This window comes from Mesocricetus auratus, unplaced genomic scaffold (genome assembly GCF_017639785.1).
Source record: "Mesocricetus auratus isolate SY011 unplaced genomic scaffold, BCM_Maur_2.0 Super-Scaffold_100691, whole genome shotgun sequence".
NCBI lineage: Eukaryota > Metazoa > Chordata > Mammalia > Rodentia > Cricetidae > Mesocricetus > Mesocricetus auratus.
In genome coordinates, this window is record NW_024429267.1 from 58,535,840 (window position 1) to 58,675,805 (window position 139,966).

Below are 139,966 nucleotides of genomic sequence, written 5' to 3' on the forward strand. Positions count from 1 at the left end.
AGGTCCTGTCTTTCCTGCCAAACGTCCCAAGGGCACCAACGTCTGGCTATGTGGCAGTTACAGAAGGGGGCTCCGCGATCCTTTATTGTAAAGAATAGAGGGTGCAGAGCTCTAGCCCCTGACCAATGAGCAACACCTGCCTGCCTGCCTACTGCAGTGCAGCCCTTAAAAGTGGCAAAATCTCATTTTCATAGTCTCTGTGCCTTCCCCCCACCAAAGGTAGTGTACAAGACGCGGAACAGCAGCGCCCCCTTGAGGAGCAGAACTGTAGCACAGGCATGACGGGGTGGGGGTGGGGCACCACGGGAAGGGGATGGACCTGGTAGGTTGCTGAAATGTCTGTCCTTTCCTTCTGTCTCTTTGTGATGCCGTGTCTAAGTTCTGGGTGAGCTTTCTTTTAGCAAGGTCTTGCTGCTTAAGGGAGAGCATCAGAAATGGAGCCTTTCTTAACTATCCTGGGCTGTCTGAACTTTCTTAGACTCCCTTTTGCAGAGTCTTCAAAATCAGTGCCCTCCATTTTCCCCCAGGGCCAGGTAGACGTGCTATGGATGCTGCCACCTGGGTGAGCAAGGGGATTGCAGACTCTCCAAAGTCAGATAATTGTGAATGCTTCGTTTCCTGTTCAGTTTAGTTCTGGGCTAATGTACCCAAACTGGCTCAAAACCCGTGGCTTTTCTGAAATGACCCTAACAGTGTGGACCCGTGATTTCTGGACATGTTTTAGCCGTGAATAAAGAGAACCGTCATCTGATGCCTAAGAAAAGAAACCTGTTGGTATCGGTGTCTTTGCATGTTTAGAGAAGGGACTTCGAATGTTTGATGTTTTATGTATTTGCCATTGGGGGACATATTTGGTGCAATAGAGTGACAGCTTTTAACTAAGATTTGAAATATCTAAACAATTTAGATTTATGTTTTTAAAATTGAAAATAGATTTTTAAATATAATCTGATTGTGGTTTCCTTTTCCAGACCCTGCTCATTTCTTGACTCTCCCAAATCCACAACCTCTTTCTCTCTCTCTCTCTCTCTCTCTCTCTCTCTCTCTCTCTCTCTCTCTCTCTCTCTCTCTCTCTCTCTCTCTCGCATTGGAATACAAACAGGCATCAATAATAATAGTAATACAAAGTAGAAGAAAAAGTAAATTAAGAAGAAAACAGGACAAAACAAACACATTAGAGAAAAAGAGCCAAAGGAAAAAATGTAAGAGACATATAGAGAAACACACATTTGCACACACAGACGTTCAAAACCATAATACACACACACACACACACACACACACACACACACACACACAGGACCTGTAAGATTCTTTTTTTTTTTAAAAGAACATCCTAGAATGTGGCTGAGTTCATTTTGTGTTTCCCCTTTCTTGTTGGGCCTGGGCCCTGCCTTTAAGAGTGGTCTGTGTGCCCACAGTGAGCCTCACTGGAGGAAACTAATCTTTCATTTGTGAGTAGTTAGCAGCTGGAGACAGCATCTGGGTTAGGCATGGGCGCTTGTGTCCATTTGCTCTCTCAGTGCTGGGACTCCATCTAGCCCAGACCGGTGCAGGCCCGTGTGTGTGCTCCTGTAGGCCCCGTGAGTTCACTTCAATGTGGATGTCAGCTGTTAAGGCTTCGATAAGCACGGGTTCTGCTGTGTTTACGGAGTCCTGTTTCCTTGGCGTCCTCCATCCCCGCTGGCTCTTACAATCTTTCCACTCCACCTTTTGCAGTGTCCCCTGAGCCCTGGGGGAGGGATTTGATAGAAATGTCCCATTTAGGGCCGACTGTTGCAAATCCTCTGGCTCTCTGCACGTTCTCTCCCTCTGGGTCTCTGTCTGTGCTGCAGGAGGAAGTCTCTGACGATGGCTGAGCAAGACCCTGACCTAGGAGTACAGCAGAGTGTTGCTAGGAGTCATTTTATTGCTACGTTCCTTTAGCAGAACAGTAGTATTTGGTTTTCCCCTGGGTCCCTGGCCTATCTAGTCCAAAGTCCTTGGCCACCTGAGTAGCGTCAGAGATGGGTTCCAGCTCATGGAGGGGGTCCTTAGATCCCATCAGATATTACTCCCACAGGCTCTGTCACCATCGCACTAATGCGTCTTGTAGGCAGGTCGCTTTTATAGATCAAAGGGTTTGTTGTTGGGTTGGTATTTACTTTTCTCCTTTGGTAGCCTGCAGAGAACCTTTAGGTGTCATGAACACTAGTCCGTAGGCGTGAAGGCTCTTGGTAGGCACCAGCTCAAATTCTCCATGCTCAGTGGATTGTGTAGGTGTTGTCCTCAGCAATAGGATCTTGCCACCAGCTTGTGGGTGGCTATGTACAGCCTTGGCAATAGCCTGGGTTGTTTTGGACGTTCCCATGGGGTCCCTTTGCCCAACCATTCAATTAGATGAAACCTGTTCTCGGTACTGGAAGCTTCATTTGGTGTTGAGAGATGGCTCGTGGGGCCCCATCCCCCCATTACTTGGTACTTAGATTACCGTCATATGTGTATATGCTTTAGGAAGCTCCTACTGTGTTAGGTTTCCATGTGACCCCTCAAATGGCCCTGAGTTTCAGTAGTTCCTCGACATATTCTCCCCCACCTAATTTCATCTTCCCATTCCAGTCCTCTCCACCGCTGTTTATCCATAACTGTCCTATTTCCCTTCCTAGGGTGACCCAACCCTCCCCAGTTCCTTATTCTCTGTCTAACCTCTGTGGTTATATGGGTCGTAGCTTGCTTATTGAAGCCTTAACAGCTGACATCCACATTGAAGTGAATATATACCATATTTGTCCTTTTGGGTCTGGGTTACCTCACTTAGGATGATTTTGTTTTCTAGCTCTGTCCATTTACCTGCAAATTTCATGATTTCATTTTTTTTAAACAACTGAGTACTATTTCGTTGAGTAAATGGACCATATTTTCTTTATCTATCCACCCACTGACAGACATCTCGTCTGTTTCAGCCTCTGGCTGTTATGAATAGAGCAGCCGTGAACATGGTTGAGCAAGTGTCTCTGCAGTAGGAAGGGGATCCTTTGGACTTATGCCCAAGAGTGGCACAGCCGGGTCCTCAGCTTTCTGAGGAACCGCCATGCTTGTTTCCATGATGGCTGTGCAAGATTGCACTCCCGCCAGAAATGGATGTGTGTTTCCCTTACCTCACATCTCCATAGATCTTGACTATTCTATAAGTATAAAAAGCTCGAAGAGCTTTGGTTTTCATTTCCCTGGTGACCGAGGATGCTAAACCTCTCTTTAAGTGCTTCTCAGCCATTTGAGTTTCCTCTTTTGAGATCTGTGCCCCATCTTTTAATTGGATTATTTGTTTTTTATAGTTCTTTACGTATTTTAGATATTAGCTATCTGAAGGATGTGGAGTTGGCACAAATCCTTGCCCACTTTGTAGCCTGCCCCTTTACCTGAATGATGGTGTCCTTTGCCGTATGGAAGATTTTCAGATTCACGAGGTTCCGTTTACTAATCGTTGGTCTCAGTGTCTGTGCTATCAATGTTCTGTTCAGAAAGTCTTTTCCTGTGCCAATGAGTTCAACGCTATCCCCACCTTCTCACTGATCAAGTTCAGGGTATCTGGTCTTGTGTTGAAATCTTTGATCCGTTTGGAGTTGAGTTTTGTGTAGGGTGGTAAGCACGGATCCGTTTGCGCTCTTCTTCATGCAGGTGCTGATCCACTTTGGTCAGCACCATTTGTTGAAGGTCTGGCTTTTTCCCCCCCAGTGTGTATTTCTGGTTTCTTTATAAAAAAACAAACAAACAGATGTCCATAGGTGTGTGGTAGGATGGCTATTTTCAATATATTAGTCCTATTCATCCATGAGCAAGGGAGATTTTCCATCTTCTGATATCTTCTTCAATGTGTCTAAGTTTTTATCATACAAGTATTTCACTTTCTTGATTAGAGTTACCCCAAGGCATTTTTTTCTTTCTTGTGGCTGTTGTGAAGGGTATCATTTTCGTGATTTCCTTTTCAGTCCTTTTGTCATCTGTATACAGGAAGTCTACTGATTTTTGTGTATTAATTTTGTGTTATGCTACTTTGCAGAGTTCACCAGCTGTAGGAATTTCCTGGTGGTATTATTTTGTCACTTATGTATACAATCATCTTCAGATAAAGATACTTTGACTTCTCCCTTTCCTATTTGTATCCCCTTGATCTCCTTCAGTTGTCTTATTGTTCTAGCAAAGACTTCAGGAACTATGTTGACGAGGTGTGCAGAGAGTGGGCGACCCTGTCTTGTTCCTGATTTTAGTGGAAATGCTTTGAGTTCCTCTCCATTTAGGTGCATGTTGGCCATGGGCTTGGTGCAAATCACCTTTATTGTGTTAAGGTATGACCCCTTTACACCCAGTCTTTGCAGGACTTTCTATCAGGAAGAGGCATTGGAAGTGAAGATTGCCCACCTGATTCCCTGGCCAGTATGGTCAGCAGGTTTCCAGGGAGGGAGGGAAAGAGGGAGGGAGGGAAAGAGGGAGGGAGGGAGAGAGGGAGGGAGGGAGAGAGAGAGAGAGAGAGAGAGAGAGAGAGAGAGAGAGAGAGAGAGAGAGAGAGAGGCAGGCAGACAGACAGACAGACAGACAGACAGAGACACAGAGAGAGACAGACACAGACAGAGATGGAGGCAGAGACAGAGAGAGCCAGCCTCGGGTGTTGGCAGCTAAGACCTAGACACTTATTCTCAGCAGGTAAGCCCCCTGGAGCCTGAAAACTTGTTATATGCTCAACCTAGTGGATTCGAGAAAGAAGGGATTTTGTTTGTTTTTTCAAGACAGGGTTTCTCTGTGGCTTTAGAGCCTGTCCTGGAACTAGCTCTTGTAGACCAGGCTGGTCTCGAACTCACAGAGAAGCTTTTTTTTTTTTTTTGTTAAAGCACCAAAGAAGATGAAGAGAAGAGTTTAACCAGAAGCAGCCCAGCCCTGTAGTGTGCCCTGCAACACTGGGCCTTGGTGCAGGAGTCTGCCTGGACACTTGCACCTTCCTCCTCTGTACTGACAGGCTCCGTGCAAGGGTCCAGGCCTCCCAGATCCTCTGTTCTTCCCCCGTACCCACTAAAGCCTGGACACTCTCAAGGAGCAGGACTGGGTGAGGGAATGTGATTTTTGCTGTGCACATGACTTTTTGTAATTAACCAGCTTTTCAGCGCTGGAAAAGCAAGGGGACACCTTCTAAGAGATGTTTGGCTTGTTCGGAGCTAGGAGTCCTCTGCAGGATTGTCATGCTTACCTTCTGGGGAGCCCAGGGCAACCCCTACTGACAGGAAGATGATACTACAGCCAGGAGAATGTCCCAGGAATACTTTGTGGAAAAGATAGCTTGAGGTCTAAATCGACCTCTTTAAAGGGACCGTCTTCCCAACACATGTGTAAATCATGAACTGCACACCACTTCACTTACAAACTCCAAAGTTCCTGTGTGATACGACTAAACGGTAGCACTTGGCACAACTAAATAAAACATTATAATCCACAGACTTAAAGTGTCTAGAAGCCCTTCCAGGATTTGAGATGAACTCTGGAGCAGTGGGAACATAGTCACCAGCTCTGGGACTCAGGTCACATCAGCCTGGCCGTTAACCCTTATTCCAGCAGTTTTCTTCCACCTGAAGAGTTATTCGTGTGCTCTGTGTGTGTGTGCGTGCACACCTGCTTATATGTTTGTGCATTACAGACCTACAGGTAACCAAGGAAACCAGAAAAGGGTATCAGAACCCGTGGGGCTGGAGTCACAGGGGCTTGTGAACTTCTCCATATAGGTGCTGGGAATTACACCCAGGTACTCGTCAAGAGCAGTGAGCTCTCTAACTGCTGAGCTGTCTCTCCAGACCCCCAAGGTTCTTATTGGTCAGTTTCCTTACTATCAAACAGTCATTCATGTCCAGGGTTCCTATGCAGCTCCGGGCACCTAAATTCCTACAGCACTGCTCTAGCAGATAGGTACTCTGTGGAGATGAAGCCCAAGAAAGAACCCAATGGCATGTTGTCATGGAATATTAGTTGAAGATGTGTTACACTGATTTATGTCGAGGAGCATTTGTTTAATGATGCGAAGATGTGTTGCATTCTTTTATGTTGCGTTTGTTTAACTCTCTGAAGCTGTGTCACTTTGCTTGTCTGAAACACCTGATTGGTCTAAAAAAAAAAAAAAGAGGAATGGCCAGTAGCTAGACAGGAGAGAGAAATGGGCGGGGCTGCCAGGCAGAGAGAATAAATAGGAGAACAAGAAGAGGGAGGGGCAAGAAAGGAGAGGAGGACACCAGGGGCCAGCCACCCAGCCACACAGCCACCCAGCCACCCAGTCACACAGCCACCCAGCCACCCAGCCACATAGTCACACAGTCACACAGTCACACAGACACACACCACATAGTCACACAGCCACCCAGCCACCCAGCCACCCAGTCACACAGTCACACAGCCACACAGACACAGAGACACACAGCCACCCAGCCACACAATCACACAGCCACCCAGCCACACAGCCACACAGACACACAGACACACAGTCACACAGCCACACAGACACACAGTCACACAGCCACACAGCCAGCAATGGAGTAAGAAATAAAGAAATATACATAGAATAGAGAAAGGTAAAGGCCCAGAGGCAAAAGGTAGATGGGTGATTTAATAGAAGTTGGCTAGAAATAAGCCCAGCTAAGACCAGGCATGCATAAGAAAGACTAAATCTCCGTGTATTTATTTGGGAGCTTGTGGGGTGCTCCCAAAGAGCAAAGAGTAGAAAACATAAACAACTACAGAAAGTGTCTTTGACTGTCTCTTAAGCATGGCCTTCCCTGTAACTATCCCAGTAGGAACAAAGATACATCTGTGTCTTCCTCTTTGGCTGTCAGACTACAGAAAATGACACAATGAAGGAAAATTTCTTTAGAGATGCTGGGGGCGGGGAATGCCTGAAGTGCTGATGCCAGCTACAGGAGGAACATGTCTCCAGAGAGATTTCACACAATTCTGACAGCTAGTCAGACTTGCAGGAGAGACAAGTCCAGACATGGTGGGCAGGGCCAGTTATGAAGACTCTCGCCTTCTGTTTAAGCCTCTGGTTGAGGAGCTGACCCGAGTTTGGATCCCCAGCACCCACGGACAACACTGGACCAGGTGGTAACTGCCCATAATCCTGGTGCCGGGGAGGTAGAGACTGGGGGTCCCTGGGGCTTGCTGGCCAACTAGTCTGCCTCAGTCAGTTCCAGGTTCAGTGAGAGAACCAGAAAACGAGACGGAGAGCAATGCTGACAACCGACACCCACCTCTAGCTTCCGCATGCGCACACGCGTGCGCGCACAGACACACAGTCTAAGCCTCACGTAGATGCCCTGGACACAGACCCAGGGCCACTGCGCCTCAATGTTTGTTCCTCTTCCCAGTGCGGCCACTGAGCACATCTCCCTTCCTCGCTTTCCCCTGTTACTTGACTCCCCGGGTGCCGTATTGGGGATGGGTGGCGGAACCTAGCTTATTGGGACTTCCGGAGTCCAGGTAGACTTTGATCCCAAAACTCTGATGACATTTGGATAATTCGCAGGGCTCTAGAGCAGTTTTGAGGACACAAAAATGACAAAATACAAACATCGCAAACCGAGAGAGTGAGACAAGCCTGGACGCACATCAGAGACCACTGGAGCCTGGAGTAGCCGCTGCCTGGAGAGAGAGGCCGTGTGCTGTGAGGCACCTGGGACGCACCAGGTGAGAGCACCCAGAAGGTTCCGGGTACTGTCTGCAGCGGATGCCAAAGGGGGTGTCTCGGGGGTAGGGTGTGCAGGGAGAGCCTGCTGCATGGACCTTGACCACACAGCGAGCCCATGAGTCTCCATCTTGCTTACCGGGTCATTCGTTGGTACCCTCCCTTCCCCCACAGGTCCCCCTCTTTCGAGTCTTTGCAGAGGCAACCTGGATGCAGTGTGCAGCAGGCGTTAGCGTCTTTAACGTTCTCATCTGCTAAACTCTATGCAAATTTCTCCCGCCCCTTAACGACCTCAGACACGATCCTCCCTGCCCATAGATCGTGGACTGGTCGTTTGTTTGGGGTTATAGAGTGTAAGGTCTTGGGTTTGGGGTACAGGCGGGACCCTGAGGCAGATTGTCCTCTTAGGTAAGAGAGTCCTTAGCCGAGTTTGTTCTTAACACCACGGACAGAAAGCGGCATGGTGGGGGCGCCAGTGAGAGTTGAGGCCCTCGAGGCAGAGAGGGGTTTCCTATAGGTCTCAGAGGAGGGGGGGTTCATGTGGTCACACTGTCTCTGATTCCCCAGTAAGCATGGGGAGAGGGGATCTTGCATTGCCGAGACAGAATTATGTGGGTGTGGTGAGGAGGAGGGCGCACCAAGTTAAGGCGCACCCATTACGTGCCTGTGGGCACGTGTCCCCCGGATGTTCCGGACTCTGGTAACCAGGCACCTGCCGGGTGGAGTCTGTTAGGATGTTTTGGAATCACAGACAGGCTCCCAGTAGAGGGCGCTCGCCATTTCCTTCGCAGTGGCTGGCGGGGGCTGGAGAGAACGCTCAGCTGTTAAGAGCACTGGCTGCTCCGCCAGGTGACTTGAGTTCCGCTCCCAGCACCAATGTCAAGTGGCTCACAGCTCCCTAGAACTTCAGCTCCAGGGGATCCCCCGCTCTCTTCTGGCTTCTGTGGTTACCTACACACTTGTGCTTAAATGCACGCATACACATGCCAACATATAAAAGTAAAAATCCCAAAAAGGAAAGAGAGAAAGAGAGAGAGAAAGAGAAGGAAATCTTTTGCAGGGGCCCCTGGACCGAGCAGGAGTCTGGCCTGGATTTAAACAGAGACCTCTTCATCTTCAGGAACATTTGATCTGGCTCAAATCTCTGCCATATTTGAACAAGGGAGAACTGTTGTGATTGTGGGGGTTCTAGAAGAAGGCCAGCTTATGAGGGTGTCACTGAGGGCTTGTAAACTGAGAACTGTCTCATCTCTGTGAAGGACCAACACAATTACCTGTGGACTCATACATGTGACTCGGAGTGAACAGAAAAGGACACAAAACCTAAAAGAGGTGTCCCCAGAGCTTTAGAAATCTCTCTCACAGCTCATGCTAGCAGAACTGCCCTTCACCCAGCCTTCTGAAGTTCACCAATCTGGACCCGTGAATGTCAGGTTTACATGCAAAACCCATTCCTCGGCAGAGAGGCCTCCTTTTGCCCTGGGCGTGGGCTAGTACAGAAACTCACAACTGGCTGGGCGTTGGTGGCACATGCCTTTAATCCCAGCACTCGGGAGGCAGAGGCAGGCGGATCTCTGTGAGTTCCAGGCCAGCCTGGTCTACAGAGTGAGTTCCAGGACAGCCTCCAAAGCCACAGAGAAACCCTGTCTCGAAAAACCAAAAAAAAAAAAAAAAAAAAAAAAAAGAAAGAAAGAAAGAAAGAAAGAAACTCACAAGTGACCAAAGTGTAGAAAGTTAGTGCCGACGGGATGCTCAGACACAAATGGGACATCTGTATCACACTCTGTCCCCGAGGCTCAGGGATCATTGAGAAAGAGGACATGGAAAGCTGTAAGAGCCAGAGGCCAGGGAAGCGTGGATTGAAACAGTGGGCAGGACAGGATTGCTGCAATCATGAGCTCACAGTAGCTGCTGTTGCCTGCATAAAACCTGGGAAGGATTAAGTCAGTCAGCATTCTGCCTTGGAGTTGGGGACCCTTAGGAGCCCTCGCCCCGTAACTGAGGTGCTGCGGACAGCTGACTGCTTCAGGTAGAGGCAGAGTAGTCAGTTCTTTAAAGGCGTGGCCCGTGGTAGATGATGCTCAGTATGTATACTTGTGAGTATGTGGGCAGCACAAACTGGACTTGGTGGTTCTTTTTTTTTTTTTTTCAGGCACAAAGTTGAGAGTGGGGGGGCAGGGATGCATCTGGGAGGAATTAGGAATAGGAGTGGGGTGAATGTGATAAGAATACCCGCAGCACACGCGGATGTGTTTTGTTCCTCGGTATTCATCAAGGACAAGAAGCTGACCTGGTTTTTGCACGTGGACACTTTGAGCTGCTTTGTTCATACCCAAAACCTGGAAGCAAATGTCCTCCACCTGCAAGTGTACAGACAAGTCTGGGTACGAAGTAATTTGGTAGACTCATTGAGAAACTGTTGGTGTCGTTCTCAAAGCGAGACTCATGCATAGCAGTTGCATCCCCAGGGACACACCCAACACTTCAGGCTTGTGTAAGGACATTACAGGGTGAGCTTGTTTTTTTTTTTTTTCCAACAGCTTTCGGACTTCAGCCTGGCTCTCCCATGCCCCATAGGTTCCCAGGGGCTCCCTTCCTTGGAACAGGCGGGAGGCCTGAATCTCACAGAGCCCAGCTTGTGGGAGGGGGAACCCCCTAACCTCCACACAGCCTCTGTCTAAACCACATTGCTTCTTCTTAGGCCTATGCCAAGCACTCAGTTTTCCTGTGGACTTTCTCTTCTCATGAAGTGAAGCCTGAGTGACAGATCGTCTCAAGCCTTCCTTGGGAGTGTGCACCGGGCACCTCTTAGGTGGTCTAGGTCACCACGACAGTCTGAAGTCAGACTTCTGACCCTACTAACCCTGTGCTCAGCCATACCAAGGAGGCCAGACGATGTTCCTGGAGGGGAGGGCAGGGAGAGTCTAGGAAGGGGTGTCCTACCCAGCAGAGGGCTTTACTGCCTCCAGGCCCTCACTCTCACAGGCAGCCCAGCGTGTGTTTGGAAATCTTCACTCAGGCACTAGGTGGGAGTACAGAGCCCTTGGAGGAGGGGACCGAAGCCCAGATCGCATAGAGCTAAGGCTAGAACCTGGGTCTTGAGACTCCGAAACCCAGTTCTAGACCAGTGTTTCCCACAGAGTCATGCCTGGCTCCTTTGGAAAGTTGGTGAAGTTTACAAGGCTGTCTGTCCCACAGTGGGGTTTTAAAACAACATGGAATGGAATACATGATTACCAGGTCTGTTAAAATAGCCATATTGAAATACATTTGTCAGTATTTGGTTTTTGAGGCAGATTCTCTGTGTAGCCCGCGTTGGCCTTGAACTCTCAACTCCCCTGCCTTAGCGGGAGTGCTGATATTATAGGTGCCCGGCTCAATTGCCATGACTTAAAAAAAAGATTGCAGTACACTGTATGTTACATCTATGTGACTTGTGTGGGGGTGTATCTATGCGTCCATGGTGGACACGGTGTTCAGCAGTTCTGCTAGACAGGCAGCAAACCCCGGGTTCTGCCTGTCTCTCCAACAATAGGATACAGGCGTGCTGCCACACCCAGCTCTTCTTCCTTTTAATTTTTAAAATTTATTTATTTTTTTGTGTTTGAGTGTCTTGCCTGTGTGTATATCTGCACAGTATCCCCTGGAGCTACAGACACTTGTGAGGCACCATGTGCATGCTGGGAGTCTCAGATCTTAGTCCCCTGGAAGGGCAACCACTGCTCTTAACCGCTGAGTCCTCTCCCCCCAACTTTTTATGCGGGGGCTGGCGATGTGAACTCAGGTCCTCGTGCTGGCTCAGCAAGCGCTCTACCCACTAGCCACACCCCTTCCCCAGCCCCTGCGCATGCTTATTAGTGTTTTAAATTCAGTTTATATCAGTAGTTCTGGGAAACAAAGATTTTCCAGGAAGTCGTGAGTGGTGATCTTTTAGGACAGGGGCGTGAAACGGAGCTTTGGTGTTGGCAAAGTCAGGGGTCATATCCCAGCTGACGGAGTGACGAGGAGGGATGACTCTGCTTCCACCCAAGTCTCCAGACCCAGGGTGTGTGTGTGTGTGTGTGTGTGTGTGTGGGTGTGTGTTTGTGAATGTGTGTATGTGTGCGTGTGTGTGCTTGTGCATGTGCGCACATGTGTGTGTGTGAACCCTAGGTTCAGATTCCCTGTGTCACCTCCTGCAGGGGTGTGTGTGTGTGTGTGTGTGTGAACCCTAGGTTCAGATTCCCTCTGTCACCTCCTGCAGGTGTGCTTTGTGTGTATGTGTGTGTGTGCGTGCGTGTATGTGCATGTGTGTTTGTGCATGTGTGTATGTGTGCCCGCGTGTGTGCTTGTGCGTGTGCATGTGCGCACATGTGTGTGTGTGAACCCTAGGTTCAGATTCCCCGTGTCCCCTCCCCCTAGTCTCCCTTGTCTTTGGCTCCTCTCTGGCTTCCATGGAAACCTGTCCATCAGCCGACGGTGGGCACAGTGCTGGGTGATGACACACAGCACATCCCGGACACTTCCCAAGGCCTCCTGCATCCAGTGAGCTGTGGAGCCCAGGACCACACAGGCAAACGCTGACACGGCTCCCCCTCCCAGTCTGGGAAGGCCAGTGTCTCTCAGCTCAGGATGAGCTTCCGAATGAGCTACACACAGGTAGCAAGTGCTTGGGGACAGAAGAGAAGAGTGACCCGATCTTTAGGTAGAGAGCGGGGGGGGGGGGGGGGACGTCCAGTTAACCCACACCCCAGTTCCCTGCTGCACAGCCTGTCGGCCTGTACAAAAGCTGACCCCAGCCTGCGTGACTGTCCTATGCAGCAGAGAGCCTTGAGATCAACCGCTGACCGTGAGCGGTCTCAAAGGCGGTTAGCCGTGAGGGCGGCTGTGCCTCGGAGGCCATGCCCCGCCTCCCCATGCTCACATCATCACCCTGTGGCAAAACATTCCGAGGGCTGTAGTCAGGGTGTTTCAGCCACAGCAGAAGCTCAGGCACCGCCCACGCACGCTAGCGAGGGCCCTGTATCCCCAGAAGAATTACGCCGTGGTTTTGACATCTTCCTGGAGGCTTTTCTAGAGGATTGTGGGAAGAAATACGCTAAGAGGGAGACCTGGTCCACCGTGACTTGGGAGAGGGGTAGGACCACCTGTGAATACAGTTTGGAGGGTGACCCTTGAAGTTAGAAGTCAGCCAGTACTGACAGTAGTAACCCTAGCTCCTGGGAGGTGAAGGCAGAACAAGCATTGAAGGCCGGTCTCCTTGAATATGCCACAAACATTTAAAAAACTGTCTGCAAAGCTCACAGTGCAGAGCCCAGTGGGTGCTCCATTCTCTCTGGAGTGTTTGCTTTGCCAACTAAAAGTTTTGCTTGAAACTTCCCATCATTCTGCTGAGCTCTTACCTTCGAAAAGAGAAGAGGTTATAAATGGAGATTTCTCTCCCGGCCACCAGTTCCCGAACAAACACTCAGAGGCTCAATATTAATTGTAATGGCTGGGCCAACGGCTCAGGCACATTACTGGCTAGCTCTCACAATTAAACTAACCCATTTTTGCTAATCTGTGTATCTCCCACGTGGCTGTGGCTTACCGGTAATGTGCAGGCATCTTATTCCCTTCGATGGCTACATGATTTCTCTTTCTCTGCCTTTTTTTTCCCTCTGTTTGGATTTCCCCACCCAGCTATATTCTGTGCCCTGCCAGCTTCAGGGAACAGTGAAGCCTAGTAGTTAGGCACGTGAGCTTGGTCAGGAGCTGTCTCAGATTGAAAAACTGAGTCCCGTCATACCCTAATGCAAATCTCCTCAACCTCTATGTCTCTGTTCTTCATTCCTAAGGAGGGGTGGGCTAACACATTCCAGGTGTAGAGTTAGTCATGATGTCACTGGGGAGGATAGACAGAAAAGGGTGGGAAACACACCCCACCCTGTGTGTGTGTGTGTGAGAGAGAGAGAGAGAGAGAGAGAGACAGACAGACAGACAGAGACACAGAGACTGCCACTATATCCATCCAGAGCTCACTGGTTTGGCCATTGAGCTCCCAGGAGCTTGGTCCACACAGCGAGAGCCTCAAAAGCCAGGACTTTGAGCGTGCACCACCCCACTTGGCTTTTTACCTGAGCACCAGGGACCCTGGCTGAGATCCTCATGCTGTGTGGCAAGTACCTCACTCACTGAGCCGTCCCCCCAGCCCCGGGGACAGCAGAACTGTGCTGAGGCCGCGTCCCTGTTTTGTGAAGGGGACGGCTTAAGGTGGGGCATGATATGTCTTTATTTTCCTGTCTCACTGGGGACAGCATCAAAGCGGTGGTTTCCCCACTATTCCCCCATAAGCCGGGGCTAGACCGAGTGCTTAGGTTTCAAGACGTAACACGCTGTTAGAGAGAGTTCTCACAGCGACACACACACGCCACAGGTGACGTGAAGACGTGTCAAACAGCACGCTCTCGGTGGCGGTGGTGGCGGTGCCTGGTCCAGACAGTGTGTGAGGAACTGGGAACCACCTTCCCCTGAGGGGGTTCTCAGGGCTCTTCTGGCCCCACTCGGCACTCCCTGTAACCCTGGCTGGGACACAGAGCTGACAGCAGGCACGCAGAGCCTTGGAAAAGCCTAGAGATCACCTCAACCCTCACTTCTGGATATGTTCCCGGGCAGCATTTCAAAACTAAGGCCACCACCCAGCAGGGGCTTATCAAAGTAGGGGAAGAGTCACAGCCAACTCTACAAACACGGAACAAATAGTGGGGCGCTCTCTGTAGTCAGAGGAACTGTGCTGTGGGGCGTGGCATGGACCAGGGGGGGCGTCAAAAGCAGTCCCCCCCCCCCGTGTGTTGCGTGGAAGCATGCCAGTTCCCCTCACCCCTCCCCCTGCCCTGTCCCTGTAGCCTTTGGAACCAGGGGCCAGATGAAGTCGGACGATGGGTCGTTAAACGAGGTTTGTGCTGGGGGGGCTCTGATTGAACAAGTGTCCCAGAGCCCTTCTGATGCATCAAGAACCCGTCAGCTCCCCGACACTGTATTTTCTAGGAAAACGAGTCAGGCCTAACTGCCCCTGAGCGCTTCCCGGCGGTCCCTCGTCCCTTTGCCAGACTCCAAGCCCACACCCAGGCCCTCTGCTCCCAGCAGCCGGGTGCTTGTCCCAGGCACAGCATTCCCTGTCTCTCACCACTTCCTCACTCGGCTCTGCGTTTCCCGTGTGGCACGTGGTCTGGGCAGATGGTCTGCAGTGGTTCCTGCCACCTGCTGGTGTGAAAGGGGACGGAGCCATCTCTCCACTGACTCATTTAGGTGTGCCCACACGGCAACCCGAGGGACCATGTCTGACGGGAACGTCCTGAGCTGCAGTGTTGACTTGGATGTGAAATGGTCCCTACAGGCTTATATGTTGTAATGCTTGGTCCGCGGCTGGTGGCGCCGTTATGGAGACCGTGGAACAGTTAGGAGGTGGAGCCTCCCTGGGGCCAGGCCTGGAGGTTTGCTAGCTTCTGGTCCAGCTTCTGGAACACGCTCTAGCTCCATGATCCCTACCACACAGTGGCCTCTGGCTCCTGCCACCGCACCTCCCAGCACCATGGTGACCTACGTCCCCTCTTAAACCCTGAGCCCAAGCTCCCTTAGGTAGTGTCTTCTCAGGTGTCTCCTTACACAGGAAGTGTTTCCTCTCAGAAGGCAGAGCCGGGCTCCCAGGAGCAAGCTGGCCTGGCTGCAACGGCGAGCTCGGGTTCAAGTGGGGGACCTGCCTCAATGGAGAGGGGTGAGGATGGTAGAGGAAGACCCCTGCGTGATGTGGGCCTGGAGCTCCTACACACAAGGTCCTACCCATGAACAAAGCGTGCAGGCACACATGCACAAATCTACACACCTGCTCCTACCCGTGAACAAAGCATGCAAACACACATGCACAAATCTACACACACGCTCCTACACGTGAACAAACCATGCAGACACACATGCACAAATCTACACACACGCTCCTACACGTGAACAAAGCGTGCAGACACACATGCACAAATCTACACACACGCTCCTACACGTGAACAAAGCGTGCAGACACACATGCACAAATCTACACACACGCTCCTACATGTGAACAAAGCGTGCAGACACACATGCACAAATCTACACACACGCTCCTACACGTGAACAAAGCGTGCAGACGCACATGCACAAATCTACACACACGCTCCTACACGTGAACAAACCGTGCAGACACACATGCACAAATCTACACACACGCTCCTACATGTGAACAAAGCGTGTGCACACACACGCACAAAATGCAGAGGCACACGCATGCTTTTACACATGAACATAACATGCAAACATGCACACACACCATGCAGAGAGGCACACACATGCTCCTACGCTTGAACAAAGCGTGCAAACACGCACGCGCAGAGGCGCAGGGAGAAGGTGACTATCTGGATTCGTTAGAAGGTGCACATAGCCATCTGGGTTGGAGGCTGAGGGTGTGGTTCACTCAGTCAGGTCCAGATCCAAGCCCTGACAGCTGAATGAGCTCATCTCTCTGCGCACAATTTTCCTCCTAAAATGGAGCCCAGGGCAGAACAGACAAGGGGCATACAGGGACCCCTTAGAGCAGTGTGCCTCCAGTCCGAGCACTGGGTAAATGTCAACACTACTTTCTTCTCATCCGGGCTCTGGCCCAACACAGGCTCTTGGGGGCTCAGAACTTAATGGAGAGTTGGGATGTTGCAGATCCAGAGGCAAATTCTCGAGGGCTATCTTTAGTCCTCACGGTATCCATTCACTGCTCACCTCTGTGTCTGGCCTGACATCTTCATGACTGTCAGATTAATCCTTTTAAATGTGTTGACTGAAAAGGCCCTCTAGCTTTATCAGAGTAGCTAAGAATGTTATCAGCTAGTATCTGAGACCCATAGCAGGGATGTCCCTGCTGCGCAGTACCCATTTACCTCATGTTTCCACCAAAGTACCTGAAAAGTGCCTGCTCCGTGACTTCCTTTGCTCTGTGACTGTGAGCTTGTAAATTCCTTACCATGCTGGAACATGGGATCTGGAGTAACCTGATGCAATAAAAACCCAGAGACAGATACTGGGGTTCAAGCTGAAGACCAGAAAAGCAAAACAGCCAGCCGCTAGCTCTTACCTCTGCTTCAGACTGGGGCACTCCCGCCCTCACCGTGAATGGAAACCGAACGCCGAATGAGCCCCTGAGCCCCTGTCATATGTACCTCCCCAGTGCTGGGGTTAAAGGCGAGCACCACCACCGCCCAGCTCCTATGGCTAACTAACATGGCTGCTGGGGTTAAAGGCATGCACCAACCACTGCCTGGCCTCAGCGGCCGTGGCTAGCCTTGCATTCTGATCTTCAGGCAAGCTTTATTAGATCATAAACAAAATATCGCCACAACCCAAATCCGTGTTCCTGGGCCACAGTCACTCTCACGTGACTCCTTGAGGAGAAAAGCACGTGGGTGAGGAGGGGTGTCAGCAGTGGGGATGGGGGGGGTTAGGAAGACCGAATGGCTTCTAGCAACAGTGTTGGGCAAGTGGCACTCTCTCTCCGACCCCTGGTCACACACTCCCAAGAAGCACAGCCTATCCCCTCTCTAGCAGAGTGTGCATCTCAGGGTCTTAAGTGTCACCCGTGAGTGTGCGCACACGTGTGTGCGTCAGGAACGCCATCTACCTTATTTTGAGACAGGGTCTCCCATTGGCTCGGGGCCAGCCCTGGGAGAGGTCACCCTTGTGGCTGGGGCTGTATGCGGCCTCCCCACTGTCGGGACGGCAGGGTGTGTCATCACCCTTGCCTTCTTAAATCCGGGTCTCAGGGTTCAAACCCAGGTCCTTGGGGCTTGTAAGGCCAACACTTTTACTCCCTGAACTGTCTCCCCAGTCCCCGGAGGAATTTTGACAAAGAGATCGTTTTGAACCATGACAAGAGACTGGGAACTGTGGGAAGGGTTTACACACCTTCCCACAAGCAGAAGATCTCAGTTCTTCCGGCAGCCCAGAGCTCTTCCGGTGGCCAGGTGTGCCGAGGGCACCACGCAAGCCAGAAGGCCAGGGAGGGGCGCTGTGCAGCCCGCAAGCATCTTAACGACATGAGTAAGGGTGGGTGTTCACTCCCCTGCAGGTCTCCTCCTGGGACAGTTGTGGCAAGAGCCTGGAGGAAGACTAGGTGATCCCTTGCATGCTCAGTGGGCACAACCTGAACTCACCCCAGGAAGACAGCGGGAAGGAGAGAGAGGGGGGGGGAGAGAGAGAGAGAGAGAGACAGACAGACAGACAGAGAGACAGAGAGAGAGACAGAGAGACAGAGACAGAGAGAGAGACAGAGAGACAGAGACAGAGAGAGACAGAGACAGAGACAGAGAGACAGACAGAGAGAGAGAGACAGGAGAGAGAGAGAGACAGAGAGAGAGAGGCAGAGGCTGAGGCAGGCCCACCCAGCACTCCTGTGCCAGAAGCTGGTCTGCTGAGGGCAGGCAAGCTGTGGCAGACCGCAGACTGCCCCGTGTGGGCATCCCGTCATATCTGCACCTAAATCATAGCTCGTTTGCCCCAGAGCGGGAAAGGAATCAGGAGTCTGGGAAGACCTGGAGAAGGCAGGAGGTGGAGGGAGGGAGGCGTAGAGGTTGGCCCGTCACTGGTTTCCAGGTTTACGCTCGGGCCTCTGGGGAAGAGAGAAGCAGGGGGGTTTCCTGAATGCCGCCTCCCCCCAATTCGGCCTGAGCTCCATTTCCAACTCCCCGGCTGGCTTTATGGCTGGTATAAAACAGCTGTTAGCCATCTCCGGGGTGGAGAGCACTTCCTGCCCGTGTTGTGGGCAATTACCGCCAGCTGCCCATGTGGGCTTTTTGGGTCGCCACCCCAGAGACCTGATGGAAGGGCAAAGGAAGCAGGAAGGACTCAGGGTGCGAGGGTGGTGGCCCGGGAAGGCGGATGCGTGACCGGAGGGCAAAGGAAGGAGCCGGGGCCCGTAACTGATACCGGGGAACTGGAGCTCTCTCCTGGGGTTCCTAGTTTCACTGATAAAAGGGTTGGAGAGTGTCTTAGATGGTGGCTCAAGAAGCTCCCCAGGGCGGGAAGCTGTGAACCCCGGCCGCTGCCCCAAGGGGAGAAGGGGAAAAAGTCACTGCATTCGTGTTGCTCCAGCACAGAGTTTACTGGGGCCGGGGGAGCTTTAGAGAAAGTATGGAAGCCCCCAAATGCCTGGAAAGCCTGTGTGGGATCTGGCCGGCATCAGAAAGAAGGAGACGGAAGAAAGACCTCAGAAAATTGGCACCCCATGAAGGCAGGCGGACCCAACCGAACCTCGTGGTGGGTTCTGCTGGTCGGGGCTGTGTCAGGGAGGGGGATCCCAGGAAGGGAAGTTCTAGGATCTCACCAAAGGACTAATTACTCCTACACTTTGGCATTGCTTAAGGTACATCTGACTTCCTAGAGATAGTCCCTCCTTCCTGAGCAAGCCAGATCATTGACCCCGCCCAACGGGATGCTAGATCTCCATCCAGGCCACAGAGTTCTTCCTTTTGACCAGAAGGAACTAGACCCTCATAGGCCATGGGTACTGCTATGTCAGGGACAGGCAGCTCTCTCTGCACTGTCTCTAGGGCTGTGACGTACTCCCCTGCAACCCACCAGTTTCAGGGAAGGGCCAGCCTTGCTGGGAAAGTGCTTAGGTGAGTTCCACCGAAACCTGGCTGCCCACGCAGAACTGGGAAGTTTCCTAGCCACCTTTCCTGCACTCCAGAGAGTGACTCATTTGGGGTGTCACAGCTGGGGAGTGACACAGAGGCCAGGTGACAGCCTCTGGACACATCTCAGCTGGACAGGACATAGAAGTGTTGAGATATTTAAACAGGGGAGAAGGCAGCTGGGTCAGCAAGATAAGTTGTGACAGTCGTAGACGCAAAGAAACCATCTAGTCTATAGTGATAAAAAAAAAAGAGAGAAGAGCTGACCCTGCTTCTGTAGTAAATTCCAGAGAACACAGCAGAGAGACTGCTGGCCACAGACAGACAGCAGTTAGCAACGTCACGGCCATCGTTGGTTACTGGAAGCGAGTGTGATCGGTGGACCCAAAGTCAGTGTGATAAGAAACAAGTTATCTGCTGGCTCTCCAAGTGGCAGGCCACGGGTCCTTGCTAGTTATAAGGGGGAAAGAACCAGTAAAGTCATTGTGGGAACACAGAGCTCTACAGAGGACCTGGCTGGAGTGCTTTAAAACCATCGAGGCTAGACAGACACAGCAGGACCACAGTGCTGTTTCAGGAGGGATGAAGGAAACTCAAGGAAATGCCGCGAGGGGTCCTGGCTTAGATCCTTAGCCATCAATAGGACAGCTGGTGAAGCTGGGATGGGATTTGTTGGCTAGTCCATTTCATGTTGCTCTAACAAAATACTAGCGGCTAATACTGTATCAAAAAAGAGGCTGAGGGCTGGCGCCCTCTTCTGGTGTGCAGCCATACATGCAGGCAGAATAAATGGGAGGGAGGGAGGGAGGGAGGAAGAAGGAAGGAAGGAGGGAGGGATGGAAGAAGGAAGGAGGGAGGGAAGGAAGGAAGGAGGGAGGGAAGGAAGGAAGGAGGGAGGGAAGGAAGGAAGGAGGGAGGGAGGGAGGGAGGAAGGAGGGAGGAAGGGAAAGAAGGAAGGAAGGAAGGAAGGAGGGAGGGATGGAAGAAGGAAGAAGGAAGGAAGGAAGGAAGGAAGGAAGGAGGGAGGAGAGAGGGAAGGAAGGAAGGAAGGAAGGAAGAAGGAAGAAGGAAGGAAGGGGTTGAGGGCCAGTGACATAGCTCAGTGGTTAACGGTGATACTTGCCACCAAGCTGATTTTGATCTTTGGAACCTACACGGTGGAAGGAGACCCACATGTGTGACCTCCACGTGTGTGTTGTGACACGTGCACACGTGCACGCGTGCGTGCGCACACACACCCCATTTTTAAATAAAAGAGGTTGACTTAGTTTAGCGCTCTGGATGTTCAAGTGTAAGGGGCCAGCATCTGACCCACTCTGGTGAGAGGCCTCAAGGCAGATGGCATGGCAGTCTCGGGAACACACCGCACGGTCCAGCAGGAAGCAAGGGCAGCAGCGCAGACGACTGAACTCATTTAGTAGCAGCGCATTCCTGAGGCCCCCTCCAGCACTGCCTCATTGACAACCATCAGATCTCTCTGGTTACGTGACACTGACAATGGGGAAAGCTAATTGACTTCTCTACAAGAACACTGTTCCTAAAAATCGTTTTAAAATAAAGAAGCAAAAGGAGGGGTAGGAAAACAGGCTCTGGGCTCTCGTTGAACACTTCCGGGCCTTATTCTCTGACCCACTGATGGCTGTTTAGTCTCGAGGAGGTCTGGTACTCCCCCGTCTTGCGAAGAGACCCATGGGGTCTGGCCCTCCGCTCTGGCGGTCTGCGGACTTAGAGGAAGGCAAATCCCAAGCTCACGTCCACTCCTCAAGTCTGAAGGACCAACCCCACGGAACCCCGGTGCTGACGGGAGGGTGGTGAGTTCAAAGGCAGCCTGAGCTGTGGAGCAAGTCTGAGGTCACGTGGATTACAAAGCGGGGACTCCTTCTCCAAATCAGCATGAGTCTGGGGTGGCAGCAGACACCTATGAGCCCAGCGTAGGGACTTGGGAGCAGGAGGCCAGCTTTGGCTCTGCGAGAACCCCCGTCTCCACAATTAACTGACCAAACGAACAAAGGAGACGCGCCTCTAGGTGAGAGCCGATAAATAAACGCAGACTTGGCGCAAGGCCAGCTCCCAGCCAGCCTCAGTGCCAGCAACTCCAGCTCCTCTGAGACAAAGCACTTACCAAACAGTGGCCGCGTGCGGCAGGGGCCTGGCCTGGAGGAGGAGGCCCTGGACCACAGGAGAGACGAGCCAGCCACATACACACACCCACACTCATTCATTCAGTCAGACACATTCATTCAGTCAGACACATTCATTCATTCAGTCAGGCACACTCATTCATTCAGTCAGACACATTCATTCACTCAGACACATTCATTCATTCACTCAGACACACTCACCCATTCATTCATTCACAGACACACTCATTCATTCACTCACACACTCATTCACTCACACACTCATTCATTCACTCAGACACATTCATTCATTCATTCACAGACACACCCATTCACTCAGACACACTCACCCATTCACTCACAGACACACTCATTCATTCACTCACACCCACACTCACCCATTCACTCAGACACACTCATTCATTCACTCACAGACACACTCATTCATTCACTCACACACTCATTCATTCACAGACACACTCATTCATTCACTCAGACACACTCACCCATTCACTCACAGACTCATTCATTCATTCACTCACACCCACACTCACCCATTCACTCAGACACACTCATTCATTCACTCACAGACACACTCATTCATTCACTCACACACTCATTCACTCACACACTCATTCATTCACTCAGACACTCATTCACTCACACACTCATTCATTCACTCACACACTCATTCATTCACTCAGACACACTCACCCATTCACTCAGACACACTCATTCATTCACTCACAGACACACACATTCATTCACTCACAGACACACTCATTCATTCATTCATTCACAGGAACACTCATTCATTCATTCATTCACAGACACACACTGCGGAGTGTGCAGATAGCAGTGCACTGCACACCACCCACACTCACCCCTTCACTCAGTCGTTCATTCACTCTCTGCCTCTGACCAGCCAGCCACAGGAAGGTTCCCGGCTGGTTGAGGGAGCAGACAGCAAAACAGAACTACCCTGAGAGTGGCGGGAGAAGGGAGAGGAAGGGCGGTAGAGGGAGCCTGGGAGAGGAGGCTGTCACTTGGTTGACCAGCAAGCACAGATGCAGCGGGGCGGGGTCCCACTAAGGGGTCCATGATGGACAAAGCTGAATGCTGGGTGGAGTTGGGTGTTGAACATAAGCTGCAAGGCTGAGTTAGCGTGCTTGAGTCAGCTGCTGGGAAACTGGGGACGGTGCCTTCCAGAGTCATTGGGTTGTTTTTTGGGGCACTCCTTCCTGGGGTGGGGGCCACTCGAGCGTGGCTCACTGCAGCAGATGGGAGGGCTTACGAGGGAAGAGCGTGCTTCCCCAGCCCCAGGAAGCCAGGATGTGTGTCCGGAGATTCATGCTCACTCTGCGCATCCCTGGGGAAGAGGCAGCAGCCTCTGGGCCCTCTCAGACTCCGGTGGATGTCCTCAGTCAATCAGGTCTGGCTCTCGGAGGTCTGGTAGCTCTCGGGGAGGGTGGGGCTGCTCTGGGGCCACAGCGGTCTCAGCAGCCTGGACCTGGGTTCTGGGAGAGGGAGGCATGGAGCAATGTCTACCCCAGGGGAAGCTCTTCCCCTCTTTTTTGGGACCCCGCATTGTGGATTCTGAGGCTTGGGTCTCAGGTGGGGTCCGGGGTCTTCCTCCCAGGGCTGAGGTTCTACTCTGTCTTTTTGCTGGAGTTACAATCAGAGCCTGGGCCCTGGTGCTTGTACTAAACCAGACCCAGCCACCATTTCCCGGTATGCCAGTTGGAGAGGCAGTAGCGACCACACTGGAGGAGGGACAATAAAGGGGTCCAGTGACAGCCCCCAGCTTATCTTTAGGGCTCTGACCTAGAACTTAGGCTCAGAGAAGCTCAGTAGCCATCCTGGGGTCCCTCGGGCTTTGGAAAGTGCATCGATCTGTTTTCTGTCTCTAGGGGTGGGAGAGGTGATTCATTTTAAACTCAACAAAATGACAAGGGGGAGGCTAAAAAAAAAGATAAAAAAACAGGTTAAAAAATCAGAAGAGAGGCTGGGGGCCTGTGGGGGAGGCCTGCTTTCCGGTGCTGAGGGCTGTTCTGGGAGGATGGCTGCTTCCTTGGGTTATCAGCGTCCCAGACATTCCCGTGAAACCAGGAAACCCTGAGGAATGCAGGCTCTCAGGGAGTACGGGGAGCTGGGAGCTTGGTGTGGGCGTGTGTGTGTGTGTGTGTGTGTGTGTGTGTGTGTGTGTGTGTGTGTGTGTGTGGTCCTACCATGCCGGGATTGGTCAAGCAGTTCCTTCTAGACCAGCTGTAGTTGCAGATAGGACTCTGGGCAAGAAGACAGGCAGACAGATGGATGGACAGACAGACAGACAGACAGATGACTGACCGACCTACCGCCCATGCTGAATTGTCCTGAGAGCTGTATCGTCCAGAGAGGGGTTTGGTGAGACTTAGCCTCATTCCCGGCTGTTCTCATGTTTACACAGTGCATTTTACATGAAACATTCTACTTATTTGTGTGTGCGTGTGTGCATGTGGTGGAGGTCAGAACCCAACCTTGGCCTTGGGTGTCTTTTTTTTTTTTCTTTCTCTTTTGGTTTTGGTTTTGCTTTTTTTTTTTTTTGAGACGAAGTTTCTCAGAGTAGCTCTAGCTGTCCTGGAACTCTCTGCAGATCAGGATGGCCTTGAACTCAGAGAGCCACCTGCCTGTGCCTCCTAAGTGCTGGGATTAAGGGCGTGTGTCACCACTGCCAGGGACTGGATGTTGTTCTTTAGTGGGGATGGGGTCTCTCACGCGTCTGGAGCCCACTGATGAGGCTCAGTTGGCTAGTCCATGCATCTCGGGGCTGTCCTTTCTCTACTGCCTCAGACTAGGAGTCACAGGTGGCGTTGCTACCAAGCCCAGCTTTCTACTTGAGTGTTGGGGACCTACTTCAGGTCCCCAGGCTTGCAAGGCAAGTGCTTTACAAACTGAGCAACCGCTCCCCAGCCCTGGAAGAGATGGCTCAGTGGTTAAAGTCATTTTTAGACCTCCCAGGTTCAGTTCCCAGAACCCAAGCAGCAACCCGTAGCCCGTAACTGTCTGTAACTCCAGTTCCAGGGGATCTGACGCCCTCTTCTGGCCTCCACGGTCACCGGGCACACATGAGGTACACATCTGTCCATCCAGAAAAACATTCACATGCATGAAATAGAATTTAAAAAAAGAGAGAGGGAAAAAGAAAAACAAAATGTTTAAAAAAGGAGAGCCTAGTGTATGTGGGAGCCTGTAATGCCAGTGTTCAGCGTGCAGGAGGAGGAGCAGAGCAGCCAACAAGCAGATGAAGTTAAGGGAGCGGAGCATGAGCATAGAGATCTGGGCACGGAGGCCCGAGCTCCAGTCGGCTCTCTTCGGTGAGCACCGTAGTCCTGCCTGTCCTGAGAAGCCTGGAGCAACGTCTGCTTCTCTGCTGAACCAGGAAGGGCAGCCAGGACAGGGTGTGGAGGGGGGGGCCTTGGGGAGCGAGTACCTGTCCCGCGGGAGCATCAAGAAGGGCCATCGTCATCAGAACGTGTCTGAGTCTGTAGGTGTGGACCCTGTGAAGCCTGGCTTGCTGTGAAAGTGGGCTGAAGGGAGCACTGAGCTGGATTGTGAAGAGTCGTTAACTCCGTGGACAGACGGACAGACAGACAGGCAGGCAGGCAGGCAGGCAGACAGACAGACAGACAGACAGACAGACAGACAGACAGACAACAGCATGGCAGGGGCTGTGAGGAGAGGAAGCCCCTGCTGCAGAAGTGGGGATCTCTTTCTGAGGATGACTGAGGCTTGACAGCCCAAGCCTGCATCCAGGCAAGCGGCCGGGAAGGAAAGGGTTGGGGGCTGGATGTGCGATCACCATTTCCCTCTCCATGTAAACTGGCTCCCCCAGGTGGGAAATCCTGTGCCTGGAGGTCCTCTAGCTAGGGACTCACGGGGGTCTCAGCAGGAGCTCGCGTGATCTGTGAGAGGAGGGGGCTGCCGCAGGGGGGAGGGGCTGTGGCCTGAGTGGCAGCAGGGTTCTGACATTACACCCTTGCAGACCATTCTTGCCGTGGTGTGTCCTTGGGAATGTCACTTTCCATTTCGGAATTTCAGTTCCCTGGGGAAGCTCCCGGGATCTTACTGGCTTCGGCTTTGGACCAGAGGCCATAGCTGCACCTTCTGTAGCCCAGGTGTGACAGATTCAGTCCAGTGCATTAGAATCCCTTTCTGGAACTCTCTTGTCAGGCCCAGGGTTGGCTGCAAGGATATGACAGGTCTAACGCTTACCAGTCTGTAATTGTGTACAACCCACCGCACTGGACAGTGAAACTGACTGGTGGGGGTCAGGGGCTTGGATGAGTCTTGAGTTTTTGTCTGCAGGCTGGCTGGGCCTGAAGTTTCTCAAGTGTTCCTCCCATGGCCCTGCCCCTGCATGGCTCATTCTAGGTCCCCTCCCTAACTTGTTGCCTTTCCCGTGTCCCGTGGATGCTGGTTTGTTTTCCCATCTGGGAACCGTCAGTCCCTGAAGCACCTCCCAGTAAAGCCACTTAAGCAGAAGCAGTTTGATATATATATATAGTTTTTCTCAAGACAAGGTCTCTCCATGTAGCAGCTCTGGAAGTCCTGAAACTCACTTTGTAGACCAGGGAGAAATCCACCTGCCTCTGGGATTCAAGGTGTGTGCCACCACGGCCCAGCTTAATATACAATTCTTTACCTCCGGCTCCATTCCCCACTTTGTGTTTTCATGGACCAGCCTGGACTCCAGAGTGAGTTTCCAGCCCAGCTAGCTCCAACTGAGTGGCTTTGGCTGGTTCCTTGGCCTATCTGTGCCCGGTCCCTTCGTAGAGACAACCGCCATAAGTGCGGTTCCAGAGACGGAATGAATGAACGACCCTGGCCTGTAGTAAGCGCCGTGTAATTGTAGGGTGTGGTTACACATGCAGCTAGGATTTAATGACTGATGGCTTCCCAAGCCCATGATGGAGGGAGGAGGGGGAGAGTGTAGCCCTGCCCCGCAGCTCCTGAGAGATGGACTTCTGGTACCCCGCATAGCCTCTCTGTGTAGCTGTTGGAGGATGCTCCCGCATATAGTGACTGGGGCTGCCCCAGTATCCCCAGCTACCACCGGGGCCAGGAATATCAAGAACACCGCAACACTGGGCTGGGGGCCAGAGGGGGGTCATGTGGAGCTGAGCAAGAGGGGTCCCCAAAACAACCAGGGAGTCTCCCAGGGGAGGGCCGGATAGGTGGAGGTTCTGCGCTGGCCCTGCTCGGGTCACAGGATCCTGTGGCTGCGGGGGGGGGGGCGGGGGGGGCAAAGTTGGCCTCGGCTGTGCCTGGGAGAAAATAAGAGCGGAAAGGGAAAAAATGAGTGAAGAGAGGGAGGAGGAGAGGCGTCCACACCGCTTAAATCACCACTGTTTTGCTAATGTTGTTCTGATGCCAGTCCTGCACGGAGGAGTCCTGGAGACAGCGGTCGCCCTTGGAGCCCCCAGGCTTAGGAGGAGCCAGCTCTGCATCTGGAGGGCGAAGGAAGACAGGGCAGGAGCACCCTGTGTGAGTATCGGGGGACTGGGCAGAGGTGCTGCAGGGAGAGTGGCTTTGTGGGGTGCTTAGATCAGGACTTGGCTTCCTGGTCCTGCTCCTGGGCAAGCCAGCAGATAGATCGGTTGCTTTTACATTCCAGGAGCTGGGGGAGCCTGTGGCGTCATCGGGCTCCTCTTGTTTGTTTGAGCAGCTCGCACATTTCTTGCGCCACCCACTCTGCTTAGATGGAGGCCAGCCCCGTAGGGGAGTTACCCACCTGGCCTCACCCTTAAGAGCTTTTGTCCCCAGGGCCCAGGGGCAGTGGAAGACAGAGAGGTCTGGAGTCTGGATCTGAGACTTGGATAAAGGGATGACGGGCAGCTTGAGTACCCAAGCATGGGAAAATCCCCACCATGGCATTGGCCACACTCTCAGTGTCTCCCAGCGCTGGCCACTGCGCAGGAGCTTGCCAGGCCATTTTTGCCAGTGGCACACACCTGCAGGGACGGGCTCCGCCTTCTGGATTTTCTCCGGCCTAAGGTGCTCAGGCTGGAAGCTCCGCTGGAGAAGCCGTGTGTCCCTCCAATTTAAGCTGTGTCTGCTGAAAGGGGGACCTCAGGCTGAGGTATGGCGGCCCCCCCCTTGAGTTTTCAGTCCATCCAGCTCACCCTCGGCTTTGGGGACTGGGTGTTACCTTACCGTGCCTGTTCCACCCTGTGGAACATAGACGTCACCGTAACGGCCTCTGAGCATCCCGTGAGGAAGTCCCAGACATGCTCAAGTCACATGGCATGATTCACAAAGCCACTTGTCCTTGAGAGCGGGCTCACGTGGCACTGCCCGCAAGGCCCCACACCACACGAATGGAGCTATGCTTTCTTTGGTTTTTTTGGAGGCTTTATTTCATTTTGTTTTGTTTGAGACAGCGTCTAACGTATCTCAGTGTCACCCTGAATTTGCTGTGTAGCTGAATATGACCCTGAACTTCTGACCCTCCTACGTAAACTCCAGTTCAGGGATTGGTGGTGTGCGCCACCCCCGCACAGGGCTGAGGGTCAAACCTGCATCGCAGGAAGGCGCCATCAGCCGCACTGCATTCCCCAGCATAAACACAGCAGCATTGCTGTCCTACGGATAAATCGCACCTACCTCCGTGCCCCTAGCTTTATGGGAGGCAGGCTTAGCTGAACTTAATCCTGCCAACCCTCTGCCTAGAAACCCCCTAGTGATTCTCTGGATTTCCCCCAAAGCCTTCCCAGCAGAATCACCTTTGCTACCTGCAAACTTAGCCTAAGAGGTGAGCCGCTCCTTCCTCTCAAGGCTCTAATGGAGAAGCCAAACGAATATAAGGGAGTGAAAAGGGCCAGCGCTCACACCCCATCTTGTGAGTCACTGGCCTGCACAGTGGCCAGGAAGGCACGTGCCATCCATGCATGGTGTGTACAGGGACATAGCCACCGGGTCACCTGGGCCATGCTCATGTAAGTGCTGGGGGAGGCCTGCTGCTTCAGAGGACCTGGTGAGCTTCCCGGAGTGTCCCAAGTGGAGGAAGACCTTCCAAGTGGTTGGCACCCAACTAGAGCTAATGACCCTGGCTTTGATCTCAGCATCTGTTAGGTTGCATATTTGCTAAAGCAAAAGTCAGGGACTTTGAGAAACCAGGGCTGGAGGTACGGAGAACAACTTGGGTGCAGTTACCGGCATCCTGACTGACAAAGCCCTGAGACACCTCAGCTCCTGATGCCAGCCCAGGGATGAGGGGCGCTCAGGGCCTGGAGGGGCCATATGTGCAGGAGAGGAGCAGGGGCCCCGCCACAGCTGGCACAGAGCCGCCTTTGAGGCTGGCCAGGAGCTGAGCTGGGCCCCAGAGAAAGCTTCCCAGACATGTGCACGGCTTCCCCCGACATCTGGTCCCCATGTTATTAGATAGGAACCCAAGGGTGGGGCAGAGGCTGACAGAGAGGAAATTCTACAGTGTTCCATGGGAGGGGTGATGTTCCCAGTCCAGCTCATTCCATCCAGACTCAGATGCCAGAGTCCCATGCGGGCTTCCTGAGCCAACAGCTCTTTCAAAATCCTTCTTATAAAAATAAAAACCAATACGCCTACCAGAAAGCACTAGGGAAAACATTGCAACACACATGGAAAAGGTAAAGTCCACACCATTAATACCCCCTAAAAAAGTTGGGTTGTGGCAGTTCAGGCCAGCACTCCAGTCCTTGCGGAGTGAGGCAGGAGGATGGCCGCGATCCCCAGACTTCTTATGAAATGAGGTTGCCGTCCACTGAACTCGCACATAAACATGACTGCACGCTGTCAGTGAGCATACTGGGAGTTCATCAGCACCACCAGCCCACAGGCCCCTCTGTCGTGGCTCAGTAATAACCCCCGCTGAGCCATGGACCACAAATCCATTTTTTTCTCCTTCCCCTCTTTTCCCCAAAGCCCCTCCCCACTGGTGAGCAACGCGATGTGTCGGACATAGATGCCCCTACCTAAGAGGGAGTGAAGTTGATCAAAGAGCCGTCTTCCTCCCTGAAGGAAGGCTAAGCGTGCAGCTGTAACGGAGACATACGCGGGGGTGGGGGTGGGGGTGGGCACAGCAGGGAAGGGGACACCCACTTAGCTAGCCAGATAGGTCCCATCAGGTGATCAGTGGGATGGCTGACAGGTGTCGGGCAGACCCACCTAGTATTCCCCTCTTTTTCTGTCTCTGTCCCCGCCCCCCCTCTCTCTTTCTGTAACTCAGAACAGGACTGAACACAGCTTTATGTTCTTCACACGTGCTGCAGCTCATGCTATTGCCACGCTTCAGGACACAGCGGCACACAGGTGTGGGTGTGGGGGTTTTCTAGATAAGACCTCAAAAGCACAGGCCAAACCAAAAATTAGAGAGGGGGCGTGGGGTGGAGGGAACGGGATTACATCAAGCATTGCAGAGGAGAGGCTCAACGGGAAGAAGAGCGATCCTACAGGGTAGCAAAACTGTTTGGATTATTTATCTGACAAGGGATTACCACCAGGGATTACTACCCACCCCTAAACTGTCTGATTTTTAAAACGGGCAGATAAAGGGTTAGCTAAGTATTATAGTACACACCTGCAATCCCAGTTCTTGGGGCACATGGGCAGGAGGATCAAGGGTTCAAGGTCATTGTCTGCTACAGAGCAATTTCAAAACCAAATCGAGCCAAACAGAAGAAAACAAACAAAAGGCAAGAGAGAGTGAAGATATTTTTCAAAAGTCAACAGTACACCTGACCTGATCTGTACTCCCCCAGGGAAATGCAAAACCTCCAGGGAAATGCAAATCCAACCACCGTGCGGTGTGTCACTCCACTCCAGTTAGAATGGCTCATATAAAAAAGGCAGAGGCAAGAGCTAGTTCAAAGCAAGCCTGGTCTACACAGCCAGCTCCAGGCCAGTCAGGGCTATGTAGCCGAGATCTGGTTTCAAAACAAAAACAAAAACAAACAAACAAACAAAAAACCTCATTGGCTGGGATATAAATGAGTGCAGCCACCATGCATTGTGAGCTTAGCACAAAGGTCTGGGGATAACGCCCCACCACCACGGCAAGCAGACTCTCAAAATAACCGTAGACAGAACCACCTGATGTGTGCGCATGTGGGGAACACGGGTCCCACAGGTGGCAGAAGGCATGGAGGGGGCTGATGGGTGGGGTGAGGGTGTCATCAGCAGAGGAAAGGGTGCCGGGGAACCACTGCACGGTACAGCGGCCGCCGGCGATTGTGCATGCTGTGTGTATCTTTAAAAGCTTGATGACAGGTTCTCATCAGAGTAGAGGAGACGCACACCTTCCCCCAACTCTGCAAGAGAGGAGTCGGGGGCAACAAGGAGAAGGAGTTCTGAGAAGAGAGGGAAACCAAAACAGCAGGGAACTGGAAAGAAAGCAGAGTCGACGACCAGCCAGACACTGCAGGCGTAAGGTAAGCCCGAGTGAAACCCAACCCAGCTGCCAACAGCCACCCCTGCAGACATCATGGCTGAGCGATCCACCTTCTTCCAGGCTTTCAACACAGCTTCAGGGATTTGCCCAAAGATGACAGGTGCATTGCAAGAGAAGGAGTTCGGGCTACAGTTCAGTAGACTCTCCGGCTGTAGCCGGAAGCTCTGGAAACCAATAACCCCATACAGCCATGAGTCAGGGTCCCTAGGGACATCTGGCTGTGTTGATTGATGGGAGGTGGCATGCCAGACACCATGGTGTTGGGGGTGAGTGACACAAAGATGCAAATCCGCTGAGGAGTTACGCAGTCCCGCAGTCCGCAGTCCGGGACTTGGTCTGTGATGGTGCTATGGGGAGCACCTGCCCCCCTCCCCAGCCCAGAGATGACTACTAAGACACAGTTCAAAGCCGACCTAGTCTTCATTCCATCTGGATAGGACTGCACTCAGGCATTTGGGATCCAAGTGTAGCACAAGTGTCCAGAACAAGGTGTTTTTGAAGGCAAAGCCCACACCCTGGCTTCTCACTTGACAGATGCAACCATGCACCCCAAAGGCTGTTGAAAACCAGTAGGTGACCATGGCCAGATTCTGGCTACTCCATGTTTACATGCTGGTAACACTGAGCCCATGTACTATTATTAAAAACCTCTGGGTAAAGTGACAGCCCTGGCCAGACAGTGCAACCTGTCCAGTGAAAATGAGGCGTCGATCTGCACTTCGCCTCAGTTTGGACTGTGCGCCCTGAGGGCTGCCGCCTCGGGCGTCACAACCTCAGAAGAGTATCGACTTAAAAAAAAACAACGGAGGGTTATTTTGGCTCAGGGTTTGAGGGGACACAGTCATTCATGGGTTAGGTTTCTTTCTTTTTTTTTTTCTTTTTGTTTTTTTATGAGACAGGGTTTCTCTGTATTATTTTGGAGGCTGTCGGACCAGCCTGGCCTGGAACTCACAGAGATCCACCTGCCTCTGCCTCACGAGTGCTAGGATTAAAGGCGTGCGCCACCACCGCCCAGCTAGGTTTCTTTCTCTAGTCTTCACATGTGTTTACATGTCCATGTACTCGAGCATGGGGGCGCGTGCGGATGTCAGAGGACAAACTCATGTCTCAGTCTTCTTTGCAGTCACGTACCCCAGGCTCGCTGGCCCATGAACTGCACGCGCTTCTGTCTCTACCTCCCATCTTTCTTTGCAGGAGCCCTGGGGGTTTATATGTGCTGCTGCGTCTGGCTTTACGTGGGTTCTGGGCATCTGAGCTCGGGGTCCTCGTGCTCACACAGCAAGTGCTCTGCCCACTGGGCGACTTCCCCAGGCCCTCACCGTGGCTTCTTGTTTTCTGCAATAACTTCAGGCATGCCCACCAAGGCTTCCCAGCTGCCACTCACCACCACCGCCAACACCACCACCACCAGTAGTTCTGAGAACAGCAGTTTCATCTATGACTACGACTACTTGGATGACCTGACCGTCCTGGTCTGCAGGAAGGATGCGGTCCTGTCCTTCGGGAGAGTCTTCCTGCCAATCATCTATGGCCTCGTCTTCGTGCTGGGCTTGGCTGGGAACCTCCTTCTCCTGGTGGTGCTGCTCCGCTATGCGCCCCGGAGACGGATGATTGAGCTTTACCTGCTGAACCTGGCCGTCTCCAACCTCCTGTTTGTGGTGACGATGCCCTTCTGGGCCATCTCCGTGGCCTGGCAGTGGGTTTTTGGCAGTTTCTTGTGCAAGGTGGTGAGCATTCTCTACACGATCAACTTCTACTGTGGCATCTTCTTCATCACTTGCATGAGCCTGGACAAATACCTGGAGATTGTCCACGCCCAGCCCCTCCATGGACGGCAGTCCCGGGTCAGGAGCCTGCTTCTCATCGCCGTAGTGTGGGCCACAGCCCTGGCCATCTCTGTCCCAGAAATGGTCTTTGTGCAGGCCCACCAGACCGCAGATGGCGTGTGGCACTGTTACGCGGATTTTGGCGGACACGCAACCGTTTGGAAGCTCTACCTGCGCTTCCAGCAGAACCTTCTGGGGTTTCTCCTCCCACTCTTGGCCATGGTCTTCTTTTACTCCCGCATCGGATGTGTCTTGGTCAGGCTGAGGCCTCCGGGCCAGGGCCGGGCTCTGAGGATGGCCACAGCCCTGGTGGCAGCTTTCTTCCTGCTGTGGTTCCCATACAACCTCACTCTGTTCCTGCACTCGCTGCTGGACCTGCACATCTTCGGGAACTGCCAGGTCAGCCACTATCTGGACTACGCGCTGCAGGTGACTGAGAGCCTGGCTTTCTTCCACTGCTGCTTCACCCCTGCACTCTACGCCCTCTCCAGCCGCCGCTTCCGGCGGTATCTGAAAGCATCCCTGGCTGCGGTGCTGAGACGGCACCAGGAACCTGACGCTGCCCATGCCCGGCCACCCAGCTATTCTGAGAGCAGCGGGGCTACTGCCCAAGAAGACGTGGTCAGCATGAATGAGCTTGGAGAGAGGCGGGCTGATGACCCCGTTGGCAAGGGGCATATGGGGGATGATCAGGCCTGAGCGGCCATGCCACAGTCTGGGAAGAGCTCCGCGCATGCGTGCGCTGTCTCTCTGGGGGCCAGCGCACAACTGCGCGACTGCGCTGTGTGCCCCAGTGGCTCTCAACCACTGCTCACTGCTGCCTCTTCCTCCATCTTCCTGGACCCCGTGCTGTCCGCTGAATCCCTGCAACCGTCTCCATGATCTCTGCCTCTATCCCGTGTGCTTCGGTGGCTCCCTGGGACCCCAGCAGCCAGGGAGGTGGGTCCATTCTTGGGCTTCCAGGGCCATGTGACCAGCCTACCACACTCCTCATCGCTACCACACTCCCTCCTGGTTTCCGGGTACAGGGCACACTGGCCTCCACTTGTGTTTCTGGGGTATCGCAGGCTCATCCCAGTAGGGAGAGTTCAGCTATGTCATCTTCCTGGGCAATCTTCCCCTTGGGAAGAGATTGGCGCATTCCTTCACTTCCTGGGGTCATCTTGTGGTTGAGGGGGGCCCATGCTCAACCAACTTAATTCCCTACCTACGTACCTGATGCCCTGGGTCACCTGCCTCTGCACTTACACTCAGTTCACAGACTTCCCTGTTTGTTGTTTTCACTGGTTACTGCTTTAAGTCCACCCACCCAGCTGAGCTGCAGAGGAGGCTCTCAGTGCAGGGCTCACTGCTGCACTCAAACCCACGCCTTGGAAGCTTGTGTATGAATGGAAGGCATTTAGAAGTATCTGTGGAGCAATGAGCTCTTTCTGTGAAGAGCCGCGGGCTCTCCACACACCAGGGCTGTCCAGACACCAGGGCTGTCCACACACCAGGGCCCCTTCTCTGTAACTCGGATGGGCATATAGCTTCCTGCCCTTGCCAGTAGTTCCAGAACTATAGCCTGAGGACACTGGAGATGCTGTAGCCAGAGAACATCTGGCAGGAGGAAGGCAGGGACCATCCCCGGCTCTGGCCTGATCTCGGGACCTTCCATCTTTCCCGGCTCTGTCAGTCAAGTTCAAGTCTTTATCTGAACTTTCCAAAACACACACTGGTGAGAAAGGCCGTCCTTCAACACATCCTGCTGGGAAAACTTTCTGTCCACACGTGGAAGATCAAAACCAGAGCCTGTCTCTCATCCGGCACAAAGAGCAGCTAAAAATGGATCAAAGGCTTCACTGTAAGACCTAAAGCTTGGAAACCCCCGAGGGAAAAGCACAGGGGAAGCAACTAAAGGCATCATCAGAGGCAAGGACTTTCTGAGCAAAGTTCCAGCAACCCAGGAAGTACAAGCAGAAACCGAGAGGCAGGGTTGCATGGAGTTGCCGTCTCTGAGGCAGGGGACAGTGGTCAGAAGAGAGCTTACAGACAACCTAACCTGGCTTATGCCTAACAGGGCCAACATCCAGACAGCAGAGGGAGCCAAAAACTCAAGGTCAAATAATCCAATGGGGGGAAAGAAATGGGTGAGTGATCTGAACAGACATTTCCCAAAAGAAGACCAGATGCTCCATAAATACACAAAACACTCTGCATTCTTGTCCACCGCAGAAACACAAATCAGAATGACGTTGTAACTCTACCTCCCGCCGGTCAGACAGCTGTTACCAGAGGAGCAACAGGAGCAGCAGAATCATGAACTCTGGTGGACAGGGAGGAAAAGGGACCCTTATAGCCTGCTGTTGGGTAAATTGGTACAGGTGCTGTGGGCAGTAATTTGTGGGTCCCTTAAAAAACTAAAACTGCTAAGGATCTGCCAGTCAGTCAGCACACTTCAGAGATATCACACACTGGGTTTATCATGCCGTTTTTAAACAATATCCAGGATAAGGGATCAGCATAGCTGTCCAGCAGCTGGTGAATAGACGTGGAAAAACACACCATACACACGATGCAGAGTATTACCCAGCCTTGAGGGAGAGGAGGAGGAGAAGCCAAAAAATGGACAGGGTTCTGGGTGCGTGAAGTGACATGAGCCAGACTTAGATGAATATCACTAATTTCCTCTGATTCATGGAAACAAAGACACAAAAGAGAGCACGCTTGGGAGGAGGAGAGGGGAGAGGGCAGAGAAAGGAAGGCCCGAAGGGTGAATTTGGACACAGCATGACATACGCATGTATGGACAGGTCACAGAGAACTCTGTAAGTCTACACAGGATGAGTTCATAACTACAACAATAATAGGCTATGCTTGACACAGAGGCCAGGACGTGTGTGTGTGTGTGTGTGTGTGTGTGTGTGTGTGTGTGTGTGTGCGCGCGCGCAGGTGCTCATGAGTATGTATGTGCCAGTGTGTGGAAATAAAAGGACAAGCACAGGTGCCATTTCTCAGGTGCCATCACCTTTGTTCTTTGAGACTGGGCCTGTCTTCGTCTCCCCAAGTTGCACTTGCGTGTGCACCAAGCCTGGCTCTTGACACAGGCTCTTGGGGTTGGACTCGGGTCCTGGTCCTCGTGCGGCGGGTGTTTCACTGACTGCTGCTTCTCAGCAGCACCCAGACATCGGCACCCTCCGGCTGCTCCATTCCCTGAACAGCGCCACTCCGTGCCGCCCTCTGCACACCAGCCCTGTCTGCCCTGCCCTGCTCCCTCTTGTAATAAAGCTTGCTTCTGGGCAGGTGTGCCCTCCCTCATCTCCTGAGCTAATCCCACTTGCTCGGGGAAGGTCACCCTGCTCCCGGTGGAGTCTTAGATGCCCTGATTTGGATCAGTGTACTCTGAGTCCCACGTATTAAAGGCTTGGTCCCGGGGTGTTGCTGCTGAATAGTGGTGCCACCTCTAGAAGGCGGCCCTGAGGTCACCGGGAACACGCCCCTGAAGGGAATGATGGGGCTCCAGCCTTGTCCATCCCCTTTGTTCTCCTTCGTGGCGTATGAGCTGAGATGTGTGCTCACTCCTGGCTGCTGCCTTCTGTTACAACCGCCAGCATCCCACAGCAATGCATCTTGGGCTGCAAGGCTACAGCCTCCTGACCCTGAGCCAAAGGAAACCTTTCCTCGTTGATCATTAATGACGTTGGGTCCTTTGTGGCGGTGACAAGAAGCTGACTAACGCACAGAGAAATTATAATTTTATATTTTCATGACCACAGTGGCCTAGGCAGAGTCAGTAGGACGAAGGCAGCTAGAACAGGCTGCAATAGAGGCAGGAAACTAAAACAGAGAGGGTGAGAGGCCTGGTGCTTCCCACTGGTGAAGCGTGAGAGCAGGAGGGGGTGAGAAAACTCTGGGGGCCTCAGAATCAAGGCTCAGCTGGTGCTTGTCCAGTTCCCCAGTGCTGGCTTGACCATGACACCCACCAGTACACACACACACACACACACACACACACACACTACACACACGTGTACGCACACCAGCATGCACACAGAGACACATGCACACCAGCATGCACACACACACAAATGCACACATGTGCGTACACAGAGATGCGCGCGCGCGCGCGCGCACACACACACACACACACACACACACACACACACACACACCGTGTGGGACCACACTGCTTTGTTACTTGTAACCTCAAGGTTCCTGACCAATCGATACTCCCTGCCGCCCAGTGCATGCTTGTCACTCTTCTTCAGGGATCCCTTCAGCCCCCAAGACTTCCCGAGGCCCACAGAACCCCTCACAGACTGCTCACAGCTCACAGCTTCTGATGAGCACAACGAAATACAAAGCATGGCACCCAGGAAAGGAAACTCCTAGTAACGTGGAGAGGAGAGTAAGATGGTGGATGGTCCCATTCCCAGACAGCAGACAGCTGTATGTATTCATTCCATTCACTGCTACCAGCGCTTGGAGTATAGCAGATGCTCACCAGTACTTCAGGGGGCATACTAATTCATTTTCTCATGGAGGCAGCATCAGCTTAAGGAAGGAAGGCTTAGCTTTTGCTCATAGTTTGAGGGTGTAGCCCAGCATGGGGGGCAGCATGGTGGCAAGAGTGTGTGGTGACTGTCACATTGCATCTACAATGAGGAGACAAGAGTGTGTGGTGGCTGTCACATTGTATCTGCAGTGAGGAGACAAGAGTGTGTGGTGACTGTCACATTGTATCTACAATGAGACAAGAGTGTGTGGTGGCTGTCACATTGTATCTACAATGAGGAGACAAGAGTGTGTGGTGGCTGTCACATTGTATCTGCAGTGAGAAGACAAGAGTGTGTGGTGGCTGTCACATTGTATCTACAATGAGGAGACAAGAGTGTGTGGTGGCTGTCACATTACACCTACAGTCAGGAGAGAGGAGTGTGTGGTGGCTGTCACATTGCACCCCCAGTCAGGAGGCAGACTGAGGTGGCACTGGTGCTCAGATCAGTCCTCCTTTTTATTCATTCCTCCCCTGGCCACAGGATGGTGGCACCCACAGCCAGGGCAGCCTTCCTACCTCAGCTAATCTAATCTACAAACCCTGTCACACAGGCCTACACGTTAGACTCTACTTCCTGTCAAGGTGGCAATAGTAGCCCTAACGGGATCTTTTCTTTTTTCTCTCTCTTTTCATTTTCTTCACCTCCTCCTTCCTCCTCTCTCCCTCTGCTCCTTCTTCCTTCCTTCTCTCCTTCCCTCCTTTTTTGATTTCTTTGTTTGAATGGATGCCTGGTGAATTCTGGTGAACAGAGCATTGACCAGGAAGGCAGTGTCCCATCCAGTTCTTTTCTCTGAGTTCAGCAACAGTGTGCCCCCCAGTCACATGCACGTAATATACATGCACACATATACACATGTGTACACACACCTATGCATTCATACACACAATCACACACATGTACACACATCTGTGCATTCATACACACAATCACACACACATACACACATGTGCACACACCTGTGCATTCATATGCAGAATCACACAATGCACACACCTGTGCATTCAAACACACAATCACACACACATGTTCACACACCTGTGCATTCATATGCAGAATCACACACATGCACACACCTGTGCATTCAAACACACAATCACGCACACACGCACACACATGTGCATGCCCAGTTGTTCTCTCATGTCCCTGACTTATCTTTGGTGAGTTTTTTTTTAATTCTCCACACCCACCGCTCTCAGCTCTGATGCCTTCTGGTCTCTCTGTCAAAGGCTCTAGATTCTCAATGTCAGGAGGACTCCAGGCTGGTAATTTGTCTGAGCGTTTCCGTCTGGGATGTCCATGTACATGTGTCTGTCTCTGATAGTATGCTGTGTGCGCTGTGTACAGTATATATATATATATGTATATATATGTGTGTGTGCATGTATATGTGTATGTGTGTGTGTGTGTACGTGGATCTGCTATGAATGTGTAGTTCTTTCTGACTGTGAACATGTGGGTGTGCACCGACCATCTGTGTACATGCACTGATCATCTTGGCCCTTCACCTTGCCTTGTGGGCTCCCGAAGGCCACATGCTCCACGGGAGGAGAGTTTTCCGGGGCGCTTCCCAAGCCACCTGCTGCTGAGAGCTCACAGTCCTGACTTGGGGACTCATGCCCTCAGTCTACTCAGTGTGTTCCCAGGCCAGGCTCCCGTTCCACGTCCCCGGGTATGTGGAGAGGGAGAGGACGCGGCAAGAGAGGCTGCCCACTTCCCCGCCCACGGAACGAGACGCGGGCTGGCTGAATGGGAGTCATACGCTCGCCATTATGACTTGCCGCTTTCCACCCCAACCCTCCTCTCAGGTCCCTGTCTGTCCCCTCTCCTTGTGTTCCTGGCCTTGAGGAAGAAGATAGGCCACCTTAATGCTCATGGCCAGGTAGAGGGTCTATCAGATTGACTTCATCATTCAAGAAAGGGGGGGGGGTCTGGGTCCAGAGTCACACAGCTAGTTGGAGACATCCTGTCCCCAGTTTGGACTCCTGCCTACTGTCCCAGCAATGCTCAGGGCAGGCTAAAAAGGACACAGAGAGTCACAGCTCTGGTAGCAACACCTGCCTGTTCTCCCAACCCGGGAGGCATATCTAGCCATGAGATCACCTGTGCCAAATGCAAAGGCAGAGATAAGCAGACATTACCATACTCTGATGGGCTCATTCCCTGGTTCTGGTGGTTCCAGGTCCCCTCCATGAGGAGACAGCCCCGGCAGAGGAGGCCCAAGGGCACGCACGCCTAGTCACGCTGGCCCCGCCCAGCAGAGCTGTGTCCCTTTCTTCATCCCTGCTCCTCTCCCCTCCTCCTCCCCCCCAAAACCCCCAAGGACAAATCCCTGATGGGCTTGAATGTGGGTCAGGAGCAGGAAGAAAAAACCAAGAGATTGACAGCCCAGGTGTGCTGGGATGTATAAGCAACGTTAGGGGGGTGGGCCCAAGGGCATTCTGGGATGGGAAGATGGAGATCGAAGAAGGCTTCTGGGAGTAACTGGTGCTGGGCTTGCAGGAAAAGCTATGCCTCTGCTTTGGGGACGGCTCCCCTGGAGAAACCCCGTAGAGACGAAGCAACTCGGGTGACAGGTGCGTGAAGGCGGCGGTGAGCCAGGATATGAAACGGTTGCAGCCAGAGGCACTTTTTGAAAAGGGCTTTGGACAGCTGTGTGAGTGAAGGGAGAGCGAGGGTGTCGGGCCTCGTGTGGAAACACGCAGAGAACACACAGAGGCGTGGGTGGGTCGGAAGCGACGCTTCAGAGGCATCGCAGGGCTTGAGCAGACAGAACTTGGCCTGTTTGTCTTCGAGGGAGGAGGTGAGGTGTTTGGTGTTTGCTCTGGGAAATGGGTGAAGGGAAGTCCTGGGCAGAGAGGCAGGGTGGGGGAGGGCAGGGAGCCGCTCACTGAAGTGTGGAATGGACATTGAGTTCTGCAGGGACCGAGCACATCCAGGGGGCTGGGAGGCCCCACAGGGAGCCACGGGGAGGAGATGCACAGGAGAGAGAGACAGGGGTACGGAGGAGGCCGCTGGAGTGGCCCCTGTGTCAAATGCGGCGATTCTACAGGCCTGGCCCCTGAACCCTTAGACTGTGGCTAGACCGCCTTCAAAAGCACTGCAGAGTTGGATGACGGGACCACAATAACACACAGCACCTGATGAGTTTCTTTGAAATTGTTTAAGTTCCAGCTCTTTGGAAACGTGCCAGAAAACAAGCCTCAGCTTTAACCCCTCGCTCCCTCCCAGCACGTCTATTAGGAGATTAACAATAGCACACATGTGCAGTAGCGGCACCCAGTAAAGCAGGCAGGAGGTTTGAGGCAGCCTCCGAAACATGCTGTCTGACTCATGGGAGCTCATTCTGCCCAGGATGAGCCAAGCCTAGCTGGACGACACCAGCTGCAGGCTGAGCTGTCCATGGGTCCTCCTCCCGAGAGGAGGGTCTGGCAAAACACATCAAGGAAGCGGCATGCTTCAGGGAGCATGCCAGCCTATGCCACGTCTCGGAGGTGAGAGAGTAATGATCCCAGGGAGAGGCAGGGGTGCCTCAGAGCCAGACGGATGGCCGTGGACCGCAGCCACTGAGGGCTTCAGGGTGTGGTCAGGCCCATGAGCTCACTGCATGGGCTTCAGGCGGTATCGGAAGCGCACCTCGTGGCTGGGCTGTGAGGTGCCGAAGCCCCAGCGCCTTGGGTCGATAGGGGGCACGGGCGTGTCAGGGTCCACCAGCTCAAAGTCATAGTACATAACCATAAGCAGGACGAAGATCTTCATCTCGCTGAGGGCAAAGAACCTGCCCGGGCAGATGGAGACGCCCGAGCCCCAGGGCATGTTGTAGTGGTGGATCTTCTTGCCCGACTTGTAGAAGTCCGCTTTCCGGGTGCCATCGGGGTTGAGGAACCGGTTGTACTTGAAGGCCTTGGGCTCGGGGTGGATGTCAGGGTCCATGTGCACTGAGAGGTAGGGGAAGAGAGCCACCTTGTCTCCACGGCGGATATGGTACTCCTGCCCACTGGCCATCTTCAGGAAGAAATCCTTCTGCACCACCCTGAGGAGGGTGGGGGTAGCTCCCAGTCTCAGAGTCTCCTCCATCACGCTGTCCAACACCGGGGTACATTTCAGGGCACTGAGCTTGAAGGCGAAAGACTTTTTGTCTTCCAGTCTGGCCTCGCCCAGGACCCAGGTGGCTTCCCCTTTCACGGCCTGCATGGCGTCCCGGTGCTTCAGCAAGAATAAGAGGGCCCAGAAACAGGTTGGCCCCGTGTTCCCCTGGGAGGCCCAGAGCATCATGAAGTTAAATTTGTCCTGCATGGACGAGTCCATCCCCTGCTCCCTCAGAGACTGAAGCATGCAGCCTAACCAGCTGCTTATGCCGTCTTTCTGCAGGTTTTGCTCCACGGAGAGTCTCTGGTGGAAGAGACGCTGGAGCCCACTCACTTCCAGCCACTCCCGGGGCCCCAGCAGGGAGTAGACAAACCTGGGGAAAAGGAGGTCAAACCTGCGGAACTTGGTGAACAGCTCCTCCGCCTCCTGCAGGTCCCGCTCCCTGTCCTTGGTGCAGCCAAACAAGCCGAGGAAGCCAGCCTTGAACAAGACGCTGTAGCAGAAGCGAAAGAGGCCATCTTCGTGCCAGGAGCTGGCACCGGGGCTCGGGCCTTTGGGCCCCAGCATCACCAGGGACAGACTGTCCAGCATGGTCTTGTTGAGGTCCTCCAAGCCTTGCCCCATCAGGTGCTTGGTACTGGCTGAGTGCACCATGTGGTGGTCCCCGTCCATGGACTGGTACCCAAACACCTTCTTGACCAGCTCCTGCGCATACTTTATGAAGTCCAGGGTTTTCTGTGTGTCCTTAAGGATGGGCCCGAAGGAGAGGGGGTCCATGACAAAGGTGAAGTACTGGCCCCCCAGCTGCACTGTGAACACATCCCCGTGCTTGGTCTGCATTCCCTTCAAGAACTCAAACATGTTCTTCCGGAAAGCCATGGCATGGCCCAGCCAGGGCACGAAACCCTTGTCCAGAGGCGGCTCCTGGGGCCTGCGGTGCCTGAGCAACGTGGACAGACACAGGCATCCCACGACGACCGTGAGCAAGGCTCCAAGCACAGGACCCCACAGCACCATGGCCCGGCTTCAGCTGAGCTCTGCGCAGCGTTGTCGGGCTCAGCGCTGCTCCTCAGGCCTCTGGTGCCGGGACCGCTTTATGTGGCCTTCAGAAGTCAGGAATGCAAAGGTCCGCGCGTCCTTGGACTTTGCTCCATGACTGTGAGATGGGGGTAAATAGCTCTAGTTAGCTGGCACCTGGAAGAACGGTGTTATTCCAACTTACCACACAACACAGCAGAGCCCCGGCCCAGATAAGAGGAGGAGGGGACGACCGTAAAGAAGGTAAAAGGAAAGCCTCGGAACAGTGGCCACGGCTTGTGTGGCTGCTGAGCACTTTGCTCTGACCTCTGAGATACAGATCTGACGCTGTCTCTACGCTTGCTTTGAGCCCATCCCTGCTGGCCAATCACACGACAATGTGCTTGCCGGCTCTCTCACCAAATGCACACGGCTCTTTTCTTATCTTAGACTAATTTTTTTTTCTTTTTTTGGTTTTTCGAGACAGGGTTTCTCTGTGGCTTTGGAGGCTGTCCTGGAACTCGCTCTGTAGACCAGGCTGGCGTGGAACTCACAGAGATCCGCCTGCCTCTGCCTCCCGAGTGCTGGGATTAAAGGCGTGCACCACCAACGCCCGGCCCTAGACTAATTTTTAAAATCTTGTATGTGTGTATGGGGGGGAGGAAGTACACGATCGACACTGGCATCTTCCTCTACTGAACCCTCACCCTTTTTATGTTGTTTTGTTCTTCGAGGCAGGGTTTCTCCGTGCGGCTTTGGAGGCTGTCCTGGAACTAGCCCTTGTAGACCAGGCTGGTCTCGAACTCACAGAGATCCGCCGGCCTCTGCCTCCCATGTGCGCCACCACTGCCCGGCTGTGGATCCTCACCTTAGTTTTAACATTTGCCACATTGATTCTTCCTTTCTTTTCCAAGTTTATTTTTACTTATGTGTAGGCGTGTTTGCCTGCTTGTTTGTGTGCACGCCACACGCAAGCCTGGTGCTGGTGGAGGCCAGAGAGGGCATTGGGTCTCCTGGAACTGTGATTGCAGATGGCTGGGAGCCACCTGATATGGGTGCTAGGAACTGGATTTGGGTTCTCTGGAAAAGCAGAAAATGCTCTTAACTGATGAGCTACTTCTCCAGCCTGAACTTTGAGCTCACTGACTGACTGCACCGGCTGGCCACTGAGTTCCCAGGGTCCTTCTGTCTCTGCCTTCCGTTGCTGGAGTTACCGGTATGCACCAGTGAGCCTGGCTTGTCATGTAGGTACCAAGGATTCAGACTCAAACTTTACCCACTGAGCTGTCTCCTTACCCCTTTCATTGTTAAGGCTCCGTTTTCTGATTTCCAGCAGGTGCCCATTCCAGGTGGTTATGGGCCTCACAGGACCTCTTCCTGCGTGGAAATAACAGCTCCCTCCCATTGGTGTTTTCGGGAGGCAGAAGAGAGAACTCACGAAAGACACCCAGGACAGTGCCTGCCTCAGCTTAGTATTCTCTTTATGTCAGCTCTTGTCATAAATCCTTGTCACATACTTTGGTCTGCCCCCCCCCCCACCGGTACCCATGGCAACTGTGTGTCCTTTTCTGGGGTTTTCTTTCCCTTTGGCGTTTCAGAGACACTTTCAGGTGAAGCAGGCTCATGCTGGCCACGTTTACTTCAAGCTTTCTGAACAGTCAGAGGCAGCGCACAAGCACGTGTGTCCATCCAAGGCGCCGGGCGGGAGGGCTCAGCAGTTGTCAGGGCGCTGACTCCATCATGGGGTGTGGTGTTAGCGGACCCATCCGTGGGAGCCAGAGAACTTCCTAGACTGCGGACCAGTCAAGCAGAGGCTCAGGCTCTCCTCCTAGAGCCCCTCGTCTGGACTTGCCCTCAGGGCCTTGCCAGTCAGTACAGCTCTCCAACGCAAAGATGGGATCCTGTGCTGTAGACAGTAATCTCAAGCTCTCGCCTTGTTTCCCGAGGGCTCGGGACACAGCGGGAAGACTATGGTAGACCCCCCCCTCTCCACCCCACGCATCATTCCCTCTGACAGGTGCTTGGCCTTGGGCTTTGGAAGTCAACCAAGCATTGTTCCAAGAGTCTCCATGAGATGTTAACCAGTTTCTTGCCACCAGGATTACAGAGCTGTAATCCTGAAACAGAAACTTAGCCCAACCCGTTGCTGCATTAGGCATGGCTGGGTTAGTTCTGCTGGCAGTATCCACACAGAACAGCTTGCATTCCAGAAGGAACACCAGCATTCATTCTGGAGTAAAATGTGAGTGACCAGGGCCCAGGAACACAGGTTCAAGTTACCCCAAATACCATGTTTCACTGTGGCAACAATTTAATAACGGCTTTATAGGAACGGAGAAAATGAGTTATATGAGTCAAGGCTCCCGTGAAGCACCTGGCGAAAAGCATTAGGAGGGCAGGTTAGTAGAGTGAAGGGGTTTCTGCTGTTGGCCTCCGGAGAATCTGAGGGCAGTTTCAGCTTTTGGGCGAGGGAAACTCGAGGGGTCTTCTTGTACACTCTGACAGGACCATGGGCAATGTGTAGCTACTTAGGGGCCAGCAAACCCCAAGGAGAGTTGTCTCTGGATCTGCAACATTACAGTTCCCCACGCCCACTAATGTGTGCTTTATGTGGTACCACAGGACGAGTGGTTTTCTTTTTCTGGAAGCTTCTAAACCATTCTCTAACTTCCTAACCCACGAATGGGGACTTTGGTTCCTTAGGCCCCACTGGTCCGTGTGCCCCGTTGTCTTCTGCCTTGAGTTCTCCCTGGAAAGGAGCAGGAGCCACCACCACACACTGCCTCCAGGAGGTCCTCTGTGGCTGCGGTCCCAGGAAGTACTTAAGATGCTCCTGCCTCCAGGGCTTGAGGGTGAGTCATAAGCAGTGAGCAGCAAGCTGAGACCTTCCCTGCAGTTTCCGTGCACTGAGCGCCATTTCCATTCCTGACTTTATGTGTTCACCCTTTGCTTCCTGGAGCAGCCTCATTTAGTCAGTCAAAAGTGTGTGGTGTGGTGTGGTGTGGTGTGGAGTGTGTTGAGATGTGTGTATGTGGGGTGTCTGTATAGCGTGTTGTATGTGGGTGTTTGTGTGAGTATGTGAGGTGTCCTCTGTGTGTGTGTGTGTGTGTGTGTGTATGTGTGCACACACGTGGTATGTATGTGTAGTGTGTTGTAATGAAACACCATGACAAAAGCAACTTACTTCATCTTCCAGGCCACACCCTCACTGGGCAGGGACCCAGGCAGCACTGAAGCAGAGGCCGTGGAGGAGTGCTGCTTGCTGGCTTGCTTCCCAAGGCTTGCGCAGTCTACTTTCTTACTCCACACGGGACCGCCGGCATGGGATTTCACTGCCCACGGTGAGAGGCCTGCCTCCCACGTCAGTCATTGACAAAATGCACCTCAGTCTTACCAACAGGCCAATGCCGGTGGGGTTTTCCTGTCCTGACCTCCTGCTCTCAAGTAACCGGTGGCCATTTCCCAAATAACTGCTTCGGAGACTTAACATAAATTATAAATGCTTGGCCAATAGCTCAGGCTTGCTACTAACTAGGTGTTACAACTTAACCCATTTCTGTTGATCTACACGCTGCCCTGAGGCTCGTGGCTTTACCTCTGTCCTTGACTTGTCGTCTGGCTGGCGGGCGACTCCCTTGTCTCCGCCCTTCCTCATCCCATCATTCTCCGGTTGGCTTTCCCCTTGCTTTATCCTGTTCCCCTACTGGTCAGTCGGACTGTTTGTCAAGGCAGGGGTAGTGACGTATATTCACAGTGAACGGAAGGAGGATTTCACAGCAGGCCACCCTTGTGGGCACTCTTTCTCAGATGGGGTCCCTCTTGCCAGACTGCTCAGGCAGCGGCTTCAGGCTGACAAAAACTAGCCAGGACAAGCTCTTACTGAGGAACACTTGCCAAGAGCTGGGAGCTTAGCCAGTCAGTCTCCGCAGCTGTGGAGGTGTTAGATCACTGTCCCAGATATACGAGCACAATCATGCTAAATAAAGCAGATAGCAGGATATGAGAGGAGGCGGGGCCTCAGGAACCACCACCATCAGGTGACAATGGTCATGTGATTAAGTGGAGGCGGGAGGACCAGACCAGGTGGCGCTGCTTTGAGGGTGATGGCGTTAACGGTGGAATGGGTGTGTGTGTGGGGGTGTTCAACCTAAGGAAAACAGCTCTCAACCCGAGTTGGAAAAGAAATACTTTATTCTGGAGACAAATGGGTGGCCGTCGTCCCGGAACACAGATTCAGGTCACCTGAGAATTGATGTTTGGATGTGGCAGTGGTTTTGTAACAAAGGTTTTAATAACCGAGTTTTTATAACAAAGACCATGACCCAAGATACTTTCTAGACACCTGGTGGAAGGGTTAGGAGGTAGGCTACTGCCGAGCGGGGACGTCTTTGGGGACATATCTCTGATGTACACCTCAGATGCTACCAGGCAAGGCCTTTAGCTTTTGGGTTGGCGGAGGCTGTGGTTCTGCTCGTAGACTACAGAAGGTCTTACTGGATAGTCACCTATTATTCCTACTAGGCTGTGCCACATCTACCAGGTGGCAGTGAGGTCACTGCAGGACGGGAAAAGGCAAAGATGGGCTCTTCCTTTAGCCCTGCCACCTACTTACGGGGTGGCCAAGGCCAGTCCATTCAGTATCTTTGGGCATGACAGGTCACAGCAGAAGGCTGCCTTTGACATTCTTGTAAGCAATGCAACGCTGTTGCAAAGGGGTCAGGCTGTCCATTCAGTGAGAGGCCGAGAGAACCAGGACATGCTTTGGAGAGGCTGGGAGCCGGAACGGCTGTCATTAAGTCCCGGTTCTGTGCGTGACTCTCCAGTGGTCATCCCCGTTGCCACTAGGAACCAGGAACCTCCTCCATGGGCTCCAGTGCGTAAGCAGATGGCTCCCAGTCGGCCGCACGGTTTGGGAGGTCCCTGCAGCCTTGCTGGGGGAGGTGTGCCACTGGGGGAGGTGTGCCACTGGGACGGAGGACTTCGAGCTTGCAGCCTCACCCTGCCTCTTTCTCACTTCTTAGACTGCGGATGTGAGCTCTCAGCTGCTTCCCGCTTCTGCCCCTTGTTGCCAAGTCTCCCCGCCGTGGCAGACCCCCGACCCTCTGGAGCAGTGAGCCAGAGTAGCTTTCTTTGCGAGTTGCTTTTGCTTGTAGCGCTTCGTCACAATACAATCACCATCCTTTTTTAATTAAGAAATTATATACAGCGTCTGTTTACGGGAGGGGGCTCATGCATGTGAGTGCAGCGCCTGCGGAGGCCAGAAGAGGGCGGGAGAGCCCCTGCAGCTGGAGTTACAGGTAGCTGTGAGCCACCCAGCTTGGGTGCCGGGTGCTGAGCTCAGTCCTCCTGTTGAGCAATACACATTCTTAACCACCGTGCCATCTCCCCAGCCCGTCATTATTCTTATTTTCAGAAATTATGGTGTCCTAGGTATTATGCTCAGTGCTTTGCACATATTTACTGACTTAATCCTGGTACTAGTTTGTGTAGGGTCTCCCCATGGCTACCCCTACATCAGCGATTCCCAAGGAGAATTTATGGGACTTTGTAGGTAGTTGTAAGGTTTTTTCAGATATGGAGCGAGGACCCATGCCCAGATGGTCAGGGGGAAAACAGACAGATAGAGGCCGCAGGAATCTGCACACAGGTCGTCTATACTTCCTCCCTCCATGAGAGATCGCGTGGACACACTCCACTAGCAATGGAAATACAGTAACATGCCTGTTATGCTTATGCCCAGGGAGGTTCCTGGAAAGACAGTGCCTAAGGTTTCCATTCGGGGAGCAGTCACATACGTACCCTCTGCTTATCCCATAGCCCAGTTCCAGACTCCCAGAGAAAAGCATGGTTAGATACATTGTGTAACATGTGTAGGCATAAAGTGAGGCCACAGTTGATTAAATGTTTACTGGGGACACAGAACAAAGTTCCTGATGCTGGTCAACAACCTGCTTTGAAAGCAGGTCTTTGTAGGTCTCAGGCCGGCTGGATACACGTTGACGCTGTAACTGTTCCCTGTGCAGAGCAGTTCTGGGCGGTCCGGTCCGTTTGCCGTTTTTCTTCTTCACCACTGTCTCCTCCATTCCTGTCAGCCCTCTGCACTTGTTCTTTGTCTAGAATGTTCTTCTGTCTCCTTGAATGACTAATGCCTTCTTACCATTCAGGCTTCAGTCTAGAAAGATCTTCCCTGACGGTGGCCTGTGGCATGCCTACCCACTGAAGGCACTTGATGGCGCACTGCTCTGTCGTGGTGTCTCTCTGTGCAGTCAGCCCACAGGTTTGTTTTTGCTAACCCTTCCCTACAATTGGCATTCAGGAGAAGAGCCCCGTGCAGTGTTTGCTCATCTCTGTTGTAACCGTCCTCACTGGAGGAGGATTTGCAAGGTGTGTGTCATTGATTCCCTGAGTCATTATGAGTCATTGCCAAAGTAAGCTTTTTGTTTTTCGAGACAGGGTTTCTCTCTGTAACAGCCCTGGCTGTCCTGGAACTCACTCGGTAGATCAGGCTGGCCTTGAACTCACAGAGATCTGTCTGCCTCTGCCTCCTGGGTGCTGGGATCAAAGGTGTGTGCTGACTCTGCCTGGCCTGAACAAACCCCTTAAAGGAAGCACTGGCTTCGGAACTGCACCCTCCAGCCCCGGCACTCCACCTGGCACTAAGCAAGGGTTCCAGAAGCATTGGCCAGGGAGGGGATCTTCGTCCACGCCGCCTCTAACTGCTGCCGCATATGTTCACGTTGTGCAGATAAGAATCGTGGGCACGAGAAATGAAGACTGCTCCTTCAGGTGCAGACAGAAGCAACAAAACAGCCGTTGCTATGTGGGGGGGCACAGGAACCTAAACGAGGAGGAACCAACCAGAAAATAACCCATGGCTGAGTGTGGCGGAGCACACCAGGTGGAACACTTGGGGTTAAAAACCATTCTTCAGAGAATGGTTGACAGCTGACCAAGAAGATTGGATAAGTGCGCTGTGAAATGGGCTCCAGTGAAAGCAGCGTGAACCAAGTGCTGGAGTGTGAGCAGTGTCCCGTCTCAGGAGGGAACAAGCACGGCCACAGCTCACGCTGTTTGTTGGGAGCCTCAGGCAGAGAGGTTCCCTTCAGCGGTAGGCACGGCTGACTGGGAGTGAGTGAGTGCTGAGTCTTCACTGGAAATGGGGCATCGATGTCAGCACCCACTCCAACGATGTCCGGGGGAACATCACAGAAGAGCCGGAGGGTGGGAGGAGGGCGGGGAAGCGCCGTCTTCTGGACGACAAGACCACCGCATTGGCAAGTGCACAGTGGCTGTAGTTGTCCGCACAAGCTCAAGCTGTCGAGGCTCCGTCCCAGCTGAGGAGCCGCGGGGTGGCAGTCGACAGCTTCCGGTGAGGGGAGTCATTGGCCCCCCCCCCACTGGGGTTGTGGCTGTTCGTAGGCTGCCCGTGCGCCCGTGGATGGCGCCGCACCTGTGTGTGCTCAGACACCACTAGTTGGGCTCGGTGGGTCAAGCGGTGGCTTGACAAGTACTTGCTGCCAAGACTGAAGGAGGAAATGGGTTTCTGAGAGTTGTTCTCTGACCCCCTCACGTGCGTTGTTGTGGCACGCGTTGTTCCCGCAGAGTGAATAAGTAGACGTTAAAAAGATGAGAGAGAGAGAGAGAGAGAGCACGAGGGTGTGGGGCTCAAGGGAAGGGGGGTTATCATCGGGTCATGCTACACGCATGTGTGCAACTATGAAATAATAGATAAAACACTAACTTTAGAAGGAAGAGGGATAGGGTTGGAAGGTGTCTATGGACGATGAGTGTTTGATGGACCTGTGAGGTCAGGGGGTGGGCAGGAAGATGTTGCTGTCGGGGAACAATCTGGGAGGAGGGTCTTAAAGGAGCCATTGAGGAAAGCCCGGCCCACGTGGCCAGCAGGGCACCTCCTGACTGAAGCCTGGACTTCAGTGGACATCGGGACGCCCCATCTGGGAATCTGGCCTCCAGTTCCTCTGAGAGCGAGTCCTCAAGGGAGCAATGAAGACCGTGGCAGCCTCAGAGGAAGAAGCCTTTCAGGGCCCTTGAGGCAATCAGAGGAACTAAATGTCCCCACCCCCATCCCATGCAAGAAGCTCTGTGAGGTGCTTGTTGTTAGGCAACATTTCCAGAAGCAAACACTTTCGTGGGGTACTTGAAGGCCCAGGAAACTTGCTCCTCCATATAGAGACTGGAGTTGCATCTACTGGCTGTTTGGTGATACATTCTGTTAACCATTATTATCCTTGGGGTTGCTGTGTTCTGGCAGAACAGCTGGCAAGGTGACTTGGTCCAATGCTGCAGTGTCTGGGACTCAGTGGGTGGGTGGGGCTCATCTGATGGGGAGACGTGTGCGGGTCACCGTGGCAGCCATGTCTTATCTCCAGGAACAGGATGGAGCAGAACTGTCAGGGGCAGAGGGCAGAGAGAGGAAAGGGAGACTGGGTTTTGTGTCTCCTGAAAGGAAGGGCAAAAGGAAGGGCGTGCTATGTGGGAAGAGATGAACAAAGCTGTCTGGGCGGTTCTAAGAGCGTGTTACACAGCAGGTCCCATGAGAACACGGCAGACGCTGGTATTGTGGGAGCGCAAGGCACCCTCACCTGGACAGTGGTATCGGCAGGACTGAAGTGGCCAGCCCTGGAGCTCTGGCCACTTCCCAGGGAAAGTGCCACCTGCGTTCCCACAGCCCGAGCTGGTTTCAGTCTTCTTCGTGACAGTGTCTGCCCAGCTCCATGACAGGCATGTGGCCTGTGTCCGCCTGCTTGCTGGGTCCAAACTGCACAATAAGGACCTTGTCCTCCGAGTATTAGAGCTCTGTGCTGTGATGCTGGCAGCTGCCCTGGTAAGAGGGGGGCGGACCAGAGGCTGCGTGCCGTGGTTTATTGCTGGCCCAGAAGTTTCTAGAATAAAGAGCTCTGCTCTGTGTCGGGTAACAGTTGTGGCAGTGGGTGGGTGGGTGGTCACTGTATCTGGGGTGAGGTTCCCGCTGTGCATGCAGCCTGAGTCATAAATAAATGTAAAAGGTGGAACTCAGAGACCTTAGAGATACAGAGAGCGACAGGGAAAGGTGAGCAGAACGTGCTAGCTGTGACAAGATAACCAGGAGAAACCAGTTGAGAGGGAAAAAGTTTGTTTCAACGGACAGCTTGGATTATTTTTTATTCTTTGGAGCTGGGCCTAAGGCAGGGTAGAACAGGACAATGGTAGCACGTTCAAGCCACCTACTTTATTGGCAGCCAGAAAGCAAAAAGGAGGGACTGATGACAAGATTTGCTTTTTCATGGCATGCCTCCCTTCCCTTCCTACCGCCTCTCAACAATGCCATCCAATCACAAAACCATTGATGAATGGATTAATCCAGATGAGCTGAGATCCCTGCTGTGGGATGATCCTCCAGGACACTGTGTAAATTACCCTCTGATTACTTTAATGAAGAAGCTGACTGGTCGATAGCCGGACAGGATAAGGTTAGATGGGAAAACCAGACCAGGGACATCCGGAAGAAGAATTGGGCATCAGAGGAGTCACCAGCGAGACATGGAGAGGAAACAGGGGGTGCAAGACAAAAGAGAGGTAATGTCATGTGACACAATGTATATATATATATATATATATATATATATATGGGTTAACTTAAGTTGTAAGAGCTAGTTAGTAATAAGCCTGAGCCATCAGGTGAGCATTTATAATTAATACTGAGTTTCAATGTTGATTATCTGAGAACTGGCAGGCAGGAAAGAAAAGTCCACCTACACAGCCTCAAAGCCCATTGCCTGGCATCTGATCTGTAAACCATGAGTTTTCTTTAGGGATTACTTCAGAGGCAGCCAGAACAGAGGAAGGCAATGTAGGAACACAATGAGAACACCAGCAGAGAAGTGAATCATCTATAGTAGAAGGGAAAGAACTTCCGACATTTTCTTCTAAACTACACACACACACACACACACACACACACACACACACACACACACACACACACGTAGCATGAATTCTAATTGGTCTTAATAATAAAAATCTGGAGTAAGATATAGGGGTAAAGTCACAGCTACTTCTTACCTAGCCAACTCCTCAGCCTGAAAAAGGGGGCAGGCTCCTGTCTCTACTTACCTTATAGTCCTCTCTCTGTCCAGCCATGTCATTTCCTGTTCCCTCCTCTCTACTGCTGGGGTTAAAGGTGTGTACCATACCACTGCCTGGCCTCTATGGCTAACTAGTGTGGAAGTTCTACACTCTGATCTCCAGGCAAGCTTTGTTAGATCATAAACGAAATATCACCACACACACACACACACACACACACACACACTTAAAAAGAAGAGGACATCTTAGGGCCCAAGGAATCAGGCATAGGGAGGGACCATTAATTTCTCTTTACCATTCTTACTGGCCACAAATCTCATATTTTCCAGAATTCTCTAAACAGCTACTGGTTCCAGAGAGTAACAGCCTTGGCGAGAAGCAGCAGGACAGATTTAACTCTGAATTTTGACATATGACTGATAATGTTGTTTTTTTAAATAGTGTTAAAAATACCATTCTGGCCGGGCGGTGGTAGGGCACGCCTTTAATCCCAGCATTCGGGAGGCAGAGGCAGGCGGATCTCTGTGAGTTCCAGGCCAGGTTGGACCGACAGCCTCCAAAACAATACAGAGACACCCTGTCTCGCAAAATGAAAAAAAGAAAAATACCATTCTGAATCACAAAGAAAGAGACCACCTAACTAGGGCTTCTATTGTTGTGACAAAACACCATGACCAGAAACAACCTGGAGGAGAAAGGGCTTGTTTTATCTTAGAATTCCACATCACAGGCTGTCACTGAGGGAAGTCCGGAGGAGCTTAAGCAGGGCAGGGACTGAAGCAGAGGTCGTGGAGGGGTGCTGCCTCCTGGCTTACTCCTCATGGCTTGCTCATCCTGCTTCTTGTACAACCCAGGCCCACCTGCCCAGGGATGGCACAGTCCACAGCAGGCTGGGTCCACTCACATCAACCATTAATCAAGACCATGCCCCACGGGCCCCGCCCTAGGCCAATCTGATGGAGGAATTGTCTCAAGTGAGACGCCCCTTCCCACATGAATCCGGGTTACGTCAAGTTGACCGGAACCAAACCAAACCAATGTGAAACACCAGGACATGTCATGTTGAAAGACCCCGGCCCAGCCTACACAGGCAAGCTGAGGCTCATGGAAAATTCCGTTTCCCCCACAGCTGAATAGTCCTTGCTATCAGAAGGGAGCTCTGCCCAAGGACACGGGCTTTGGGTGTCTGTTGTGACCAAATGGCCAGCCCAGCAAGATTGGGCAAGCACAGAGACCTATTGTTCCTCAGATAGGGCCAAGGCCGAGACTTGAGTTCTGAGAGAAACCTTAATTGCCCTCGTTCTGAGCCCCAGCCTCATTTAAATTGCCCAATCAGGGTCCCGTAACTAGGCTTCTCGCTTCTGTACTGCGCTTTTTGCTATAAAAGGACCCCTGAGTCCCCAGCTCGGGGCTCTCAGTTCCCGAGACTGAGATGCCCCGGGTACCCGTGTATTATCAATAAAGCCTCTTGCTGTTGCATCCAAGCTCGTGGTCTCGGTGTTCCTTGGGTTCGGGTCTCCCTCCCGTGAAAGTCCCCCGCCTGGGGTCTTTCAATGTCTGCTAGCTTTGACTCCTGCTATGGTTCTTTATACTGCGTCTCACTTTGAAGCTTGCTTAGTTTTGATTAGATGCAGAATCTTCATCATGGCAAAAAAAAAAAAAAGAGAGAGATTACTCAGTGGGTATTCCGTGAAGAGCGAATTTCCTTCCCTCCCCTCTCAGCTCTTCTTAGGCAATCAACTACTTTGCATCTCTCTGGAAATGCACTTTCTCGTAAGCCTGACTCACCGAAAGCCTTATTCGGTGTAGGAGATGTGGCTGGAAGCTTTTCTGCACCCCACCTGGTCCTGTAGCTGCTTATGAAATAATCACTCAGAGACTTAATATTAATTACAAGCGGTTTGGCCTATTTGCTCAGGCTTATTATTAGCTAGCTCTTACAGCCAAATTAACCCATTTCTATTGATCTTTGTACCGCGACAAGGCCCGTAGCTTACTGGTGATGCTCGGACATCTTTCTCCTTTGATGGTTGGATGGGCGTCTTCTTGACTTTGCCTTCTTCCTCCCTGTATCTCCGCTTGGATTTCCTGCCTAGCTATATTCTGCCCTGCCATAGGTCAATGCAGCTGTATTCACTAACCAAAAAAAAAAAAAAAAACCAACACATATTCGCATCATACAGAAGGACATCCCCCGAGACACTGCAGAAATATCCAGGGGAGTTATTTCAGAAGTCTCAATAGCGACTGCTTCTAATCTGCCCCGTGTCCTTCACAGGATCCCCTCCTATAGGTATCCAGGGCCAAAGTATGTTTCTCTCACTGGCTGGTTTCAGGGTCAGGGTGTGTTTCTTTGGCTCTGGTTGGGTCAGGGTGCGTTTCTTCGGCTGGCCCCTGTACCCTACACCCACCCTCTTGCCGCCACACTTTACCCGACTTCCTCAAGGTCTCAGCCTGTGGCACCTTCGGTGGCAATCTCTCCTCCTCACAACTACATCCTTCATCTTTTCCCCTCAGCTCATCATCTAGGCCCGGGTCTGTCCAGCACCCAGACATTTACAAAGGCGATGAAAAGACGCTCTCTGCATTGTGGGATCTCCTCACCCCCCAGTCGCCTGCCTGACAGACACCGCACAGTCACTCCTCCTCAGCCTTTCCCTAAAGGCACAGCCCTCCTTCTCCCTCTGGAGCCTGCTGTGCCCCTTACTTTACTTGAACAAGGCAACTCCATCCACCCCACCGCCACATCTGTGGACTCAACATTGTCCAAGGTTTAAACTCCAGGGCAGGGGTGGGGGGGGTAATTTGTTCTTTTACTACCCACCCCGCTGTAAGCATTTCGGGATGGGTCAGGACAGGATGGAACAGGAGTGGGTCAGGTATTCTGACACTTGGAGTCACAAAATACTGAGTGTTACACAGCTCAGGTGGAAAGGTATCCTGGAGCTCGGGAGCCAAGAACCACCACAGGTTGCAGTAAGCTTAGCTGCTTACAGCCTTGCCTCAGAGAAAGTCTTCCCCTGTGTATTGGCTCTGCTCCAGCAGGACAGGGTCATCCAGCTGGGCATTTTCGCCCAGTGTAGCAGTTTTGCTCGGCAGGAGGTTTCTCGGGTGGGGGGGGGGGGGTTGCTACAGTTCAGCTCTGCTCCTGGAGAGCAGAGAGCGGGAGCCGGGAGCAGAATGTAACAACTCCACTCTGCCAAGGAAGGTTTCCCCGGGCAAGTGTTACAGCCCTGCTGGCTCTGCTCTGCTCTGCCCAGGGTCACCTCTGCTAAGAAGATCTTCATCCAAAGATCATCTGAAGGGGTTTATTGGAAGGCAGCTGGACCAGCCAAGCTGAACATACACAGGGTTTACATAGGGATTGGTCCAATTTCAGTGCTGAGCTCAGATTGGCTAGAGCTCTGCTGGAGGATTGGTTACTTTTCTGCATAGGGTTAAGGTCAGATTTGGCTCTGGTTTCAGGGCCAAAGTGTGTTTCTTTCTCTGGTCTTTTTTAGCCTTTTGGCTCCAATTTTAGGGCCAGGGTGCATTTCTTTCACTGACTCAGATTCCAGGGACAATGTGTGTTCCTTTGGCCCTGGTTTCAGGGTCAGAGTACATTTCTTTAGTTCTAGTTGCAGGGCCAAAGAGTGTTTCTTTGGCTCTGCTCAGGGTGTGTTTCTTTGACTGGCCCCTTTTCCCTAAACCCACAACTTGGAGCTGTCCTATCCAGAGATGAGAGCACTGTCCAAGAGAACTGAGCTGTATCCTCTTGGTCATTTTCAGATCTTTACACTCTTTTAGGCTCCTGTTTCAACTACTCAGAAGTTTTCTTCTGGAGAACACCAGCTTGTGTTGGTCTCCCAGGAGGTTGGTCTAGTGTCTGTACCCTGGTTTTCCAATTCACAGACACTGAATTCCCTGATGTTGGGGAAGTCCTGCGTATATGTCAATAAAGCACTGTTGGCCAATAGGAAAGCAAGATAGGTGGGACTAGTAGTCCAGGAGGACTCTGGGTAGGAGAAACACAGAGAGTCAAGATGTAACCGCTATGGGGTAGGAAGCCCGGAAACTTCTCCGGTAAGAGAAATACTTAGATTAACAATTATGGGATAAATACTTAAGTCAGAGCTAGCCAGTAAGAAACAAGCAAGGCCAACAGCTAATAATTAATATAGCCTCCTGTGTGTTTATTTGGGACTGATGCGGCTCTGGACCCAGGCTGGCGGGAAGGCTTTCTTTTTACATAATGATGTCAGCATATGGGATTGAATTTCCACGTAGAGAACAAAATCTTTAAAGGAATTTTAGAAACAAAAGGACAGAGAGAAGCATGGCTTTTTGGTAGCAGCATTTTTCTCAGGTGGGCTCTATTTTGCTAGTGACAAGCAGAGACTCACTCGTCACGCTTAAGGGAGTCTTCCTGACTCAGCATAGAAAAAAAGAAAGAAAGAAAGAAAAAAGAAAAAAGAAAAAAACCAGCAAGGTTCTTTTAAGAGACTCTGCTAACAATTGAAAAGTGTGTACGCACAGCTGGAAGTGGCAGTGACCCCATCTCCAAGCCGGCAGCTTTTGCTGGATCTCAGCATGGACTGAGACAATGAGCTGTAGTCACACTTATGCCCGCCATCTTGGAAAAACTGCAGTTAAAACAGCCATGGTTTTAACAGATAAGACAGGTGGCCAGAAAAACATAAAGATTTACAGTAAAGTCAGACTTGGATGGAGAAAAACCTCTAAAGGTTTACAGTGTGTTTAAAAATATATGTAAGATTGAGAGAGAAAAAGAAACGCCGTAGTGGTGAATAGAGAAGCCGGCATATGCCAGTAGGATTTGCTGCAGAGGCAGAGGCAGGTGGATTTCCAAAGAAAAACCCTGTCTCAGAGAAAAATAAATAAAAGTTACAGAAATATAATAATAATAATAGATAAATAAACCATGTAAAGATGAAAAATACACAAAAAGTCTGGATACTGTACACTATTGTGTTTTTCCGTTTTTTGATTGCTCAGGAAGGAACAACTGCTAAAGTACACTTGATTATAAATGCTGCTGAATTAATTCAAATTATATCTTTTAAAAATGCCTTGACTTCAAATTTAAGTATAGGGATATGTTACTTGGAAAAGGAGATTTTGCTTATGTTTCTACAGAAAATGAAAAGCTGAGGATTCCTTACAGGCTTCTGTGGTTTGATGAACTAAGACCCCCGGAAGCAGTGGGCCAGGTGTTCCAACAACTGAAACAGCTAAGATGATACAGCTTTACAGACCACGAAAAAAGGACTTATAAAGGTTTCTGAGTTTTGTAATGATCCCCATGGTATGAACAGCGCCCTCTTCCAGCAGGAAGCAGTTTGGAATGAGTGATGTCCTAATTCCCATATTGTTTATAAATCTTTGTTTGCATTTAAATGGGATTGTTTATAATTGGTTAATGATCATAGCCAATCTCTTTTTAAAGTAAAAAGGGGATTATGGTATGGAAATGAGTACTTTGTATTGGTATAGTTTTTCATTTATTGATACAAATTCAAGGTCAATTTTGTGATGCATATATTTCTCCTCTTGATTAAGTATTGTGCTTATACTAATCTTTTAAAACATAATGCATAATTAAATACAGACTATAGAAAGTTACTTATAATAGAACTTATCGTTAGGTAAGTTAGGTTTTCTAGATATACAGAAATATATTTGAGATAGTCTTCAAACCTTTCAAAGACCTTCAGAAAATGGCATTTAAAATGGTTTAGGGTTTTTCTTGACAATGAGAAATGTCTGCTCCTGGCAGCACCAATTATGTCTGAGAGGAAGATGGGCATCAAAGAAACTCGTTATGGAGTTTGCTTTCAACATGACAAGATTAGCCATTTCGGCAAAAAACTGCTCTTTCCTAGACTGCTTGACTGTTGTTGTATAATCTGCAGGACCCACAGGAAAGTGACTACTGAACTCAGTCTTACAGGGTTCCTGCTTCATGGAAGAGTCTACTAGACTTTCTGCAGGTCACAGAGAAATGACTGACAGGCTTCTGTGTTTGATGAACCAAGACTCTCGGAAGCAGTGGGCCAGGTGTTCCAACATCTAAGACAGCTGAGATGATGCAGCCTTGTAGACCACAAAAACAATGACTTAGCCAGGTTTCTGTGTTTTGTTATGATCCCCATGGTATGGACAGTACCCCCTATCAGCAGGAAGCAGTTTGGTATGAGCAACATCCAAATTGTTTATAAATTTTTGTTTTCATTTAAATAGGGTTGCTTATAATTGGTTAATGATTATGATCACGACCAATCTCTTTTTAAAGGTAAAAGGGGATTATGGTATGGAAATGAATACTTTGTATTGGTATGGTTTTTCATTTATTGATACAAATTCAAGGTCAATTTTGTGATATGTATATTTCTCCTCTTGATTAAGTATTGTGCTTATACTGATCTTTTAAAATGTAATGCATAATTAGGTACAGATTATAGATAGTTACTTATAATAGTCAGAACTTATAATCAGGTAAGTTAGGTTTTCTAGATATACAGAGATATATTTAAGATAGATAGATAGTCTTCAAACCTTTCAATAACTTCAGAAAATGGCATTTAAAATGGTTTAGTGTTTTTCTTGACAATGAGAAATGTCTGTTCCTGGCAGCACCAATTACGTCTGAGAGGAAGATGGGCATCGAAGAGACTCACTATGGAGTTTGTTTTCAACATGGCAAGATTAGCCATTTGGGCAAGAAGCTGCTCTTGCCTGGACTGTTTGACTGTTGCTGTATAAACTGGATATGCAGGACCCACAGGAAAGTGACTGCTGAACTCAGTCCTTCAGGGTTCCAGCTTCATGGAAGAGTCTACGAGACTTTCTGCAGGACACAGAAAAATGACTGACAGAATGCCAATGCAGATGGACAGTTTGAAATTTCCTGCTTTGCTGAGAAATCTTCTGGACACATTGTGGCCTATGGGCTGAAGATGGATGCCCCAACATTACAGAGGAACTTCGGGTGACTGTCCAGACAGTAAGATGTCTCTGTCAATTCTAGTGTTTATATATTATCCTTCTGTGGTCTTTGATGGAGTTGAAGACAGATAGTTATAATTATAGTTTTCCTTAGTTATTATAAAAGATTAGCTACATATAGAACTTTGGACTCACAAGGATGGGATGGATGATATTTTCTTTAAATCTTGCTAAATGTTGAGAGACAAAATATTGTAACTGTGTTCTTACTTGATAACTGTTCTATTATATATAATTTGACTTTAAGTTAAGACCTTTCTTTTTGTTTAGACAGAAAAGAGGAGATGGGGAAGTCCTGTGTATATGTCAATAAAGCACTGTTGGCCAATAGGAAAGCAAGATAGGTGGGACTAGGATTCCAGGAGGACTCTGGGTAGGAGAAACACAGAGAGTCAAGATGTAACCGCCATGGGGTAGGAAGCCCGGAAACTTCTCCGGTAAGAGAATTAACAATTATGGGATAAATACTTAAGTCAGAGCTAGCCAGTAAGAAACAAGCAAGGCCAACAGCTAATAATTAATATAGCCTCCTGTGTGTTTATTTGGGACTGATGCGGCTCTGGACCCAGGCTGGCAGGAAGGCTTTCTCTTTACACCTCACAATAACCAAACGGTGGTGATCTCCCCTCTTGGCTCAGCTCTCTCCCAAGCCTCAGCCTCTTCTCACCCACTCCCCTCTTGTGCCCTACGCATATCCTCTGTCCTTGGTGCAGGTGGCTGGCATATACCCCCAACTCGCTTGTTTCCAAAAGCTTTCTGAGACTGTTTCCAAAACCCCAGATGGAATAGCTGCCATTGTCACAGCCAGAGGTTGAAGGTGTCATTCTTAGAAAGCACAGAGTCCTGGACCCCCCCCCTACTGACCAAGGGGGTATCCAATTTTCTCCTCCAGGAAGAGGGCTGCCTCTATGTAAACCAGCTGAGAGTAGTTCAGACACAACAAGGAAATGGCAAGATAGAGCATCCAAACTCTGCCAGTATTGTGACTCTTTGGGACAGTGGTTCGGCCTGGGAGGACGGCTAACCCTGGATGGTTCCCTTTCTGCAGATCCTTCTATCTATTCTTTAGTTTCCTATTATTAACCTTTGTTCCTGGTCTTTTTTATTCTCAAGTCAGGGTTTCTCTCTGTAGCTTTGTAGACCAGGCTAGCCTCGAACTCACAGAGATCCGCCTGCCTCTGCCTCCCGAGCGTCGGGGTTAAAGGCGTGTGCCACCACCGCCCAGCTGTACCCGATCTTTAAAAAATACATTTATTTTTATTTATGTGCATGTGTGAGTGTATCCTCACATGTATACACACATATGTTTGGTGTTCTAGACACAGGCTCTGGAAACTGAGGCTCTGGTCCTCTTAACCTGAGTCATCTCTCCAGCACCTGCACCCTGTGTTTTAAACTAACCCAGGGCTGGAGACATAACTCAGCAGTTAGCAGAACTGGCTGCTCCTTCCAAGGACTGAGCTTTGGTTCCCAGCACCCACACAATGGCTAACAACCACCTGTGACTCCATCCCAGAGGTCCGACGCTCTCCTCCGGCCTCCTCCGGCCCGGCATGCCGGCGGTGCACAGGCGTGCAGTTAGGTAAAACACCCAGATGCGTACAATAAAAATAAATAAAACCTCAACTACACAACCCCCTTCGTCTCCTAGAGACCGGACCCCTTGGTTCAGGACACGGCCAAAAGGCACACTGACAGCATCTGCCCCCTCCAAAAGTTCTAATAGCAAACATGACAACCTCTCAGTTCAACCTCTCAGAGCAGCCCTCTGAAAACCATGCCTGAAGTCTGCTCTCCCAGATCTTCACAAAAACGACAGACAGGAAATATTTGCTCTAGTGACATCATTTTGTCTGGTCATCTACCACCTTAGCCGGCACCCTGACTCTCACCACCACCTGCCTGCTAAAATATCCTGTTTGGCAAACCGTGGTCCTGCTGCAAGCTGGGCTTCCCAAGCAACTGCAGCATGGGCGGCTGATGGCAGTCTCTCTTCTCCAGAGCCTCACTGACTCTTAGAGTCGCACAGGTCTACAAGTGGCTCTGGTTCTTACCGGGACCCCATACCTCCCCACAACAGGTGCCTCCCTTAAGCAGAACCCGTGGCGCTGCTGCAGCCCTTGTCTCCCCGGGTCTGCTGCTCTAACACAAGTTGAGCATGGCGTCTCTTGAGGCCCCAGGGATGGGAAGGAAGGTCTAAAGTGGGTTTCAAAGGCAGCCGCGTGCAGCCAGCCCCGCTCCCTCACTGTGGCTCCTCCTCGGCCCGCCTCTCTTGCCCCACCGTTCTGAGGCCAATGGGCTTCGTGGCACGAGCAAGCGAGGCCACCGAGTGAGCGAGCTCGTCCCTGGGCTCTGGCTCGCCCTGCCCACATGGCCTCGCGGAAGGCGTTAACATTCCCAAGCCAATCCAGCCTCGCTCGCTCGCTAGGGGCCGAGAGGGCCGGGCCTCCCAGGAGTCAGGGGCGGCTAGTTGCAGCCGTCCCGGAGGACAGTCGGCCGTCAGGTGGACAGACAGCTTTCCGGCGGACAGACCGCCGTCCTTCTCGCCCTGCCTCCCTCCCAGCCAGGTCTCTTGGTTAATGAGCCTGAGCTGGGCTCCTCCGCGAGGGGCAGAGCTCCACACCAGGCTCTCCTAGCCAGAGGGCTAGCCTCGAGACTGCGAGGTCCTCCATGGCGCCTAGAGAGGCTCCCAGGGAGGGGGGAATTGGCCGGCGGCGTGATGACGCATTTCCGGCCGGTGATCTTTAAAACCCGGGGGTTGCAGCTGGGGAGGGTAGGTGTGGTGTGGTCGTTTGCTCTGCGTGGTGTGGCCGCGTGCAGCCCCTGGTAGGTGGTGGGAGGAGAGAGAGAGAGAGAGAGCTGGGGAGGGGAGGCCGCTGTGGGGGGGGGGAGAGAGATAGAGAGGCCGCTGTGGGCCCGTGCTGGGCAGGAGGGTGGCTGAGATGCTGGCAGGAAGAGCCGCTGGGGTCCTGCCCTGCTGGCCCAGGGCTGGTTTGTGTGTCCCCCCTGAAGGCTCTGGCAGAACCAAAGAGCAGGCCAACCAGAGGCGCAGGGCAGGGCTGGTGGAGGACATGAAGTTTTTGTCGCAGTCTCAAGCCCGAGGTGACCCTCTGGAGGATTTCAGAAACACTTCGTCTTTGAGTGGTTCCTAGGAGATTGGCGTGTGACGTGGCGTGATGCTCGTCCAGCCCCACAACTCGAGAGTTCTGTAACGTGCAAGTTCCTCCCCACCGAGGTGGGGTCCACACTCCATGTGTGTATTAGTGCGCTTTTAACAGGGCGTCTAGTGTGTGCAAGGCACAGCCGTTTTCTGTGCGTGTATGAAGACGTCCCCACGCGGCTCCTCATGCCTTCTTTCCATGCTTATGTGAGATGTTGGTGCACTATCCGGGTGTTGTCTTCAAAGCGTAAATCTTGCTCAGCCACTATTTTGAATGACACGCTTACTTTCTAATTATCAAGAAGGATGAATTGGCTAAGAGTGGGAGTTACAACTAAGAAATGAAACGGGTTTGCTTCACTATGCTACAATGTCTGAAATTACGGTGTGAAGGTGGATGGATTCCTTTAACACGGTGTTTTCCGTCTCACTGCCTATTGTTATAAAATTGAACAAATATATTGCAAGCAGTTTATGTTCAGAGAACATGAAAGTATCTCTGATAAACTGTCTTCGGGTTTTTCCGAGACATGGTTTCTCTGTGTATTCCTGGCTGTCCTGAAACTAGTTCTGTAGACCAGGCTGTCCTGGAACTCACAGAGATGCACCTGCCTCTGCCTCCAGCGTGCTGGAATTAAAGGCGTGCGCCACCTAGCTCTGATAAAATGTCTTTAAGTTATTTGAGTTGTATTACTAAAAAGATAAGCACTATTATTAGGTAGCATGGGGAGAGGCTGATTCTGAGGTCTTCCAGCATTCAATGGATTTCATCTGTAGAGCTCCTCCTTCTCTGTATCTGGAGTCTCTAGCGTTTTAACTGTTTCAAATGCTGGTTTTCCTAACATTCTGCTCACTGTTCTCCCCTACCTTCCTTGGTGGTGTCTCTGGATTACTGAAGTTACAGTTTTAACAGCACATATTATCATCACACCTTTCTTGAATGATCCTGTTCTTCCATTTTGCATTCTCCAATGTGCCTGCTATGTCACGTTTGTTAAGACTAGAATTGCCGCTGACAAGAACTAAGTGATGAATAATACTTACAGGGCCTCCAGAACCAGAGAGATCAAGGAGTGTATGTAAGAGAAGTGAAATAGAGTTGTTATTAGTAACAGTTTCTCTGTTTACCCTCAGGTCCCGAAATTTTTAAACCTGTATTTTTCTACTGGCCTGAAAGATTTTTATGATGGAAAATATCTCTGTAAAAGCAGAGCCTAAGGTAAACTGGATTGTCTTTGTATCTGTACATATATGTGTGAGCGTACAGTGATACATATGTGCTTGTATATATACATGTATGTGTAAATGTTTACATACAAGCATATGCCTGTGTGTGCATTTACACTAATATATAGTTTAGAGATTTCTCACTGAGCTTTAACTTACATACATGTTTTAACTGTATAGCTCACTTTTGAAATACATACATTTATGTGCCATCACTTACGTTAATACTTTGAAATGTTCCATTTTATGCCCTTTCCTAAGCCACTGGGATTGCCCTCCCCCACCACTGGGGTTACAGATACCTGCCCCCAGGCCCAGCTTTTATGTGGGTGGTGGGGGTCTAAACTCAGGTCTTCATGCTGTGAAACAGGTGTTGTAGGTGGTCCTGGGTTCTATAAGAAAGCAGACTGAGCAAACCATGGGGAGCAAGCCAGTGAGCAGCTCCTGCCTCCAGGTTCCTGTCCTGTTTGGGTTCCTGTCCTGGCTTCATTAATTATGGTCTATGATGTGGAAGTGTGAGCCACATAAACCCTTTCCTCCCCAACTTGTTTTTGCTCGTGGTGTTTCATCACAGCCGTACTAACCCTAAGACCCTAGACAAGCACTCCAGCTGCAGTCTTGACTGTTGATGGATATAGGGGTGTGTGTGTGCGTGTGTGTGCGTGTGCGCGCATATGTGTGTGTGTGCACGTGTGTGTGCGCGCGCATGCGCGTGTGTGGATTGCTAGCTCATGGAAGACACATTTGGTTAGTTTTATTACCTGCTATATAGAAGTTTTCTAAAACAGTCATTCCAGTCTGTGCTTTTTGTATTTTCCTCAGCAGTATACAGCTGCTCCCCATGACTGCCTGATGCCAGGAGAGCTATTCTTTGTCGTTTCAGGGTTTCGAAGATGTGGCTGTGTACTTCACAGAGCAGGAGCTGGCCAGCCTGGCACTGAATCAGAAGACCCTGTACAGGGACGTGGTGCTTGAGAACTTTGCCCATGTGGCTTTTCTAGGTAAGCTTTCTGCCTGTGGGTCTCTGCTTGGGTCTCGGGTCTCGGGCTGAAGGGCTTGCTTACAGTTATTCGCCAACTTCAAATGGCAAATGTGAATGTGTAGCTAGCTCACTCTGTGACCCATTGCTTCACGTAAGCTGTGATGGACCGCACCTTCCTTCAGTGTGTGTGTATTTTTAAGGCCCTGCAGGTGTATGTTAGCTAAGTACCGAACCACTGAGTCACACCCTTTATGCGCTCCCATTTAACTTATTTCTTCAGCTTTCAAGAGAAGGTTTCTAATGTATTTTAGTCATACACAGTGGGTTTCCTATGACATTTCATACAGAGTACATTACTTGTGGTCATACCCTCTACCCCATCACCCGGAATATATCCCTGCACTACCTAATCTCTTTTGTCTTCCCAGAAACTCCTGTCCGTTTTCATCTTTACATTTTTTGTGTGTGCCCTAATGAGTTTTATTGAGGTTACTTACATGATCTTCAGTGTTTTGTACATCAAAATGCTTTTATTTAGAGGGATATTTAGAATAAAATTTTAAATATTTCTCAGATTTGCAAAGTTACTGCATCTATACATTTGGTACAGTGTTATCTTGTGTAGTAACAAAAAGAACAAGGAAATTATTTTTGCTTTTTTATGATAACATTAAATTTTATTTTATATTGAAATATGTAAAGGTAGCTTAAAGATAGTGTGATTTTTTTCCCCCTCTCCTTTAGGGTACATCTCAAAGCTAAGAAAATACGCTCTAATGGCTGAAGCAGAGTCGTCCAGAGTGAAGGCGTTCCTCTAAGTCAGGTGCTGAAGACAGCAGTAAGGGAGGCGAGGTCTGAGCCGTGTCCCTGCTGCCAAGTGCACCGTTTTCTGTGGTCCTGCATATCTCCATCCAAGTAGATGGAGGGCTTTTAGTTCATTAAAGTTGTTGATTATGACAGGCAAAGCAGGCCCTCGTGTCCTTTCTTTTGTCTCTCTGTCTCTCTCAAGTCTGGGCTGGAGTCCAGAGAAAAAGAAGTGTGACTACTGACGCAACAGCCCACAGATTGGTCCTAAGACTGAACCAGACTTCTCGAGAGGAGTGCTCGGAGAATCTAAGATGCTGTGGGCTCTGCACCGAGTTGGGATCGACTGCTAAGTGAAGGCCTGTGGCAAACAGTCCTGGGTGAGCCCTCTAGTCTTTGTGTGTGTCCTTTGTAGAGTACGGCTGCAGAAACCCCTGTTGGACTAGATGCTGGCTTGCTGCTGCTCAGAGTGCTGTACCCCCAGGCCCAGCTCTGCTCCTGTCCTCCAGTTCTGACACAGCTGGGAGTTAGGGTGCCCCGGCCCGTGGGGTCAGTCCACGGGGACCCTTGGGGAGGGAGTGAGAATGGGGGTACAAGAGACGTGAGAGACGGAGACAAGACAGTATTCTGATCAAGTCTCGTTTATTGAAAGTACCAGCAGGGCTTAAGTAGGGCAGGTAGCAGAAGGGCGGGGGAGCAGAGGTTCTCCTTAGCAGGGTATGTTCCAAGGACACAAGTCTGCAGCTGGGGGAGTCTGGAGTGCAGGCCAGATGGCAGAAGGGTGGGAGAGCCTGGACTGCAGGCCTTGAAAATGTGCTGTACAAGAAGATAAGCAGACACAGATAAACAGAAACTTAACTAAGTGTTAGTCTCTAAGAATACAGTATGAATATTAAGATGGCTTCTATTATGCTATCCTTATTTAGGACCCTCCACATTAGGGGTAGTGGCAGACCTCTTTCCTAGCTTACTTGGTGTGCGTTGAGGCAGGAGAATCACTCAAACTCACTGGTTCAAGAGGGGGAACTGGAGAGGTGAGGGCAGTGATGGCCATGGGCCAAGCCCTCTTCTCGGCATTGGGATATGGAGCTGCAGTTTCCTGCTCTCCCCCCGCTCTCACGGGGCTTGGAGTGGACTGCGGAGGACACCCAGAGAGGCAGTGATGATAAGGAAGACCGACTCAGTGAGACTCGTGCTTCTTAGCGGCAGGCTAGGCATGGGAGACGCTGGAGAGGCCCAGCACAGGCAGAGCCTGACAAAAAAAAAAAAAAAGAATAAAAGGCTGGGCGTTGGTGGCACACACCTTTAATCCCAGCACTCCGGAGGCAGAGGCAGGCGGATCTCTGTGAGTTCGAGGCCGGGCTGGACTGACAGCCTCCAAAACAATACAGAGAAACCCTGTCTTGTAAAACCAAAAAAAAAAAAAAAAGAAAAAGGGCCCTGTCGGAGCACTGTCAAGACACCAGATGTGGAGAGTGTGGAGAAACAGGAGTAGTCGGTGCCCCCTGACGCCATGGAAACGCCTGGGCCTGTGCTGCCTCGGAGGGACATGTCTGAGTCTGTGGCCCTGCAGCTGCAGGGGCCTGGGTCAATGTCTATGGCCCCCTACTGATGCTCCTGCACTGGGCCGCTGTCCGGGGCCACGTTGATGTCTAAGGACTGCACAGAGCTGCCCCCCCCCCAGCACACCTGGGCATCATGAGAGAGCTGGCCCTGGAGGTGTAGATGTAGAGCTGGCCCCACCCCTCACTGGCCGCAGCACTCAGGAGAGGCCCTGCACCTTGCCTGGGCGGCACAGGAGAGCCAGCCCCAGTGTGTGAGTGGGAGAGCTGGTCCCACCTGTCACTGGCTTTGGAACTCAGGTGACCTGTCCCTGCCCCTCGCCTGGGAGAAGTGGGAGAGCTGGCCCTGGTGGCATGGGTGTGGAACTGGCTGACAACCCACCCAACAACCACCCAGGCCCAGATCCAGGGCTTTGAGTTGGCCCAGCCCAACATTACCCCCATTTAAGAGCTGCTGGAGCGCATGAAGGGGCCCGTCCTGCAGAACCAAAGCTGCAGACCTCCATGACGCAGCAACAGCAGGACATCTGAGAGGAGTCCCAGTGAGGATGCAGTATCCACAGAGCAGCAGAAGCCAGAGGCCCAGAACCAGACCAGTGACTCATTGCAACCAACATCCGCAAGCAAAGCCATCTGGACAGAGGGGTGTCCCGCCTGAAACTGTGACACCCCGCAGCACGCACAGTAAGTTTTCCCCATTTTTTCTTTTTTGTTAGTTTTGATTGTTTTGGGAGTTTGCAAGGGTGGAGGGCAGATAGGGAGGGATGGGGAGATGAGTGGGATTAGGTGCATGATGTGAAATTCACAGAGAATAGAATGTTTTCAAAGTTAAAAGCAAAGTCAGGATCAACTGGTATTCATGCATCTTCAGACTTGCTCTGCATTTAGGTATCTGCAGTGTTGACAGTCACTTCACTTAGTTTAAATTGTTTGGGGAAAACTATTGTAACTGAACCTTTATAAATAAATTTTGAGATAGTGTAAGTTTCTCGATAAAATACTGTATTATCAAGGTGGCACTGCACAGACTGGAAACAACCATTTGAACGGTATAACTCATAAAATGTGCGCATCCCCAAGACTGCTTCTCCTGAAGACATATGGACGGGATCTCATCAGGATGGAAACCTGGGCACATCTGAGTGAGTTCATTTATTAGGCTCACTGAGGTAGGTGTGGTTGGGGCTCCGGACCGAGCAGGAGGGCGCCAGTAACTCACAGCTTCCTGACAGGTACAGTGTGACCAACCACCCACACTCCTGCTGCTAGCACTCCCTGGTATGCTGGACTGCCCACAAACCTGGAGCCAAACAAGCCCCTCTTAAAGATGCCGGGTCTGCACAGTGAGAAAGGCAGTAAAACCGATACCAGAAGAGGGGCTGTTGCTGTGATAAATCTGAACATGTGGTTCCTAGGCCTTTGGAACCGGTTTGCATGAGGGATGCAGAAGAGTTTGGAAGCTGGGGGTAGAAAAGTCCTCGAACACTGAAGCAGAGGCTGATGGACCATTCTGGTGGGATTTAGAAGGCCAAGATGCTGAGAAAAATGAGGACGTCCCCTTATGTTTCCAGAGTGTGAACAAGGACTCCATCGGGAGCTGGGCTAAAGGCTGTGTCGAAAATTGATGGGATCTTCTGCTCATGTCCCAAGAACTTGGGTGCGGCTGAGTATGAGAAAAGGACTAACTTGGTGACAGAAATTGTGAGAGAAGATAGCATCTCATATGTGGCATGGATACTTGTCTTATCCAGGTCCGCAGTCAGCAAATAGTGGAACAGAGAGCTGGAAAATGCAGTCTAGTGAAGGAACTGAGAGTTTGTTACACGACGCAGCTTCCAAAGTAGCTACATTTGTTAAAGAGAGCAGCTGTCATGGCTAAAAGGAAATCAGCACTATTGGAGAGGGCAGGACCCTACTCATTAATTAAAGTCTGGTGAAAATGCTGACTCGTTAGAAAGGAGAAAGCACAGCATAATACCGCTGAATGCCCTGCTTAAAACCAAAGCTGAAGCCGGGCGTTGGTGGCGCACGCCTTTAATCCCAGCACTCGGGAGGCAGAGGCAGGCGGATCTCTGTGAGTTCGAGGCCAGGCTGGACCGACAGCCTCCAAAACAATACAGAGAAACCCTGTCTCCTAAAACCAAAAAAAAAAAAAAACCAAAGCTAAGGGAAGAATTTCTGCACTGTCGGCATGCAAGGCCAGGGAATAGTGATCTCAGAGTCCCAGACTCCAGCCCTAGGGGGCAGCAGAAGCTAGCATCATTGTCTGCAAGGAACCGGTTTGCAGGCATGGAAGGTGCAAGAGTCAGGGAGAAATACCGGAAGCAGTTCCAAGATTGCAGAAAACTGTTGAGGCCAGACAGTGTGTCAGTGTGAATCTGCAGAGAGGCCGCTCTGAAGCTGTGAGGGTGAAGACAGCGCTCCCAGGATCTTAGACCTGTCAGCATCTTGATGCCCATCGAAGGAAAATGCTGGCATGGAGTAGAGTTGGCCCTAGAGGCTCTGGGTGCACAGGCAGCAGGGACAGAGGACGAGGACTGCCTGCCAAAGCCCACCGGAGCCTAGATGATTCTGTCACCAGTCCTAAGTGCAGACTCAGGGATCTGCAGAGTTTGGAGTCTGCTGCTTTGCTCTGACGAGAATGCACGACTGTCCCCGTTCTTCCCTTCCCCCGCTTGGAGTGCAGGTGTTTACTCGGTGCCACCGTATAGGAAGCACACAGCCTCCATTGGACCTTGCCTGCCACCTGCCACCCAGAAACCTATCTTCCAAGATCATATAACCCAAGGAGTCTCACCAGAAGTCCCAGAGGAGAGAATAATATAGCAAATTCTGATGCATATTTCAAAGGGCTAATTGTAAACACACACCTCCCGCCCCGACCTTTAGGTTGCTACGGTATACTGGAGGAAATTTGGGGTTGGAGGGATGGCTCCGCAGTTAAGAGCACTGGCCACTGTCTTACTTTTATACTGCTATGAAGGGGCATCATGACCAAGGTAACTTATAAGAGAAAGCATTTGATTGGGGTCTTTCAGAGGGTGAGTCCATGACAGTCATGGTGGGGGCATGGTTTCAGGAGGGAGATGGGTGCCGGAGCAGGAGCTGGGAGCTTGCATTCTTGTCTGAAAACGAGGCAGAGGGAAGGAAGAGAAGAGATGGCCCCAAGCTCACACCCCTCCAGCAAGGCCACACCCATAATCCTTCCCAAACAGTTCCACCAACTAGGTCTAAGCATTCAAACACAAGTCTGGCTCCCAGCACCCACACCGGGGAAATCACAACTGCCTATGATTTTTGAATCAAATTCCACAGTGTGAATCCCCCAGTACGAAACTGGTAGGATTTCGTAAGGCTTCTTCATACACCCTTAGCTTTGGTTAACCCTCTTGGTGTCCCTCTCACCCATCGCCTTTGGGAAACAGGGTTTCACTTTGTAGCCTAGGCTGGCCTGCGGCTCACTGGATTATCCATGCTGGCCTTGAACTTGCAGTGATCTCACTGCCTTAGCCTCCAGAGTGCTGGGAATATGAGCCCGAGTTCTCATGCCTAGGTGGATGCTTCTTTCCCCCTGTTTACTCAGCCTGGGATCCCAGCCCCGCTAACCCTCGCCATTACTTTGATAAGATACTGGAGGCAGTTTAGAAAGAGAAGAGGGGCTGGGGTTACTTGTAATGAGGCTGCACGGCTTGGTAAGACAGAAGCGGGGCTCACAGACCGGAGGCTGCAGTCCCGCATCGCCTTCGAGAGCACACCCCCAGTGACCAAAGAGCCACAGGGGAGTCATCTCTTAAATATGCTCCTCTGTCCCAACAGCACTGCCCGGGGACCAGGCCTTAACACGTAGGCTTTGGGGGATTTTCCAAATCCAAGCTGCAGCAGCAGCACCTGCTGCATTGGCAGCCTTGTGCAGGAGGCGATGAGGACTGTGGTGACCAGAGTCCCTCTGCGCTGTCGCCTGGCAGGAGGCAGGAGGATGCTTATTCAGTTAGTGCCCTCAAGAAGCCCAGTGGAGAGGTGGGATCGGCCTGGCTGTGAAGGTAGAAGCTCTAAGCACTGGCCTATAGCTCTTGGTGAAGAAGGGTCTAGACTGTGGGGTCATGTATGCTCATTGTCTCAAACTGAGTTTTCTGTCTCACCCTGAGATCAAGGCTGGGGGCCCCAAAGCTAAACCAAAGCTCAGAATGTCGGCCACACAAAGGCGCCATTCCCTTCTAATCTTTGTTTAAAAGCATCTCTCGTACTTTCGCTTCTGGGACCAGCCCAGATGGACCCAACCCCACCTGCCTACCTGGAAGCTCCTCAGTGCCCGTGCTGGTGAGTGCAATGCAGAGTTCAGAGGGAGCCAGGGGACATGAGTGCCGGGATTTGGAGACTGCTTCGGTCCTCTGTAAGAGCAGTCACTTTGTTCCGTGTGCTAGCACAGGTGCTTCAGACTTTATTCATTAGTAGATAGCAGTGAGGTAGAGTTTACTTGAGATCAGCGTTGAGAATACTGGAATAAAATGTAAAAATATCACAACCAGGGTGGTAGGATGACTCAGCAGGTAAGCGATTGCTGCCAAGCCCGATGGCCTTGCACAGAGGGACCCACATGCTGGAAGGGGAGAGCATTCGCCAGCGGGCTGTCCTCCGACCGCCAAGTCCACACACTCACAGACGTGCACACACGCACAACACACACAGACACACACTGAGTAAAATGCAATTAAAAGTATATGAAAGCATTACATGAAGTAACTGTTTTTGTTTCCTTCCCTGTCGTCGTTGGATTAAAAAACACCCCGACAAAAGCTGCTTCAAGGAAAAGGGGTTTATTTCACTCAAACATCCGGGTTACATTTCATCACCACCCAGGGGAAGCCGAGTCTGCAGGAACTGGAAGCAGCCAGTCACACCCCATCCACAGTCGAGAGCACAGCACTGGAGGCTCAGCTGACTCCCGGTCCACAGCTCCAGGCTGGGAAACTGTGCTGCCCACTCGGGGAGCAGCTCCCTGCCTCCGTACAGTTAGGAAGGCCCCTCACAGGCCGACCTGACCTAGACACCCACTCTCCCCCCATACACACGCACACACGCACGCACGCACAGACTTCTTCCCAGCTGATCCTAGATTATATCAAGTTAATTACAGTAAACGAGATGGGGCTGGAGTGATGACTCAGCCCTTAAGAGCACTGGGCTCCTCTTGCAGAGGACCGGGGTTTGATTCCCAGCACCCACATGGCAGCTCAAAACCCCTTTAACTCCATTTCCAGGGCATCCGACATCTGGGCCCCACTGCAGCTGGTCCAGGGGACACGAAGGGACTATCAGTGGCCAGGTCGGTATCCACTGTTGATTCCTTACTCTGGCCCCTTGAATGAGGTTCTCATTCCGGGCTTAACGGATTTGTCTCCCAAACCGCCCCTGGGCACTGTGCCCAAAGCAACCAGAGACATCCACTAACAGACCTGTCCTGAGTTTTCACAGAGATGAGAGGCAATGTGGGAATCCTCGGCCCGGCCCCGCCCCATGGGTTGCACACGCACACCTTAGGGGCGCGATTGGGCTCCTCTGTGCCCAGCTGCCCAGCCTCGGCCCCGGCCCGCCGGGGACCCTTTCCTTCCCAGTACCCGGGCCCTGGCTCCAGGCGGTTGCGGCTGGCCAGAAGCGGGTAGGGCTTTTATTGTGAAAGGGGCCTCCCCCTCTCGAGCTTTCTGGGGACTGGGGAGGCTGGGCCGCGCCTTAGGCTGGAGCGTTGCAAACTCTGCAAAAGTCCCCAGCTGTTGGAGGTGCCTGGTGGCTGCAGGACCCTTCAAATCCACCCGCGCGCGGAGGGAGCATCCTACCGTGTGTCCTCCCCCGCGATCTGGCGGCGGGAAAGGTGTGCACCAGAGTCGGTCGCAGCCTGGGAAATCTGAGCTCCGGGATGAGACTGTCAGTAGGCTGAGTCCGGGGAACCTGCCAGAGCACCGCGGGGACATGGTAGGAGTTGCGGGGTGGGGCGGTGGGCACCGGGGCTGGCGGCCTCAAAGGTGTGCACCGCCTGCACACGCGGCATCCCAGGCCACAGTTACCCCTCAAGCTTTCTTGAGAGGCCGTTTGACTTTCATTTCCGCCCAGAGCTGGGGGTGCCCCTGGAAGAGGATGGTGATAAAGGATTCAAGTGTCCCCCACCCCCATACCGCAGCTGAACAGCCATCTAAGCAAAATGCTTGTTGACCAGTTCTTAAGGTGGGGGGAGGCAGACCTGACAGGCCGGCGAGAGCCCTTGACCCTCTGCCTTCTCAGAGCTGTGTGAACCCCCGGGGTTCTATGGCATCGTGGTGCATTCATGCTCTTAAAATGCCTTGCATCGCCTTCGAGTGAAGTCTCCCTGTGGAGATTGAATGCCTCACCCCCTACCTGCAGTCCTGGGTGCGCGCAGAGGAGCCACTGGTGAAGTCCTGTGGCCTTGATTTTTTTTCCCCCAACCTTACAGACACCAACAGAGAACCAAGTTTTTGAAAACCTGCCCACGTGGCTCGGGGAGGGCTGGTGCACTCTGCTGATTGAGAATCTGCAGCCCTGGGTTCCCCGGGGAGGGCTGAGTGGTGGCAGTGACCCTGTCTGCTTCCTCTCCAGGTTTTTGGGGGGGGTTGAGGGGTCAAATGGGAGCTCCCCACAGATGCTTCTCGGGAAGCTGAGCCACGGGCCAGGAATATGGAGAGTCCTTTGCAGGAAGTGGGTCAGTGTTGGGGGCAGATGTGCGGCGGGGGCAGTGGGGGCTGGGGGCTCCAGGGTCTGAGGCCTGTGTTTGGCTTCTCCCCAGACCTTATGAGCACGGACTCTAAGTATGAAAAAGAGGCGTGGCTGGAGGTGTCGTGTCTGAACGCAGATCTCACTGGATTCCTGGTTTGGGTGCAAGTCTGTCATCCAAACAGCATGAACCACAAGCCATATGTATGCTCTGATGGCCGTTAGTGGTCTCCGGTCGTGGATCACTTTTGGGGGGCTGCTTTTCCTTCCACTGTGTGGGTTCTGGGGCTTGAACTCAGCACGGTAATGTTTATACCCCTCAGCCATCTCAACAGCCCAAGATCTGTACTTCGTCTTTAAGAAGGAGGCTAAATGATATCTGTCCGTGAATTAGCCTTTTGAATTGGCCTTTTACAAAGCAGAATGGGAACAATTCCGGTAACAACTGAGTGTGCTGTTATCCATGTCTCTGCTGCTGCCTTGCCTTGTGGCTTCTGGTGCCAGTACAGGCTCCTGGCTCCCTACCTCCAGGCTTCCAGTAAGGCCCAGCTGGCCACCACTGCTGCGGGGGAAGGGAGCACCTGTAGTTGCTGCAGCCTAGAGCCCGCTTCCCTGCTGCTGGCCATGGACTTGGGTTTCTCCTAAGTGGCCGCTGGAAGGGGTTATGCCGTATGCTGTTTACTTGTGGGCAGCTTTTGTTTGGCTTTGGAAGGTGTTTGCTTGCAATGGGCTAACATCGTCTTCCTGTGCCATCCAGAGAATTCAGCCCCCGCCCCTGCCTTGGCCGGGGTGGCAGGTTTGTGGCTTTGTGCTTAGGATCCAAGTTGGGTAGTGATTTTTCCAGAAATGCCGTCAAGCCAGCCAAGAACTGGCTAACAATTGTGCAAGGGTTGGGACTAGGAAGGAAAAAGAGACGATTTTATGATTGCAATGAAGAGAAGGGTGTGTGGTGATGTGCTGGGCTGTCTCCGTGGATGGCCTGGGAGTAGGCAGTGTCCCCAGAAGCCTGAGATTGTGCCTCAAAGCGGTGGTCCTGGGTTTGCAGTGCATGCTGCTCTGGGTTGGCTGCCCTCCCAGGTACAGCCCCTTGGTAGGGGCAGAGTTGCTTCCCTCTGGCATGACCGCATTCATGGCGAGCTTGGTGCTCTGGCTTAAGGAGGCATTGTCAACAAGAGAAGCCTGAGGCCATCTAGGGGTTCCACCAAGCTGTGAGGCATCTCCTCATGCTCTGAGCTGAAGGAGACTCCCAAGTTTCCAGCAAGGAATGAAAAGTTGACTTGGTAATTAAGACTCCAGCCTGGGACTCATATAAAAACTTCTACCTCCCAGAAGGAAGGAGAGGAGAGGGCTATGGAAGGGAGGTGCGGGTGTCAAGAGCTGTGGGAGGCCTTGTCAGGAAGGGGGCTGTGTCTGTGATGCTCTGCGTGGAGCTGGGCACCGCCTCGGACCTGCTGTCTCCTGGTCTGCACAGTTTCTGGATTTCTGTCTGTCTGTCTTGGCTTTCCTTGTAGGGTTCAAAGTACAGGGGTTGTCTGTGTAGCCCTGGCTGTCCTGGAACTCACTTTGTGGACCAGGCTGGCCTCGAACTCCATCTGCCTCCCGAGTGCTGGGGTTAAAGGTGTGCGCCACCACCGCCCCGCTGTTTTTTATTTTTATGAATGCAGAGTTGAGCATGATTCTGATGAAGCTCTTGTAAGTCGTGTTGCTGCTCCTCCTCCTCCCAACTGGATTATCAGACACTTCCCTTTGGAGACCTGCCGCAAGTCCTTTTCCTCACTGCTGTGACAGGGTACCTAAAGAGCAAACTGAGGAAAGGGGGGGCTCTGCTTTGCCTCACAGTTTAAGGTACGGTCCATCTGGGGAGAGGAGGCAGGAGCTACAGGCGGCTGGTCACCTCACACGGCATCCGGTCGGGAAGCAGAGGTGAACGGCACCCAGTTTGTTTTCTTCTCTGTGGTCAGTTCAGAGCCCCAGGCCACGGCATGGTGCTCCCCACATTCGGCCAGGTCTTCCCGCATCAGTAAAACCTCTGTGAAAAATCTCTCTCTCACACACACACACACACACACACCCAGAGACGTGTCCAGCAGACCTGATAGTGAAGAGGAAGCGTCAGGGGGCTCAGCTGTGCCATGGAAACCTCTTGTTGTGTCACCCGTCTCTTAGATCACAAGCAGTCCGTCCGTCCTATCCCCGCCCCGCCCCGACTGTGTGGGACCCACCTGCTTCTGGGTCTCTTTGGAGTCTTTGGGCCGTGGTTCCCCAGAGAGAGCAGCAGAAGGGCTGATTTACCTGCCTTACAGCAGGCTGTTCCGAAGCAGAGATGGGCTGCGAGGGGGTCCTGTGTGAGGCTAGCTTGAATTCTGCGGCTGGCAGCAGCTGAGTCTGGGAGGCAAGGCTAGGATGCTGTGCAGGGGCCATGTGGGTATCCAGCCTATGCAGGGGGGGCACACACACACACACACACACACACACACACACACACACACACGCCCACGCACACACGCCCACGCACACACATACGCGCGCCCACACACACCTCTTCCAGGACAGAACAGCTCTGTTCCCCACACAGAGGTTCAGAGTGGGCAACTGGACCCTGCTCAGGCACTGGCCACAGCCACCACAAGCCTTCTTCATGGGCACCACAGGAGCTTCCTTTGGCCTCTGCACAGCAGACTTTCTGCAGGCATTGGTCCAATTGGCCCTGACGGCCAGCCAACCCCCCAGTTCCTACTGTGACTACGATGCTATTGTGTGCTTTCTTGCTGAAATACCAGTGCAAACCATTCCTCTCCCCTGGGGGCAGGTATGGCTGGCTGAGTGAGTGACGCCCTGCCTTGTCACTTCCCTGGGAGTCAGGAGAAGTCCCTGCCTCCTCCATCACGCTCGCTGCCCTTTGCGGCAGTGGTCCGGGGTGACTAGCTTTAGACTTTCATGATACCTTCTTTGGCATAGTTTTAAAGCATGAAGGGCTCAGAAGGTGGGTCCTGGATTCAAACTCTGCCCACCCCCTGGGCTCAGTCTGCGAACACTTAGCCCCTAGCCTCAGTTTCCCTTGCAGATTGCAGTGTCTGCAGGTGTGGGGTTGTGTACACTGTGTTGTAAGGGGTGGGGATCCCCTCTGTGCCTGTCTAAGCACACTGCCACACTCAGCCAACCAACGGGAGCAGGGAAGTTGTCGTACTTAAGACAGCAAAGGGGGCGTGGGGTCTGCCTCTGGGGCTGCCTTGGCACCAACCAGTCCTCCAAGCAGCAAGCAGCAGAAGCACTGGGTGCCCTGTGATTTAAGCTCCCAGGAAGGAAGGGGGTTGGAGGAGAGACAGCTCCTCTGGTATCAGCCCTGAAGGTTTTCCCCATGATGGGAATCTGAGACGATGAGCCTTAAGCACAGGGGGGGCCTTGGGCACAGAGTTCAGGGAGTCCTAAGCTTGTTAACAACGTTATTTTTTACAGACCTCTAACTAAATCTAGCATTTCTTTGATAGTGAACCTATGGCTTGGTCATATCACTGACATTTTCCGTCGGGAGAGTGGAAACACACTAAGTACCATCTACTCATTACACTGAAAGCCCGTGGCTTGATGCGCTTAGCCTGTGTTCACAGGGGAATACGGGCGCACGTTTATTTAATTAGCCTGTTTGATTGTCAGCAATTAGCCTTTGTAACCCTACGTCTTCAGTTTCTCTGTTTTAAGAAGTTCCCATCCATGGCTTCACGAGGTAGACCGGATAATCCCCGGTTTTATAATCTCTAGAGGCTGTTTCTCTGTTCTGTGTGTCAGTGGGATCTGGGCACTGGGAGAATCAAAAGCCACTTTGCCTGAGAGGGTCCTTATAATGGCCTCCGCTCCTGGCCCACTAGACATTGCCCGCCTGACAAATACATCTGTCTTGACGGCGGTAACCCCAGCTTTTGAGAGGCTGTCTCAGTCAGGGTTTCTATCGCCGTGGCGAGACACCATGACCGTAAAGAACTTGAGGAGAAGAGGATCTGTTCAGCTTAGAGTTCCGTGTCACAGCTGGCTGCTGAGGAAAAGTCGGAGCAGGAACTCCAGCCGGGCAGGAGCTGAAGCAGAGGCCGTTGGGTGAGTACTGTTTCTCCGCGTGCTCCTCACGGCTTGCTGGGCCAGCTTTCTTTCTTTCTTTCTTTCTTTCTTTCTTTTTTTTTTTTTTTTTTTTGGTTTTTTGAGACAGGGTTTCTCTGTATCATTTTGGAGGCTCTCCTGGAACTCACTCTGTAGACCAGGCTGGCCTCGAACTCACAGAGATCCGCCTGCCTCTGCCTCCCGAGTGCTGGGATTAAAGGCGTGCGCCACCAACGCCCGGCTTGGCCCTGCTTTCTTATGGCACCTAGGACCACCAGCCCAGGGGTGGCCCCACCCACAGCGGGCTGGGCCCTCCCACATCAGTCACCAGTTATGAAAAGCACCCCGGTCTTGCCCACAGGCCAGTCTGGTGCCTTAGTCATTGTCCTATTGCTGTGAAGAGACACCATGCCCCCCCCCCCCCGGCAGCTCTTATAAAATGAAGCGTTTAGTTGGGAGTTTGCTTACAGTGTCAGAGACACTGGCGGCAGGCAGGTGCTGGGGCAGTAGCTGAGAGTTTACATCCTGGTCCTCAGGCAGACAGACAGACTGGGCGTGGGCTTTTGAAACCTTAAAGCTCCTCCCCCACTTCCTTAACAAGGCTATGGCTCCTCATCCTTCTAATCCTATCAAAGAGTTCCACTCCCTGGCGACTAAGCTTTCAAATATATGAGCCTATGGGGGCCATTCTCATTCAAAGCACCCCAGCAGAGTTTTCTAAGCGAGGTTCCCTCTTCCCAAACCACTTAGCCTTGTATGAAGCCTACGTAATGCTAGACCGCACAGGGGATGGGGCAGAATTGTTGTTCTCAGTTCAAGGCCAGCCTGGGCTACACAGTGAGACCCTGTCACAAAGAAACAAACGAACACAAGCACATCTAAAATCCAAAACAAGCAGTAAAAGCAAAAGAATCTTCAACAAGTTTCCACTGTGTCCCGGGCACCATGTTGGCCGTGGCAGGAACATGCCCCTCAGCCGTAAGGACAGACACGCGGGGCCTTATTGTATTACATCGTTACAGGGCAAAGTTATAATTCTGCTAAAGCGCTGGGATTTCAGGATTTTCTTATTCATTACCTTATTGAACCCTTAGTCCTTTGGATGCATAGGCTATGATCGTTGGGCCCATTTTAGAGATTGGTAGATAGAGGCTCACCAAGCCTGAGTATCAGCTGAGTTACAGGGATCCACGGTGAGCGCCCAGGCACAAGTGTCACCTCTTCCCACCATTAGATGCTCCTTTCCCTGTGTCTACACCTCAGACCTTGGCCCAGAAGCATTCTGTTCTTCACAGTCAGACATATACTACGGCTGGAGTTCCAATGACACATTTCTCTAGTTTAACCCTCTCCTTGGTTTGCTGCTGCTGGTGACTATCAGATTGTGCAAATGTCACTTTTGACCGTCCCGGGCTCGTTCCAGTTTTCTGCATTGCTCCCAGAGCTGTGCTATGAGGCGCTGTCCTTGCTCAACTCCGGGACCAACCCAGGTAACACACTGGTCGCAGCCGGGTTGGTTTTCCCAGCTCTTTGGTGGCACCGTGGAATCATGCCATGATGCCTGGTGTCCCTGCCTATCACGACAGGTGTGAGTAGCGGCCGTGGTCATCGGCCCAGCCTTGGAATAAGAAGCAAATGACTGCTGTGCTCTCTTTGGCTTTTCCCCCCTAATCAGGCGGTGAATTCCTGGAAGGCGGCCTAATGTGCGCGATTCCTCCCGCAGTGCCCAACACAGTGTAGCCCAAGTACAGAGGACCTGTGCAAAAATCCTCATCTCTCCACGAGTCCCCTCTCCTCCCCTCCCCTCTCCTCTCCTCCCTCCCCTCTCCTTTCCTTCCCTCCCCTCCTGTCTCCACCTCCGTCTTTCTCTTGTTTTTGCTTTTGAGTCCTAGGCTGGCCCTGGATTCTCCCTCTGACCCCAGTCTCCTGAGTTCTGGGACAGCCAGTGCGTTGCCTGGCTGGTTAAGACTCTCACATCTTACATTCCATTCCCCCCAGGGTTGCCTGGCAGGATTTTCTGAGATTATGAAAATTCTCACTTTTGTGGGTCTCACACGGTAGCTGCCCCTCACAAGTGGCATGTGAGCTCTTAGATCGTGGCCAGTGTATCCAGGAACAACAACAATAACAAAAAAGCTGGTGTTTCCGAACTCAAATGTGGAGTGCAGGCCAGTGGCTCTTGTACTGCCCAGGGCAGCCCTGCCCCGATAACTGCGCACCAGGCCGCTGGCATCAGAAAGGGAGTGGGCCCAGAAAAGGAGGAGAGACGTCAAAGGAAAGTTAGCATTGGGAGATGGAGGCTTGCTCTGTCTCTCTGTCTCTGTCTCTGTCTCTGTCTCTGTCTCTGTCTCTCTCTCTCTCTCTCTCTCTCTCTATGTGTGTGTGTGTGTGTGTATGCGTGTGTATGCATGCATATAACACACAGATACTGGGGCCAGCCACCCTGCCACGGTCAGGGGGAGCCATGTTCCACTCTAACTGTGGGGACGTAGGCTCTAGTGTGTCTATTGCTACCCCTCCCCCTGCCTTGCCCAGGGAAGTTGCAAATATGAATGTTTTTTAATGGGATTTTCAACATCAGTTCAGATTTATTTTTAAAACACTTCAGGCCAAACAAAAACACATCTGCAGACCAGAACTAACTCACTGGTCTGGTTCACGAACTTTTTCTTTGTCCAGTTCCATAGAAGTCCTTGGCCTGCTGGAGGCTACGGTGGTTATCTCCTGCCATCACCAGTTTCTTCAGAAGAGAGGAGGTCTGTGACAGGAAGGCTGCCTGGCTCCATTGTCTGTGTGCCTGGGCCTCTGAGCAGTCAGAAAGTAGAAATATGAGATGCAGCAGAGAGAGAGCAACACGACATTACTTTTTGGGTAGAATTTTCACTCTGCCCCACCCCAGCCCCAATCCCTGGCATTTGAGAGCAAAATGTGTGGCAGACAGAGGAAATTTCTAACCAATGACGGGTCTCCAGCATTCCAGCTAGCTTGTGGTGTCGCCACAGTGGCGTTCTTGTGAGCCGGGATGAAATGATGTTCCAGTTGAGTGTGTGAGGAGGGGGCTCCTAGGGCCAGTGGGTCACCAAGCCCCGCTGTAAATCAGGCTAAGACTGGAGCCTGGCACCCGGTAGATACTGTCCTCTCATGAGCAGGCAGAGAGCTCACATTCCACCGGTGAAGGTCCCAGGGCCGCTGCCATGGAGGTATTCCCAGGGGCATTGCTGCAAAATCACGGCCATGGTCAAAGTGAAGATGCCAGCACTGGCTGGGACCCATTGGATTTGACTGTGGGCCACACTTGGCTTTGAATGATCTGATTTTCATGAATGGTGGATCACATTCATTTCCCCTCAGAATATCACTACCATGCAGTTGTGTGTGTGTGAGAGAGAGAGAGACAGAGACACAGTTAAATATTCCACACCATAAACAAATATAACACACCTTTGCTTATTAAAATACTCCACAACATATTTCTGTAATCCCATTGGATAGATGAAGACCTTTGAGGCCCAAGGCCACACATCAAGGATAAAGTTGGGATTTGGCAGCCGGTGTGTTGATGAGGTAGGTGGCCCAGCCCAGAGAGGGAACTTGTCACATAGCCTGGGGTTAGAGAAAGATTTTAGTGATTGTGTTTGTCCTGGAGCCCTGTTCTGGGGCCAGTGTCCCCTAGAATCATTTGGGTCCAGGAAGTTCAGTTCTTTCAAAAAAGAATGTCAGGCGCTGGAGAGATGGCTCAGTGATTAAGAGCACTGGCTGCTCTTCCAGAGGACCTGGTTTTTAATTTCCAGTAGTTACTTGGCACCTGTTAACTCCAGTTCCAGGAGATCCAATACCCTCTTCTGGCCTCCATGAGTACTAGGTATACACATGGTACATATACATGCATGCAGATACAACACTCATGCACATAAAATAAAAATTAAAAATATGCATTTATTTTGTGGGTGAGTGTGTGTGTGGATGGGCATAATTTGCCATGGTGTGTGTGTGTGTGTGTGTGTGTAGATCAGAGAACAAGTTGTGGGAGTTGGTTCTCTCCCCCCACCGCGTGGGCCCTCAGAATTGAACTGGGGTCGTCAGTCTTGGTGGCAGGTGCCTTTACCCACAGAGCTGCTCGCTGGCCCAGTGGCCACGGATGCTCGGGTCTTTAGCAGACCAAAGGCAGACTGCACGCACGAGTTGCTGCCATACACAACGGGGGTGGGGTGGGTGTACTGGGGACTTCTGGGAGACCCCTGGCAGCAAGGGGCCGCGCCTCCCCCGGGGCTCTTGAAAGACCCATTGCTGCTGTCTGGGTGGAAGCTGCTTCTTACTTTGAGACAGTCTCATTCTGTAGCCCAGGCTGGCCTCAAATGCACAGCAATCCTCCTGCCCCAGCCTCTCAGTGCTGGGATTATAGCTATAAGCCACCACACCCAGTTACGAGAACACTTTACATTTCAGGTGCGATTTGCTTCCAACCCCGTTGGGTGGCTCTGGGTTGAGGGACGCTGGGTCACGGCAGAGCAATGCCCTCACACACTCCTTGTTTCCGGGCTCTAGTCTTGAATGTCCAGCTGGTTCTGGAACAATCGGGAAGTGTAGAACCTGCCTGGTTCTTCTGATTTTGTTTGTTTTGAGTACTGCAGTTCCTGGCATTTCTAACTTGATATTGTTAGTCTTCTGAACATAGAAATTAAGGAACAACGCAGACAGGAAACACAGCAGTTTTTGTTTTGAATGAATGTGTGGCTCAAAGCATTTTTACTCTCCGGCAGTGACTTTTGCCTTGGTGCCGGAGGGGTGGCCACACACTTCTCGTCTCGTTCACGCCTCCCTTCGCATGTGATCTGGCCAGTAATAAACAGTTAAGTCTCCTTTCAGAGCCAGGGCCGTTCCTGAAACCTAGCATCATCTCCATGAGTTCAAGCTGGGAGGCCTTGCCAGGATGTACCAGCAACTCTGCCAGCCGGCTTGGGCTTGTGCCTGATGCTGCCCTTGGTGCCTGTGTGAGCCTCAATCTCCTCCCTGTAGAATGGGGACAATGGATAAGTCACTACACTGGTCTCTGGTTCACAGCTCTGGCAAGAGGATCAACGAGTTAATACAAGTCCCTCAAACAGCCCCAAGGCTCACAAGGAATGCCGAGTGAACGTTTAGCTTCCATTTCTTAGCCTTTCTTCCTTTAAATTGGCTGGGCCAGAAATTACAGGGGTGAAAGCCCTTTCCTGCCTTGGGGGAGAGAAAATCGCAATCCCCCAAGGGGCTGAGCGCTGGAACCCGGCCAGCTGGTGGTGTTGGAGACAGACAGCCTGGGACTCAGGCCGCAGTGGAAAGGACAGCTCAGCCTCCTGATGCCCCATAGATCTGTCAGGAGGGGGGTCTCTGCGGCTCTGTGGCCGGGTCTACTGCCTGTGTCCCAGAGCCCATGCCCACACTGTGCTCCCTGCCTGGGGTCTGGCTTTGGGAAACAGGGGCAGCAGAGTTCCACGGTCACAGTGACGAGTGATGGTGTGACATGTGGCTTTAATCTGACTGAGAGTCAACCGCGTTCCTTCTCACCCCAGCCAAGTTTGCCATGCTGAGGGAAAAGGCACAGGATCTCCATATTTCAGACTCTCTGCCAGCCCCAGTCTGAGTCGGTGGCCGGTGTAAAGGGTGGAGGGGTGAGAAGGGGGCAAAGGTCAGGAGCCAAGGCTTGGCACAGCTTCAGAAACGACCCCAGAATCAGAGCTGACTTTTACTAAACACACACACTGCCACAGGACACTGTGACGCTGTCCCTGGACACACACTCTCATAGGCACAGGACTTTCACAGATGCACTGTGACTGGATTTACACATACACACTATCACAGGACTCACACATATAAACCCATAGGACTTATACACACACACACACTTGTAAACATATACAACACAAAACAAATGAAACACACACTGTGACTGGATTTACACATACACACTATCACAGGGCTCACCCATATACACACATAGGACTTCATACACACTTACACACACATGTAAACATATACAATACAAAATTAAACATCATAAGAATTAAGAAAATAAAACGGAAGACCCAGCTACTAAGGCAGCTCCATCCTCCTGTGGGGACTGTGTCTCGTTTTGATCCCCTCTATTCATCCCCTGGCCCCTCCTTCTCCCTGGCCCTGCTCACCCACATGTTGTCACCCAAACTCTCTGGCCCATCCCTCTCTCATCCGTGGACAGGGCCTCTATTGGACCCTGCAAGCCCACACTTGAGGTTTTACCATAAAAAAAAAAAACTTCTTTTATGCCTCTGCCTTGGGTATCCTGATCTTACCATGTGCCAGACAGGAGGGGCTGGTTTTTAGGCCCCCAGAAAGACGAGTTGTCTGGAAAGTGGGGGCTGGTGTTACCTTTCTCCTTGCAAGAGGCAACTTGGAGGAAGGGCTTACTTGGCTCAGGGTTTGAGGAGGAGGGCGGTTCGTCGTGGCAGGGACCATGGCAGTGGGAGGAGCATAAAGGAGTGGGCCACATCGCAGGACTCAAGGCCCATCCTCCCCAGTGACCCCCTTCCTCCATCAAGACTTCCTAAAGGTCCCACAACTTTCTGAAGTGCCGCCAGCTGCTGGGAGGCAAGTGTTCAAACACAGGCACCTATCAGACCACAGCAGGAGAGAGCAGCAGTGACCCCCAACACTCATGGGAAGGCTACAATGGTGACCCCAAAATTCATGGGAAGGTTGCAGCAGTGGCCCCAAAATTCATAGGGAGGGTGCAGTGGTAACCCCAAAATTCATAGGGAGGGTGTAGTGGTGACCCCCCCAGCACTCATGGGGAGGGTGCCTTAGGCCTATTACATAGTTTGATTGATTGAATCCTCACGTGGGCCCCTGGAGGGAGCAGTAATCCCTTGACTCATACATCATTCATAGCTTTGGAAGCTCAGACCTGGACCCAGGGTGCCTGGGCGGTGGGTTTTCTGTCTTTCCCTCTCTTCTGCAGCTCTGGGACGATGTAGTTATTGGCTGGTGGCTTCTTCCCTGCAGGACCTGGATGATGTCCTGGTGTCTGGTCGTGGGTGGGATTTGAGACGTGAGCGCCTGCTGAGCCGGGCAGGGGGCAGGATATTCCTCCGCGTTGCTTCTGCCACGGTCCTCTCGGGGAAGACGGCGCATGTTCTGGGATATTGAAAATTGGCAGGAGGGAGGTCTTGGCATGCGGGGAAGGTCAACTAAGGTTCCTCCCGACTCTCTCCTTGCCTTTTCGCAAACGCCTTTGTTTTCCCAAAGTTTCACGTGTGTGGCCCTGCAGGGACATCTGCCCATGGCCGTCTGTCTGAGCCTCCCTCTGTACAACCACCAGCTCTCCCCAGGTTTCCTGAACCCAAACAGCCCGCCCTCTCAACCCATCTTAGAAGGGGGTTTATTATTCCTCAGGGTAACCGGCCCTTCAAGAACACAGATTATGGATTCAGCTTGAAAACACATCTTTGATTTTGTTTTCATTTTAGAAGGAGGAGGAGAATCCAAACAATGTTGCCACAGACCTCTCCTCTCAATGTTGTCTGAGTCTCTCTCTCCATCCATGCTCACGGGCCATGGTCTTCCTGCTCTTAGCTTTAAAACAGGAATTATGTGATCCGACTTCTCCATCATTCTGTCGGTTAAAGGAGTTCGAACACCGTGGCAAGGGATGATGGGGAGTGGGGACCAAAAACTCCTCTTGGTGTCGCTTGTAGAGATTCTGAGCTGTCTCTGCAGAGACGTGTGCGCTGGATGTTTAGTGGAGCATTTGTGGCATGCCCTCAGGTTAGGGTCACGGCTTCCTGCATGCAGAAGGAGGCGTGTCCCCCACCTCCAATTTTCTCTTCATCTTAAAGTTTTGTGTGTGTGTGTGTGTGTGTGTGTGTGTGCGTGTGTGTGTGTGTTTCTGTTTGAGTATGGGTATTCCATGGAGACTGGAAGACGGAACCAGATGTCACGCTAGCAGAGTTACAGGTAGCCATGAGCTGCAGTGTGGGTGCTGGGAACTGAACTCGGGTCCGCTGGGAGAGAGCAGTGTGTGCTCTCCACGGCTGAGCCCTTTGCTCTGGTTTCCTTAGCATGACTTGGCCTTTCTGTGGATGCTCTGCTTGTGTTTGTGTTTGAAACGGTGATAAAGACCACAGGATTAATAACGAACGGGGCCAGCGCTAGACGGTGGGTGGAGAGCCACGTCTGTGCGTGGGTCTGCTATGAGGTGTGGTGATCATCTGCTATGAGGTGTGGTGATCGTTGTCATATGGTAGCTTACCCAGGGAAGTCCAGGTGTGTGGGTAAGGATCAGCCAGGCTGGCTCCAGAAGCAAGCCATCTCTGAAGTCGGGGTACAGTTGGCTGGGCTATCACATTCCTCCTCGAGGGGCAGTTGGGCGTCCTGCCATTGTTTCCTGTCCCTTATACGCTGTCCGCCGTCTTCGTTGTTCTGTGGCTTGAAGTTGGTGGCTTTCCCGACTCTCATGCCCTCTTTTTTACCCTATCCTCAGGCGTCCTGGCTCTGGAGAAGGCTTCGTGGCAAGAAGCGGCCGGTGATGGCATCCTGCCTGCTGATGATTCTGTCTGCGGTGGCTGTCACTCACCTTCCTCCAGAGCATCCAGCTTCCACTCCAGGACTTGGTCCCATGGAGCCCGACTCCAGCATTTGGCAGACTTTGAACTCCAGCCAGAGGCAGCGGGCAAGAAACCCGAGCTTCCGGAAAGGCCGGGCTTTGCCCAGAAATCCAGCCCCAGTCTGTGCTGAGAAGCAGAGCCACGGAAGGCGTGTGGACAGAAGCAGACACACACCGAGGGTCAGAAGAGATGTGACAGGAGGTCCGACACTCAGTGCCCGGCATCCTGTGCGATTAGTGGAGGATGAGGTCGGGGATGCAGGAGGAACAGTCCTGGACCAACCTGGGCACGATGCTCCTCCTGTCCAAGAGACAAAGAGCAAGGCAGACTCCCTGGTTAGCCCGCTCACAGGGAGCAGCCTGGCAACTTCCCAGGCACGGAGAGGAACTGCTGTAGTGAGCCTTAGGCCCCAATCAGCTGAAGGTGGGGGTTCCCTGCCAGGAGTCAAGGACAGAGTCTTGAGTGGCGGGAAGGTTGGGGGTGCCACCTCAGGTTCCAGAACTCATTGGTGGCCTGGCTCTGTTGGAGAGCTCCAAAGGTCCCCATGGTGCCATACCGAGCCCCCTGGGTTATGGGACAGTGCTGCGACTGGGGGGCAGGTTCCACCGTGGTTCACAGAACATGACGTACAGATTCTCGGGCTGCTGGCCCGGGGGGCGGTGGTGGGCAAAGCCAGGATCCCTGCCCATGGGCAGGTGCTGCAGGTCGGACTGTCTGCTGAGGGTGCCCTCCAGGACGCGTCTCCTCTCGGGCTCGGGCAGCTGTGCTCCCAGGGCCTCTGCGGCCTGATCAAGAGGCCCAGGGACCTGCACGAAGTCCTATCCTTTCATGTGGACCGTGTGCTGGGCCTCCAGCGGAGCCTGCCTGCCGCAGCCCGGAGCTTCCACAGTCCCCTTCTGCCCTACCGCTACACAGATGGCAGTCTGAGGCCCGTCGTCTGGTGGGCACCCGATGTGCAGCACTTAGGAGACCCAGATGAGGACCAGAACTCTCTGGCCTTGGGCTGGTTGCAGTACCAGGCCCTGTTGGCTCGAGGCTGCAGCTGGCCAGGTCAGATCTCATGCCTGGGCATCCACCATGGCGAGTGGGCGCGTTTGGCCCTCTTTGACTTCCTGCTTCAGGTAGGTGTGGTTGGGCAGTGGGGTGGAGTGCGCTACGGAGTTAGGAAGTTTCAGGTGAAGGCCAGCTTTGCCTGGTCGGGATGCCCCCTCCTCACTATGCTGGGCTTTATTATCAAGCAACTGATCTCGTAATATTTCTGCCTGTTTATCCTGTGGTACCCTAGAGCAGTGCTGCTTAAACACTCTCCATTCAGGGGCCAGCTAGATGGCTCAGTTGTTAAGAACACTGGATGCTCCTGTAGAGGACCAAGGGTTGATTCTCAGGACCCACATAGTGGCTCACAGCTGTCTGTGACTCCATTCCCAGGAATCTGATGCTGTCTCCTGCCCTTGTCAGGCATTAGACATGCCCATGGTACCCAGACATATGTGTAGGCAAAACATCCACACACATTAAAAAACAAAACAACAGAACAACATAAAAAAAACTCAACCACTACCAACAACAAAAAAATTCCATTTGTAACCTTGTTTTACCCAAGAATTTTTGTTTTGTTTTTCAAGACGGGGTTTCTCTGTGTAGCTTCGGAGTCTGTCCTGGAACTCACTCTGTAGACCAGGCTGGCCTCAAACTCACAGAGATCTGCCCATCTTTGTCTCTTGAGTACTGTATTAAAGGCATGTGCCACTGCCGCAACCTGGCTTACCCAATAAATTTTTATCTGACCTTGGATATATAGCAATGTAAAAATGGTATATAAATGAAATATTTATTTTAAAACAGTTCTCAGGTATACATAAGATCTTGCCATTTATTAAAGGTGAAAGCAAACTGTATATTAATGAGAGGTATGTGCTCATTTATTTTAAGTGAAGAGTTCGTTGTGGCACTGCAGGATATAGGGCATCTCCAGCACTTCACTTTGGTTGATTGACACTTTGATTTTGTAGTCACACACGCTGGGGATGATGCTCTGCATAAACATGTGGAGCTGGGAAGAGAGGCTCCTCACTAAAGCACTTGCCGTGTCGGTATGAGGACCTGAGACCCCAACACAGACACTGGAAGACCCAGCCAAGCAGTATGAGCCTGCAGTCCCAGAGCTGGGGGGGGACAGCCAGGTGGACAGTGAGCTCCAAGTTCAGTGCAAGTCCCTGTCTCAAAAAGTAACCGAGGAAGACATTCAAAGATGACCCCCAGACCCCACACATGCAGGCATTCACATATGCATATACACCTTCATGACACGTGAGAACACACACACACACACACACACACACCTGTAATTATTAGTGAAAATAAAATGGAGCCATTGAGGTCCAGAGGTTAAGCTCCTTGTCTAAGGTCACAGCCAGGGGACTTGGAGGCATGCTGGCTGGCACAGGCCGGAGCTCACTCCCTTCTCACAGAGTCACTATTGAGCTGGCCAATAATGGGAGCAGAGGGGGACATTTGCAGGGAGGACCGGGAGCCCCGAGACCCAGGGAGCAGCCGTTTCCAGCAATGTGCTCACCATAGCTTTTTGCTCTGCACAGAGGACCTCTGTTTCTCTCCAGAGCTGTAGCATGGGACCCTTCCTCAGCTGCCAAAGTCTGCAGAGGGAACAGAAATCTCTGCAGCCAAGGCACACACATCTTTCTCCCTAGTTTGCCGGACAGCGGTCAAGAAAAACAGCGCTCTGGCTGACAGCAACTTCCTAGAAACCTCAGCGAGGCTGCAGAGTGTGTGCGTGTCTGCACGGGCACCTGAGGTGCTGTGTGACCGATGGCCCGATGGCTGCCCACAGACTTCAGATGCAGCTCCCTGAGGTCGGTTTGCTGTCAGCCCCCCCCCACGAGTGTTAGCAACACTCAGAGGCCAGGGAGAAAGTGCTGGGGTTTGACACCACCATGTTTCCCTGTGCAAGGGCTTTTCTCCCATGTTTCCTGGATGGGGGGGAAGAGGGGGGAAGGGAAGGAGGGATGGAGAGAGAGAGAGAGGGAGAGGCAGAGAGAGAGAAGAAATGATTCCACTGAAGTCCTCCAACCCGAGTCCGTGGGGTTGCTCACGGGGTTCTCATGATTGAGAACATGGATGAGGGGTTACCAGGGTATGGACAGTTGTGCACTGAGGAACCCCCATCCCCAACAGCTGTTAACTGCGTATAGATACTGGAGCGTGGCCCATGAGTCTTGTGAGATACTGTTCCTGAACTACCCACAGGAGAGAAGGCAGCCATCCAAGGGCCTGTGGGACCCAACTCCACAGTGAAGCTCACAAGAGTGGCGGGAAGGTGACTGGCTCGGGGCTGGTCTGGGGGTGAGCGGATTAGGGTGCTTGTAGCCAGATCCCTGTCAAGCTGCAGCTGGGGGAGCTCCCGGAGGAGCAACGGAGAAGCCCTCTGCAGCAAAGGTGTGCAGAAGCTGCAGCCTAGAGGAAGGTGCCACAGGTCAGAGGGTGTCAGACAAAGCAAGGCCCTCAGCGCCTTGGATGGTTTACAACCTCTCCGGCTCTTTGTCTTGGCATTTGGTCTCAGTCACTTCCTATTTTTTAAAAGATATTTGTTTGTTGTGTATAGAGTATTGTGTCTGCATGTACGCCTGCAGGCCAGCAGAGGGCACCAGCTCTCATTACAGAGGGTTGTGAGCCACCATGTGGTTGCTGGGAATTGAACTCAGGACCTCTGGAAGAACAGCCAGTGCTCTTAACCTCTGAGCCATCTCTCCAGCCCCTCGGTCACTTCCTAATCCAGCTGGAGCAAGCAAAACACCTCCATAAGATGCAGCTGTGGAGTATTTCCTTGATTACTGGTTGCTGGAGGAGGGCCCAGACCATTGTGGGTGGTTCCATCCCTGGCCTGGTGGTCCTGGGTTCTGTAAGAAAGCAGACTGAGCGACCGGGTAAGCAGCACTCCCACACGGCCTCTGCATCAGCTCCTGCCCCCAGGCTCCTGTCCTGACTTCCCTCGGTGACGGACTGTTAGCTGGAGGTGTAAGTCACACAAACCCTCCCCTCCCCGGGTTGGTTTTGATGGTGGTGTTTCATCACAGCGGCAGTCACCCTGAGACAGGGTCTTTCTTCGTTTTTGTGATCAGTTATTCCTAGAATGCTTCATCTCCTTGGGACCATCAAAGACATGGTCTTTCCTTGCAGCTGCGTCCAGGGAGGCTCTCCACTGACTGTGGAGTGGCTGTGATTTCTATGTGGTCATCACGTCCCTCCCCTCTACCAACTCCATTTCATTCTTCACCCTCGCCCCTGCGTGTGTCTGGGTAGGTGGACAGGGGTGTGTGTGGGGGTGCACGCACACACGTGCGTGTGCGTGAGTGTGTGTGTGGTGTGTGTGTGTGTGTGATCCTGTGTTTCTATGAAGGAAGGAATGACCCCCAACCCAGCAAAGGCTCTGGGAACTTGGGCTCCCGGGTGGAAAGGAAGTGAGGAGGGTCCCAGGTGAAGGGTGTGGGCCACAAGACCAGGCGTCTTTTCTGGAACGTGCCAGGCTTGGCCCAGGAACCTGGTGAGTCTCGCCGAGACTAGGACCACCCACAGCCTGTGCCGGGCCCCTCCCTGGCCTTCCTTGATGGACTGCAGTGTCTTGTCCCAGCCAGATATTCTGTTTGGGAGGTGACAGGCCTCCCCTGACACCAGGGGGTGGGTATGGAGGGTGGGTTCCTGTGACCACAGGCCTCCTCCGGGACCCTGTGTGTTCGTGATTCATTTATTGTTGCATCCAGGAGATCTCACTAAGTTTTAACTTGTGTTGAGTGCATTCTGGGTTCTGGGGTCAGGCTGTTTATTGCAATTATTTCAGTTGTTTATTTCCCTATCCGAGAATTCACAGCTCTGAGTGCCAGAGAAGTACGCCTGTCACACCATCTGTCTTCATGGTCAGAGTCAGATTTCCTGGCTTCAAACCCCATGGATCAGCACTCCTTGCTATGTGGCCTTCAGCATAGCAGTCACTTTTCTAACAGGGCTCACTGTCCTCGTCACGAGTGGAATGGGTGTCCCTCTCGCTGCCTGAAGGGACCCAGTACACTGTGCCGGGTAAAGCTGTCAGGGTGGCACCCCACCACCCGAGCTGCGCAAGGCTTTCACTGACCGAAAGCCCCAGACTGAGTTACAGTTTGCAGCTCTGCTGGGCCGGTTCAGTGCATGGAATCATCATTTCCCTGGGCAACTCCTCATTTTCTCAAAGAGTGGGAGGAAGGGGGAAGTCCAGAAGGAATGTGGGCTGCAGACTGAGCTTGCTCACATCCAGCTGGTGGGGAAACAAAAACAGACAGCGTGGCAAAATAATCAGCCTGGCACCTGGGCGAGCACGCTCCTCCTGCCAGGGGTCCAGGTGGACGTAGACCTCAGGGGTCAACGCTGCCCATGTTATGCTGGCTGACACTCCTTGCTCTGCAAGTAAATGCTGCATGACGGGAAATCTGGATAGAGCAGCCTGGAGGTGGGGATGGGGGCAGGAGCAGGAGTCCTGTGCTGGCTTGCCTTGGCAGGAGCACGGTCACGTGCTTACTCCTGGAGATCTGGCGGTGTCGGTGGGGAGGGGGGTGTTGGCAGAAACAGTGGTTCTGAGCCGGCTCTGGCTGTATGTCCAGGGGAGAGCAGTTACCAAGTGCATGGTCCAATCTCACCAGGGCTGCCTCAGCATTGAGCCTCCAGCCAAAGGCAACGCAAGCAGGCGGGGTTTTCTGGCTTACACACTGTCCTAATTTGGTTTCTACTGCCGTGGTAAGCACACTGACTAAGAGCAGCTTGGGAAGGGAAGGTTTATTTGACCTTACAGCTTGCAGCCCATCATGAAGAGACTCAGGGCAGGGACTGGAGCAGAGGCCACGGTTGGGTGCTGCTCGCCAGCATGCTCCCCCACGACCTGTTCTCCCTGGTTTGTTAGAACACCCAGGACCACCTGTGTAGGGCTGACACCACCCACAGTGGGCTGCACCCAACCTACATCACTCATCAATAAAGAAAATGCCTCACAGACTTAATGGAACCGGAAGAGGCAGTTTCTTAAATGAGATTCTCTTTCAGAATGACCACAGCTTGTGTCCAGTTGGCAGAGCCCTAACCAGCATGCAACACCATTGCTCTCCAAATGCTAGGCCTGCCTGCAGCCGTGTCATCTTACTCCACGTTGGACTCCGGGCCTTGGGCCTGTTGTCTGGGAGAGCTGGGGAAGGCTAGTGCTTCCTGGGGGGGGGCCCTCTGCTCAGTCCCTCCCAGGACTGCAGACGACAGAACTCTTACAACCACATGCCCAAAGCATATGCCTGCTTTAAATCTTTCCTTTGCCTACGTGGCTCTCCACACGGCCACATGCAACAACTTCAACCTCGAATCCCAGCTGCACGCCTTCCCCTTTGTGACTGGGAGCGTGCCTGGCCTCAGGACGATAGCGTCTGCAGTGAGGAGAAACCGAGGCAAGGGTGGCAGTGGCTGTTGGCCGTGATCGACTTAACCCCGGCAGGCTCTGTGACACCAACCTGCTGCCTCAACTCAGTCTGACGCTATCCGGGGTCAGTGTGAGGTCCCGGGGTTTCAGGACAGAGGACTGGCTCTGGCAGCCTTAATGGACGCGGCTTGGCCACCCTTCCTCACACGCCGATTTAAGGAGACGAGGAGTGGTGACAGGCAGGCAGGAGAGGACACAGGGGTCCTGTGACCCGGGCTCATCTTCAGCATGCTGACCCGAGTTTAGACAGAGAAAGGATTAGGGTAGATTCCCCCTCCTAGCCCAGCGGGCCAAGTGGCCTTGACGTTGGGTCTGGAGAAAACAGGTACCATGCCGGCCTTCTCCGCAGGTCCACGATCGCCTGGATCGCTACTGCTGTGGCTTTGAGCCCGAACCCTCGGACCCCTGTGTGGAAGAGGGGCTCCGAGAGAAGTGTCGGAACCCGGAAGAGCTGCGGCTGGTCCACATCCTGGTACGTTTCTTCTGTGTGCATGCGCGGTGCCTTGCCGCGTGAGCGCTGGGTCCGCCTCTCTCCCGCGGGAGGATGCTCCTGAAGGCTGCACACAGGGGTCCCCCCCCCCCCCCGACTCCCGGCTTCTTCTCTTTGCCGGCAAACGTTGGCTTAAGTGAGACTCCTAGGAAGTCAAATATTATAAAACAGACAAAATGGACAGCGGGCATGCAGCTGAGGTGGGATGGGTATGTGTGTGAAGCCATTTTCACTGCTCCTTAAGACTCTTCCAGGAACTCTGAGGTCGAGTTGGGTACCCGGGCTCTGAGTGGGAAAGAGAAGAGGCAGCCCGAGGGAGTGCTTGGGTTCTGAAGCCTGGAATGGCTATGGGAAGTAGCATGGAATCCTGGAGAGTGTGTGGAAAACAGTGTGTGCGTGGGAGTAGGCCAGAGGAGATGGCCCGTTATTGCCAAACACCAGAGTTTAGGGGCGTGTGCATTCCCTGGAGGACACTCGTGTGGAGGCCAGAGGTTGACACCAGGTGCTCTCCTCTGTCATTCCTCACTTCAGTTTTTGAGACAGGGTCTCTCACTGAGCTTAGAGCTTGCCAACTTGGCTAGACTGATCTTTAGCCCCAGGGAACCCTCCTCCCGATGCTCCTCAGCACTGGGACTGCAGACACACACATGACCTCACTGGGACTGCAGGCACACACATGACCTCACTGGGATTGCAGGCACATACATGACCTCACTGGGACTGCAGGCACACACATGACCTCACTGGGATTGCAGGCACACACATGACCTCACTGGGATTGCAGGCACACACATGACCTCACTGGGATTGCAGGCACACACATGACCTCACTGGGATTGCAGACACACACAGCCTCACTGGGATTGCAGGCACACACATGACCTCACTGGGACTGCAGGCACACACATGACCTCACTGGGACTGCAGGCACACACATGGCCTCACTGGGATTGCAGGCACACACATGACCTCACTGGGATTGCAGGCACACACATGACCTCACTGGGATTGCAGGCACACACATGACCTCACTGGGATTGCAGGCACACACGGCCTCACCTGGCCTTTTTCTGAGGTTCTGAGTTTTCAGGTTCTCATAAATGCATGCTAAGCCCTTGGCCCCCTGAGCTGTCTCCCCGGCCCCATGCCATATTTTTAAAGCACTAGAGAATCCCGTGTTTCCTGCTTCAGTGTGGAAAGGATTTAAGAGATGCTGAAGACTCTTCCTATGAAATTAGGGTGTGGCCAGTGATCTACAGAGATAAAGGACACGGTTGCCTGTTCTTGGTGATACTTAAGCACAAATGGCAGGAGAGATGGTGTGTGCGTGTGTGTGTGTTTGAGAGAGAGATACCTGTGTGTGATATGACATGAACCTTTTTGACCCTGAGGAGTATGCGTTTTCCTTTTGCACCTGCAAGTTTGGTTCCCACCCATGCTCCCGACCCTGCTAGCCACTGTACCAGGAATCAGCCCCCTTGCCTTGCAGTTTAGAAGGTGCAATTATGACTCGATGCCATGCATCCAGGTTTGAGTTTTGCCCCAGCCGCTTATTAGCTGTGTGATCTGATGTAAACTGCCTAACAGTTTTATGACTCCTATGGCCGCTGGGAGGATCTGCAGACGGTACACAGGGCTGGTGTAGAGTAAGCCCTCAGCCACGGGACCCCTGTGGACAAGTGGGGAGATTGCGGCACAGGCAGCTGAGGATGCCCTTGAAGCTGAGTTACACTCTGCCCTTACCAGTGGCTGCCCCTGTCCATCTTCCTCCCCCGAGGTCCGGAGCAGTGACCCATCCCACTTGGTGTACATAGACAATGCTGGCAACCTTCAGCATCCCGAGGACAAGCTGAACTTCCGGCTGCTGGAAGGCATACATGGGTGAGGATCCAGGGCGCTGGGTAGGGTTGAGGGGTGAGGTTTGGTGGCTCTGCTGTAGGCTGTGGGACCTTCAACTACATCTCCTCAGAGGGCTAAAGTCCATCAGACCGAAGCTGGATCTGAGGATGCAGGGGCTGAGGAAGGCTGAGAAGGGGCTACAGTCACTGGGCCCGTCTCCTGTATCCAGAGGGGGACCTGGATATTCCTGCAGAATACCAGCTGTCCTGCTTCAGTGTGTGAAGGCTAGCTCATCCTGGATCTAGGTGAAAGAGCTAGCCTAGGGACCTTCCCCAGTAGGCAGCTCAGCCTTCTCAGGGACTTCTGGGGCCCCAAGTGTGCCCAGCTGAGCCCAGAGTGGTAGGGTTGGTCCTCCAGGTTTCACTTTAAGCTGGGGCCCAGAGATCTCTACCATCTGCTTTCAGGACACGGCAGGCTGCAGACTCCTCTGACGAGGAGCTTCCAGGCACAGAGCCGGCACGTCCCTGCCTGGCTGTGCTGCGCTCCCCAGGTGGGGGGCAAGTTTGGGGTCCCCACTTTGTGGAGACTCTCTGAGCTCACTCAGGCCTTTCCCTTCTTGCATGGGCTCTGGGGCTTCGACCCCAGGTTTCCCGAGTCCGTTGTGAAGGTTCTCGCATCGGGGTGTCTACGGAACCTGCTGCTCAGGTCGCTGCAGATGGACCAGGCGTTCTGGAAGAGCCAAGGCGGAGCCAGAGGTCTGAAGCGCGTCCTTGAGACGCTGGAGAGGCGAGGGCAGGTCCTGCTGAGACACATACAGGAGCACAACCTCACGCTCTTCGGGGACAGGGACCCGTGAGCCCATTGCTGCCTGGGCAGAGCTGGGCAGAGCTCACCTTGCCGGGGAGGGTTGCCCACAATGTAAACCTGAGCCGGTGAGTGCTCCTCCCAGTGACAGCATTTCCTTGACAACAGCTGACCATTCCGCTGACAAATGGGAGTAGCCAGCAGCTGGAGGAGCCTGCGGGGGCCATGGGATGGCTCACCTGCCTGGGGATGGTGGAGGGCCTCCAGCCTCACATTCCCTCTGCTTCTCAGCTCTGGCTGTTTACGCCCACGCACGGAACTCTGTGTCGTCCTCCACAAGAGCAACAAATGCTCTTAACCACTGAGCCATCTTCCCAATGGCAACAGGGAGAAGCCTGTTATAAAAACTGATTTCCCCCTGTTATTGTAGGAACGATCTTTATTTCCACGTTAGCCACTGCGTGTGTTTTGTGGGCCGACTCTTCAGTGTAAGGCGTTTGTGCCTTCCTTGGCTGTGCGTCAGGGTTTGGACTCTGAGCTGCATGCACTCAGGCCTCGCTGTTAGACCTGTCTGTTTCCTCTCAGTCTGCCATCTATGGCTTGACTCTGTCTTTTATGAAGCAGGAAACCCCTCCGTGCAGTCAAACTCGTTCATTTTTGCCTGTGAGTCTCCCAGTGTTCCTGTCTTCTTAGGCTGTTGCTCCTTCAGATGACTGAAATATCATCTGTGCACGCTTTTACTCCCCTGTCTTTTCGTATGAAATTTGCATTTGAGTTAGGGGTGTAACTGAAGCTTCCTTGCTCCAGAGTCTATTCTGTTCCCACCGATCTGAAAGTACGCTCTTATCAGATAAATCCCCAAGCACAGAGGCTCCCTTGTGAGCTTGCTGTGCTCTGCTTATAGGGTTTCCCGACTCCCTACTTCAACAGGGCACTGTTCTAGTCAATTACCTTATTCTGTTTGGTAGCATGAGTATCCACTTAGAACGTGTGTGTGTGTGTGTGTGTGTGTGTGTGAGAGAGAGAGAGAGAGTTTTGTCTGCATGTATGTCTGTGCATGCACAAGGCGCCCACAGAGGCCAGGAGGGGTCACCGGATCCTCTGGAACCAGAGTTACAGATGATTGTGAGCTGCCACGTGAGTGCAGGGAACGAAGCTGGGTCCTCTGGGAGAGCAGCCGGTGATTTTTAATTGCCGAGTAATCGCCCCTAGCCCTCTAGATAAAATGTTTACATGAGTCTTTAAGGGGGAAGCCAATTTTTCAGTTTTATTTTTAATTTTTCCTCACTTACGATGCTGTGTGACCTTCACTGTTCATTCGTTGGGAGGAAAGGTTGAGTAACAGCTACCGCAGTATCTACATCTTCTGGCTTTAATGACAGTGTGTCCATGGTTTCACTGAATCGGGGAGAAGGTGGCCAAGCACTACCCAGGTGACTGTATGGCTGTCCCCGGCAGATGCACTCCTCTTTACAGCCTCTGTGTAAGACATTGCCCACATGGGTGGGCACAATGTGCTCCCTCACAGTCCTGAATCCTACCCTACCCACTGTGTCATCTCCCTTGACATCTGGGTACTCACTGCTGTAGAGAGAAGCCTTTTCCTTGCCAGCCGCTTTGGTTTTTCCCTGCCAGTCGCCTGGACTCTGCTGCGTTGTAGTCCCCAAATAACACACAAGATGCTGTATTAATTATGAAGCTGTTGGCCTTGCTTGTTTCTTACTGGCTAGCTCTGACTTAAATATTTAATCCATCTAAATATTTCTCTTACCGGATGGACATACTTCTCTGGCGGGCTACATGATGACTCCCTGTGTTTCTCCTACCCAGAGTCCTCCTGGACTCCTAGTCCCACCTATCTTGCTTCCCTATTGGCCAACAGTGCTTTATTGACATATACACAGGACTTCCCCATCACACTGCTAACTTTGCTAACTGTTGTCCAAGAAGACTTGCCCAAAGGCTATCTCCCTGTGAGCTGCCAGCTTAAGGTAGCTCCTAAGGCCACCCCCAAATAGAGGCATTCGACACTCTGTTAGTTGCCCACCAGTGCTAAATGATAAAAACCCTACAGCTGAGACACCGAACACCTGTCACGGGACAGAGACATCAAGTTGGAACTGGAAGCTTCCTCCCTGCCCACTAACCCTCATAGTATTATAAAGTGTTGTACAGGCTTCTGTCAGGGGGCAGGCGGATAACAACAGTCTCACTTGGCTGCAGACTCTGCAACAATACCAACCAGCCAGGCAAGATGTATCTACTGATGCGATAGTGGCGGGTCTGTTATGGGGGGGGAGCAGCCAACTGTGTTCCGACTGGATTTGAAGGCCGTTCCACAGGAGAGAATTCAAGTTTGACGGTATAACCCGTTAAAAAAGCCTGCGGTTGGGGAGGTCATGGGCTCTAATGTGGAACTACTGCTGTTATGTTTCATGGATATGACATGCCTATGAAACTGTTGTCTGAAAAACCAACCCTCCATGCCCACGGATCGATGCTGCTGTTGGCCTTGTCGGGGCTTCGTTTCGCGGCGGCCAGCGGTAATACCTGGAGACTGGAACTGGTCAAAGTGCAGAGGGTGAGTGACCACGGAACTCTCATCTGTGGGGCAAAGGTTCAGTAGGAGGGGGAACAGGGAAGGTTAGCAGGGTGAACGGGACCGAAGTGAAGCCGCCATATGAAACCCATTACAAGGTATAATTCCCATACGCTAATAAGACATTAAAGGACTTGACCCAAGATGTGCGCAATCATTTAATGACTGCTCCCCAACAAACCTGTCACCCAGCTACAGGTGAAATTCGCAGAGACCTATCTGCCTAGCCCACCAACCAACCACATGACCACTCTTTCTAGAAGCCAGGACCTGTACCAAGGCCACAGAAGGAACAGCACAATCGATTATCGAGAGCAGATCCCTGGGGCCTGCCTGTGCCTCCTCCTCACCACAGAGGCATTCCTCCCGGGGGGATGACCAGGGTGGCAGAGGGGGGCGGACACCCGCGTCTTCAGGGCAAAGGGTCCTGCAAACAGCACACCCACAGCAGTAAGAAGACGCCGGGGGCGGGCCTGCTCAGTAAACGGGTGAGTCGTCACCACAGTCGCCAGCAGGACTGCGGACCTTGGGAAGCTGAGCCGCAAAAGCCCCGCCATCCTGAGGCCCGGCCACGGGCTACGTGCTGCACACCAGCACGTCTGCAAAAGGTCCCAGGAGGGTCTTGTTGAAGATGCAGCGGACCCACACCAGGTAGGTGGTAAAGGGCTTGATGTTCTCGGTGAAGGTGTGGTTCTGCAGGGTCAGCATGTAAGGCGCGTACGTGTTCTCCCCTTGCTCCTGCAGCCACACCTCGTACCTCACCTCCCGCACTTTCAGGTACTTGAGGTTCCATGGGATCTGCCAGGACACCGATAGGTGGGCCTCAGCGGCACCCTGCACGGTCGCCTGGCACCGGGCGTCCCGCACCTTGCCCGGGTACAGGCTGATTGTCCACCTCTGCCTCCGTGGTCCTGGCCGGTCCTTCACCACACGCCGGATGGACTGCATGAGGGACGGGATGTCCACCCTCGTGTCCTGGTAGATTCGGAACAGCCACTCTGGGTTCCGGCAACACAGGTGCCGGGGGACCTCCCGGCTCTGTAGGATGCGGGCCTGCTCCGCCCGGTCCAGGTGGGTGATGCCCCCCTGGTCCCAGGGCCGCTCGGGGTGCGTGACCGTGTTCTCCCGGATCATGTTCCGCCAGGCCACGTACTGCAGGTCCATGCCGGGCAGGGTGGCCAGCGTCTTATAGGGGGTGTAGTGGTCAGGATTGACAGCGTAGGGGAAGAGCTCCACCACGGTGGCCCCGCGGGGCAGGAAGAGGGCGGTGACCAGCTGGGCCCCGTGCACGCTGACTAGCATGGAGGCGTTGCTGACCAGCCGCACCACGTCTGCAAAGCTGTGGTCCTCCAGGGACACCGTCACCGTCTTCATCTGGAACTCCTGTGCCAGCTCCAGCAGCAGCTCTGCCTCGTTCAGGATGAGTCTGTTCTGGGTGCGGCTGAAGACCAGGATGTATTCCTCGCCCAGGGGCGCCCCCGCGTGGCTCACATTCAGCTTTTCGGTCACGAAGCGGGCGAACTGCCGGATCTCGTTGCCGGACACGAGGATGTTGGCCTTCGGGCCCTGGGGCTGGACAAAGCCGTACTGGTACCAGGTGGTGACCTTGGACAGGCCCACAAACGCGTGGGAGAAGCAGAGCAGTCGGCCCAGCGTCTTGAGCTGCGAGCGCAGCAGCGGCTGCTTGGGGCTGAGGAGTTTGTAAAGGTCGAAGTGGGCGCCCTCGCCCCAGCCCTCCATGAAGAAGAGCCGGGCCTCCTGGGCCAGGCCGGGGAACTGCCTCAGCGTGTAGAAGATGGGGAGCAGGTCGTCGTGGAAGACGTGCATGAGGTTATCGGGGTTGAAGCGGTTGGCGATGAGGGCCACGTCAGGCACGAACACCGGCTTCGGCATGAAGCGCAGGGCGGCGGCGGGCAGTTCCACGAAGTTGAAGTACTGGGCGTTGTGGTCCTCCACAGTGGACAGGTCCAGGAGGGCCGGCTGGAAGCGCCGGGAGCCCAGATTGGGCAGCATCACGGACGAGTTGCCGTGGAAGAAGATGAATTCTTCCGCCTCGTTGGAGTAGCAGAGCCACTTGAAGCGGCAGATGCGGTCTGTGTGGGTGCGGCCCGTGCACACCATGTGGGTGCCGCCCTCCGTGAGGACCTGCAGGGCCTTCGGGTAGTCGATCCTCAGCCCCGAGACTGGGTCCAGGGACTGCTGTCCAAGCGCCAGCTCCTCCTCTAGGGTGGCCGCATGCTCCCGCAGCCGCACGTGCTTCCAGAGGACCGCGGCCAGCACAGACACCAGGAGGGCGTTGAACACGGCAGAGAGGTGCATCCTATCGCCACCGAGGGGCCTGGGGCAGACGATGGATGCTGGGCAGTGCCACAGCCCAGGTGGGCTTCACCCATCCATCCCTATGTGCGCCAGAGGACAAGCCTGTGAAGGGAGGGAGAGGGGGAGGGAGGGAGGGAGAGAGGGGGGAGAGAGAGAGAGGAGTCAACCCAGCCAGGCGTCTCAGCACACTCCTGCCGTGAGCTCCCTGGTAACAGCTACAGCCAGACATGAAAAAAATAAGTGACTTTTACTAAAAGGGATCCGTGAGTCAAATTTACAAGTTCTATGCTTTTTTTTTTTTAAGTTTCACTTGTGTGTGTGTGTATGTGTTTATGGGCACATGTATCCATGCATGCTTGGAGGCCCAGAGGTCAGCATCAAGTGTCTTTCCTTGGTTGCTCTACACCTCGTATTTTTTGAGACGGTCTCTCTCACTGAACCTGGAGCTCACTGACTCAGCTAGACTGGCTGGCCAGTGACCTCCAGGACCCTCGTCTCTGCCTATCTGGTGCTAGCATTATAGAGGCAAGTGGGCAGCACATTACCTACAGAGTCACCCCAACAGACCCAGGAGCCACTTGTTTAGATGGGCTACCCTTCTGACCACACCGGCATCACTCAGAAGCAGAGCTCAGCTGTGGATGAACAGCCTGTGTCGAGCAGCACCCCTGCGATGCCTGTGTCGAGCAGCACCCCTGCGATGTCTGTGTGTCGAGCAGCACCCCTGCAATGCCTGTGTGTCGAGCAGCACCCCTGCAATGCCTGTGTGTCGAGCGGCACCCCTGCGATGTCTGTGTGTCGAGCGGCACCCCTGCGATGCCTGTGTCGAGTGGCACCCCTGGGATGTCTGTGTCGAGTGGCACCCCTGCGATGCCTGTGTGTCGAGCAGCACCCCTTACATTTGGGATAGTATAGTCACTAGACAGTCCTAGCACAAGGCACACTAAAGGCCAGGTACGTTCATTCACGTGGCCTGGGTGACCTTTCTTGGGGTATTCGGGTACCCTTTTGAAAAGGCAAGCATTGGGCAGCCCCATCACAGATTTTGGCGGTCAGGAGTGATGCTCCGGCTGAAACACTAACCCTGGTACCCAACTGTCTTCTGATGTGCGAAAGGAACCATTTCATTCAGCCAGGTTCCCTGATAGGTGAGGCCTCCAGTGCCAGGAAAAGGGTCGGGACACTCGGTGAAGGGTCACCCACAGAAGCCATGTGTATTCCGAAGCAGCCTGGGTTCACTGGGGCCGTCCAGGCTGGCCAGTGCTAGGCAGACACCGTCCCTTCCCATCACGGCCACCTGGAACAGTGTTTTAAGTCTAAGCACAGAAATCTTCCCAAAGAAGAGTAACCAGTCAGTGAGCATGGCCAGAAGTCGCCCGACCGATGCACCCTGGCCTGGGCCTCCAGGTTAAGTTGGCTCAAGGTGCGCATCTCCACCCCTGCCTGCCCTTCCTAGGGGCTCTCCAGTGTGATCACCCTTCCCCCGAGCCCCTGTGCTGAGTCGTCCTGGGACCCAGAGGAGGCAGAGACGCGTGGCTTCCAGGGTGCAGAGAGCTCGCCTCTGGAGCTCTGACCCAGTGCAGTGGCGTGCTGCAAGGGGGGGGGGAGCAGTCAGCCTGGAGAGAGGCCAGCTCCTGTTCCCATCCGAGGGCCACAAGCAAGCCAACCACAAGCAAGCTGGCTTGAGGGCACAGACAGTATGCTAAGGACGGCACAGCAGAAGACACAGGGGACCCTGGTGACGTTCCCAAGTCTGCTGTGAGAAACTTCACCTTTGAAGCCAGACTGAACTGTGGTTTCTGGCGTCTCTCAGACAAGCACATGACGGGAGGGCACAGCTCCCTGAGTGACGTTCTCAGACCCAGCGGAATGAGGCTGCATCCATATCCCTGTGACCCTCCTAATCTGCACACATGAAACTGCCTCCCTAAGACTTCTCCCTCACAGCAACAAACACTGAGTTAGAGGATCAACAGCTTTGACGTGAGTGCCCTCTGCTGGACAGAAGTAGGACTGCGGCAACCTAAGTGTCCATAGAAAGCCGGGATACTCAAGGGAGACATCAGGCCTTGGCTGTTTCTGGGCACTCAGAGGGCGGACAAGGTTTCTGGTGAGGTATGAGCACTCATCCCAGGGCAGGACAGACGTGGAAGGTCCTACAAAGACCTTGGGCATGCCAGGTGCTTGTGTTACCCTTTCAAGAGGGAAAAACGTGAAGTTTTGATGTGAGTAAGCATTCTGCCGAACCGTGTGGTCTAAAGCACGGAGGGTACTGGCTGGGCTCCAGCCAACCTTGTTACTTACAGTCAGGCAGCCTGGACCACGGCTGAGTGACAGGAATCCAGCAACCGGGACTGTGCCACCCCGGTGTGCAACCCACACTCCTCCTTGCTGGGACTGTGTGCGGGCTTATATGGGCTCTGGGTCCATCCACGGGGTTAGACCGCAGCCATTCTGGCTTAGTCTTTCTAGCTGCTCTCCCTCCCCACACTGGCTCAGGTGAGCCAGGACGGATGAAGACAATGGATTCTCATTCTTCATCCTTGCTTTAAATCTCCTTCTGGGGGAATCTTATCATGGAGTCCCTTATTTTGTCACTGTGGAAGGAGCCAGGGTGTAGGGGCAGTCAGGGGCCACCATGCAATCCTTCCTGTCTTACACACACACACACACACACACACACACACACACACACACACACACCCCGCATCACCCTCACTACACTGTAGCATCTTACTTAAGCCAGCAAGATCAAAAGTTTTGGCAGAATCAGAGATACCAGACAGAAGCAGAGGGCACTTTTAATCAAAAATAAACAGGGGCTGGAGAGGCTCCTTGGGTGAGAGGCAGAGGTCTCCACCTATGCTGGTTCTTTAGGGTCTGCAGGTTAGCATGCTGTGAGGACTGAAGGAGACACCCACCCTCTGGGCTCCAAAAGTGCCCAGAGCCTCCTATCAGATGGGATCTGGACAGGATGGGGAGGTCTGTGATGGTTACACACACACACACACACACACAGAGCAGCAGCCCGTCTGTTTCTGGACTGGACGGGCTGACCTCGTGCATCTTGAAAATAGCCTGGCCCTGCTCAGTATCTTAGTGTTTGTAGCACCCGTGACAGCTACACTAAGACCCTGCCTGTACCACACCAGGCTCTTTCGATAGAAAAGGAACCCTAATTTAACAACCTCCCCACTCCTACCCTACACGTAAGAGATCTGTACTTTCCTTGCCATAAGAGATCTGTACTTTCCTTGCATAAGTCTCCCTGACTGCTGGCTGGGGGGTTGCGACTTCTCGCTGCAGGAAGGATGCTCAGAGAAGAAGGAGGAGGCGGAGGTCCTTGCAGTTTCCCCCAACCACGTCTTGCTGTGGGGACAGTTTAAAAGCAAGTCTGGACGAGGGCAGAGAAGTCCAAAAGGGTGTCAGACGTCGGTGACGCACCCCTTTAATCCCAGCACTCGGGAGGCAGAGGCACGTGGATCTCTGTGAGTTCAAGGCCAGCCTGGTCTACAAGAGTGAGTTCCAGGACAGCTTCCAAAGCAATACAGAGAAACCCTGTCTGGAAAAACCAACCAACCAACCAAACAAACAAACAAAAAACATCAAAAGGGCCAGCTCCAATCTCAGTACCAGTCCAAGAAAAAATGACCTCGGGGCTTTAACTGGACTGTAACCATGAGTCTACCCCTCAGCAGAAGTGGCTTCTGTGCCCCTCCCCTGCTCTGCTGTGTGTGTGGGGGCTGTAAATAAACTTTTTTGGAAACAAACTTGTGCGTGACTAGCGTGTGAAGACATGGTGGGCACGCACATGTGTGCACATGCCCATGGAGACCACGGGTGGACAACAAGTACCTTCCCTGATGGCTTCCCTCCTTATTCTTTTAGATGTCTATGCGTGCCTGCGTGTATGTCTGTACGTCATGTAAGCACCTGGTGCCCTTGGAGGTCAGAAAAGGACATCCAAAGCCCTGAATCTGGAGCCCCAGATGGTTGTGAGCGACCATGTGGGAACCGGGAACCAAACTTGGGACCTAAGAGCAACAAGTGCTTTTAACCGCTGAGCCATCTCCCCATCCCCACCTTATTTTGGGGGTCCTCTTCACTGAACCTGGAGCTCACCAATCTAGCCTGGCTTGGTTGGCCAGCAAGCTCCAGGATCATCTTGTCTGGCTCCAATCCCCAGCCTGAAGCATTGGGGTTACAGGTGTTACAAGTCACGGTGCGTGGCTTTTTATGTGGGCGCTGAGAATTCAAATTCAGGTTGCTTTACTCAAGGAAGCCAGGGTCCTAGAAATAACATGGAGAAGACGCCCACTACGGAGGGAGGGCATGGCACCAATGGCTTGACTCAGGTCACTTTCAGCACCCTGTACCCTGGCGTGGGGGACTCAGGCGAGGGTTTGGTTGGAAAGCATGGCTCGTGCTTCCCGCCGTGGGACAGCCTGGTCTGTGCAGTGGGCCTTCCCTCCAGGAGAGGTGAGGAGCAGAGAGCTCAGGATGACGCCCAGGTGAGGCAGAGGGGGAGACAGCCCCACCCTCCACCTCCAGCAAGAAGCCAGGCTCTTGACAGGATCTAGAACTGCCTTGGAGACAAAACATGCCTGCTAAGGCCTGGAGCTGTGACTCTGGGAAGCTGTGTCCTCAAGTCTCTCATGACAAAAGACCGTAGTGTACTTTCTTCATCATCCCAGTGGTGGGCGCTGGATGGATGGGGACAGGCCCAACACTGACGGTGACTAACCACTAGCATGGTGTGCTAGCCACTGAGGGATCCACACCAGCCAACGCCGCTTAGTCAGCAACCCTGCTTCGCAGGGCAGCACGGGTGAGTGGGTCGCAGTAAGTGAACCCGATTTCCCCCTCATGTACAAGTCAGTGTGTGTGGATAAGTGAACCCGATTTCCCCCTCATCTTATGTGCAAGTCCGTGTGTGTGGAGGAGAGCAATACTGTGTGTGTGTGAGTGCTTGCATATATATGTATATATGCACACCTAGGACACATGCATGTGCAAACTTATGTCTAAAGACATGTAAACTGTGTGTTATAACGCGTATGCATATTTTTATGGAACAGAGTCCAAACGCTTAAGAGAATGCCACCAGAATGGGAAATGAGGCTCTGCATTGCGTCAGACACGAGAATGACGAATGGCATCCCTGGCCTCAAAGTTCTCACTGTAGCAGAAGACACTCGGAGCCCCCGTGACACCTGGCGTGACTCAGGGGTCACAGCAAGGCACACGTGCTGAGGAGCAGTGACTGAGGAGCAGCGAGAGCCGCTGGGAATGGGCCCGCCATCACTCAGGAAGAGTGGCCTCCCGTCAGTCCCCACCGACGAGCCCTGTGCTCCACTGTGCCGCGGGTCACCTGGCCCGGCTTTTGTTTTAACTCCTGCTCCCCAAGGGGCTAGCCCTAACGGTCCCCAGAGGAGGCGCAGGTCAGGGGGGTACAGCAGTCCACACGGAGACAGAATGGGCTTCACGGCCTGAGCTGGTTCCCTTTTCCCCGCAAAACCCTCTCCTCATCTGGGGACTTGGGCACATCTGTCTGCCACTGTTACAGTTAGAAACCTTAACGGGAGCGTGGTTACGATGCACTCAGTGACAGAGCGGGGCTGTATGTCCACAATAGCCCTTACACACAGACAGACATAAGGACGCTGACACACCTGTCCACAAGCCCAGCAGCGAGGGTGAGATCTCGTGCTGGCAGGATCGCCTGCCAGCCTGGACATCTAGCATGCACACAGTCTCCGTTTTCTGAATGCCCTGGTCAGACAGGCACAGACAACCCCACACAGGCCATAAGGTCTGATAAGGAGGAAGCATCCCAGGATTCCTAGACAAGTCAGGGCTGCAAACTCACAGATCGGGAGACAATAGGGAAGGGAAGCCAGGTGACCTGGAACCTGGGGTCAGGGAGGGGACTGTTAAAGCTCTACTTGCTGAGAGCTTGGCCGCACTGACACCATAGGCTGGGTGGCTTGAACAACAAACTTACCTCCTGGCAGTAATGGAGGTTGGAGGTCCAGCATTCGTCCTGGGCCAGGGGGACACAGTGCAGCCTTTCACGGCTCTCTTCTGGTTTCCACAGATAAAATGTCAGAGATGAAAGACTAGGGCTGTCATCTCTGACAACTGTACAAACTGAGGGAAGGCAAGGATGGGGTGGCCGGCCTCACGCCACCCGGTAAAATCAGGTGTGCGCTCGTCCATAAGCTCTGGTCCAAGGACAGCAACCCTGGCACCTGGGCTCCAGCTGCAGGAGTATCATCGGGAATGGTAGGATCCCGACTTCGACACTGAAAAGTGTTTGTAGTCGGAACACATCATGTGTTTATTAGTGAACTGTGGAAGCTCTGGGTGGCACACAGACGTCCCAGTCACTCTGAATGGGTAAACTCAAACTCTCCACAAGGCCAGGCTGGCCCCCAGGACAATCTCTTCCAATCTCCTCTACCTTCCTGTTTTACCAGGAGGTACATGACCTGGCGTGTGTTACACGGTGGTTGTGTGTGCAGCAAAACCACATGTGAGCCGAAGGCTGAGAAAACCTGTACCTTTGAACCCTGCACACTGGACTTGCTGGGAGGGAAGTCATTCATTCATTAAGATGCAGGCAGCCCAAGCTCCCTCGTAACACTTAGCAGTTAACCATAAAGGTGCGGTGAGCAGTTCTGAGCTCACAGGCTTGCTGGTTTGTTTGTTTTTAGATTTTTATTTTATTTTTAATTGTGTAATTGTGTGTGTGCGCCCGCACAAAGGCAGTTCCTGCGGAGGTCAGAGCTGTTGGGGTTCCCCTGGAGCTGGAGTTACAGACATGCATAAACCAGCAGACGTGCCCGGGAATGGGAACTATGGGGTCCTAACCACTGAGCCATCTCTCCTGCCCACTCACATTCATACTGACACCGTGACCTAGAAAACACCCTCCTGAACTCAAGAGCTGGAGACACGAATCCCCTGTCAGCAGCTGAGACCATGAATGAGCTTCGACTCCAAAGGGAACAACTTCCACGGGGGCTCACCCCCTTTTGCTCTGGTGGGAGGGGTGATTAGCCCTGCCCTGCTTGTGCAGGAAGGAGGGCTCAGGTGAGCTGCAGGGGGGCTCAGCCTCCCAGGTGGGCCTGCAACCCTCTCCCCAGGGTACTGTTGCCCAGTGATGCAGACACCTGACCACAGCCCGGTGTCCTCCCGAGTGTCAGAGCAGCACCGATGTGGTCACACACAGGGACACAACGGGAGAGGAAGAGCATAACCCTGTCTTAGGCTCACACGGGGCATATGAATATATTACAAGGTCTTAACGTGAAACTGCGGGAGAAAAAACATTTTTTGTTGTTGTTGGTTTTCTAGGTTTTTTGTTTGTTTGTTTTGACAGGGTTTCTCTGTGTAGCCCTGGCTGCCCTGAAACGTGTAGATCAGGCTGGCCTCAAACTCAGAGATCCACCTCCCTCTGCCTCCTAAGCGCTGGGATAAAAGGGGTGTATGCACCACCACCACCACCCGGCTCAAAAGTAATTCTTACAGTGACTACCCAGACCCCAAAACGTCATTGTCAGGTGGGGCTTAGACCCCAAACGATTCGGAATCCATCAAGACTCCAGGAGATGCCCACGGTAGGAGAAACAATTAAAAACACAGGAAGTATGCCCAGCACACACAGGTACAACAAGAGACCACCCAAAAGAGATCTACCTGGAGGTGGGCACCAGGGTGAGCTCTAGGCAAGGGCTTAGAGGGTGTGGGCTGGTGGTGTGTCCATCTCCCCAGACTGCCCCAGCAAACCATGAGACCTCCAAGTCTGGGATGCCTTCCCCACCTAAGCAGAGCCCAGGCCATGCACAATGAGGATTCCAGGCTTTGGGCTGGAGACAGCAGGGGGATTGAGGCTTCCGGGAAAGCTGGGTTCACCGCCGAGTCTCCTCGGGCTTAAGGGGAACTTGCAAAGCCCCTTTGTAAGCAAACCACTCGGCGGCCAGGGAACCTGCATCCCTGCCTTGGTGGCAGGAGGGTGATGAGAGTCTCAGCTTGGGTTTCCCTTGGTCTCGTCACTACGGTGTCACTGTCAGCCTCCTCCGTCCTAATGATGATGACACCACTGTAGCCAATACCCACTGACTGGGTGACATCTTCATTCATATTACAGATGGCGCAAGGGAAGGGAGGGCAGAGAGCTATTCAAGGACACAGGAGCTGGGCGGTGGTGGTGCACGCTTTAATCCCAGCACTCAGGAGGCAGAGGCAGGCGGATCTCTGTGAGTTCGAGGCTAGGCTGGACTGACAGCCTCCAAAACAATACAGAGAAACCCTGTCTCGAAAAACCAAAAAAAAAAAAAAAAAAAAAAGGACACAGGAGACTTCTGGTCCCCGGTCCGTGGGGGCTGGCTCTAGTGTCTGCAATCGGCAGTCACTTCATCATACAAGAAAGCAACTTCAACTCATAAAAGTCGCACAGTGCGGGAACACTACCCCCCCCCACTGTTCTTCCCTAAGTTGACACATCTGTCACTGTTTGTCACATACAAACTCTTTTCTGAGCTATTTAAAAATAAACCGGATGCCAGGTGGGGTGGCATTTGCCTGCAACCCCAGCATGTGGGAGTGGAGACAGGAGGGTTTAAGACCAGCCCGGATACTTATCAAGACCTTGTCTCAAAATCAAAACAAACAAAAATTCTGGTGACATCTTCCCCGACAGCCATTACTACCTAAGTATATATTTCTGAGAGCAGTATCCTCTCACATAATACAAATTAACAAAACCAATACTGTTACTACATGGGCCCTAGGCTGTGTCCAAAATCCAAGCCAGGATGAAGAGAGCCATCTCTCGCCTCCCTTAGTCTTTCTTTCCTATGATTTGACAGTTTCTCTAAGGTTTGCTTTTATGTTACAAGTGGTGTGTGTGTGTGTGTGTGTGTGTGTGTGTGTACCATGTGTACTGTACCCATGGAAGACAGGGTGTTGGATACTCTGGAGCTAAAGTCACGGATGGTTGTGAACCACCATGTGGGTACCAGGGATCAATCTCTGGCCATCTGCAAGAGGAACAAATGCCCTTAACCTCTAGGCTGTCTCTCCAGCCCCAACCTTGACTGTTTTAAAAGCCAGAGAGGTATTTCCTAACACATGCCTCAATCTGGGTGTATCTTTCTTGTCAAGTTCAGTCTACACACCTGAGCCCTGAGTTCACTGTGTGAATCTCTGTGAGACACTCACCTCCAGGCATCCCAGTGGGGAAAACACTAGCAACTCTACCGTATGTAGGATACTTAAAGGAACAGGCTCCTTCCCGGGGGAAAGGAAGACCCAGGGGCCCTATAGGGTTGTAACAGCTTGCTTGAGGGGTAGGGTGCAACTCTTTCTGCTCGTGTGGCCTACATCCGCCACGACCCTGAATTCTTTCAGTTGGGCCTAGGAACCCACGTTTTGATAAAGCTTCCGGATGACTCTGCCATGTGCTCAGTTTCAGGGAAGAGTTGTCCGGCATGCAGTTCTGCAATCCTCTTGACGGGACCCAGCCACAAGGAAATGGTGGATCGAGCTGAGGATTCCCCTCCATTACTAAAGGCTCACTTTGCTCACATGACTGGTCAAGCCGACGGCCCAGGGCAGTGCAGACTGAGACAGCTTCCACACTTAAGACTTTCTAGAAAAGCTGCCCCGACCTAAGCTTCCCCGGGGAAGGCACCGCTGCTTTGTAGTATGGAAGTGGTGCAAATGAGGCCTCGTATTCTAAGCAGCTGCCAGTGTGGGACACTGGCAATGCCACGTCACCCTCCTGGCAGTCGGAAGGCAGGCCTCTGGGAGAGAAGCGCCTGGACAAGTGTCTCCAGGTCCTCATAACAGCAGCTGCCATCACCTCCTCAGAGCTCTGGCACCCAACATAACATGATCCCTGATTCGAACCTCCACTGCGGGCCCCTGGGTACGGTTCATCCCTGGCGAGCCAGCAACCCACAGGAAGCCAGGACCGCGACGGCAGCATCGCCAAGGATAGACAGCAAGGGTCCTGGTCTCCTCCCTGAGGTGTGGCTTAGGCCCATGGCGAGGAAGGGGCCTGCAGCACGGAAGGTCTGATGTTCCGATACATACACTGGGGCTGAGGGCAGGCAGGTGCTGGTGACAGTGTGGAAGACATTGAAAATGGAAGACTCACCTGTGCTGGCCCAGCATGCCGGCCTCTGGTGCAAAGGGTTTAGGCCGCTGCGACTACCAGCTTATTCCAGGCATTGTCCTGAGCCTTGGTCCTTTCCGGGTGCCTCAAAAATCCTTCCAATGTGGGCCTAGGGGGTTCATTGCTTTGGCGGTACTGGGAGCCAAGCTCAGGCGGCCTCTGCACTAGGCAAACCACTAAGCTATAGCCCCAGCCCTTAATTTTCTCTCAATATGAGAAAACCGCACCTTATGCGCAGGTTACATGCTCAAGGGCATCTAGCCCAAGTAAGGTCACTAGGATGGGAACACATCTGACCCCAGGGATCACTTTTTTAAGTCCCACACCTAGCTGACATCATATCTGACAGGATCCCCCAGTGTTAGGTGGGCCGGGGAGAACTCAGAGCAGTGGGATTTATGACTCAAGGGCAGAGCAGGTGTGGAAGGCTCTGGAAACACAGATCCAAAGGCCTTCCATGGTAACTTAGCAACCCAAGGCTTCTTGCTGTAATTACTCTCACCCAGCCAGGCAGAGAAAACACCTGGCTGTGGCCACTCTCTCAACCTAAAGAGAGTCTAGGTAGCAAGCTGGGGTGACGATTATCCACCCTGCCCTGGAGGTGGGCTGAGAGGGTTCAGCCATCAATACACAATTACAAAACCAGCACCTTTTAGAACTAAAAGACTCTTTTTTTTTTTTTTTTTTTTTGGTTTTATGAGACAGGGTTTCTCTGTATTGTTTTGGAGGCTGTCGGTCCAGCCTGGCCTCGAACTCACAGAGATCCACCTGCCTCTGCCTCCCGAGTGCTGGGATTAAAGGCGTGCGCCACCACCGCCCGGCTTAAAAGACTCTTTAGAGATGAATTCTCCCAAGTCTTCATTTTATGAGCGAGGTCTCTCAGGCAGCCAGGGCTGACATGGTTGCGTCAGGGCTCGGCGTAGGGCTCCCTCACCTCACACCCACAGCTCTGCTCCCAAACCAGAGCTCTGCCTGAGGTACACACAACTTCCACTCTTCCCAGCAGATAAACACGGGTTTTCTCCCGACTAAAGCCCTCCAGGTCCTACCCAGGCTGCGGACTCACCCACCCGGGCTGCTCTCACCCACCCGTGAGGCCCAGGGACTAGAGATAAGGAGGCTTCCTGCAGGCTGCTCCTTCCTCAGGCCTCACCTAATTTCACCCAGGGGGCCGCCTCCTTCAGCATCACACGTGGGGCCAGCTCTCACACAAAAGTGTTGCTAAGACCCCACTATAACACCAGAAAGGCCTGTCCTGGGTCCTAACCGGGTTCCACGACATCAGAGCCCACAGGCAGCGGAGAAAGGAATGGACCAATCAGAGAGATGCCAGGTGGTGAGACCCAACCCTGGCACTTAAACGACATAAACTACGCTACACCAATTCTTAATCACTTCAACCCCCACTTAGTAGACTGAGAGATGGCACTTATACTCCACAGAGGGTGGGGGCGGCGGGGCCCAGGTCTGTGGATTCAGATAGCCAATGGAAGTAAAGCACTGTGCCTACAATCATTCTCATAGCGGTTCTACAACAACAACCTGTTTACCGACTCATGCTAAGTCCTCTATGTATGTGCCTCATCCTTGCTACAAACCTAAAGTATGTGTTATGAACCCCATTCACACTAAAGGACAAAAGCTGGGAACTACTGTATGGCTTGTTCAGTGTCCCACAGCTATTACAGGATGGGGCTGAAGTTCAAACTCAAGCCTGAACTGCAAACCCCCCCCATCATCTGTTTTTTTTTTTTTTTTTTTTTTTTTTGGTTTTTCGAGACAGGGTTTCTCTGTGGCTTTGGATGCTGTCCTGGAACTCACTTTGTAGACCAGGCTGGCCTCGAACTCACAGAGATCCGCCTGCCTCTGCCTCCGGAGTGCTGGGATTAAAGGCGTGCGCCACCACCGCCGGGCCCCATCATCTCTGGATTTTCCCTTTCTCTCCAGTATCTCACCCAACTTGGAAAACCCTGGGGATCATTTTAGCATTTCCTGAGGGAGCCCATCCCTGCAGCAACCAAGTCGAGGGGACTGACAAGGCCTCTTAGGAGTGGAGCGTTGGGTAATTTAATTTTCCGTCTCTCTCATTATCCTCTAAAAGTCTTGGCTTGCCTTTGCTATTTCAGAAAGCAAGAGCTTGCCAACCAAAAGGCTGATTAGAAACCTGCCGTCCTAACTACTAGGGAGGATGAAGCAGGAGGATCACAGTTCTGGTGTGCCTGGGAAACTTAAGACTACAAAGCAGCCGGGCAGTGGTGGCGCACACCTTTAATCCCAGCACTCCGGAGGCAGAGGCAGGCGGATCTCTGCGAGTTCGAGGCCAGCCTGGTCTACAGAGCGAGTTCCAGGACAGGCTCCAAAGCTACACAGAGAAAACCTGTCTGGAAAACCAAAACAGAGAGGCTGCAAAGCAAAAAGAAGGAGAGTGCTGGGGCCGGGTGGCTCAACAGGACATCATTTGCCCGGCACACATGAGGCCTTGCATTCCATCTTCCACACTGAAAAACAAAAAAGCACTAAAGATGTCCTGACAGCCCAACAGCCGCAGGGAAGATCTGCTCACCAGCACCCTTGCTCTCCTCCGCTCCCTTCTGTAGGACCCTGGGGGCTCTGAGCTCAGAAGTGACCTGCCAGCCACCTCTGAGCTCAAGGAACCTATTTTCCGTCTGAGACCCTTCATTTGAAAGGGTCCACTGGTTGAGCTCCCAGATCCTGGTGGCCTGGGAGCAGCTAGCTTGGGGGAAAGGCAGGAGCCAGGTTCTTTTCTGCAATCGGTTGTGCCTGCTAGCATCGGATGCATTCACAGCGTTCCGGACCCAGACAGAAAGCCTGGCCAGCATTACCTCATGGAATCCTCACAGGAGATCCGCGAAGGTCCTACCCCACCCCCCAAGCCCCACCACTCTATTTTACAGATGATAAAGGCGGAGACCAGAGAAGACGAGTGTGTTACTTAAAGGGACATGGCCGGCGAAGGAGCCAAGATTTCAACATCCAGCCCCCGCCCCCCAACAGTCCAGATACGGAAGATGAACTGTGAGATTTCAATTTATGCTATAATCCTAAAATACCTTTCCCAGTTGGCTCTGGGGGCTGGCTGACACAGGCCTGAAGATATTGGCTGCATGCAGCATGACCCTGGTGAGGGGTCCCAAGCTTTGACCCAGGACTCCCACCAAGGATGAGAAGACGGGTTCCTACAGGCAAGCCCATCAGGGTCCTCCTCCTGCGGCTCCCCCCGCATTGCCAGGCAGGCCAGACAAGCTCCTATCACCGACCGCCCGGCCGGTTCCCTACGGAGCCCCAACCGCCGAAGGGTCAGGACAGGCCGGCCCAGGCACTGCTTTAAACGCAGCTGGCGCGGCCCAGGCCCCCTCTGCTCATCGCTCCTTGCTCCAGGCCACCTGTGCCAAAGGCGCACCATCCCTCCTTCCCAGGCGCCAGCATGTGCGTCCCCGCGGTCAGCGGCAGCGCAGGCTCCAGTGGGGACGGTCCGGGGCGCCACCCGGGGGGGCTCACAGGCCTACCCCTCCAACCTCTGCGCCTGCTCCAGGCGGCGTCCACCGCCCTGGGTCCTGCAAGCCCGCCGGCCTCCCCTGCAGCCCAGGGCCGGGCACCAAGCCCAGCCCGGCCCGGCGCCTCTCCTGAAGCCTGGCTCTGTGCCCCGCCCGCTTGGAGCTCGGGGCCCAGCTGCGCCGCAGACCCCGCGTTACCCACCTGACGCTCCGGGTGTCGCAGGTGTCCACGGTGCTGCGCCTGCCCTGCAGGAGAGCGCGCACACACACACACACACACACACACTCGGGAGCCAGAGCGCGTGCGCGGGCCGCGGGATCCGCCTCTTAGGCCTCGGCCGGGACCACCCCTTCGGCTCGCGGGATCCTGGGAGTTGTAGTTTTCGAGTTAGCAGCCTGCAAGAGCCTAGGGAGATCGGGAGTTCTACTTGGTGTTAATTTTACCCAGTTATGAGAGTTCTGGTAATGAATTTAAATGCAAAATGCCGCAATATCCATAAGTCACCTATGAGAGTAAAAATATTTCGTACCTTGACGTGCTTTTAAGACTCACGAAGGAGCTGGAAGGATGGATCAGAGGTCAAGAGTGCTTACTGCTCTTCCAGAGGATCTGGGTTCAGTTCCCAGTACTCATATCAGGTAGCTCACGACCGCCTGTAACTCTAGACACACACACACACACACACACCATTAAAATGTAAACAAGAAGACAAGAAATACAATGCAACAGGGAGCTTGAAACAGCAGCACCATGGCCACATCAGGCGCTGCCCCTCGTGGAAGGTGCTCAAGGGTAACCACCCTCAGGTCTTCAGGCTTGCCTGCTGGTTATCAGAATGCACACGCCTCCATTGCTGGATTCCCACATTTTCCCTCTGATGGGGGAAGTCCTTCTGTGTATATGCGCTTATCTTATTGGTTGTTGAATAAAGCACTATTGGCCAATAAGGAGGCAAGATAGGTGGGACTAGGAATTCGAGGAGGATTCTGGGAAAGAGATGCAGAGTCAGACACCATGTAGGATGCTAGAGGAGGAAGAGGTCAGGACCCTTTCTCCGGTAAGAGAAGCCCACGTGGAAATACTCAGATTAGCAGTTATGGGTTAATAATTAAGTCAGAGCTAGCCAATAAGAAACCATAGAAAACAGCAAACAGCTTCATAATTAATATAATTCTGCGTGTTCATTTGGGACTGACGCAGTACAGGGACCAGGCTGGCAGGAAGAATGCCCGTTACATCCCTCTCTTGACTTTTTGCTTAAAAACAAACAAAACAAAAGAATGAAGATTCAAATTGCCCAGAGGCTGTCTTCATTAGGTTTCTGTTGCTGTGAAGAGACACCATGACCATGGCAATGTGACCAGGAAAACATTTAATTGGGCAAGCTCTATTACAGTTTCAGAGGTTCAGTCCATTATCACCATGGTGGGGAGCATGGTGGCGTGCAGGCAGATGTGGTGCTGGCTACCACATCTTGCTCAGAAGGCAACCGGAAGTGGCCTGAGACACTGAGAGAAGCTTGAGCAAAAGAGACCTCAAAGCCTGCCCGACAGTGACACACTTCCTCCAACAAGGTCACACCCACTTCAACCAGGCCACACCCACTTCAACAAGGCCACACCTCCCAATAGAGCCACTCCCTAGGAGCTTATGGGGGCCAGAGTTCCATTCAGTCTGCCACAGAAGTCCACTGACCTGGAGCACCCCCCCCACCCCACAGAAATACAGCACTTCTGTCGTTAGTGTTTAATTACTTTATAAGATTGCTATTACTATCATTATTGTTGTCTGTGTTTAGGGTGCTTGGGCACATACCGAAACACTGATAGGGATCAGAGGACGACTTCCTGGCGTTGGTTCTTTCCATCTTCCCGTGACTTCCAGGGATTGAACCCGCCCATCCTGGATTGCATAGCGAGGGTCTGAGCCCACCGAGCCCTTCACAACTGCATAATCGTTTTTAAGATGACAGTGCCCCTGTGTCGGGACAGAAAGTTGGTCAGTTTGTGCAGGGCAACTTGGCAATGGTCTGAAGCCTCTGCAAATACTCAGTCAAAACCTCTAACCAAGACATAGTCACCGTGAAGACAGACGGTGCTGCCTGTGGTCGTCAATGAAGGCTCCGGTGCTCAGTCAACTTCAGACGTCCTCCCTGGGCTTGTCTCCTCCCCTAAGCGGCCTCTTGTCAGCTGCTTTGTCGTGTCTGTCATCTGGCTTTGCGCCAGACTGGCAGCACATTATGAGCCGGTGAGGGAGGACGATACTGGAGCTTGGATTCGACATCAGCCAGCTCTGACTGGAACTGCTGGGCAAGCCGTCATGCGACCTTTGTAAATCCTTGAATTTCTCACTCGGGAAATGGAAATCTTGAGGGTTGCTGGTACGGTGACGGAGATGTCACGTGGAGCATTGTCCTTATGAGAATGGGGAAGATTAGTGGACTCTCCCCACTCCTTGTGTTTCAATGGCCTGGTTGGCCACAAATCCGTCCTCGGACTTCAGGGGACTTGGCCCTCGTGGTTGCATCTGTGAACTCATCCAAACTGACCGTCCCCCCCACCTCTCTCTCTCTCTCTCTCTCTCTCTCTCTCTCTCTCTCTCTCTCACACACACACACACACACACACACACACACACACACGAAAAGATCAAACAGATTGTACTAAAGAACTGACACCAAGAGTTGGGACAGTGCCAGTCGCTGCAAGGCAAATAATGTCTGGATTAGAAACTCTTTGCCCCCAGCCATGAAGAGGGCTCTCTGGCCTTCTGCTTGCCCTCCCCGCCAGCCCCTGTCTGTACTGCCTGCCCTCCCTCCTCCCCCTGCCCTTCCCCTCCTCCCCCTGCCCTTCCCCTCCTCCCCCTGCCCTTCCCCTCCTCCCCCTGCCCTCCCTCTCCTCTCCCCATTTGGCTCTTGGCTTTTCTAAAGCAACAATCACCTCTTCTCTTTGTCTCTTGGACGGTAGTCGCTGATGGTCTCCGGAAGTTCAGCATAACGGCCCCCAAGGCCTTCAGGTCTCAGCCTTTACCCTGTCTCTGGATCTTAGATTCAGACAAACATGTTTACCCTGGCTGGCTTGAGCAGAATGATGGGTGTGAAGGAATATTAGGCGACACGTGGACTTACTGGGCCAAGGAGGAACAGACTCCATATCTATGGTCTACTCCGATGGCAATGTCCAAGACCAAGCCATGCCAGCTATAAGGAAGACATCTTCCTCTGTCGATATCCCCCATGCAAGGAGCCATCTCAGAGTGGCCTTCCTTCGTCTGAATCACAGTGTGCGCATGCCTGGCAGAGTCTCGGCCTCGGGGAGATGCCGATGTGCAAGTGGTCCTGAACAGAGTCTGCAGCTCTTGTCTCCACGGCGGAGGTCATTGGCAAGAGGCTCTGGGTGAGAGTGGAAACTTGTTGACAGGTTTTAAGACAGTTTACTCTTTGTCTTGCTATACGGCAGTTAGAGTAAGTCTCTCCTTCTCCCGCTCGGTCATAATCGCATTTTTCTTATTGAAGCACAGAATGTACCGGTTGCAGGCAGAAATAAAACCACCAAAAGTTAAAACGATGTCATCTAAAGCCACCTTTAGAACCAGCAGCCAGGCAGCCCTTGGAAAGATTTTTTTTGGTGAATTCCCTCCCTGAAGGTAGGAACCCCATATGAAAATGAGGTCACTATGTGCACACTGTTCTTGGCCCTTCTGGATATACAGTGTTTGGCAGGAGGCTGAGATTCGACCATAGTTCTCAGGGGAGTCAGAAACAGAATGGGACGAGGGACCTGACTCATCACCCTCAGCTGAAACTGCTTTCCTTTACGTACCATAGAGATGAGCCCAGACAGTCGTTTAAAAATTACTATTTTCTGTGCTTAACGAAGCTCCCAATTTTTCTTTGCGACGGGTACATGTTTTTACCTTCTGCAACACTAACACATTCTATTCCACTGAGGTGGATATAATTGAACCAGGAAAGTGAGCTAATTGCTCACTCTTTAAGACCACAAGCTATTGTATAGAGGTGGGAGGGAATTTAGCAACAATGTAGCGCAATCCCTATGTGTCAGAGAACTGAGGTCCAAGACGGGGACGAAACCTGGTCTTTAATCATAAAGACAGGAAGTGACACCACTTAGGAGCTCCAAGAAGCTTTGTACATTTTCCTAACGCTTCTGTCTTGTGGGGAGACTGTAAAGAAGGTTGTGGGGGGGGGTGACACAGTACAAGGCTGGAACCCCAGTCCATGTCAGCCTGACGGGGAAAAGTATGCATCCCGGGCAGAAACTCTGGCAATGCTGCTGATGGTGCCGGAGCAGGACCCGAGAGGATCCAAGAGGAAACCAGCAGCCACAGGAAGTCACACAGGAGGGTTGGGGTGTGCCCAGGGAGGAACTGGAGAACTCAAGCTCTTACCAGATCCAGGACCCTGTAACCATAGAAACCTGGGTGGGCTTCCCCATGTGTGGGGATGGGTCATGGGGGATCGGGTGGGGGGAAGGATTGAGGGGAGCATAATGAAAGATATGACTGGGGGGGTTGGGGTGAGGTTGAAATATAGTGCAAGGGAAATTCCCAGAAATCTACAAGATGACTCCAAGCAACAGGGAATACATAGTCCCAACTGGCCATCTCCTGTGACCAAGCAAGACTTCCAGTGGAGGGAATGACACATTGACCCAGACACATAACCTTCGACCTACAGTCTGTCCTGCCTCTGGGATGTGGCGGGGTAAGGGTGGCCGACAGATGACTGGTCCAGGCTGATTCCCATGCCAGGAGAGTGAGCCCACCCCAACACTGCCTGGAGCACCAAGACCCAGAGACTGGATGGTCCAGAGACCTAGGATAGAGCCAAACATGAGTGAAGAAAAAAAAAAGTCAATGTAATGATGCCTAACGATATTCTGCCATCCCCACGGATTGGTGTCTAGCCCAGTGGTCATCAGAGAGGCTTCATCCAGCAACTGATGGAAACATATGCAGAGACCCATAACCAAACATTAGACTGAGTTCAGGGAATCTGGTGAAGAGAAGGAGGAAGGATTGTAGGAGCCAGTGGGGTCAAGGACATCAAAAAAACAAAACAAAAAACAAACAAACATCAAAAAACACAGGATCAACTATCCTCACAGAGCTCACAGAGACCAGGCCAAAACCCAGGGAGCCTGCATGGGACTGGCCTAGGCCCTCTGCATTCATGAGACAGCTGTGTAGCTGACCTTCCTGTGGGGCTCTAACAGTGGGGGCTGGGCTGTCTCTGACTCTTGCTGGCTTTTGGGATCCCACTACTCATACTGGGTTGCCTTGCCCAGTCTTGATGCAAAGGGAGGGCTTAGTCTTACTGCAACTTGATACACCATGTTTTGTTGATACCCACGGGAGGCCTGCCCTTTTCTGGATAGAAAAGGAGGGGGAGGGAATTGGGAGCAGGCAGAGAGAAGGTGTATGGGGCAGGGGGATGGCTGGGAAGAGAGGAAGGAGGGGAAACTACTGTAGGGCTGTAAAATAGATAATTTTTAAAAAAGAAGAGAGAAGCCTGCAGGGGATGAGGGGCCAGGCCGGAGTGCATACAGTGGCGACTGGGCTAGGAGCATCAGCTTGGAGCTTGAGCGATGGGAGCTACCAAGCCACATCCTCTGGTAAACAGAGGTCGGCCTTCCTGACAATTCCACTGAGCGGTGGTGAGGCACACCTAAGTGTGGGAAGCTCGGGTTCAGCCCGTGGCTGTCCATCTCCAGGAATTCACGTGTAAAGATGCCCGTGTCTGGAGTGTGACCCTGACTGGCTTATGGGCACCCATACCCTTCCCACAAGGCTAAAGTGCGATTCTAATATGATGCTATGACTAAGAACTACTAAGGTGGGGCTGGGTGGGTCCTGCTGTACCTCCATGGACTGCGTTTTCCATCACCAGAGACAGAGGGGTGGTGGATTAAGAAACTGCCAATCCACAGGCTCCTGGCCTTTCTGGTAATGACAGCTCCGTGGGGTTCGATTCCTAGCGTCCACATAAAAACCCAGGTGAGAGGGACACACACCTACAATCCCGGTGGTGGAGGCAGGAGGGTCTGGGATTGTTGTATGACAGTCTAGCTGAAACAACTCCAGGTTCAGTGAAAGACCGGGTGTCTCCAAAGACAGGGAAGCCGGAGAGCCACTGAGGAGGACACCCGATGGCAGCCCTGACCTCCATCTGCAGGTGCCCCCTTGTTCATGTGCTCCCAGGCACACGCATGCACACACACAATACATGTGCCCGCGAAACATAAGAGGATAGCTTTTCTTTGAAACAAGAGACTAGCACAATGATTTCAAAGCATCTCATTTCCATCGGGTCCCGTTAACAATCTCTTCCTGGCTCACTGCCGACCACTTGCTGCCAGATGGCGTGTCAGCCATTTTTCTTTTTGCTGTGTCCTGACAAGAACCAGCACAGGAGGACGGTGTGAGCATGGCTCACGGTTTGAAGGGACAGCCCGTCCTCGTGCAGACAGAAGACAAGCTGCTTCACACCTGAGTGTATCAAGTTGATGAAGCTGGAGTCAGGGGGCGGCTACCGCCCTCACAACCCCCAGAACCCACTTCCTCTAGCGAGTTTCAACGTCCTAAAAGTTCTATGACCTCCCAAACACCAGCTGGGAGACAAATGTAAAAACACAGGAGCCTGTGGGAGACATTTCACATTCAAACTGCAACAGATGGCTTTTTCTCTGATCTAAAAGCTGTGCTGGGGGGGAGTGGGTGGGAGTGTCTCCCTTCCAGGCAAACATACTCCAATTGTGCGACAGTCGCATAAAGCTTACACGCTAACAATAACCACGTAAGCCGTGGGTTCTGACTTTTAATGTGATTTGTTATACTGTGGTGTAAAAAAAAATCAAACAACTTCTGCCCAGATAGAAAATACAAACTGAAGGAAACCTGGACACACCATGGCATGACTCAGGGTCAAGTGTGAGCTTGGCCAGTGCCACCAGGCTGCCAGCTGGTGACTGAGCTTGCATCTGCTTGCTTGTTCTCACGGGAGTGCACAAGGGGCTTGCACAACTCTGAGTGCACAGATAGGCTCTTCACCTCTGGCCTCTGGGTGTCAGTGGTGGCTGGCTGAAGTTTGCGTTTCTTGTCATTTGAAAATTCTGGGAAGACAGAAGTCCATCTCCCGTTCACTCTCCACTCCAGCAGCCTTAGTGGTCCCCCCCCCACACCACACACTGTAGCCTTCTAATTGCCCATCCTATCCTTTTGTGTTAACTCTTTAGCTGTCTATATTCATTGTACAGAATCCGGGATTTTGTTACAATGTTTCCAGACATTCGCATCTGTTCTTTGTACCTCTATTCATCGTGTTCCCCTCTGGGGGACATCTCTCCCATTTCCACCTTCAGATCATATATTTAAATCTAGATCCCACACATGAGACTAAGCATTGATGTGTGTCTGGTTCTTTTCCCTTTATGTGATCATCTCTGGTTCTGTTAGTTTTCCTATGAATGGCATGGTTTTGTTCTTTTTTATTGTTGTAGAATATCATTTAATCACATAAAGGTGCGTTACAGTTGTCTTTTGCTGCGGAATATTACTTTAACTGTGTAGAGGTGTGTCACATTTGTCGATGCTGCGTTTGTTAATTGTGTAAAGATGTGCTGCATTTGGCTTCATTAAATAAAGTTAACCTGGGCTTTGAGAGGCAGGGTTAGCAACTGACTGACAGGAAGTAACAGGGAAGAGCTTAGTGTGGGTTTTTCATTTGGAGCAGTGTGGAAGGGAGTGGCTTCTGGGATGCTGGCAAAGACAGAAAGTTGGCTAGGTGCTACTCTAACTCACTGCACTTGCAAGGTTTCACCCTAGTCTTTGAATCTCAAGTTTTGTTAGAATGATAGAGACTTAGTTAGAACTACCTTCAGTAGCAGCAACAGAGCCACTGTCTGGGGGAACAGAATTCCCCCCAGGCTACAGCCTTAGTGGTGCAGCCATGGTAATGAAGGTAAAATAACACTTTATACTGAATAGAACTCTGCTGTGCGCACACCACATTTCCTGTCTGTCCACCTTCCTGCTGACGGGCATCTAGGCTGGTTCCATATTGTGATTCTAGAGAATGGCGTATTAACCAAGGCCTCTCTGAGGCTTGCTGAGTTAGATGCCCTCTGGTATATGCTCAGGAATAGTACACACCTGGGTCATACCACAGTTCTGATTTTTGTTATGTGAGGGGCTTCCGTACCGATTTCTATCCTGGCTGTGCTCGCTTACGAATTCCCACAGCACGTCACTCCCACTTCCTTGCCTGGATTTGTTTTTGTTGTTGTTGTTTTCTGTGTATCCCTGGCTGCTCTGTAGACCAGGCTGGCCTTGAACTCAGAGCTCCACCTGCCTCTGCCTCCCGAGTGCTGAGGTTGAAGGTGCGTGCCACTATGCCCAGCTTCGATTGTTCTTTCTTGGCGACTGCCATGAATATTTTTCATACATCCATTAGGCATTTTCACTTCTTCTGATGAGAACCATCTGATGGATATGCCATTTGAGGATTGGATTATTTGGAGAGTTAATGTTTTGAGTTTTAAAAATATATATATTCTAGATACCATTCCCTTCTACAGTCTAGCTGGCAAAGACTTTCTCCCATTCTGTGGCTCTCTTCACTCTGTTATTTCCTTAGCTGCAAGGAAGATTTTTGAATTACACGCAATCCCAATTGTCTATACTCGCTATGACTTCCTGTGCTACTGGAGAGCTTTAAGAAAGTTCTTGCCTATATATTTCTTTGCCTTGATCTCTCCAGGCCTCAGCCACACCCCCTGTTCTTTTTCTTTCAGGTTCAGAATCTGAAGCCATCCAAGAGGCACCAGTGTTCTGGGTTCCGCAGAAGCAAACGGTGCTCAAGGCGACCCTTGTTCAGGACAACGGACAGCGACCGACCACGTGCCCACGGCATTGGTCCCTCCACCCACGGCATTGGTCTCTCCACCCACCTCCGACCTGAAGACCGCATTCTAGGTAAGGGCTCTCTCATAGAGCTCTCTGAAAAACAATCTCTTTTCTGCTCAAACCTCTTAAATATGATAAACAAAGGGGGAGGGTTCGTGGATTTGCAAGGGCATAGAAAGCAGTAAGGTTTGCGGTAAGGCTGTGGGAGCCAGGAGAAGGCTGAACAGCTGCTGGAGGCTCTGGGTGCCACTGTCCTGGGGAGCCGACAGCATCCTGGGTGTACCCCCTGCCGTCAGTCCAGGAGCAGATACCTGACCAGGAGATGATGATGTGGACGATGAGAGGCGTCCCGCTAGTTATCCTTACAAACAACTGACACAAGCCACTGGGCCAGCATTTTCACGTCCGTGGAAAAGTGCAAACTCCGGGCCCTGGGCTCCTGTGCCCTTTGCTCTTGAGGCTCTTCCGCCAGAGTCCAACATCTGGAGGAAATGCAGTTTAGCACGAAAAAATAATGTACAATGTCTTAGTTTTGTATCACACCATACCGGGCCCCAGACCTTAGCGTAACTGACACTCTGATGGAGGTGACGTTCTGGCCATGAAACTCGGCAGGCAGACAGCACCACCTGCCAAGATGAAAAGAAAGACCTAATCTAATCTACCCAAGTCCATAGTTCTATGGAAGTCTCTAAATGTACTAACCTTGCCTTTTGGCTTTGTAGTTCCCTTTCTGGCTAACTTGTTCTTGCTAACTGAAGCATGCCAATCCTGGATACGATTTATGTACTGAGAACAGCCCAGCCCTACACTAGGATGCTAAACACCCAGGGTAGTCACTGGTTGTCTAGTAAAGACTTTCAATAGGCTTAAACCTGTGTCTCAGTTGTCATCTCAGAACAGCATGTTGATGTGATAGCTATACATATATATACTGAGTTAAATATACATTGCTAAATTTAATTTTGGAGATAGGTGTGGTTGCATAGGTTTATAATCCTGACACTTGGGAGGCTGAGGCTGGAAGACTGAATGTTCAAGGCCAGATTAAGCTAAAAAACATACATACAGACAGAAATACAGTCAGACAGAAAGACAGGCAGACAGGCATGAAATTTCAGTAGTTTCTTTTAACCTTTTTAAAGTGTGACTCCCAGGAACTGCAAAACTACACCCAGGGCTCACGCTTGGTTTCTGTAAGATAACAACCTGGCCAGGGAGAGGGAGGTCTGGCAGGTTCTTCCTTTGGAGTTAGGGGCACAAGGCACTTGTCCTCTGCTCCCTGAGCATGAGCAGATGGAGTATGGATACGTTGCCGTGGCTTCTGAGGCTCCACAGTCCATACGTGCTGTGTGTCTGTCCGAAGGCTGGACCTGGCTGGGGGATGCTCTGCACCTTCAGGTCTTTTCCAGTCACAAGAAGAACAAAGGGTGTGACTTTAAGATACTTAGCTTCGTGAGATCAGAGCCTGGCCAGTAACCACTCAGTCTCTTGCTCACCTGTAACCATGACAACTCCATGGATTCTAGTTGCCAAGGAACACAGTTTAACCTGTATCAGATTTGAGACATTCTCTCTCTCTCCCTCCTCTCCCTCTCTCCCTCTCTCTCTCTCTCTCTCTCTCTCTCTCTCTCTCTCTCTCTCTCTCTCTCTCTCTCTCTCTCTCTCTCTCTCTCCCTCTCCCTCCTCTCTCCCTCTCCCTCCTCTCTCCCTCTCCCTCCTCTCTCCCTCTCCCTCCTCTCTCCTCTCTTGGGTACTGTGCTTACAGCTGGCTGGCTCATTCGGTCACTTTTGCTGTGATGTCCCTGAGGAGCCATTTCTGCCTCGAGTGAGTTTCTAGGAACGCTGGTGGGGCTGGTAGGGTTAGTAGATCCAGGGATTCATACACACACACACACACACACACACACACACACACACACACACACTTGGGCTGTCCTGTGATCCGAATGCCCATGATATCTGCTCGGCCCATCTTGCAACCCATTAGCCCTCATGAGGAGCTGCCAGGACTCGGGATTACACGTGGGAGCTGGAAGAGACCCTGACGGCAAAGCAGGGATGGGGCGAGGGGCAGAGCTGAACCCACTGTGGGCTTGGGCCTGTCTGACAGACTCAGGAAGGCAGAACAGGTTGGGAAAAGGTAAGAAGAAAAGGGTGCACATGAGAAAATTCTGCCTAAACCCCCTCACTTCAGCTTCCTGAAGCATCCCTAACTTCATGCTGCGTTTGCTTCTAAAGAGAAATGTATCCCTCCCTATGTTTGCAGAAAAGGCTAGCTGCGTTGTGGGCCTGATCACTGATCACACACCACCTGTGTGCTGAGACGGAGCCTCCCGTCACACCTGGAGCTTGCTCTCTTAGCTAGAATGGCTGGTCAGAGGCCTCCAGGGATCCTGTGGTCCACCTACCCAGCACAGGGATACAGAGGCAAGCAGCCACACAGTAGGGACAAACACTTTACCAACCAACCACCTCTCAGCTCCTTGGTTCCTTTAATAGGCTATGTTTCTTTAAATTTTATTTTTGAATACATGCTGGCTTGTGACTCTAAACAAGGACAGTAGGAATCCTCACTGGGTCTTTCCCGAAGACTCTTCCCTTCCTTATTATACTTGATGCTGGTTTACTTCAAGTTTTCCTAGACTTTTTACTCATGACCCCCTTTGCCTGGGAAGTTTTACACAACTCTGGGATATAAGTTTATAAAGTGAGATTATAGCTGGTTGGTGGTAGCTCACACCTTTAGTCCCAGCACTTGAGAGGCAGAGGCAGATGGATCTCTGTGATTCTGAGGTCAGTCTGGTCTACGAAGTGAGCTCTAGAGCTGTTATAGAGGGAAACCCTGTCTCAAATTGCCACCAAAAGCTTTTATAAATCATTCACTGATAACAAATCATTAAAAAGTGCATTTAAAATGGCTCTTTTCGGGGCTCTGAGAGGGCTCAGCATGTTGAGGAGCCTGACCTGACGCCATGCCCGAGGACTGGAGTTTGATCCCTGGAAACCAGGCGACGGAAGCAAACCACCAGCTTCCACATCCACAAGCGATGGAGAACCCCACTGCCGCTACCCAAATGTCGGAAACCCCTCTCTTGCGGCACGCGAGAACATCCCCGAATAGCATAAAGCAGTTCTTTGATACACATATAATTTTATCACTTCATACATATAATTTTACCATTTACTAAAGATAAAAGCACTAATGAGGCAGACGTGCTTGCTTCTCTTACACAGGACATCCCGGACTTGCATGCCGAGGAACATGACTGGAAAGCATTAACAGTTTTTTTTTCCTCCCATAACATAGAGCACAAAAATTTGTGTGTATGGTGAAAACACCGCGCTGCATAAGCATACCTTGTCAAATCTGGGCGGGGCGTCTCAGACAGAGCTCGCCGGCGAATGGCATGATGCCATGCTCTGCAATGTGCACACTCGGTACGCTCAGAGCCCAGGCTGCTGTGGGGTCACGGGAATCTAACGTGGCTTTCGGAGATGTTTCAGATGCATCGTTTGTTTGGTTTTGAGCTATGCTTTCATCGCTGAATGTAAGGTGACTTTCACTGTGGTCAAGTTTCCCCTGACCCACATTCAGTCATGTGATCTCTGTGGGATGGAGGCTCGCTGTCTAAGAAGCCTCGGGGGCGGATTGTGCCAGTGGTTCCCTAGCGTGTCTGAGGTCCTGGGTTCAATTCTTAGTGCGAATAAATAAATAAATAAATAAATAAATAAATAAATAAATAAAGCAATGACGCTTTGCTTTGGTGGCCCGGAACTCACTAATTAGTCTAGGCTGACGAGGCAGCAACCCCAGAGATCCAGCTGTCTCTGCCTCCCGAGCGCTAGAACTATCTCCCTGTGCCGCCATGTCCATCTGTTTTTCTTTTAACGTTTTTAACATGGGTCCTGGGAATTGAACTCGGATCTCCATGCTTGCAAGGCAAGAACTTCCTCAGCTCAGCTGTCTTCCCATTCCCTGATGCATTTAAATCAAATTCCCTGCAGAGAGACCCAAGAGGACCTTGGCATCTCAAGATGACTCATTACAAAAGATTGCAACCACAGCCAGCAGGGCACAGGAGCCCTAAGGAGGGTGTGTCTGAGTGTGTCTGTTAACACATGTTCAGAGCACGCCTCAGAAGCAGCAGAGGCACCTGAATTCTAACCAACTAGATGAGCAGTTCACAGGCAGGACCGGAACAGTCCCTAGCTTCAGCCTGCTGCGATCCAACCTGCCTGGGCTTGTGCTCGGCCTCGGAGTCCTGCTGCGGAGGGAGGGAAGGGAAATGGGGACAGAGAAGGCACTGCGGGTGGGCATGTCCGGCTTGCTGACACATTAGAAATGTAGGAAGGCTCTGCACTGAGGTCATCTGTCCCCTCCGATCTCTCTGAGGTTATTTTTGTGTATCCCCACCCACACCTTCACTCAGTATGGAGAGGGTAGGCAGAGGAAGACAACCCGCCTGCCCTCCCTTAGCCCGCCCCTTCCCAGGTGTCAGCTGTCCGTGTTTCCTGCAACCTAGAGCAGCTTGCAGGGTAACGATGAGTGACTTGCAAAAACGAATCCATGACCCAGAAAACCCCACATGAAAGACAACGATGAAATTATGCATTGGACTCCCTAAGCTTTGTGCTCATTTAAAGCTGTTGGGGTTTTCAAATGCCGCCCTTCCTGACGTGGCCCGAACGCCCCACAGCACAGCCGCCGTTACAGCCGAGGAAGGAAGGTAATAGCGGGTAATGATAATAAGTAGTGTGTGTGTCGCTGGTGGCCTCGGGCAGAGGCCGTGAGCAACGAGCGCCCTGTCACCCAGGCAGTTGTGCAGGTGATGTCATGGACAAGGGCGGCGTCAAGGGGAGCGTCCCTTCTGGAGTGACAGTTCGTCACACAGTTTTCTACTCCACGGGGGGCCTGACAAGGTTGCTCCACAAAGGCTCCTGGCCTCTGAGCTCCTGGAAGCAGAGACCTTTGCAAGGGGCAGGCTGTCCTACTGGGCGTTTTCAAGGGCCACCAAGAACAAGCCGGCATCTCATAAAGAGCTGTTTCGGTTATTCAGTGGGGTAATACATTTGTATTCAAGAAATCACCCCCTTGGAGTCAGGCCCTCTGCTGTCTGTTGGGAGCAGGCAGCAGAGGCTCACAGACACATCTCATCCCCCAGGCACCTGCCAGCTCCTTGTCCTGAAGGACACGGGGGGGGGGGGGAGTGGGGGGGGCTGTACACATACTTCGAAGCAAGCTTGCCAGCTAACGCAAACCACTTTTGACTTTGAAATAAGCGACGGGATCCTTCCCTCAGTGGAATTTAATTTAAGCAATCATCAGATGTATATGGCGCCCCCGGTCACATAGCAGCAAAGGTGTGGCTGAAACCGGATGGAGTGCATTATGTCAGCCAACGAGAGGTGTGTCATCCCCAGCCTGCCGTTCTGAGGAGAGGAAACATTGTATCTCAAGAAAACTGCCTTAGCTCAGAGCAGAGGCAGAGCCCAGGGTGTGTTGGTGCGGCCCCACAGCTCAGCACAACCCCTCCAGCCCATTTCCTGCATGTGAGCTCCCCTTTCCGTGGGTGTTGGTCCTGAGTCCTCCTGCTATGGTTTGGGCATAGGTTGTGAGTGCCCCCAAAGCCTTGTGTGTTGGAAGCCTGGTCCTCCGTGTGACAGTGTTGGAAGGTGGGACCTGTCTGAGGAAGATCTGGAATTCCTAGGTCACGGCTGTGTGTCCTGGGAGGGACCTTACCACCTTTGTCTCTGCACTGAGACAGATACTCTTACACAGGAACCTACTGTGCGGTTCTGTGAGGTGATGGAGCCTAGGAAGGCCCTCGTCAGAGCCTGCACACAATACTTGGATGTTTAGCACTCCAGCTTGCCGATTGTGAATCTGTGAAGCCTCTCTTTTTCATAAATTGTCGGCTTCGGGTATCCTATTATAGCCACAAATACCAGATCAAGACTCTTGGCTAGAGTCGGTGAGGGCTCAGTAAAGGCGCTTGCCGTGACAGACAGCCTGATGAGCTGAGCCGGATCCTTGGCACCACGTAAAAGGTGTGAAGAGAGGACTGTCTCCACAAAGTTGCCCTGTGACCATCACAAACATCGTGGCATCCCCCGTTACACATTCACACATGCACAATAATAATAAATTAAAAAACCCTGGAGGGCCGAGCTGTGTGGTGAGAGAACAGCTTCCTCAACCTCAGGCACTCGCAGTCCAGCAGGGGTAAAGCCAATAAGCCGTGCTGCACAACAGCCCAGGGCGACCAGCGGGGATCCCTGGTGGGCCAGCATGACCAGTGCAGATCCCGGGTGGAACAGGGAGGATCCCGGGTAGGCCAGCACGGATCCCGGGTGGGGCAACATGGCCAGCACGGATCCCAGGTGAGCCAAGCAGATCCCGGGTGGGCCAGTATGGCCAGTATGAATCCCGGGTGGGCCGGGGCAGCCAGCGTGGATCCCGGGTGGGCCAGTATGGCCAGTGTGAATCCCGGGTGGGCCGGGGCAGCCAGCGTGGATCCCGGGTGGGTGGGGCAGATCCCAGGTGGGCCAGCATGGCCAGCGGGGATCCCGGGTGGGCCAGGGCTTATGGGATGTGCACCATACTCTGGTGGACTCGGCTGCCTTCTGCCCATTCTTCCTGCTCATCATTACCCTTCATCTTTGGCAATTGTCTTCCCTTCAACATAACAGCTTGGGAAGGGGCATGCACGAAAGATCTGGTCCACAGGCAGCCCAAAGCCCAGGGACCACCCAAAGCAGCCAGAGTTTCTTTCGGCTGAGTGACTTGGGGACAACGGATGAAGATCGTTCCCTCCAAACACACAGCTAGGCAAGGCAGCGAGGCCCTTCTATCCCGTTCTCACTTCTGATGCTACAATTTCCGGTCTGCACTAGGTGACGTCTGAAAACCCTTAACACAGGGGCCCCTCTTGCTTAAATCCCCTAAACGGACACCGTTAATTTAACCGGATTAGGCCACAAGCGCCGTGTCGGGCAGAGGGATGGACTGGGAGGGCGGCTAAAGAGACAAGGCCCACAGAACTGAGCTCTCAAGCGAGTTACCGCAAGGCAGCAGGCCCGGGTACCACCCAGGGCAGGCACAGCTTGCAGAGCCAGAGGGTGGGACCGGAAGGAGGTGATGCAAGGGCACTCTGCGTTTAGCACCTCGTTCCCGGCAGACTGCGTAGGAAACGCCAGAGAAGAGGTGTGGAGGGATGCGGCGTGCGGTGGGCTTGTGGAGAAAGGCCGTCGAGCCTCTAGAACTGAGGCGTGGCGTGTAGACAGACGGCCGAGGGCAGGTCCACCCTCCCTGGAAGCCGCGATGGCAGCCGGCTGCTCTTTGTTAGAGGGGCGCAATCATCCCTTACCCGAGGGGGGTGCACCGAGGGTAGGGACGAGGGCGAAGGAAGCAAGGCTGAAAAGGATTATGAAGTGTTGGGCTGGGGAGACACAGGGATGAGGATAAACGCGGAGAAGGCACCGGGGTGGTGGCACTCAGAGGGTTCTGTGGTCCTCAGCTGCAAGGGACAGGGGCTGAAATCCAGGCAGGGTTGCAGAAGACAAGGGGGCGGGGCCGCTGGGCGTCAGTCGAAGTGGGGCGTGGGATGTCTCCGCCCACGCTATGACAAGAGGAGGCAGCTAGAGCAACTGTGGTGGCCACAGCCCTACAGTTGCTCATTCCTGGGGGGGGGGAAATCCATCCTCGGCCAGGATGCTGGCGGCACCTGCTGGTTACTTGCCTGCTTCCCTCTGCTGGCACACCGCGGAACTGCACCTCGGCAAGAGCCTCCTTCTTCCTAGCCCCGCTGAGTCTAATTATCCAACCGATTTGAGTCCGAGCTTTCAAGGACGATTGCGTCTTTCAACTTAAGGAACTGAGGCCCAGGAAGGGAAAGGAATTACTCTGTGTCTTAAATAGTGTTAGTGGACTTGGGAGTCCTGTTTCACAGCCGGGGGCAGCCTGGGATGGCCGGGCAGCTTCTGAGAGTGCCCCCTTGTGTTCACCTGTGGGCATTACAGAAACTTGTCGTCGTCGCCCCCCCCCCCCGCAGCTGTCTATCCTCCCAAACGCATGCATTCGAGTCCCGATTAACAGGATTAACAGGAAACTAATTGCAACTGCACATAACCACACTAAGCAAATTGAGTGAGACTCAGAAAGGCAAGTGTGGCTTGTTTTCTGTGGGTTCTAGATGTTATATAGATACATAAAACCATACATACAGATTAGACAGAAGTGGAAACAAAGCTATCTAGGCCTAGGGGACAAAAAAGGGGACAGGGGTGGGCGGATCGGGAGGGGAGAGAAGTGGGTACAGGGACAGAGTGTGCTCACTATACTTTGCATACTTGCATGAGGATGGCACTATAATATAATGTAATATAATATAAATAAACATATATATAATATAATAAACATATCAACAGGTCAATGCGGGGACCTGCTTCCTGGTACCTCGGGCACACTTCCAGTCTTTGATATTTCCAGGTTCAGGGCACTGAGGGAGAGGGACACAGGATAAAAGCCCCAGGGGAAAGTCAGGCCGCTCGGGTCTACACACTTTAGTGACCAAATAAATCCCAACACAGCTGACAGCCCACCCAGTCTCGGTGGGAGCTGTGACCCTGCTCTCAGCCATGGGCTCAGCCAGGCAGGCTGCCCTCTATCTCCAAGTTCCCAACATCTTCACGCCGTGTGCCCAAAGACGGAAGCAGACCCCATTTCTGCCTCTCTTCCCCAAGACATGGACACTGAATCAAGTGCGACTATGCCCTCTCCTGGACAGGGTAGTAACTGTGGCAGCTGTGGTCCCACAGCGTGGCCGGAGTTGGGAGTGAAGGGGAGGAAGGGAGCTTCCCGTGTCTAAATGCTGATTTGGGCTGTTCGGGTTTTACCTACTGGGTTGTAAAAGTCCCCAAGAGTGGAGTTTTCTTTTTTGTGTTTTCTTTTCAGTGTTGGGGATGATGCCTGGGGCCAGGCAAGCACTGAACCACACAGTCCCCTTCATAAATACTATTTTGAGGCAGGGGCTTACTAATTTACTGGAACTAGGCTTGACTTCACTCTGCTGCCCAGACAGGCTTGAGCTTCTGCTCAGCCTCCTGAGTAATTACTATTACAGGTCTGTCTGACCCACAGGCCCAACTCCACAGGCACAGTTTTGAAGTACGAGTAAGTACATACTGTTCTTCTGGGTTGAGGTAGCAGACACCCATGGAAAGGCCGTAAGCTGTATGTAGTGTGAAGGGCAGAGCAGCGGTGCCGGCAGACAGGGAGATGGGCAGGAAGGCAGGGTGAGGCAAGGGGGGACTACTGATGGGCATCTTCAGGTCTCCAAGACAACAGCTGTGAAGTCCGGGAGCAAGGCAAAGTTGACTCTCATCCACCCGGCTTTCTGCTCTCTCATTCCTGTGTACACAGCCAGGCCGCATTTCCAGACCTCCTTCCAGAGAGAGAGAGAGGGAGAGAGAGAAAGAGAGAGAGAGAGAGAGAGAGAGAGAGAGAGAGAGAGAGAGAGAGAGAGTCATGTGACTGACTTCCAGCCAACGACATAGGGCAGCATTTTGAATAATTGCCTTCCTTGTGTGACCCCATCTCTGTTCTGTTAGTTCAAGCACAATGCTCAGCGCAGCCTTGGGGGCTGCGTGGCGAAGATGGATGTGGCGGGGATATTTGATCACACCGTGACACTCCGGAGACTGTTAATAAAGTTGACCTTGAATGGGGGGGGGGTGGAGTCAATGACTAGCTGACTTAAATTAGCCATAGAGATCTTGGAGGACCCAGGATAGGATAGAGAAGCACAGGAAAGAGTAGGGAGGGGCTTAGAAAGATCCAAGGGCCCCTTTGATCAGGGAGGCATGGAGAGAGGGGGTAGGTTGGTCGTTCTTCTGTCGCTTTCTTGATCTATTGGGTTTCTACCCCAATACCCGACTCCCAAGTTTTTATTGATAATAGGACAATAAATAAATAGTAGCTGCAGATGGAGCCTGTGGCATCAGCTTAGGTCCCACTGTTGGGGACCCAGAGGACTGTCTGTTTCTTGCTGTGGGAGTCAAAGGAGCCAGTAGTAAGACGCCTGAGCACTCTAGGGGACTCTGCACAGAGCTGTGATGGACCCGATGGGCCTTCTAACCCCTGAACTGGAGTTGTCCTCAGCCTTTGGACAAGCCATCGTCTTGAAGATGTAGGTTATGTGTCTGTCTCTATCCCCTTCAGGCAGCACAGGACTTCAGATGTCCAACTTGAGGCAGGGAACTTTTTATCTTCTCTCACTTGAAATCTCCAAGGCTGAAAGTTTGTGAGGCAGGCACTGTGGGGTAACGTTGTGCTCTTGGGTTCCTCACAGACGGTTTCTGAATCCATACCTGAAAAACAAACAAAACTAAAGACACATCTAGGAAAAAGCTTCAAAGGAAGCCATGTCCTTTTGTGATCACAGGGCTGAAAATAATGGCATCTCCTTCTCTGGGAGCTCCAAGGTCAACGAGAATGATGAACCCCCACTTCCTAGAGCTACTGTGAGCCCTCAACATGGCTGGCTGCTCTTGATAGCACAACTCCTGAGAAAGCCAAGTGATCACCTCTTAGTCAAAGCTCCAACACACACGAGTTAAAGCTCCCACAGACACAGAGTCCTCTACTCAGCTTGGGTCCTGGATGTGTTTAGCTTTACAAGACGGGGGAGGGCTTGCTTTAAAAATATTTGCTGGCTATGACAGCATACAACTATAATCCCAGTACTCAGGAGGTGGAGGCCGAGATCATGAGTCCGATCCAGCCTGGAACTGCATAGACAGAACCTGTCTCAAAAGCAAACAAACAAACAAAAAAAAAAAAAACCTTAGCCGGGTGTTGGTGGCGCACGCCTTTAATCCCAGCACTTGGGAGGCAGAGGCAGGCAGATCTCTGTGAGTTCGAGGCCAGGCTGGACCGACAGCCTCCAAAACAATACAGAGAAACCCTGTCTCATAAAACAAAACAAAACCAAAAAAAAAAAAACCTTTACCTTTGAGCTTTTGCTTCACCAAAGCCCAAAGGAATATTAAAGCTGCTTCTAGGCTCATCTTCTTCAAAGCAAAGCTCACTGACTCTGGGGTTTATTTAATTCTCATATCTCTAATATAGCAAGTATTTTCCAAGTTTAATTCCCCCCCTTCACCAACTCACCTATTTTCATGGCCTGCCATTCCCTGTAAAGATCCAACGGATATCAGAGGAGCTTTGGGGAAAAAAATTGAAGAATCTTTGGCCTTTGTGAGATAAAAATGTGTGTTTTATTTTATAAAGCCTGCTGCTTAGAATCAGGAGCCACTGGACAGAGCACAGTTCAGGAGACACAGGCTGAAGCTCATCACGAAGTCTTTACAAGGGATGGCACACGCAGGGCCAAAGTGCCCACAGAAATTGTGCCTCTGGGCCTCTTGGTCCTTTTCTGCTTATTTGAGGTTGCACTGTTTGGTTTTAGACAACTTGACACAAAGCAGAGAGACCTGGAGAGAGGGGACCTCTGATGAGGAGCTGCCTCCATCAAAGGCAAGCTGCCTTCGGCTCGGCTCCTCTGTGGGGCAGTTCCTTGATTACTAGCTGGGGTGGGCGGTGCAGCTCACGGTGGGCGGTGCCATGCCTGTGCAGATGGGCCTGAGCAAGCCAGCAAGTAGCATTTCTCCATGGCCTCCGCTTCAGTTTCTTCCCTGGTTTCCTTTGATGGTGGACTAGATATAACCTGTAAGTAAGATAAACCCTTTCTTCTCCCGAGTTTGTAAATGGATTCCTTAATTGGTCTAGATAATAAAAACCCGGAGTCGGATATAGAGGGAAACGCTGAGAGATCAGAGAGGAGAAGGAGCAAGCCACGACCACACCTTACCTCCTTAGCGTCTCAGCTAAGCAGTTTCCGGTTTCTCCCTGCTTATATCCTGTTTCCGCCCGGCTACCTCACTTCCTGTGCCTCCGTACAGACCTCCAGACCTCTGTGGTTAGCTAGTGGCAAGCTCTGTTCTCTGACTCCGACCCTCAGACAGGCTTTATTTGTAGAAGCAAGACATCACCACACACAAGTGTGTTTCCGTCAGCATTTTGTCACAGCAACAAAAAGCAAACCAGGGCAGAGATTGCTGTCAGAGTGGGCTACTGCTGTAACGCTGGCCGTGCTGGAGGGGTTTCAGAGATTTTTGGAAAGGCCACTGGTTGCTCAGAGCTTAAAGAACGTTTTTATGGAGAAAGTCAGCAAGCAGCACTCTCCAACCATCTCTGCTTCCTTTCCTGTATCCAGGATCGGGATCCTGCCTTAAGCCTGGCTTCCTTCAATGATATACTGTTGAATTGTAAGATGGGATACAAATGTTTCCTTTCTTCCTCGAGTTGATTTTGGTCAATTATTTTTTTTTCAAGACAGGGTTTCTCTGTATTGTTTTGGAGGCTCTGTAGACCAGGCTGGCCTCGAACTCACAGAGATCCACCTGCCTCTGCCTCCCAAGTGTTGGGATTAAAGGCGTGTGCCACCAACGTCCGGCTTGGTCAATGTTTTATAACAGCAACAGAAAGCAAACTAGGACAGCAGTTTTCTGATTCTTCTACAGCAAACATGTATGCTTTCATACCACAAGTAATAGCATCTGAAGGTTCACTAGGGGAAATCAGGAAAGGACCAACACCCGGAAAAGGCATCTTCCACGCCTGGTCACAGGATGCTGGGCGCTTCACTTAAAGTGGCTCAGGGATGAGTTTAGCAGAGCCAGCTGGGTTCCTTCTGCCCTGCTTCTCGGAGCTCTTCTGTTGCCGTCTTCTGGTCCTTAGGAGATATTCCCAGGCTCCCCTGACCTCTGAACCCCTGGGTAAGCATTGCAGCTTGGGTGGAAAGGTGTCCTGGCATCTGGGAGCCAAGGAATACCTCAACAAAGTTACACCGGACAACAGACCTCAAGTGAAAGATTTATTGGGAGGGGAAGAACCAGGAGGGTGGCTGAAAGGCCATCTGGATTTGACGTTCTCATGCTGCAGGGGACATGGGGGGGAGTCAACACCCCGATGCCCTTCTTGACAGCATCTTGGACATAGTCTTGGTGGTATATAAGGAATCCGTCAGTTCTGGGCCCAGTGACCCTCCTGAATACATTTGAAACAGGGCCCTGGAGATTCTCAGGCTTTGGGAGGCCGGGTGGCCTGAGCAGTTGCTATGGCCAGTCAAAAGGCCTTCGCCATCACTGGGTATTTTTGTTTTGGGGCTTTTTCATCTCTCCCATGGTGTTCCTTAAAGGCCGTTGCTAAGACTTCTGCCTGAGGAGTCAGGGGTCCTTTCTCTAGGCATTTAAGCTTGGCCCTAATGTCAGGGAAATTCTGGGAGAAGAAGTAGGTCATAAGAGCCGGGCATTGGTGGCACACGCCTTTAAGCCCAGCACTCAGGAGGCAGAGGCAGGTGGATCTCTGTGAGTTTGAGGCCAGCTTGGTCTACAGAGTGAGTTCCAGGACAGCCTCCAAAGCTACAGAGAAACCCTGTCTTGAAAAACAAAAAAAAAAAAAAAAAAGAAAAGAAAAGAAAAAAAAAGTAGGTCATAAGGAGTTGATTTCAATCTGGAGTCTCGGGGTCCAGATTGCTGTATTCTAAGAGGGCCTCCGTGTGGCGGTCTAGGAATTGAGATGGGTTATCATGTCTGACCTCTTGGATAGTCTCATAATTTACCTCTTTAAGGGTGGCTAACCATGGGGCAAGTTACAAACTAATTCCTAGCAAGGATGCCCCCCACCCCGGGGTATTGTAATGTTATTCAGGGTCTTGGATTGCCTCAGCCTTGATGGGTGGGCAGCTTGCCCCTGAGAAGGGAGGAAGGGAAACCAGAGAGGCTCGAGATGAAGAGAAGCAATACTGGGCTGAGGCTTGTGAGTGTGATCAGCTGGTTTGGGTCTCACAGCTAGGAGGAGCTGTTTTTCCTCGGATGGCTTATGGCATTTGGTTACTCATTGAGATGGGAGTGATATCTGTCATATGGCAAAGTCCATCCTTACCAACCCCAGCAAAGATGGCTGTCAGCCACGTGGCTACCTCCATCCCAGTGTGGGGATAGCGGCCCAGGTGGCAGCAAGCCACACGTTTCCTTTAAGATTACCTATGTATAGATTTTTAGCCACCAATCCCGGTGTCATGAGTTTTTAAATGAACCCCTTCGTTGCAGATTTTACAGGGCTTTGATCATAACCAGTATGTTTACAAATTTTGAGGTGCAGGAAGTTTACACAGCAGTCTTACAGATCTTGGGGTAAGGTTTACACCTCAGATAAAGTTTTAGAGAGTTAAACCAAAACCAAAAGAGTGTGAGATGAGTAGCCACAGTCCCCTTTGGGGACAGTCTGTCCCTTTACTTTGCTTTGCTCTCCTTTGTCACACAGCAGATGGCTCTCCTGATATGGGACAGAGATTTTTTAGAAGAAACCTTTTAAACAAGCATGCTTGGGTCTGGAGGAGGGGGGGAGCCATACCCTAACTCTAGAGCCAGATTTTAACTCAAGTGGGACAGCATAAAACAGCAGTCTAATGCCACTCACGCCTAAAAGGCACCCGAATCCCTGCAAGACTGAACAAACAAGGCTTAGAGATAGGAAATCTCTGAGTCCCGGCTATGGATGAAGGATGCTGCGGCAGGGAGCTGCGAGAAGCATCAGCCAGGGAAGAGTGTGTGCAGGGTGTGTGCATGCTGCTGGCCTGCTCCTTTGCTTTTTCCCCCTCCTGCTAGGTCTCACCCCTAGCTCCCAGACTTTCAGATCCATCTATGGTAACCTAAAAACAGGACATTTACGCAGCATGCGTGAGAGGGAGAGTAGACAACAAAACAAACAGGGCTTGGAGTCAAGAAACAGGGAAAGGGGAATCTCCTTTTCCTGAATCACTACCGGTATTTGTAAATGTCCCAAATAACATTAGGGTATAAGGTGCCATTAGGTGGCCCTTCAGATTGGGTATCTAAGGGGTATCAAAGCCAAATTTGATTGCAAAAGCAAATAAATTCAGTTCCCTTCAGGTAAGTGCCAGGTGGGGAGGACGGAGGTTTTCTAAGAGGCACCCAAGGGGGAAAGAGAGGGCGTGGAAGACACGTTCCTTGTTCCCGTGGATGAGAGAGAAGGGAAGACGTCACCGCAGCCTGTAGTCGTGGGCATCCCCAGGACTCAGGGAGAACTGGATGAAGTCAGTGGGTCATCACCACACTTAACGGGGATCAGGGACTTAGCCCCGCTAAGCCAGCAGAGAGAACCAGTGCCTGGTCCCAGGGCTTCCGCAGAGCAAGAAGGTAAGAATGGAAACGGAGCTCTAGGAGGAGGGGTCTCATCCATAGTAGAGAGTCAGAGAATGGGGTCTCCAAAGCCACACGGGTCTAAGGGAGCTGTGGGATTATGGGCAGCTCCAGGGGCGGGGTAGGTGGGAGAAGAGGAAGGGGCGCGGTAGCCTAGTTTGGCCTAAGGAAATTGCACGATTGCAGCTCCACGGATGGGGGCATGGGGTCAGGTGAAGCGGATCAGCTGTGAGCCGTAAAGACTGAAGCTGGGGTAACCTCCACTTCCAAGAGTACTAGAGGGGTGCCGGACCAAAAAAAAAATGGTCACTTCCTCAGACTCAGGGAAATGTCTACACCGACCAAAAGGGGAACTCACCTAATTGCCCGCAGTGGACCGGATACTGAGTGATCGATGATGTGCCCGAAGGTGAATACGTTGCGCGTGGGCTGGAGATACGGAGATAGGGTCCCGGTGTGGCTTAGACCACAAGGGGGCGCACAGTCACCAAAGGAGTCTTGGGACCAAATGTAAGCTTTGCAGCTCGGATGGAAAGGCGTCCTGGCAGCTGGGAGCCTAGGAATACCACAAAGTCGCACCACACAACAGACCTCGCACGAGAGATTTATTGGGAGGGGAAGAACCAGGAGGGTGGCCGCCTCTGCTCAGGCGAGAAACAGCAGCAAACTGAGCAGGATACCGGGCTTATGTAGGGTTTCTTGGGAAGCTTTGCAGGGTGGAGCTTGGTGGGGTTTCACGTCCAGAGAGGTTGGGCTTTTTTAACTCTGTAGGGGCAGGGTCCAGCAGTTAGAGCAGTTAAGAGTGCTCTGTGGGTGGAACCTGGCAGTTAGAGGTCCTC

At 52.3% G+C, this 139,966-nt stretch overlaps 5 protein-coding genes and 3 long non-coding RNA genes across 17 annotated transcripts; 4 read left to right on the top strand and 4 right to left on the bottom strand.

The window, feature by feature from the left end:
* The first annotated feature begins 6,903 nt into the window (after positions 1–6,903).
* On the top strand, positions 6,904–11,145 carry LOC121137636. The gene is made up of 3 exons (XR_005874923.1): positions 6,904–7,695; positions 9,970–10,203; positions 10,395–11,145. It is a non-coding gene; the product is annotated as an uncharacterized LOC121137636 (long non-coding RNA).
* An 11,548-nt stretch (positions 11,146–22,693) lies between these two features.
* Ackr2 (atypical chemokine receptor 2) lies at positions 22,694–36,062 on the top strand. Of its 4 annotated transcripts, none has more exons than XM_005082371.4 (4): positions 22,694–22,908; positions 26,890–26,999; positions 30,748–30,919; positions 32,290–36,062. In XM_005082371.4, exon 4 carries the CDS (start codon positions 32,292–32,294, stop codon positions 33,462–33,464), a length of 1,173 nt encoding a protein of 390 aa, XP_005082428.1. In that variant the 5' UTR covers positions 22,694–22,908; positions 26,890–26,999; positions 30,748–30,919; positions 32,290–32,291; the 3' UTR covers positions 33,465–36,062. The 4 variants fall into 4 exon arrangements, with proteins under 4 accessions (XP_005082428.1, XP_040596066.1, XP_040596067.1 ...); XM_040740132.1 differs by having other exon boundaries at positions 30,770–30,919; XM_040740133.1 differs by having other exon boundaries at positions 30,775–30,919.
* A 4,382-nt stretch (positions 36,063–40,444) lies between these two features.
* Positions 40,445–46,258, bottom strand: LOC101841117 (7-alpha-hydroxycholest-4-en-3-one 12-alpha-hydroxylase). The gene is made up of 2 exons (XM_005082307.4): positions 45,591–46,258; positions 40,445–42,545 (listed from the first exon to the last, which is right to left on the bottom strand). Exon 2 carries the CDS (start codon positions 42,404–42,406, stop codon positions 40,901–40,903), a length of 1,506 nt encoding a protein of 501 aa, XP_005082364.1. The 5' UTR covers positions 42,407–42,545; positions 45,591–46,258; the 3' UTR covers positions 40,445–40,900.
* A 15,948-nt stretch (positions 46,259–62,206) lies between these two features.
* On the top strand, positions 62,207–65,831 carry LOC106022149 (KRAB domain-containing protein 1). Of its 3 annotated transcripts, none has more exons than XR_001197191.3 (4): positions 62,207–62,323; positions 63,792–63,876; positions 64,768–64,885; positions 65,611–65,831. XR_001197191.3 is itself a non-coding variant. In XM_021234243.2 (3 exons), exons 1-3 carry the CDS (start codon positions 63,841–63,843, stop codon positions 65,682–65,684), a joined length of 228 nt encoding a protein of 75 aa, XP_021089902.1. In that variant the 5' UTR covers positions 63,786–63,840; the 3' UTR covers positions 65,685–65,831. The 3 variants fall into 3 exon arrangements, 1 of the variants encoding a protein (XP_021089902.1); XR_005874769.1 differs by having other exon boundaries at positions 62,221–62,270; XM_021234243.2 differs by lacking the exon at positions 62,207–62,323 and having other exon boundaries at positions 63,786–63,876.
* LOC121137508 lies at positions 65,823–72,813 on the bottom strand. Of its 2 annotated transcripts, none has more exons than XR_005874770.1 (3): positions 72,686–72,813; positions 71,524–71,727; positions 65,823–66,486 (listed from the first exon to the last, which is right to left on the bottom strand). It is a non-coding gene; the product is annotated as an uncharacterized LOC121137508 (long non-coding RNA). The 2 variants fall into 2 exon arrangements; XR_005874771.1 differs by lacking the exon at positions 65,823–66,486 and adding an exon at positions 66,541–66,922.
* Positions 72,814–72,976: 163 nt separating this feature from the next.
* Positions 72,977–97,037, top strand: Gask1a (golgi associated kinase 1A). Of its 3 annotated transcripts, XM_040739848.1 has the most exons (6): positions 72,981–73,199; positions 77,819–78,041; positions 86,539–87,783; positions 93,514–93,636; positions 95,432–95,535; positions 96,139–97,037. In XM_040739848.1, exons 3-6 carry the CDS (start codon positions 86,584–86,586, stop codon positions 96,347–96,349), a joined length of 1,638 nt encoding a protein of 545 aa, XP_040595782.1. In that variant the 5' UTR covers positions 72,981–73,199; positions 77,819–78,041; positions 86,539–86,583; the 3' UTR covers positions 96,350–97,037. The 3 variants fall into 3 exon arrangements, 2 of the variants coding, with proteins under 2 accessions (XP_040595782.1, XP_040595781.1); XR_005874768.1 differs by lacking the exon at positions 77,819–78,041 and having other exon boundaries at positions 72,977–73,199; positions 95,401–95,535; positions 96,139–96,277; XM_040739847.1 differs by lacking the exon at positions 77,819–78,041.
* A 2,004-nt stretch (positions 97,038–99,041) lies between these two features.
* Pomgnt2 (protein O-linked mannose N-acetylglucosaminyltransferase 2 (beta 1,4-)) lies at positions 99,042–115,217 on the bottom strand. Its single transcript, XM_005082306.4, has 2 exons — positions 115,116–115,217; positions 99,042–101,317 (listed from the first exon to the last, which is right to left on the bottom strand). The coding sequence occupies exon 2, from the start codon at positions 101,213–101,215 to the stop codon at positions 99,473–99,475; it is 1,743 nt and encodes a 580-aa protein (XP_005082363.1). The 5' UTR covers positions 101,216–101,317; positions 115,116–115,217; the 3' UTR covers positions 99,042–99,472.
* Positions 115,218–132,010: 16,793 nt separating this feature from the next.
* Positions 132,011–135,748, bottom strand: LOC121137592. 2 transcript variants are annotated; one of them, XR_005874893.1, is made up of 3 exons: positions 135,713–135,748; positions 135,013–135,568; positions 132,011–134,210 (listed from the first exon to the last, which is right to left on the bottom strand). It is a non-coding gene; the product is annotated as an uncharacterized LOC121137592 (long non-coding RNA). The 2 variants fall into 2 exon arrangements; XR_005874892.1 differs by lacking the exon at positions 135,713–135,748 and having other exon boundaries at positions 135,013–135,677.
* Positions 135,749–139,966: the final 4,218 nt, after the last annotated feature.

Coding starts and splice junctions, on each gene's coding strand:
- LOC106022149 (XM_021234243.2), top strand. CDS start 63,841: ATGATGGAAAATATCTCTGTAAAAGCAGAGCCTAAG. Junction 63,877..64,767: donor CTGTAAAAGCAGAGCCTAAG/GTAAACTGGATT, acceptor TTGTCGTTTCAG/GGTTTCGAAGATGTGGCTGT. Junction 64,886..65,610: donor TGCCCATGTGGCTTTTCTAG/GTAAGCTTTCTG, acceptor CCTCTCCTTTAG/GGTACATCTCAAAGCTAAGA.
- Pomgnt2 (XM_005082306.4), bottom strand. CDS start 101,215: ATGCACCTCTCTGCCGTGTTCAACGCCCTCCTGGTGTCTGTGCTGGCC.
- Ackr2 (XM_005082371.4), top strand. CDS start 32,292: ATGCCCACCAAGGCTTCCCAGCTGCCACTCACCACCACCGCCAACACC.
- LOC101841117 (XM_005082307.4), bottom strand. CDS start 42,406: ATGGTGCTGTGGGGTCCTGTGCTTGGAGCCTTGCTCACGGTCGTCGTG.
- Gask1a (XM_040739847.1), top strand. Junction 87,784..93,513: donor TCTTTGACTTCCTGCTTCAG/GTAGGTGTGGTT, acceptor CCTTCTCCGCAG/GTCCACGATCGCCTGGATCG. Junction 93,637..95,431: donor TGCGGCTGGTCCACATCCTG/GTACGTTTCTTC, acceptor TCCTCCCCCGAG/GTCCGGAGCAGTGACCCATC.